We start from the raw sequence: 121,896 nt of genomic DNA, 5'->3' as shown, positions 1-121,896 counted from the left end.
GACAAAGCTATTTCACAAACAAATTTCATGTATATTTTGTACAAATTTCCACAAAAAAGAAGTGTTATGGTTGTTAGATTAGCCCATGGGTTAACCTGCTGAGCGTGAGTACATTTCGTCCGAAATATCCACTTCTTGCAGTCCCCTCCACCCCAGTGGCCACTTGTTCAATGTAGGTGTAACCAGAGATGTTATAAAGGCACTGGACACTGGTTGAAATAAAAATGGGAAATCTCATAATGCTGAACATGATGTGTTTGCAAAGAAATTCTCGCCTTTGAAGAAAATGAGCTAAGCTTGCTGGTTACACAGTGAGCAGGGAAAGCAGCCCCTCGTTGTGGAGATCTGTGCAAGCGAAATAGCCAGAACAACCAGAAAAACCAGGTTTTTGTGCATTACTTAGCCACATGCTGCAAAGTATTCATATATATATATATTTTTTTTTTTTTTGTCAGAATTACTCATTATTCCAAAAATGTTTTTGAAACATTTGACTTTCAGTTACAGGTAATTTGGTCTCTCCTCATTCAGAAAGACTGGACCTTGGTCTTGTATGGCTAGAAATAACTACCTGACGGGATGGTAAAGAAATACATAAAACAAAAACTGGAAGAAGAGAGTATTGTTACCATTTTAAAAGCAATATGGCTTAGGATTTGTGAATTCCAATGGCAGAAAGATGATCAGATAGTCTGGGTAAGCTGCCGCATCACAGAACACTATAAATGCGAACGGATCCATCAGATTATTTACAGCACAGTCATACAGACCAGCCTGGGGATTGTTCGGGTCCAGAGGGTCCGGCTCCTTCATTCCTGGTCGACCCAAACAGACGGCCCCGGTCACGACTCTGGCTCTGTAGACATACTTTAGTCCAAACTCATCTGGGGTTGAGTAATGGTCGTGGCAGGAGTACCAGGCTTCTTTGGCAAAGTAGGTGCCATGACCACAACTGGCACCTTAAAAAGTGGACAGAGTAAAGATCAGTACGACCAATAAATACTACATAAGACATTCATAAAGAAGACAAATCTGCAACGTACCATTTCTTCCAGAGAAGCTCCGATTGAAGCCATTCTTACTGATTTTCTGGCTGAATTCTTTAGTGGTGCCATGATAGAGAAAGCGTTCATTTATCTGGTTGGGGTATTTCTTGTCCGCTGTCTCCTTTAACACAGAGTACCTCTGCCATTGTTGCATATTCTGAATTCTCTGGATCTAAGAATCAAATTGTAGGCAAAGTAAAAAGACTGATATGCAGGATTATGATCAGATTATGCTCAACATTTTGAAACTTGCAAATATACCTTCACAACCTGCATTGCAGACACAGATTCGTGCCTACTGGAGCGTAGAAAGTCGTTCTCTATTTTTTTGTACTCTGTGGAATCTGGATGGAGAGTGATTATTTTCAGCTCCTTTCCATCCATTTTAGTCCATGTTGGTGGAGACTGAATGATGGCTGGAAAACAGCAATCAGTAGTTAGCAAATCACATGTAGATATATTTTGTCCATAATGTTTGTCTCTCCAAATCATCAGCTTATTATTGATTTACAACGTTTGGCTATCAGAGATGTTCGTAAGTTGATTCATGCGAGTCTGAGTCAAGTCTTGAGTCTTCAGTTGAGAATTTTAGTACAGTCTCATTACTAGCTGCAGTAAACAGGTTGGACATGGCTTCAGGTAACAAGCCTTTCATTCAGGTCCGGGCTGTTAGGCTATAGCCGCAAAGGATTTTCCAACAGCCTTGGATCCTTTCCTACGATTAAAATAAGAATCATATAATATATAATTCAACTGTCAGTCATTGGCTAAGAGTCAATGACTGACTCCCCATCAACATTCGCAGATGTTAGAGCTCAGGAGACTTCAGCGTAAACAGTAGTAAGAGCGCATTGCAGCAGTGAAAGTAAACCGAATGTTCTCCTTTGGTGTTTTACTTTTGTGGTGGCTTACAGTTCAACATTATAGACAAGGTGATGATATATACTAACATTAACTGAACTGTAATCAATTTCAAATTGTGCTGTAACATTACCACTAACATTAGCTTCTTATATAGGTAGCAGCACAAACGGTAGACAGGCTAATCTGTTCACCTGGTTGGGTTTAATGTTAGGCTAGCTAATGTTAACGTTTGCTTATGCTAGAAAAAACGAAACTGAAGTCGGCTTCTTACCTGAATTTTCCGTTCCACCTTAAATGGTGCAGCAGAATGCAGGTGCCTAAACACATAACTACTGCATCATTTAAAGTACAGGGAGATTCACTCGAAAGAGGCCCTGAATATTCTGCTGCAACTCCCATTATAATGAAGCAATCTTAACCAAAAAAATATGTTACATACCTTGACGTATGTGTAATTGATTGCATTACATGTAATGCTGAAAGTGATCTCTGTTTTCTGCCAGACACATTTCGACACAGTGCTCCATGTTCCTTAACGTTCCTTGCCTGAACAACGGCGCCTACCTCATCACTCCGATGCAGGGGCTCCATATACTGAAGAGCACATTGCCTTGTTTCGTTCAGATTGATTCGTCCTAACGAGAGTTATTACAGAATATTTGGGGCCTCTTTCGAGTGAATCTCCCTGTAGAACAACAATTTGAATAAGAAACTTTTCAGCTTAATTGTATTTTGGCATCAGTAGGCCAGACAAGCTAAATATCTTTCACTAGTATATGCGTTTTCCTTCTGGTTACAGGAGTCATATTTTTTTCAAGGCACAAAGTGTGTCAGAAAAAAAAAGCATCAAGAGAAACAGTAACATGAAAAGCTGATTACAGGAAAGGACTTCATGTTGAGTCACCATGGACTCATTAGTTATTTCCACTGTACTGTATATTTTAAGAGCTAAAACAGCACAGAATATTATATGACCATTAGAGTTCTGATGAGATTCTGGGTATCAGTTCACACAGATATATTTATTTATGGCCAAGTCGTTATTATACATGCAGTTTATTTCTGGTTAATGGTATTTCCCTTGTAAAGTAATTAATTAAAAGTTGTAGTAACACAGGGTAGAAGATGTTGGAGAGAAACTGAACACAAAAGCAGCTGAGAGAGGACAATATGAAAATACATCATTGAGAAGATGAATATTTAAATCCTTCATTTCGTCAAGCGTGTAGTTGGTTTCAGCATTGCTCCAAAAGTGTTTTGCTGCCATTATGCGGCAAAGCTGCTCACTCATTTCTGGTATTGCAGTTTGTTTTTGCACATTCGCAGACTGAGAAATCCGAAAGAAATCAGAGTAAGAGTCTACATACACTGAGAAATCTGATTACTGAGCTGAAATTCAACTCTCTTTAGTGGATTTCTTAATCAGATGTCTATCAGATGTTAATTAGATGTCTTTTCTCTGATCTAAGAAATCGGAGTATGCCGTTTACATGACCATTTGAATAAGTAGATAACTGCAGAAATACAATTATGATAATGCACGTAAATGGCTCTCAATGAAACATGCATATTAAAGTTCTGGTTATATGGGTGCACCAGCAGATACAGATATATTTGTTTTTGATCACCTGGTGACTATACATGAGGTAAATATATATATATATATACCTCATATATATATATATATATATATATATATATATATATATATATATATATATATATATATATATATATATATATTTTAATTTAAAAATAGATTTGATCTGGCAAATTGTTTTTCACAGTCTATAGTGGAGACGTTTGGAATCTAGAGGACAGGCTATGTGACCATGTGACATCAAATGGGCCATAGCCTCAGCCCCTGATGTTGGTATAGTCTAGTTACACACCTGCTTTCATTATAAACAATGAGTTTGAGGGACACAACTGAAGTGTGACATGCAGTAAATGTATTTTTTAAAGTAAAGAGCCAAAAAAACTTGAAACAACTGGCTAATCTGTAGTTCACATAGCACATATAGCAGCTAGCTAGCATAATAGCTAATCCAGTTGAAATTTTAGCATGATGTAAAGGAATGGGATTTGTCATTTGCTAAAATTAAGTTTAAATGACAAGTTAAATTAGATATTGTACTAGCCAGCATACTTACTATCCAAACTGCATTGTTTTGCATTGTGCTTTGCATTAACCATGAATGAATGCAGTAAGACACTCACACAAAATGTATTTCAAATAAACAAGATATCAACTTCATTTTCACAGAGTATCAATACCTACAATGGTTTTGCCATGTTAAAGCTCCATGGGCTATTATTTAAAATTAAGGTATTGCGATACAAATTCATGCCAAAAGGAATCAAACAGTAAAAAGCGCATTAGACAAATATTTTGGCTATTTTCATACATTTTCAAACATATCTGATAAATACATTTGCATTGTTTTGTATGGTACATTTCTATGTGTTATATTTCCCCAAATATTTAAAAATAAATGTAGTTTAAAAATATTTGGTTAACATAGCAGTATATTCTGAAATACATTTTAGTGTTTGGAACATATTTTGGCATGGATTACTTTGTCCATATATATTTTTTCCATATGGGAACTAAAAAACTGAAAAAAAATCTTTCATTCATTTACTGCATTTAGGTTGGTGACCTAACTGAATCAGTTTTTGTTCAGCTTTTTTTCTCAGACTGAAATTTCACACGTTTCGTCAACATACGACTTGAGTCTGAGTTGCTGGGTCCCCATCTCTGCTGTCTAACTTCTTATTAGTGTTTTTCTATGAAGACTGACTTAAATATATTTAAATTAGGGCTGGCATAAACAGCATTTTACAGGCTTCAAATACCATTGGCAGTACCCAAATACCCATTTTCAAAACCACCTTTAAAAACAATGTGTCATAATTAACCATAAATTTAAGGACGTTCATTACTACAGTTCAAAATATATTCAGTAGGCAGCAACAATGTATTCTTTGTCAGACCGAAGCCCAGCCGCTATATGTTCTGATGACAAAATCCGTGATTGTAGCCCTCTCATTCAAGTACAGCTTCGGGAGTCACTTGTATAGCATTTATGAGTATCTGCTGGAGCCTATCCCAGCAGTCTCAGAGTACAATGAATTAGATTTATTCACTGCTATTATGGTTCATTTTAGTTAGATTTTTTATTTATTTGATGAAGTTTTATTTGGCTAGCCTGTTTTTTTATGGAAAGCAGCTGTGAGGGAAACAACTTGGGCCAAAATGAGGCCAGTCAAATAACAAATGATTACTCCAGTATTCAAATGATTTGTGGTAGCCCTAATTTAAATAAAAGTAAACCATGACTGGCCATTAATCAGCATCTAAGTATTTGTAGTACCATCTACTTGTATTACCTGTGTCTGAGTCACCAATCAGGGTTCTCCTTATCCTGCAGGACTTTCCTCTGCTGTTTCTCCGTGTCAGCTTCTTGAAGTCCACAGTGTAAACCTCTCCCTCATCCTCATATGTAAAGCTCTGCTCTTTCTTGTGAAACTCCAGCTGGTAGCTAATGCTGGAGTCCAGTGGTACCCATTCCTCTCCTTCAGCCACCTCCCAGCACAGAGTCTCTCTCAATCTCTTCATCTCACTTTCCTGGGCTTCCCTCTCCTTGGCTGCCTGGATGAAACTTGAGATGTTCAAAACTGTATCCAGAACATCGTCCTTCTTCCCTGACACAGTTAGTCTGTCTGAGGAAGCCACAAGAATGTGCACTTGGTTGTTCTTGCTAAGGGTGATGATGGCCTCCTTATCAGCTTCTTGAAGGTTGGCCAGGTAACCAGACTGGACATCTCTGCTGGTGCATTCTTCAGAGATAAGGTCATCCAGGAGCTTCTTGACTTTGGCAAGGTCAGCAGGAGAGGTTCCATACACCTCCACAGTCGTTACAGGGAAAGTTACTGCAGCCAGTGCAGTAGTAAGGCTGCTCAGTGGCTGTTTGGCTAGCACTGTGTTAAACAAATCAAAGGTTGTGGACTGTTCAAAAGCAATATTTAAAATTTTTAGCTTCGATATCCTTAACTTTCTATTACGGGGGTCGGCAACATGCGGCTCCGGGGTCGCATGCAGCTCTTTAACTGTCCTATTGCGGCTCCACAGCAGCATTAGATTTTTAGATAAACATAAAATAATCCTCCCTTCAGTAAAATAAAGCTCTGCTGATCGTTATAACAGTTTTAACAATAAATGGTCTTAAACACTGGAGTTAACTACTAATTCACCCTTTAACCCTGAAGGTTGGCGCACAGACTGCTGGTCACCACAGCAACCCACAACACACTTAGCTAGTAGCTAACAAAAAGGTAAAGAGAAAGATTTAAGACAAATGGGCTAATCTGGAACAAGCAACTGTCAAACACTAAAAAGTTGCGAGGCTGAAGTCAGCTTCTCGTTCGCCAGCTTCTTGTTCGAATGTTTCCGTTCCACCTTAAATGGTGCAGCAGTTATATTCTGGAGCCTCAGGCACCATTTAAGGTGGAAAGGGAACATCTGAACAAGACATCTGAAGACATTTTACAAGAAACTGTTCTACTTTTGTGGAAAAGTTTCCTGCTGGAGATGAGAGAAAAGCAGCTATAGCTGAGCTAAAGCTTAAAGCAGAGCAAAGTAAGTCAGCGTTTGTGTTTGTATTATATTTTTTAGCCTATACTAGTACATTAGCACATACTGAGACATATTTACAGCCAAGATGGCAAAATGGACATAAAATGTTGTGGCTCCTAAGGTGGTTTGATTTTCGTTGAAAGGACAAAATGGCTTCTCTTAACATTTGGGTTGCCGACCCCTGTTCTATTAGGATTACTGTGATCTCTCACCTTGTGTCCTAAATTCATTTTTGACAGCTTCCAGACCACCTCTCTTCTGAATGAAGTCATAAATGAGTTTAGACATTTCTTTGTCTTTCAGATCTGCCTCTCTGATGCCACTCATGTCAAAAAACATCTTCAGTTCTGGATCCAGGTTATTCAGCTGAAATTGTAGGGAAACTGTAGATCAGAACAATTTCATATCGAAAGATCAAAGCTGGGTACATATTTAATTGTACTACTGTGGTACTCACATCAAAGCCTGTGTTCAGGTGCCAGAATGCAAAGCTTGAATGCCTGAAAAATACACAATACAATTCAGTGAATTGCTGTTAAGGTGCTCTGAGAATGACATAGAATGGAATTTAGGCTTCGTCCACATGTATCTGGATATTTTTAAAAATGTAGTTGTGTTTCTCCATTTTCCAAAAAAAAAATTCATCCACACCACTAATGCTTTCAACAATATATCCATCCACAGAAGAATGCAATAATGATTGCTATAATGCAATAATGACACAAAGAACTTGTAGGCCTTTGCTTGCAGGCCATCAGACCATAATTCAATATTCCACACAATTTCAAAATGTGATTTCTGCCAGCTTGAAAAGCAAAAGAAAACTAGCATTTGCTGTGGGTTTATTTTTCTAGCTTTTTGCTCCACTGGAATTATGGAGTTAGACTTTTTTTTTTTTTAAACTGACTTTGGTTAATAATCATCAAGTCACATATCTTTTGGATCATTTGGGTAGTTTTAATATTTGCAGTTGAGGCGACACTGCCGCACTAGGGTTTAATAAAAAAGGAAAAGCCAAATTCAATTATAAACGTCATCAACTCCCAAATAACCAAACACACAGAAATTTCCATTTTGACAGTAATATTTATATGGTTCTGCATATTTCAAACAGCTGTAGGAATGCACAAGTTAACGGCATGATGTCACCCTGTGTTTGCCGGAATTCATGTGCTTTATTTCCACTGTGCGTGCGCCATCGTTCAGCGTTACCATGGCAGCTTTAACAGAATTTAAAGGCTGTAAACAGTGGAAAAGCAACACATCTCACCTTTTTCGCCTTTGTCTCGCTCTAATAATGAAGAACTGAGAGCTGAACAGAGTTAATTATCTTTACAGCTAAGCTTGTTCTGCTTGTTAGTCTGTTTGTTGATGCACATGACGCATGCAATTCATTCACATGACGTTACCGAGTAGGATGTGCTCATGCAGGTCATTTCAGGACGCCGGTTCGTTCACATTAATGACAGATTTGAATCACCTAAACAAGCGTGAACCATCCTGTCAGAGAGATCGGATTTGAGCAAAAAATTCGGATTCGAGCAAAAAATTCGGATTCGAGCAATGAGGCTTGTAATGTGAACGTAGCTTGAAACACTGAAAACAGAGTTTTTAGTGACCGAAAACACTTTCCTCTTGTGGACAGATGAGGCCGAAATGCCGAAAAAACACTATGTTTTCAAAAAGCATCTGGATGTGTGTGGACGGGGCCTTTGTCTAACAATCACACTTGTACTGTAACTAGAGATAATGAACATATCTACCAATGTAACATTGTTTACTATTGTTATTGTGACACTCTCCACGTAAACAACTTATTCTTTAAAAAATAAAGAACACACTACTATTTAAAACTCCTCATTCTTGCTCTGTTATTAATCTTTATTCTATGATATTCAACATATATTTGACATTGGCAGCCATTATCCACTTTTTTTCCTTCAAAAGTTGTTAAAAGCAAATGAAAACACTTACTTCCCCACAAGCTGTGGGCACTGAACAAACAAATATGCTGCATATATGATAAACACAATTTCAAATAAAAACCTCCCTGGAACGGTCAAGGTAATCATGTTTATTGGTGATTTACTGTGTGACAGATTTAAACTGCAGAAAAATCATAAAAGGTTTATTTTCTTACAACAGAGTGCAAATACATTTTATACATCACACATAAAATTGCCATTTCATACAGATAAAGTAAGCGTACTCTACTCAAACAAACATTTAAATACATAAAATTACCTGTGTGTGCTGGGTGTGCCAACAACTTTTCCTAGGTTCTTCTTGTATTTCACGTCTTCACATACATTTTTTTGATATGCCACACTGGTCATCTTCCTGGAACACACTTTACAGACCACATCACAGAGTGAATGAGCCACGCTACACTAAATATAGGGTACACATTATTCACAGTATTCAAGAGGTTCTTTCAAAAAGTCATAAGAATGGGAACCAGAATCACACTAAGGTGTGTCTCTTTAAATGTAAGATGATGCTTTCCGTCTATTGCAATTGTCAATCAAGTTGGGCGATTTAAATGTCCAAATGCAGCTTTAAGATACACAAAAAGTACATATTTGTATCACAATCTTTTTTTTTTCTTATCTATGAAATAATTATTTTTTTTAATTTATAGTGTTACTCCTGTGCTACTCCTAATGCCCCCAGTTAGCCCTGATATGTGGTCTGGCTTCAAAAAAAGTACTTACAGTTGACCAGGGCAGTTCTAGCAGGTCAGAAGTTTCATAAACTGACTTGTGGCAAAGATGACATGACAGTGCCACATTTAAAGTCACTAAGGTCTTCAGTACAACCCACTCTGCAGATGTTTATGTATGGAGATTAAATAACTTCTTTGTATACATATATTAGCAAGATGTGGCTGATAATACTTGAATGCAATCATTAGGAGGGCTATCCACAAACTTTTGGCTACGCAGTGTACCTTAAATGACAATATCAGCAGAGACAGTGACTTATCTTGCAGAGACTAACATAATTATTATTCACTCTTTAGCATTAAACTCTTTGTCTACCATATGGTGGACGTTATCAGAAGATGCTGCCATTCACAGTGTTCTACATGATAACCCATAATTAATCCATACAGTTGGTTGCCAAGGTAAAGTGTTTGTACTTGCACAACAAAAGTTGCTGACACATCCAAGTTAGACCGATGGACGTGTAACCTTTCACACACACTCTAACCTTTTCACTAGTCATTGAAGACAAAACATTTATATATGTTTTCCTTGATAAAACAAGATCATTATTTTATCATCAGGCACACTGTGCATTACAGAACAAATGGCTGAACACTAAGAATCTCTGTTTTGACTTTGAAATCTTTGTTATGAACCTATTACTGAACTGGTGACCCTCCAATGACTAAAGAAATTGACAGGGTCCAGTGAAATTTGCCAGCACACAAACACTTCTTCAAATATGCAGCAGCGAGTGGCCCACTTCCTCTTTATGAATTTTTAAAAGCAGGAAATGAGACACCTGCCCCAGTAGTTTCTTCTGTTTTTGTCTGGTAATGTTTAAAACTTAAAAAAGTATATATACAATAGTAATTGTGGCATGTGCAAAAGTCTGGACACCCTTCCAGCTGTAAAGTCTCAGAACTGAATTAACTTGATAGGCCTTAATTGACTCATTAGGACCGGCAAGACAGTTCAAGAATTGTCCTAATAAGTTTGTCATAATAAGTTTTCTGGTTCAAACCTTGTGTCAACCCTCAACAAACCAAACAAATGCTAAAGATCTTAAAATGAAGCTACTGATGCGTACAACTTGTCTTTACTAGGTATAGATCTGCGGTTACACAGAAATGTACTGGGAAAGAAAATATATACATCAATCAAGTCCAAATAAAATATACAGGAGAACGCTAAAAACGCTGGATACATATATAGGCACTGTTATAGGATGCCGCCTCTGCCACAAGTCAGTTTGTGAAATTTCTGTGCTGCACGCAGTGGAAACATATTCAGTAGAGTGACAAATCACGCTTCTCTGTCTGGCAGTCTGATAGACGAGTCTGGGTGCCTTGAGAACATTACCTGCCTGACTGCACTGTGCCAACTGTAAAGTCTGGTGGAGGAGGGATAATGATATGGGGTTGTTTTTTCAGGGGTTGGTCTAGACCACTTAGTTCTAGTGAAGGGAAATCTTAATGCTTCAGCAAACCAAGACATTTGGGACAATTGTATGCTTCCAACTTTGTGGGAACAGTTTGGGGAAGGTACTTTTCTGTTCCAGCATTACTGAGCCCCTGTGCCCAAAGCAAGGTCCATAAAGACATGGCTGGGTGAGTTTGGTGTGGAAGAACTTGACTGGCCCACACAGAGCCCTGACCTCAACCCCTCTGAACACCTTTAGGGTGAAATAGAACGGAGATTGCGAGCCAGGCCTTCTTGTCCAACATCAGTGTCTGACCTCACAAATGCTCTTCTGGATGAATGAGAAAATTCCCCCAGACACTCTCCACTCTCCCTATATATATATATATATGTATAAATTGAAGCCCTACCAGCATTCAAAAGAAAGCATGAGTGAGATGAATGCCCATGATAACTTGACAAACCTTGATTTTCAGGCATCCTTCCACATGCTGACTGTGTCCTTTCAGCTGATTGCTTGAAAAAGGTAAACAAGAGAGAAAATACATTAATATATTTAACGAGCTAAACATACACTGTACCTGTACCTGGCTCACCAGGGAATCTCAAGGAATGGTGCTCTAACGTGAAGCGGGATGGTCGACCTAAACATGCTACTGAAGCACCTACAGAGTTTTATGCCAAAAGCTGGAAATACTCCTGACTGACCAAATCACCTGAACTTACTAAAGATAGGACTAAAGGAATCTATCAGGGAAGACTTGCAGAAGGTGGAGATGTCTATGGGTCACAGACTTCAGGGAGTCTCCGTGAGTTTCATTTAAGACTGTTAATTTGTCCAACTACGTATCTCCGGAAATACTGTCATTATCACTCTCATTTCACTTCCAGTGTGCTCAAGTACAGTGCTAAAACATATCACACCAGTGCAAAATACAGGGTGATTCAAAAAGATTCATCCTATTTCAAAATGATTTATTTCACTGGTAAATCATTATAGAACAATGCAGTAAATTGTAAATGGTTTAAATGAGCATAAAGTTTATTATGTAATTTCACAAGTGCTCAATATGAACCTCTTCCAGCTGTGCAGACAACATCAACGCCAAAGTCAAATTCATCCCATACTCGATTGAGCATGTGGGGTGTCGCTGCACTCACAGCTCTTTCCATGCGATTTCGGAGATCATGCAGTGTTGTGGAACCAATGACGAACGCTCTGATCTGTTGGAGGTTCACTGCCGACGAAAATTACGTTAAACATTTATGACAGATTCACTCTTATTGAAGTTGCGAACACAAAACGCTTTCTGCTCAGCGGTCTCCATCTCCTCGCAGACTGAAGCGAGCCATCTTCCGGTGATGGTCAGAAACTCTATGACCCCCTCTTTCAGTTAGTATGTGATTGGTTCCTAGGCGCCTCATTGTTGTAAAAAATATGGCACTTTGAAATTGGATTAATATTTTGAATCACCCTATTTTTCAATTAGGAGATTTGACCTTGTCTGTAGGTGGACACAACCTGCAAACCTGAAGAAAACATACCAGCTGTACAATGAGGGTGTTGATCTCCTCTACTGTCTTGAAGTCAGGATTTACCACAAATATGGTCTTCACATTCTTTGGGGAGTTTTGATAGTCATTGCTGAACTGTAGTATTGCTTCTCTGATTGCAATGCAGCTTTCCTTGATGGAAAAACCGAATGTTCCAACACCTAGTACAGGCATTGCAATAGAGGTGCCATTCCCATCTTCTGCTTTATGAAGACTGTGATATATGGCAGATTCCAGGTGGCGAGAGGCCTGATATTGGTTTCTTTTGGGCAATACAGCATATATCAGGGACTTGGTATGTAGCTTTCCTGGCTTACTAAGGAAAACATCCCCAGCAAGCAGAGCTTTCTTCTCCTTTTGAAGATTGTTGCACACCTCCTGAATTTGAGAACCTCCAACGTTAAGCAACTGCTGAGCAGCAGCGTTGTCAAAAGACAGGGATTTAGACATTGGGCAAATCAAGGCATCAGCAGTGTACTGATGCAGGTCACCCTCAGCTATTGTTAAAGTGATATACCTGCTTATTCTGTGAACAAATCTCCTTGTACGGCCAGACTTGCTAATTTGCCCTGGTGATAAGTACACCTTGCAATGCCATTCTTTACATCTGGCATTTACATTGACTTCATGTTTCTTAAGTACTTTGGCCTCACCAGCATTGGAATAAGTCAGCTTCTTTGTGACAATGGAGGACAACCGCTGCTTTACCATAATAATAGCATCTTGAATATATTCCTTTTTTCCTGTAACTTTGAGACAAGGACAGTTCTGTGCTCTGGAAGCTAGTACAGTTATGCCCATGTTCCTGACTTCGGGAACCTCTGACAAGTTCATACAAGACTCTACAAACTCCATTTCTCGCACAGATCTGAGAGGAATCATTTCAACACAGTCTGACACCATCGATTCATTATTAATGTTTCTGTCCACAGCTAAGTCCTTGGTTGCATTCTCCAAAAGTCTTCTGGACTTATCTAAGAGCATCCTGACCACGTCCTTTAAGCCAACTATTACAATTTTAGAGCTGGTTTCCTTGAAAGAGAGATCAGCCTCAACTGAGACAAGTGAGAGACAATCATTCATCACCCTTTTCCACACATCGACGTTTACTGGCAACTCGGCTACAGTGTACTTCGTCAGGAAGGCTTGGGCTTCTCTCTTTGCCTTGTGCTCCCAAGTCGGTCCAATTCGCAATGCAGCTAAAGATTCTTTGTTGACGGTCATCTCAAGCACTATCTTTCTAGGTGATGTGCTCTTGCCAAAAAAGACGTTTGCATGAACCATTTTGAGTCGGTTCTGAAAGTCCTTTTTGAATGGTTCATTTTTCCCAATGAAATTGAAAACTTCCTCATGAACAGGAACGGTGATGTTTGTAGGTATGCCAGACAAAGTTGTCATTTTTCCAATCAGAGCCTTCTGGAACCTTGAGTAGAACAGAGCAGTGGTAAAACCCGCACCCAAAAGATGATGTTTCTGTTGCACCACTTCATAGGCAGCTATAACAGAAAGTAAAGGCAAAACAATCACTGGTCATTGTCATAGACAACTGCTCCTGAAGTCTCTGTCAAAAAGAAAGTTCATTTTTTATAATGTCAATCATGGATATCAGATATGTATATGGTTTTATGCTTGTTCTCTGTTCTGGTGTGCTAATTTACAAACTTCAGAAACTAAAGCTATTTATGAACACAAGAACGATTGGTCACTTTTGCCCTGAATTTCTTTCAGCAGCAACACCAAAAAATTCATTAATTTGCTAAGGCTACGTTCACATTACCAGGTCAAAGTGGCACAAATTTTTTGCCCTAATGTGACTCAGATCTGATGTTTTCAGGGCTGTGTGGACATGCAAATCTAACATTTTCAAATCCGACCTGAGCCACTTTCATATGTGGTCCTAGATCGGATACGTATCTGATTCATGGCCATGCGACCTTAATGTGAACGCTCAGATCGGAATTCATGTGCTTTTTTCCACTGCGTGTGCGCCATCATTCAGCGTTACCATGGCAGCAGCGCCGAACAGAAGTTAAAGCCTGTAAACGGTGGAAAAGAAACACATCTCACCTTTTTTGCCTTTATCTCACTCTAATAATGAGCAGCTGAGAGCTGATCAGAGTTTATTATCTTCACAGCGAAGCTCGTTCTGCTCGTTAACTTGTTTGCTGATGATGCACATGACGCACGTCATTCAAGTGGCGTTACTGAGTAGGATGTGCGCACGCGGGTCATTTCAGGACGCTGGTTCATTCACATTAATGACAGATGTGAGTCACTTACCTAAATGAGTATGAACCATTCTGTCGGAGAGATCGGATTTGAGCAAAAAATCGGATTTGAGCAATGAGGCTTGTAATGTGAACGTAGCTTTAATGTGACACAAATTTGATGTTTTCAGAGATATGTGGACACAAAAATCTGATCTTTTCAAATCTTTTCATAGGCAGTCCTAGGTTAAATACATAGCCAGTTTGGGGCCATCCAACCTTAATGAGAACACTTAAATTGGAATTCATGTTTTTTCCACTGTGCAGGCTGTGTTAACAAGGCAGCAACCCCAAACCTGAAGTTAGGTGCCAGTAAACAGTGAAAAAGCATCTGATCCTTTTTCACGTACGTCTTGCTTGGACAACGCTTGTTAGTTTGTTTGCTGTTCATGGCACACTTGGTTCATTAGCACGTTATTGATTATTTATATTACTATTATCATTACTTATATTATTCATTAGGATGTGAGCATGCGAGTCATTTCAGGACACAGGTTTGTTCACATTAATGACAGATTCGAGCCACTTACGTTCATAAAAGTGAACCATCACAATTGAGTAATGAGGCCTGTAATGTGAACATACCCTAATAGGCATGTCACAATCATGAAATTTTAGCTGACGATTAATTGCCATATAAACAACTGTGACTAACAATGAGGGTGTTTTTATTATTTGTATGCAACTATTAAAGTACAAGCCTAAACTAGCCAAACTGGCTGATTAGCTAGCTTGCTTCCTAGCTGTCGATACTTAGCAGCTCCTAACTGACAACAAACACAGCTCGAACTCAAATGAACAAACATCACTCACTGCTGCTCTCTAAAGGGGTTACTGAGCCAAGTGAGAAGTTAGAACTTTTGACTTAGTGCAATAACACCCAAAGTATGTCTCAGAATATGTATTTCACTTTTATTTACAGGCATTTATATAATAATTGTGTCAAACTTAAGTGGTGTGAAAACATCAGAGAAATCGAGTGAAATAAACTCAATATAAAAGCCTCTAAATCCATTTGAACTAACAAGAACCAATTGTCATTTGATCTCCTTAGCTCTTCTTATCTTAACCGCCATAGCCTCTCTTTTCAGATTAACAGGTTGTTAACCACTTAGCATTATTCTACATAAAATATCTTGTTAAACCTCTGTTCATTGAAGACACAAAGAACAAAGACTTTAGGCCACTTCTAATAAATCTGTTCTAAATCTCAAATCTAGCTCGTTTTTTTTGTCAACAGGCTATTGAGGCCATATTCTTGTATCCAGAGAAATATAAAGTACTGGATCCAGAGAAATATAAAGGACTCTACTGCACCCACACAGAATATTAGGCCTATTATTTCATAATCTGAAGCAGTTACGTAATTTGCACGAACATAAGAAAAGCCTCACCATGATAATCCTTGAAGGTGATAACGGCACTCTTTTGTTTGTTGAGCCAGAGTAAAGATTTTATATCTCCTCCTCCACTTCTCATTTTGCTGCTGAAATGTCCAGTGAGGATGTCTTCTCTGATGGCGCTCATGTCCCCCTCGACCAGGACTGAATCGGTAAGCTCCAAATGGGAAACTCTAATGTCCATACCCTGCGGCTTTTTGGTGGTGCATTCACTCAAGAACTTTTTGATATCTAGAGACATTACAGTGACAGTCATAAAAAGAAATAAGAGTGAAGGAATAAAGACCACTGAAACCAACGCAGGTGTCCGCTTAAACGGCCTGCTAGTGGGCCCAGACTGTAATTCCTCACTGCTATAATTTGAGAATAATAAATTATAAAAGAGTAATTACTGGATCATAAGCCCTTGAAGAGGGGTTCTCAACCTTTTTCAGCCCAAGACCCACCTTTGTACAACTTTAATGCATAATGGCTCACAGTAAAACTAAAATCAACTTTTTAATACAGCTTCATTTTTCTTTTCTTACATGCTGACACTAAAAACCTGAAAATTAGGTCCTGAAAAAGATCAGATTGGCCATTCTGGTTGTCAGTACGTTTGCAAAATTTGAAAACAAAAAAACACATTGTTGTAGTGATGTTAAAAAGCATGAAAAAAGAAAAAACAGAATAGAAATGTACAAGGTAGATGTGTTTTGGAGCTGAAGTCCATTGCATTTTCACTGAAAATACTCCACTGGCTTTTCCAAAAGAGTACTTGTTGGGTCTTGAGATGTCTCTAGTTTGCGATTCATTTGAAATAAACACTCCACTCACTGGGCTTTTGGATTAGCATCATCACAACTAACATAATGATAAATTAATGATAAATCGTACTTGATATCTGCTTCTTTGTCATCGGTTTATCAGTTTGAGTTTAACCATTTAGGTCTCTGATGCTCGATCAAATATACACTCTATGATACATCAGCTGAAATCAAACGCATCTCTTCTCTACTACAGGTGGAGTGTTCACGTGTCAAAATGGAGTGAACTAAAGAAAAAGGTGTGATAAGTCCTCACCAAACAAAGTGCCCTGAGAAACCTCTCCATTTCTGGCTCGCTGTCTGTATCGAGTGCCCGCGGCTGCATTGTCTCAGACTGATGACGTTTAATTAGCCACTACTGCGATATTTTATTTGTACGTCTCTATCAATATTTATAATGGTTATACTGTAAAGATATTAAATTCTCCGAATTATTCCCTCCCTCTGAGTACAGGCCCGTGGACCACTAGAGGGTGCTTCACAGTCCACATGTTGAGAAACCCTGCCCTAGAATGGAATGTAACTGCCCTGGGAATGTAAGAAGTCAATGCAAAATGTGCCCTATGTTCAAACTCAGATTTCAGTTTAAACTCACCAATATCTTCCCTGAAGGTGACCACGATCCTGTCTTCATCCAGAAGCTCCCAGGTATGTTCTGCATTTTGGCTGCAGCTACTAATGAACAGTGTGACCAATTCGTATTTGCAGGTATCATTGAAACCGGTTAAGATGAAGCGACGGGGGTCCCACTTCTCTGCCATGCTTTCCTCTTTACACACATCCACTGATATCCCAAAGTCTTTGCCTTTCACTTCATTAACCTTCAATAAATCTGAGAAATAACACCAGATTGTTCATATTTTCACCATTCAGAAAGAAATGTTGCTTTTGTAAGTTTCATACGATCAAAGTTTGTATAAAACTTTCAGACCTTGCAAACATGTCAAAGAAACTATGACAATCACATACATTTACAATGTAACACTTTTGATGGTCACAGTAAGCTACAAGGTTTTAAAACTAACTGAATATCCATGTAGCCAACCTTAGTAAGGAACTAATGCGCAAACATACAAGATCACTTGTGCAGGACAAAAACAAAAAAATCTATTGAGTCTCACCTCTGTGACTTTTGGATGGTGACTTTTCATTCAGGATTAAATATGCAAAAGAAAAAGATACAAAACTGCATTGTGAAAATTACAATTTGGATGCAATTCACTTTTTGGTGACACTTTATTTTGAGTGGTCCTTTTAGATGAAACAAACACCCGATGGACTCTCAGTAACACGTCAAAAACATATGAGGGTTAGGATTAGGTTTTGGGTTGAGGTTAAGGATAGGGTCAGGATTAGGGCCAGGATTAGGGTTAGGTTTTGGGTAAGGTTTGGTAAGCTTAGGTTTTGCATAATGGAAGCAACATATTAACAACACATATACTAAATGTATGTATCAACAGAACATCTACAAGATATTTACTTCAATGTATTCAGATGCTTCACTACTGCTACTTCACTGATATGTTGCTGATGTGTTACTGATAATCTGTTAAGAGTTTATTAATCATCTACAAAGGACCACTCCAAATAAAGTGTTACCCACTTATATACAAACACATAAATAGATGCATAATTACTAAATGATTATAGACAAGTTTTACAATTTAATGCTTAGATAAAAAATTATTTCAAACTTGATCACAAATCACCTGTCCGACTTGCAGTGGTTTCCCACTGAGTGTCTTCAGCTTTGGTTTAGGCAATATAGGTGGTTTGTAGTTTGTAGCTTGAACACTGCCTTCCTTTAGCTGCTTTACTGTCAAATGAACTGTTCCTACACCTTTGAAATCAACTTGGCGGGTTATTTTTTTGCGAAACTGCTGTGAACCTGTGGATTGAATTAAAAACAGAGTGACAAAAATTCACCAACAGTTAAATCGGCATGACTTAAGCATGTCTTCATGGGTCAGTTTAGGATTTCAACTGCCCTAACTTCAATACACTATCAGACATGTACAACCCCTTTTCCAAAAAAGTTGGGACACAAAATGTAAATAAAAACAAAATGCAATGATGTGCAAATCATTTAAAGTCTATATTTAATTGAAAATAGTACAAAGACAACATATCAAATGTTGAAACTGAGAAATGTTATTGTTTTTTTGAAAAATATGTGCCCATTTAGAATTTGATGCCAGCAACACGTTCCAAAAAAGTTGGGATGGTGCAACAAAAGGCTGGTAAAATTGTGTAACACTAAAAAAGCACCTGGTAGTTGATTGACAATAGGTCAGTAACATGATTGGGTATAATAGAGCATCCCAGAGAGGCTGAGTCTTTCAGAAGTAAAGATGGGGAGGGTTCACCACTCTGTGAAAGACTGTACAATCAAATAGTGCAACAATTCAAGAATAATGTTTCTCAACATAAAATAGCAAAGAACTTTTGCTTTTCATCATCTACAGTACATAATATCATTAAAAGATTCAGAGAATCTAGAGAAATCTCAGTATGCAAGGGACAAGGCCAAAAACCAGTATTTGCTGGCCGTGATCTTTGGGCCCTCAGATGGTACTGCTTAAAAAACAGACATGATTCTTTAGTGGAAATCACTGCATGGGCTCAGGAAAAAAAACACTGTCTGTGAAAACAGTTCATCACTGCATCCACAAATGCAAGTTAAAACTCTAAAACGCGAAGAAGAAATCATATATAAACAGTATCGACAAACACTGCCACCTTCTCTGGGCCTGAGCTCATTTAAAATGGACTGAGGTGAAGTGGAAAAGTGTCCTGTGGTCTGACGAATCAACATTTCATCATGAAATTCTTTTTGGAAATCATGGACGCTGTGTCCTCCGGGCTAAAGACCACTCAGCTTGTTATCAGTACACAGTTCAAAAGCCAGTATTCATGATGGTATAGGGGTGCATTTGTGCACATGGTATGGGTGACATGCACATCTGTGAAGGCACCATTAATGCTGAACGATATATACATGTTTTGGCAACATATGCTGCCATCCAGATGACGTCTTTTTCAGGGAAGGCCCTGATATTTCAGCAAGACAATGTAAAACCACATTCTGCATGTATTACAACAGCCTGGCTCTGTATTAAAAGAGTCCAGGTGCTTAACTGGCCTGCCTGCAGTCCAGACCTGTCACCCACTGATAACATTTGGAGCATTATGAAATTAAAAATATGACAAAGGAGACCCTGAACTGATGAGCAGCTGAAATCCTATATCAAACAAGAATGGAAAAACATCTTACTTCAAAACTACAGCAATTGGTCTCCTCAGTTCCCAAACGCTTACGGAGTGCTGTTAAAAGAAGAGGTGATGAGACACAGTGGTAAACATGCACCTGTCCCAACTTTTTTGGCATGTGTTGCGGGCATCCAATTCAAAATGGGTTTAAATTTAAAATTTCGGTTTGAACGATTGATATGTTGTCTTTGTAGTATTTTAAAATAGTTTTTAAAAATAGTATTTTTAATCCTTTAAAATATGGTTTACATGATTTGCATATCAGTACATTCTATTTTTATTTACATTCTGCACAGCGTCCCAACTTTTTTGAAAATGGGGTTGTACACTGAACCTTTTAAGCTTAAAAACAGAAGAGCTACTGTTCCTCAGCTGACTGAGAATGTCAATGCAGGATGTAATAGGCAAGCAAGATCAGCCCATCTACAACAGGGGTGTCCAGTCTTATCAGCAAAGGATTGGTGTGGTTTCAGGTTTTCATTCCAACAAAGCAGGAGCACTTACCTTTGTGACTTTTGGAAGCAGGCTTTTCATCCAGGATTTTAGTGAAAAAGAAAAGAAAAACAAATGTTTGTAAGGTACGAAACTGGTCTTTGAAACACCTTGTGTAATCCTGAAGTAATAAGTTTATACAATTTAATGCCTATATAAACCTTAAAACCCTGGTTTCAAATATGAATAACTTTGACTGGCAGTGTAGTTGAATAGTTTAAAAAGGCACACTTGCTAAATACTGAGCTAATTAAAATCAAATAAATAAAAAATAAAGGCAAAAACAAATAAAAACAAATCACCTGTCTATCAGCAGCTTGCAGTGGTTTTCCAGTGAGTGTCTCCAGCTTTGGTTTAGGCAGTATAGGTGGTTTGGAGTTAGCTTGAACATTGCTGTCTCCCAGCAGCTTTACTGTTAACTGAACTGTCCCCACATCTTTAAAATCAACTTGGTGGGTTCTTTTGCTGAGCACCTGCTGTGAACCTGCAGAGGGAAATGAAAAGACAGTGACAAAACCACTGTTTGTTTTCTTCTCTCTCCTGTGCTGGTCAGCTGAAACAGTTGAAACAGTGGCAGCAGATCAACAGTGAATAACACAAACACTGAAGCTGCGTTCTATACTCTTATTAACTTCTGTACTTTATAGCACTAACTGATTTAATGAATATCTTTAGTGTAAAGCACATAAATAACTCAATATCTTTCCATAATAAACATTTTCACCTCTGGTTTTTAAAATTGTTAGTGTAAACACAAGTGTTTTTTGAGATCTGTGGCTTACAGCTGTTTCATCTCAAAGTGATGAATACTTAAGCAGCTTATGTGCTAGTATTGCCCCTACTGGAGAAACTCAGACTGCTAGACAAGAGTTCCAAAGCCAAATCAATGTGCTTTATGTATTAAAATTGAGTGTTTTCCATCATTATAGGAGGATAGATCAGGGGTTGGCATCGTGCATCTCCAAGAAGCCGGAGAACGAGACTTCAGCCTTGTAAAAAGTCGAACGTTGAGAGACGTTACAGTAAATTATTCAATTTTTGCTGAAAGGTTTCCTGCCCAAGATGCGAGAAAAGCGGCTATAGCTGAGCTACAGCTTAAAGCAGAGCAAATTAATTTTTTTAACCTATACTAGTACATTACCATATACTGAGATATATTTACAGCCACAATTGTTGTGGCTCCCAAAGTGGTTCGATTTTTGTTGAAAGGACAAAATGGCTCTTCTTAACATTTGGGTTGCCGACCCCTGGGATAGATGCACCGGAATTCAGCTTTAGATGCTTTTGGGAAACCATAAAGTTATATATTTTCAAATAGCGTTTTTGGAATGTGTTGCGGGCATCCAATTCAAAATGGGTTTAAATTTAAAATTTCGGTTTGAACGATTGATATGTTGTCTTTGTAGTATTTTAAAATAGTTTTTTAAATCCTTTAAAAATATGGTTTACATGATTTGCATATCAGTACATTCTATTTTTATTTACATTCTGCACAGCGCCCAACTTTTTTGAAAATGGGGTTGTATATTGAAACTTTTAAGCTTAAAAACAGAAGAGCTACTGTTCCTCAGCTGACTGAGAATGTCAATGCAGGATGTAATAGGCAAGCAAGATCAGCCCATCTACAACAGGGGTGTCCAGTCTTATCAGCAAAGGATTGGTGTGGTTTCAGGTTTTCATTCCAACAAAGCAGGAGCACTTACCTTTGTGACTTTTGGAAGCAGGCTTTTCATCCAGGATTTTAGTGAAAAAGAAAAGAAAAACAAATGTTTGTAAGGTACGAAACTGGTCTTTGAAACACCTCATGTAATCCTGAAGTAATAAGTTTATACAATTTAATGCTTATATAAACCTTAAAACCCTGGTTTCAAATATGAATAACTTTGACTGGCAGTGTAGTTGAATAGTTTAAAAAGGCACACTTGCTAAATACTGAGCTAATTAAAATCAAATAAATAAAAAATAAAGGCAAAAACAAATAAAAACAAATCACCTGTCTATCAGCAGCTTGCAGTGGTTTTCCAGTGAGTGTCTTCAGCTTTGGTTTAGGCAATATAGGCGGTTTGGAGTTAGCTTGAACATTGCTGTCTCCCAGCAGCTTTACTGTTAACTGAACTGCCCCCACATCTTTAAAATCAACTTGGTGGGTTCTTTTGCTGAGCACCTGCTGTGAACCTGCAGAGGGAAATGAAAAGACAGTGACAAAACCACTGTTTGTTTTCTTCTCTCTCCTGTGCTGGTCAGCTGAAACAGTTGAAACAGTGGCAGCAGATCAACAGTGAATAACACAAACACTGAAGCTGCGTTCTATACTCTTATTAACTTCTGTACTTTATAGCACTAACTGATTTAATGAATATCTTTAGTGTAAACCACATAAATAACTCAATATCTTTCCATAATAAATATTTTTCACCTCTGGTTTTTAAAATTGTTAGTGTAAACACAAGTGTTTTTTGAGATCTGTGGCTTACAGCTGTTTCATCTCAAAGTGATGAATACTTAAGCAGCTTATGTGCTAATATTGCCCCTACTGGAGAAACTCAGACTGCTAGACAAGAGTTCCAAAGCCAAATCAATGTGCTTTATGTATTAAAATTGAGTGTTTTCCATCATTATAGGAGGATAGATCAGGGGTTGGCATCGTGCATCTCCAAGAAGCTGGAGAACGAGACTTCAGCCTTGTAAAAAGTCGAACGTTGAGAGACGTTACAGTAAATTATTCAATTTTTGCTGAAAGGTTTCCTGCCCAAGATGCGAGAAAAGCGGCTATAGCTGAGCTACAGCTTAAAGCAGAGCAAATTAAGTCTGCGTTATCGTTATTTTTTTAACCTATATTAGTACATTACTATATACTGAGATATATTTACAGCCACAATTGTTGTGGCTCCCAAGGTGGTTTGATATTTGTTGAAAGGACAAAATGGCTCTTCTTAACATTTGGGTTGCCGACCCCTGGGATAGATGCTCCGGAATTCAGCTTTAGATGCCTTTGGGACACCATAAAGTTATATATTTTCAAATAGCTTTAAAAAGCAGCTTTACTGTTAACTGAACTGTTCCTGCACATTTGAAATCAATTTTGTGTGTTTTTCTTTTTTATTGAGCACCTGCTGTGAACCTGTAGAGGGAAATAAAAAGACAGTGACAAAAATATTACCAAATTTAGATAAATGAGGCCTGAGCTCACTTAAGTATGCAAGATGATCAGTCAGACATTCAATATGATCAGAGACCTGTCATTTTCAAATTGTACCCTATTAAACCCACCTTGTTTTTTAATACATATTGCCCTGATATACAGTAATAAGTCTACAGGTAAAAAGAAAGACTAATCTCTCATTTGTAGCTTTATTGTGTGCTTATCTTAAACTTCTCCTACATTATGGATGCCCAATCCAGATCCTGGAGATCTACCACCCTGCAAAGTTTAGCTCCACCCCTACTCAGGGCCTGAATTTCAGTGTGGAATTGCGGGTATTGCTCATAATTTCATTGATTCCCCCAAATCTAACACTTACAATGCGGGAAATTCCCACAGACATTTACAGAGATGTTCAGCCAACGTTTGCACCAGTGTGGAATGTGGGACGACTGGCCAAACGGACCAACTTCCGCTCTAGACATCACATTTGACACACACTCTCCCCCTCTTTCTACGAGCCTACGAGCACCCTCTGCTGCTGCAGCACCTCTTGCTAATATTTACAGACAGGTTTCAATGATGCGGATTTGACGGCATGCAAACATGGACCGCTGGCTTAAACGTAAATCTGAAGTGGAACCCGCTCAGAAAAAAACACCAGAACCTGAAAGAGCTAGCGCAAACAGCGGTGCTAGAGATGTCAAATTTAACAATATTAACAATATTAATCCTCAGTCATGTAACAGTAATGTTAACAAAGTGAAGCAGCAGCACAGAGACAAGTTTCAGTCTAACTGGCTCAGAATATATCCGTGACTCGAACTTAACAACGGTGAAATGAGCTGCTCGATTTGTAAAATATACGGTGCTGCACCTTTTATCAGCCGATGTTACAAAACGTCAACTTTAAGGCGCCACTCAGATGGCATTTCTCATACTGCAGCCTTGAAAAGAAAGCGTGAGGCAGATCCAGCAAAGAATGTGATGGCTAATGTTACTGAAGTTGCGCAGTTGCAGTGTGAGGAGGAAACTAAACGAAGGGGCTTATTTTATAGCAGGAAATGAATTAGCTAATTCAAAATTTGGTCTTCTGGTTAAATGCATTAGAGATGGAGTGTCATTCTTTTAAAAAGAACGGGACAAGGTAAGACCCATAGTTAAGCTCACAAGTAGTATCCCCCCAAAGTGTATAAATCCCCCCCATGTGAAACATTTAAGGGGGGAATCCCCCTTCACTTTGAAAAATGAACTTCAGGCCCTGCCACTCCAACACTGAAGGCCATCAGGGGCATCTGAGCATTAGAGCCAGGAGTGTTGGAGCTGAACTGTGAAGGGTGGTGGATCTCCAGGACCAGGATTGGGCACCCCTGTTCTACATGTCAGTTTTGTATCTCTAGTCTGATTAAGTTCAGAAGGAACTCAGTTCTCCAAGTTAAAAGGTCTCCCATGACGCCTCATAACTGCATTATTTCTCGAGAGTTTAACCAAGACGTTTTTTAAACACAAAAGGAGTGCAAAAATTCATCCTGGAGGGCACATCATGGTACCAGTTAAAGTGAAAAGCAGGAACTGAGTAGGTGTTTACTTGCCTGTACAAGCTAGGGCTTAAAAAAACACATGACTCACTGGAAAGCTGGCATCCAACAACAGCTCATTAATTCTTTGTCATATCCGTCATGGTGTTCATGGCAAAATCACGCTGGAAATGGGAGAGGAGGCTGTGGCATTATGAAGACTGGGTTGGTGGGTGTGGTCATTGGGCTTGGGCAGTATCTATTTTTTCATACCTTTATACCTTCCTGACATTTCAACAGGGTATACGGTACATGATAGTATTTGTGTTTAAAATAAATAAATAAATTTTAAAAAGCTGAGCTGCTGGTAATAGAAGTCACTTATAACATTTTTTGCCATCTGTTCTAAATCGAAAAAAGTAGTTTGCTTTACATGCTTACGAAATAAGAGAACACAGTGCACGATTAATTGAAATGACTAAATTAACTGAGCTTTGGTTCAATAAAGTTTGTTGTTGGTGCAATATTCAAATTGTAAACGCTGTACCATTTAAGGTGGAACAGGAAAATTCAAAGAAGCCGATTCCAGGTTTGTTCGTTTTCTGTTCTCTACTGCCACAATCTCTGAAGGTGCTCCAGAACAGCGCACTCATTTAGAGGAGAGCACAAAGTCGGATGACTGGTGTTGGAGTGAAAGTTGGGATGTGTTCTGTGGTGTGTGTACAGAGAATGTGCGGTTCTGATGCGTGTAGTTTTTTGCCATGGCTGAGCTGCTATCATGCTTAGTTCTTCTGAGGTTTTTCTTGGCTCTGATTTCCGTCCTTTTTCTGTTAGCACTGTCTAACCATTCAGATGTGGAACAGAAATTTGACACGTCATAACTTGGAAATGCTGTCATCATTTTTAAATATCATCAAAATTGTTACATTCCATGGTAAACCTCATTACCGTTTCTGGTGGACAGCAAGGCACTACTTCACTCTGATGTAGAAATGGGAAGAAAATCCCAACAGCCTGTTGAATCTCATGCCTTTTTCGAAAGGAAAATACGCCAAAAGAGCAAAGACACACTTCACAATTTCTCAAATGGAATATACAGTGACAAGCAGCGTATATTTGAACTGAAAAATGCAGGTCTACTTGGTTTCCTTTGAAGGATCTCAGTATTTCTGACAGATTTTAAATATATTTTGGTGCTGAGGTGAGGAACCCTGGGGCAAGAAGGAAGTCTAAAAGCATAAATAAATAAAATTCATAATGAAACTTTTTTAAAATAAAGATTTGTTATTACAGTGTACATAGTACAAGACTGTGTATGTTTCAGTTAATATGTTAATAACACTAGGACTTTTTATTTACAGGCTTAAAGGTCTGACTCGATATTTAGGTCTCAAAAGCAAAATCAACATTATACTGATGAAAATATGACAACAATAGTAGAAAATACACGCCGTTCACTAAGTTTTGCCTGAGTTATTTTCGAATACTCTTTCAACGCACTCGCAAAAGTCAGATTCATCCACTTGAGGGATCATCCAAAGCACAACTGACGTCACAACTTGCTCTTTGCATGGTACCTGCAATTACACATTTCCACCAGAGAGGTCTCCCAATCCCCAAACCCTACATTGCGTTGCTTTAATGTATGTTTTTATGGTTTATTTGAGCACAAATTATGTATTTTTTCCCTTTACAATACTATATAACTATTTATTTTCACATAAATATATTGTTATTGTTGGAACAAAACCTTTATTGACAGAATTTGAAATTTGTTTTTTACCCCTCTCCTGTAAAATGAACTTTTTGGAGATATGCGTAATCATTTTGTTCTGACAGTGACAATAAATATAAAACAGATCTGCCTGGGCCTCTTTTCATACAACCTACTGATGAGTCTGAAAGCTCATAAAGTTTCCTACCGCTCTAACATCCACTGATTAAAAACACTCTGGCCTGGCAAGTGGTCTTCTGTGAAGGAGAGCACAATAGCTAGTTAGTCACTGCCAGTTCATGTGTGTTTTGGATCAGTGGTGTCTGGACGAGCATCCATAGCAACAGGAAGCCAGTGAGGGACGGACAGTGAGACAAACCTTTTCTAAACACAAAGGAAAACCGACAAAGTCAAGGAAAATGAAAAGGTAAATAACAAGATTTGGTCAGCAAACTAGGCATGATCAATAACGACCATTTTTAAATAAAATGACTGTAAATATATTACATTATATTGTCAATAATTCAAAGTGCAGCTTTGTTTAACTAGTTCTAAATTTAAGTAAGTAAATTAAGTACTTACTCAGTAATTATACTGATGTAACAGATTCATGTGGAACCAATGTACACATGTAAATGAAGTACTTTTAAAAAAAACCTTTACAGAGTAAGTACACCTCACTACAGCTCCACCCATGGCTCAACTTAAAAAATGGGAGGGGCATGCTGGGAGGGGTCCTGCAGTGATCTACAGGTTTGGAGGTGCTGCTGTGTTTTACAGTAAACGTTAGCTACCAGAAAATATGGAGAGTGACACAATCAAATGGCACTTTTGCAACCGAGAGGTCTTACGAGGTTGGCGATTTTCCTCTACTACCATCCCCATCTTTGACGAGGGAAGGTGTTTCTGATCAGGCAGTGTGTCTTGAGCCTTAACAGTATGAGCCACTGACTCAAGCTGCCAAAGAGTTAACGTAGTGCCGGAAAATGATTAACAGCGAGCGGCAGAGGCGTCCAAACGGTAGAACATTCCCTAATCAGAGGGCGGTAACATTGTTTGACTGATTTGCATACTGTGACGTGTCATCATACTTTGGTACGCGCCTATAGCAGAGTTGAACCAGGGGGCGCTGCAGAGGCGGAACTGACCATGATAAAAATGACATTTTTACGGTTTGGAAAGATGTATTTACATTTTAAGCAAGGCTGGCATATTTTATTATTACAGAAAAATGCATATCAGCTATTAATGAAAAGGGTGTAGTTACTCTTTAAGCAACCCAGGGGGCTCCGCACGTCGACGGCCGAACGAACCAATAGTGGAATGCTATAATTTTTTTTTATATACTACACTTTGCTTAAAATGTATATTTGGATATATGTAGTTATAATGTGGAAACAGATATGCTCTACCTAATTAGTTAAAGCTGCGGTCCATAAAAAGTATTTTTAAAACCAATTAAGTATTCAGATCTTAGATATTTACAAGGTTTATGTTATGATCTATTTAAACCCAAGGAATTAATTGCAATAGCAATAAGCTAAATATATACAAAATCATCCGTTGTAGGGTATTTTCTATTGGTATGTGTCTGTCCCAACCCCAGCATTCGAAATGGTTTTAAAATCCACAATATACGCACACCTATGACCACAACAACTGAATTGTGTATTACTGCACCACAGCATGAAAAAACCCTTGTGCTGTTAATGGAATAATCTTTGACTCTAATGCTGATTGAATGAACCACCAAGTACATTGATGAGGTAAGAACCTGTTTTTTTTTTTGTTTAAACTGACAACTTATGTTCTTAACTAGAACCAGACTGGTCAGCTAGCTAACAGGCTAAAAGAGCTAACAGCCTAAACAACTCCATCATTAATATCACAGGCTTGAATTAAAGTACTGTAAAACGGCAGTGTAAAAGTCTAAAAATGCCACTCGAATGGATTACGCGCTTCAAATGACAGTGTTTCAGTCAGAAGTATCGTCAAACCCAGGTTACATCCCAAACGACTCCGTACTCCCTAAATAGTGTACTAGCTATGAAATTTTAGAGATTCTAGCCTTTACAGCCAAATAGTGCATCATATATCGGGTATGGATGTTGCAGAGTCCCAAATGACTATTCATTAGATATATTTTGCACCATTGGGCTGCAGGATCCAGTATTTAAATTCCTACGTAGTGCACTATGTAGGGAGCAGGGAGCTGTTTGAGATTCAGCCCAGTGTGAGAAGAGGGCGCCGCTGGATTGGTGCTAAATAAGACTCATGGTGGTAATCTGGTAACCAAAAAGTACATATAAAGCGAAAGCTTTGCATTAAACAGTGCTGTGTTATCATATGTTCATTGTTATATGACAAAAAGTTTAAAAATAATAATGAAATGACCACAATATACAGCGATGGGCGACTGAACGTTCTCCTCATTCAGCCGTCCATGGTTGCTTGGCAACGACACGTCATCTAAAGGAACTACATTTCTTGGCGGAATACTTGTTTACGTCGATTATTATTCATAATAACTTGAATTTAAACTTAAATTATTTTTTGAAAAATTGTATTTCATTATATTTTATGTTGGCCGCCGTTTTATAAAAGCAATAAGCCACTTAAGGCCGTGCGTTACTGCGATTTTATCACGGGGAAGGGAGTTTTAGGATAAATGTCCCATGTGATTTCTGAGGGGTAGCACGGTGCCTAACCTACGTTTTCTTCTCAGTTTCATTTTCTGTGAAGTCACTGGAACTTTACACACACACACACACACACACACACACAATCTGAAATAAACTTAATTTATCTTCCATTTATAGAAGCTGAGTGTCAGCCAACAACTTTAAGATGTCACAGCTCTCACTTGGTGACACTGTGCCCTGTGTAGATATCACAGCGCTCTGATAAGCAATGAGAGGTAAAATATGCCTCAATATGTGCCTCATTCTCAGGAAGGAAACGGGCGTCTCCTCCACGGATGAATTCACCAAACATACTGACTTACTTCACTGCTCCTAATCCCTCCATACTGGCTTTTAAAGACATAAGCAGACTGGGAGACTGAGTAGTTTGGTAGTGTGTGCTCGTGTCTCACCTCCTCCACTCAGGTAAACGAGCAGAGCTTTCCGTTCGTCCTCTGGATGCTGCTGTATCCGCGCTGCCTCTCCTCCAGACCTCCTCTTATTCTGGAAATATAAGGCCAACGTTGTTCTGACGCTGTCCAGGTCGTGTGGAAGACCCTCAAGCACTAAAGTTTTCTCACTCATGATGTTTGTTTTTACTTTTACCTAATCAAATCTGAGCCCAGCTCTTCACCGGTACTCATTTTCGCGGGGAAAACTGTGAGTGATTCTGCGTTAGATCTCGCGAGAGCACCGAGCACCTCAACTACAGATCGGGAGAAGCCAGAACAGCAGCCGTTCTCTTCACAGCTGCGTCTGAGGAGTTTAATCAAACTCCCTTCCTGCCCGCTTTCATTGATTTTGCCTGATCTGGCAGCCATGTGGATCCACATGCTGGTCATCCCTGCCAGTATAGTTAGTCAGACCATGAGCTACAGATCAGAGAATGAGGCACATGAGGGCACATTGCACCTCTCATTTCTTATCAGTGTGAGTATAATTAATAAGGATATGAATCAATGTTGTTTTATATATTTAATATGAGTTCATTTTTAAGAATTAATAAGAATAAACATTTAAGAATGATTTTTTAAAGAATTAATGCTATTAATGAGGCGTATTAACTCATTCATGACCAACTTTAATTTCTGTCTTTATGCTTATTTGAGCATGAATGATGTATTTTCCCCATGCTTTACTATTTAACTATTTATTTTCACATAAATATATTGTTACTGTTGGAACAAAACCTTGTATATCCATTTTTGTCATTTTTCAGGCATCAGGATAAATGTGTGATATAAATTATTAGTACGACAAAAGAAGAATGCCACAGAACTGGTTCTCATTTGCTAAAAATTATGAAAAAAAAAAGAGTATAGTCAAATTTGGATTTGGAATAACACACATTTTCTAAGTCACTTATCCTCCTGGGTTGCAGGGGGTGCTGGAGCCTTTCCCAGTGGTCAATGGGTGGCAGGCAGGAAACATCCTGGACAGGTCACCAGTCCATCATAGGGCAGACACACAGATATATACATTTACACACAGGGGCAATTTTAGCATCTCCAATTGGCCTGACTGCATGTCTTTGGACTGTGGAGAAAACCCATGCCATGCAAACCCCACAAACCCCCTTCTTGCAGTGAGGCAAAAATTAAAACCTTGTAGTCCCGTGACCGAAAAAGAAATGTAATAGGAAAGTGTGATAAAAAAACAATATCTAAAGAGCTCAGGCTAAAAAACAAACAAACATGATGAATGGACCAATAAAAACACTCTAAAATGACTTAGAATAAAATATTTTTATGCTGCCTCACAAGTCCAGCAAAGTGGCCATTTTGGAGAAAATGTTTTTTGTTTGTGTTTTTTGTCTTCATGAGTTGTACAGGACAGATCTGAGGTCATCATCTGCAGCTAACATTTACATTAATACTCACATACATACTTACATACTTACATTAAGAAACCTTAAGAGTGTTTAGATGATTTAATACTTAGCATTAAAAAGACACCAATGTTGGCATTGTTTTTAAACGTATTTATTTCTTTTTGGAAGTTATTTAAAAAGTAGCCCTTTTGCTGAGTATCACAAAGAGTAAGAAAACAACAGAACATGTTTGTGTCACTGTTTGATAAGGCACTGAGAGTATAGATCAGAGCGGACCATGATTTCAACCTGTTTTTTTCACCCGATGTTTTGCTTTCAACACGTACTGCATTGTAAATTGTAAGTAAAATGAATTATCGCTTAAGTAGTCAACATATTGACCTTAACTACTATGAGTTCCTGAGATATACGCATTTCATGATTTCCAGTGATGAGTTAGGACTGAAGCTGATTGTTACAAGAGCGAGTACTGTAAAGCTGCCTAGTTAAATACTCTTGAAGGTAATCAGATAGTCAGGGTAAGCCCCCGCATCACAGAACACCACAAAGATGAATGGATTCTTCAGATTATCCACTGCACAGTCGTACAGACCAGCCCGGGGGTCATTGGGGTCCAGAGGGTCCGGCTCCTTCATTCCTTGTCGGCTTTTACATGGCCTCCCAGTCACGACTCTGGCTCTGTAGATGTACTTCAATCCGTTCTCATCTGGGTTTGAGTACTGATCCTGGCAGGAGTACCAGGCTTCTTTGGCAAAGTAGGTGCCATCACCATGAACAACAGCTGAAAAAGAAGGCAGAGCAAGATTCAGTAGAAGGTAAGAATAAAACATTCTGTGGTCGAGGTTTATTGGTCTATTTTTTATATTACAAATATCTTCGTTCTACAGAGCACTAATTATATACTATGCAGATGGGTTTAGCATAGAACAAAAACATGTTTATTTTTAAACAAAAGTTTGCAAAGTAGTACTCATCTTAGAAAACAGGTAAACTATAAACAGTACAAAAATAGAATGCACTCACATTTCTCGTTTTAATCAGTGACAACGAGTGTGTTTACATGCACTCAATAATCTGAACATTATCGGATTTCTGCAGATATATTATCACTTAAATGGTCATGTAAACAGCACACTCCAATCTGTTAGATCGGAGTAAGATCTAGAAATTCGATTAAGAAATAAAACAGCTGGATTTTAGCTCAGTAATCAGATTTCTCAGTGCATGTAAACTCTTACTCTGATTTCTTTCAAAATTTCTCAGACAGACGGCAATACCGGAAATAAGCAAGCAGTGTTGCCGCAAGATCACAGCAAAACACTTTTGGAGTGACGCTGAAATCAACTACATGCTTGACTAAGTGAAGGACTTAAATATTCTTCATCTTCTAGATGATGTATGTTCATATTTTCAGGTAAATTGGCGCAATGTTTTTTAAAAAAAAAGTTTTACATTAAGTTTACGTCACGTCTTATTTGAGTTTATTGGCCGGTTGCAAAGCAGAAATCTGATTACTTCAGACTCATGTAGATCAAGAGTTTTCCATTATCTGATTACCCAAGTGAACGTAAACATGTTGATCGGTTTACTGACAAAATCTGATTTTCAGCAGTTATCAGATTATTAGGTGCATGTAAATGCACTCAATGATTTCCGTGAAAGATGGCAAGTGAGAGGCCCTAAGATAAGAAAGTGAGACCGGCAGTACTATTTTGAACCTCCATACTGTTTCCGATGTTTATTTCTGCGATTCTTTGATACCGTAATTTGTCAGTTCTCAGACTTTTTTAGTCTAAGACCCCTTGTAGTGGACAGTCAGAGCCACAGTGCTGTTCCCTCTCACCCCAATCATTATTTTACTTGATAGCTGAACACATGTTTAAAGAAATTGTCATTTTTGATTGCTTTCTCCACAGCTATCGCTGACCCGCATACACAAGAGATGTGGCACTGCTTTATAACATTACCGATGTTAAACAGTACCAGGTTTTAATAACATTTAATAACGTATACCATTATTTTTTTAGCAGATTTAATAAGCAGACAAAATTAAAAATGACAAAGTAGAGATTTTCTGTGACCCCCTAAAGAACTTCGCCTTCAAGTTTGGGAACTGCTGCTGTACTAAAATCGCTGTACCTGTAGTAGTAGAAAAGGGTAATATGGCAAAATACCTAGATACCTAAATACAACACCTAGAAATTCTGTCAGAAGTGGAATTCTAAACTTTCAGTCAATGCCAAGCCTTTGTTTTTGGGACAGAGAAACATCATTGTGTAGTAGAGTGAGAGCAACAGTGTCTGTACGTTCTAAGCAATGAGTGTATATATAACATACACTATATTGCCAAAAGTATGTGGGCACCAGAGAGAGTAGCCTGGACCAAGTGAAAGTACTCCTTTTGTTAATTCGCTGCTATCAATTAATCCACAGTTGAGCACTGTCCAGTAGTGCTAGTCTGCCAAAGGTACCACTTTCAAAGCCATTTAAAAGCTGTATTTGAACGAGAGGGCCACAGTCACAGATTCCATCACAGCATGCCGTTAATTTGCTTCAGCCTGCACTACTACGGTTAGTTTCAAGGGTCAAACTATGCAACTACAAATACACAGTGTAGAGTAATAAAAGTGTTAGCCTAACTCTTGATTACATTATCTCAATTTTACTAAAAAGCAGTAATATAAAATCTGTGTTTCTAAATATAAAAACAAAATCAGGAATTCTTATTATGATGTTGTTAATACCATACATTCCAAATACCAATTGAAATTGTATTAATTTCCAGTATTTGTAGATACTGGGTAGTACATTTCACTAAGCATAAGCTGGATTTGTTTGGTCTTGTTTTCAATAAAAGAATGTTTTTAGAGAAAAATGACATTTTAAGGTGCTCTTTTTTATTTTTTGGTGCTATAGTATGATTGCCCATTGTTACCATATGGCAACAATTTACCAAATACCCCACTTGAAAAAAAAATATTTTTTATCAAATATTTGCATTATGTTAGCAAATTTAAATAACAAAAACACATTTAAACATTTTTATCATGTGCAAGTAATAATTCATGCAATAGAGGGTTAAATAGGACCAGTTACACTCTTTTGGAATTAGGGCACCCTCAGCATTTGAACTGCCTACAGAGCCAACTTTAGACAGCTACACCACTGGACTACACAATCTTGTCTAAATCAGTTTTTAATGAAACATGCAGTTGGACGGATGTTCTTTAGCTGCTTTAGTGCTGACGATATCCATAATATTAGCAAAAAACCTTATCAAGACATGATTTAACATGACAACGACATTACCATCATGTGAACTACCCCTATTCAGTAACATGCAGAAAATATTGGTCATTCCATTTAGAAAAAAAAGGCAATTTGTGACATACCATTTCTCCCACAGAAGCTCCGATTGAAGCCATTTTTATTGATTTTCTGGCAGATGTCTTTAGTGGTGCCATGATAGAGAAAGCGCTCATTTGCCTGGTTGGGGTATTTCTTGTCCACTGCCTGCTTCAACACAGAGTATCTCTGCCACTGTCGCTGACTCTGAATTCTGTGGATCTGAAGATCAGTTCAGTTATGAGCAACATAAAGACTAAACTGTGACCCTTATTCATAAAGTTGCATAAAAAAAGCAGATTTTAACACCTTTTAATGACATATGAACTACTCTGCAACTGATTCGTGAAATTTTCGTCCAATGTGACAACAAGCAGACATTTGAGCGCAAAGATGATTAAAAATTAGCTTAAGTGCGTGAAATCAAGCGTCAGCCCACTCATTTACATTTACAAATCATTTATATGATGCATGACCTAATCCATGCAGATGTTTAGGTAGGGGGCCAATGAAACATCACTATTCAGTGGCTCATGAGTCAATGGCCACGTTCGTAAGCAGACTGTGAGGTGGAATAGTGACTGCATTGTGTTAAATAATGTATTGCTGTATTACTGCAGTGTATAAGATGCTTATTTGTTTATTGTGTATTTTGTAGGCAGAGTCAGTAGCAAAAGTGCAATATATCTTTAAATGTAACATGAAATAGTAGCAGCATTTGTTTATACCAATGTGCCTATCAAATAAGTACATCCACTGGTGTACTGGACTGCCATGCCCACAAATGAATTGATTAGAACTACTATTATTTTCTATGTTTACTCTTATTATTGTTACTACAGATAATAGTTTAGTTTAGTTAACCACAAATCAAGCATTTTTTCAGGCTGTTAAACCATCACACTCAAATTTACACACTCCTAGCAAACTCTGAGAGTTTGATATGCTGAGTTGCAGACACAACAACAAAACAACAAAACTGTCAGAGAAATTTGTGTGCGGTCATTTTACAATCAGACCTGATCATAAGCAACTTTGATGAATAAGATCCAACATGCGCAAGAGGCATAACATGGTGAGAAATTTGACAGACTTGTCCGTATACCTCCACAACCTGCACAGGAGCCACATCTTTGTGTTTACTGGAGCGTACAAAGTCGTCTTCTATTTTCTTGTACTCCACTGAATTTGGAAGCAGAGCAATTATTTCAAGGTCCTTTCCATCCATTTTGGTCCATGTTGGTGGAGGATTAATGACAGCTGAAAAACAAGAATTCATAGAACTTTTATATTGTATAGTTCAACCAGCAGTTGTTCACCCGGAGGTCTGACTGCATCTAGGCCTAGGACTGTCACGATCAAGAAACTCTATCTGACAATTAATTGATTAATTGATTAAGATTAATTTGATTAAGGTTTAAAGAAGATTAAGATTGCGTAATTAAGATGATTAATGATATGTGTCTTTTTTTCACCATCTGCAAATATAACAATACACAATACAATACTGGCTGTCTTGCTTCCGAGGCCTGTGCCATCTGACAACAGAAGCCAGTTCCAGTCAAAGTTCCAGTAATGTCTGGCAACTTCCAGGCACCTACATTTGTGGTTAAATAAAAGAAAAAGGCTTTCTTCTGGTTTACCTTCTAAATAGTTTGTTGGCATGCAGGTGGTGTCTAAGGCCCAATCCCATTCCACCCCTTGCCCCTACTTTGCGCTTAGCCCTCCGTTTTGCGTGATCATGCCTAGTGGTTGGGTGTCCCATTTTTGTTGAGATAGTGGGGTGGGGCGAAGTGTTAGGGCTACATGCCTTTTCAGAGGCACACTCCAAACAGAGTGTTATGAGAAAAAAAGAAAAACCGGCAAGATGGCTGCAGGAGCGACCAAAGAAACCCACAAATGTGAGAATTTTCTTAAAAATTACAATAACCATTCTATTGTCTTAGTTTGATGTTGTTTCAATGTATTATGGTCCTTTTCTTCATAACAAGCACAGAAAATCGCTAATGTCTCGGTAGCTAGCTAGCTAAATTTCCCGTTCCATCTTAAATAGTCCAGCAGTACTGATGCCTATAGCGCCAGAATGTAACTGCTGCTACATTTAAGGTGGAACAGGAAAATTCGAACAAGAAGCTGGAGAATAGCTGACCTCAGCTTCATATCACCAAAGAATTAGGGGTGAGTGATAATACATATTAATAATAATAATAATAATAATTATTATTATTATTATTATTATTATTATTAATCACACATCCCCCGCTCTTTGAAAGCATATGATTCCCTAATATGCTGAACTTTACCCTCCTCTGCTATCAATACAGACTGGCAGGGTCGCCTACAGAGCACCGCTAGTAGCCTGTTAATGAAGTAATGTTCTTTTTTATTTGAGGGTCCATTTCATAGGGGAAGATTTTAACCACTACAACTTGTAACTCAGTTTCAAGGGGCAAGGTGACACTCGAAAACAAGGGGTAGGGGTAAAAATAAGAAGTGAGATTGGGCCTAAGTGTAGTTTTGGAGACCTAATGACTCAAAATTTCTACCATACTTTGCAGGCCTTTATCACCTTCTTTTTATACCCCCGTGAAACAGTAAGTCATGAAAAACGTTATAAGTTAAAGAGTTCCTGAACACTCAGGTGGACTTAAAAAGTGAAATACAAATAGGAATGTGATTTGTTGATAAATATTGAGTATTCCTTTAAGATTATTACCTGTTTCTGAGTCTCCAAGCAGAGTTCTCTTGACCCTACAGGACTGTCCCTTGCTGTTCACTCGTTTCAAGTCCTTGAAGTTCACAGTGTAGGTCTCCCCTTTCTTCTGGTAAGTAAATGTCTGCTCTTTCTTGTGAAAGGCTAACTCCATTTGGTAGCTAATGCTTTTGTCCAGTGGCACCCATGCTTCTCCTTCGGCCACCTCCCAGCGTAATGTCTCACTCAGTCTCTTTTCTTCTTCTTCTTGGAGCTCCCTGTCCTTGACTCCCTGGAGGAAGCTGTTGATCTTTAGAACAGCATCTAAAACATCTTCTGTCTTCCCTGACACAGTCAATTTATCTGCAGCAGCCACATGGACATGTACTTGGTTACTGTGACTGAGAGCCACGATGGCCTCTTTGTCAGCTTCAGGAAGGATGGGCAGATGACTTGACAAAATATCTTTGCTGGTACACTCTTCAGAAATGAGATCAGAAATGCATTTCTTGAGTTTAGCAAGGTCAGCAGGAGAGGTCCCATATACCTCCACATTCATGACAGGGAAAGTTACTGCAGCAGTCTCAGTAGCAAGGCACAGTGGTGGTTTGACTGGCTTTGATGCTGCCTGTGTTTGCTTTATTGGTCTGGCCTTGGTTACTGTAAAGAATGCACCACATGATTAAAATCAGTTGAAGCGGTTAAAATTTAACATACAGTATGTTATGAATAAATAGGGAATGAAATGGTAAACATGTTTACCTGATGAGGGTTTTGGTGAGATCTTCTTGAACTTCTTCAGAGTATCTTCAAATTCTGCCAACATTTTTGGTTGAAAAATAACAATGTGGACACTTTTTAAAAAAGCTGGAGAGTCAATGGAAAAATTAGCCAGAGCATCAATCATGGCTTTTGCAACCTGAGCTGCTGCCAGGTTTCCTGCTCCTGTAAGAAAGGAAAAACAACTTTTATATGCGCTTGTATTTAAAGCAATATTTTGTGTGCTTTTAGTCTTTCGGTAAGACTGCAGCTAATCTGTGGGTGCATGAGGGGGCAATGACCATCAGTTAGAATATTGTGCCCCCTTACGTTTGGCCTCCTGTTTTTCTATTTGGTCCTGCCCATGTAAACAACCCTTTAAGCAGTTTTTAAATTTGCATAACTTTTCAACCAGCATATAGACCAACATCACACCAAAGTGAAATTATATATATATATACGTTTATTGGCACTTCTGTGATGCTTCCTATGCACTATAACTGCAACTTGTAGTATTTGCTGGTGTGCAGCAGCCTTTAGACGCCTTTAGTAGTCTGTCTATGCTTCCTTCTTAAAGAGATACGAAACCAACCAAAACTAATTTAGTTGACTAAAAGCTATAAAAGAATACATAAACTAACAACATCACTAACAACATTACATAGATCAGATAATTAGTTAATAACGAATTCTCAACATCATTTTGAACACTGGAATAATCTAATTCCTTGTTTGTGCTTACCTGTTCCAAGAGCAGGAAAAGACACAGACTGGATCTTGTTTTCTTCACACTTCTTCAGAACATTATACATGCAGCGTGTAATCTCTTTCTCACTGGTCTGACCAACCATATGGACAATGTTCTTAACTGGAAGGTTTCCACCTTTCGTCAGGACCACACCATCACTGGGCTGGGTACCTTTAGTGGAATATCAACAATAATTACTCAATCATCTTTAAAGTGACAATTTTCAAACTAATGATTTTCATGCCTCTCAACCAATCACAACATCAATCAAATCATCTCTTAATGCTACTTCCTCCATCAAGCAAGGAAAAACTGCTCAGAAGAAACTTGCAGTGAGAATAATTTCAGAATCCAGCACACGCTATCCTGAAAAAGGTGGAGCTGGAAGATCTTACTCGCAGCTCAGTAACTGTGTTCACAAGCAAAGATTTTTGCCAATCTGATTGAATACATTCCAATTATAGATTAAGACTGAGGTGTTTATGTGCTCACACTACTTAATAATCTGATGGAACACGCACACTACAATTAATCCGATCCAAACTTACATGCATGCGTTAAGTACCACTCATTGTAGACGTTACCATGACAACGAGCATCACGTGAGTCCAGTCAGAGTGAGACGAGCAGCAGTGAGCAGTGCTTGTGTTTTTAATTACTTTAAAATGATGTCAGATTTAGGAAAACGTTCTTCACATGTACTTATTAAAGAAGGCCGAGAGGAAGACGTCGTTTAATTACTTTAAAATGATGTCAGACTCAGGAAAACGTTCTTCACATGTACTTATTAAAGAAGGCCGAGAGGAAGACGTCGTGTTCTGAGACACATAAGCTGGACGTCTGTCCCACCGCCGTCTTTTAAATCTCAGATCATAAACTTCGTCTCCTCTGCAGACCAGTTTCTGCTCCCAGCATGCTGAACGTTATAAACTTTCACTATGCACACATGCGCAGAACGTACGTAAACTTTCCGATTGGGAACATAATCAGTTATAGACGTTTACACGGCTATTATTCTTCTAATTAACAGAATAGTTACAGAATATAAGTAATACTGATATGATAAATATAACCAATATGATGTCTAACAATCAATAATGTGACACTATTGTAAACATGGTTTTCAGAATCTTTCTGTGCGTTTACATGCACTTAATAATCCGGTAACAGCAGAAAATCAGATTTTGTCAGTAATCCGATCAACACGGTTACGTGCTCTTGAGTAATCAGGTAATGGGAAATGGGTCTACATGAGTCAGACAGTAATCAGATTTCTGCTTTACAAGCAGCCAATAAACTCACAGAAAAAGATGTGACGTAAACCTCAAACTTCATGCCGTGTAAAAAACATTGAGCCACTTTGCCTGAAAATATGAGCATAAATCATTTAGAAGATGAAGAATATTCAAATCATTTATTTCGTATTTGGTTTCAGCGCCTCTCCAAAAGTGTTTTGCTGCATCTCGTGACATCCACTGTCTGTTCTCGCGCATGTGCAGACTGAGAAATCCAATAGAAATTGGAGTAGAGTACACATGCACTGAGAAATCTGATTACTGGGCTAAAATCCAGCTCTCTTTATCGGATTTCTTAATCAGATTTCTAGATCGGAGTATGGTGTTTACATGACCATTTGAATAGTCGGATAATGCGGAAATCCAATTATGATCAGATTATTGAGTGCATGGATCTGCACTCCTTTTTTGTTTGCTATGTACTGGTAGTAAGAGGAAGAAGTGTAACCTAAACAGCCACTACTTTAGAAGGAGCATCATACCTAGTTTCTTGCATTCTTCCACAACAGTCTGTCCTGCTGCTTTGAGAATAGCTCCGGAAACACCTGAAAGCAAAAAAATACACTTTAGATGATGTACTTACTGTTGATTTCCTGTGTCTTGCACTGCATGGCACCTTGCTCAAAATCACATCATGGGAATTACTGCAATTACAAACAATGTAGATAACAAACCCCTTACCTGAGCTGAGATTAAGGCTGGTATTAGTGCTACTGACGATCGCCTCCGTCGTCTCTTTCGTGATGTCACCACAAAGCACTTTAACTTTGACATGGCCAATGATTGCCTCTGTGGTGGCAGCTGTATATATACAAAATCAGAAAGTAGATTTAGTACTGCACAAAAAAAAAAAAAGAAATCTTATATTGTAATATATTGTAACAGTGTTACCACTTCTGGCATCTTCTTCTTCTTCTTCTTCTTCTTCTTCTTTTTCTTCTGCTGATGAGTATGAACTCTCATCACCTGAGCTGTAAGATGATTCGTCACTATCTTCATCTAATTCTTCATCGCTGTCCTGCTGAAGACATCACTACTTTTAGGGCTGTAGTTCATCTCTTTTTCAACAATGCTGTCTGCTTATTGAATACCATTCAAAAGGCAGGTAAGGAATTCAGCCACAGGCGATACAAATTCACTATTGCTATGTTCACATGATAAACCTCATTGCTCGATTTCCATTTCTTGCTCAGATCTGTTCTTTCCGCCTCTCACTGGCCATGACATTCAACAAAAACATAAACTACCAGCACACGCCTTCATTGAAAATATCATTTGTGCTGAACAGTTCTCAGCTTTAAAATGAATAAATAGGCTATGACAGTAAAATGTCTTATATGTAATGAAGATGTATCCACTTTTATGTACCCAATCTGGGACTTACAGCTGGTCGATACTGACAAAATTCAACATTGTCGGACTATATTACAGTATCAGATGATTCCAGTTTGCTACGCTATGCTAAAAGAATGCATTAAGGAACGTGACAGAGCTGCTTTTGATTGAACTTTGTTCTTTTTTGTTCTTTTATAATCACACCAAATTTAATGCATTACTGCATTAACCAGACACAAACCACATTTCCAGAAAGGAAACTTACCTATTTGTTTTTACATACTGTAAGCTGTTCAATAACGTTCAGTTTGCCAATATTTGTTACTTATTGTAAGATTTTGTCATGAGATTTATTCATTAATGATTTGCTGTGATTCATCATATGCTTTGATCTGTCATATGTAATTTGAGTAATTTCTGTAACACGTTACTCAAGTTTGTATCACATTACTTAGTGTCAAACAGGGGTGCGGGAAAAAATTGATTCTTAGATGCATCGCGATGCAGACGTGAACGATTCTGAATCTATTCACAAATGTGAAAAATCGATTTTCTAAATATTTAATTTATAACGTAATGTTGACGGAACACAAAAGGCGGAACTTGGAAGTGGGTAAGTGCAGCGCCCGGACTGTCTGTAGCAGCACATAACAAAAACACTACTGGATGAGCAAGAAATCTGACCGGCTCCCTCTGCATTAAAAGCCAGGTCAGGTCAGGAGTCACAACACAAAGGATAGGAAGAGCCATTTTGTCCTTTCAACAAAAATCAAACCACCTTGGGAGCCAAGTGTTCTCTCAGTGTTCGACTGTTTTACGAGGCTGAAGTCACTTCTTATTCTCCAGCTTCTTCTTCGAATTTTCCCGTTCCACCTTAAATTCTGACTGAGGCGCCGAATGTAAAAACGGCACCATTTAAGGTGGAACGGGAAAATTCAAAAGAGAAGCTGACTTCAGCTTTGCAACCATTTAGTGTTTGACGGTCTCTTGTTGCAGATTTAACTTGCCAGGAAACCAACTGCGCTGCTTATAAATGCGAATAACGCACCGTTGCTATGTGACCTGCAGTCTGCACACCAATTCTCAGTCGTTGCGAAACAGGGCTTTTGTGCTATGTTGCACACGTCCCGTCTCAGGGATATTTTACTGACAAGATGCATCGATAATCGTTTTATAATCGCATCGCAGCCCTCTGAATCGTAATCGAATCGAATCGTGAGGTGCCTAGAGATTCCCACCCCAAGTGTCAAACATGCATTTTTACAGTCTCTTCTGATCTATTCTGTCACAAGACCTTGGAGTAGCTGTGAGCTGATTTGGGCTACTGCTTATTGCCTGGCAATAGACAGACTTAGGACGTACGTCAACAAAGATTAGGTAATAATTTCTGGCCTAACTGGATATATTCAAAGATTACTGGCTTTAACTCTTTTTTGAGAGCCGGAAAACTGGTATAAAGAGGGTAACATTGGAGACTTACAGTGTTTTCACATATAGTTCGTTTGAAAAGAACCGAACCAAGTTCTGTTAAAGTGAACCTGGAAGGGAACCAACTGCAAATGACCGCAGTTTTTTTTTGTGCTCACAGTGTAAGTGAACTTTAAAGAGGACTCAGTTTTCTTTCTGGTCCTTTGGGATCTCAGAGCACTTCTTGTTCAGACCACAGCTCCATTAGAACTCGGACCCCTTTCACAGCACTAACGGTGAGCACAGCGCTCGCCAGGTGGGCCGCGTTCTCTGATAAATCCGACCTATCAGGTGACGAGAAGAACCGCCAGACCCGCCTGCTGCTCTCCTATTGGCCGCGCTGGAACTACTGGCCGAAGTGCATCGCGCAAAATTGGAAACACGGCCCTGCGGGTCTGCCGCGGGGTGCTCCGTGTTCGGCCGTGCTCCTCACTGAAGCTCCACCCGGCGAGTTTTCATTCATTCAGCGTTCAGAGTGAAAGCAGCTGAAAACTGCGCTGCGTGCCCAGCTCGAGCCTTTAACGCGGTATAATCACGCGGGCTCTCGCATCTGATCGCTTTAATAAGTCAGCACTGCTGTCTGTCGCTGATCACGGACGGACTTGATCCTGAGCAGAACCTCATAATGACCCTCGGTCTATTTACCTGCTGAAGACTGTGGCTGTGTGTACGGCGAGCATCGAGGTCTTCACCATAAAGCAAAGCTAAAGCGGACTGGGGCCGTTTTGTTTTCACAATGCACGAATTAATCGAACCACAAAACGAACCACAAACGAACCGAACTGAGACCACTTCGAGAGGTGGTCTCAGTTCGGTTCGTTTTTGGGGCCGTTTAGGGGGGTCTGAGTTCGTTTGGCGTGTTCACATATGCAAAAGAAACCTTGTCTTAGCGGTCTGAGTCCACTTCAGACGCTGAAACGGCCCAAGTGTGAAAACGCCCTTAGCTTAGCCTGCCACAATGGGGACGCTACATCAGGGGTCGGCAACCCAAATGTTAAGAAGAGCCATTTTGTCTATTCAGCAAAAATCAGACCACCTTGGAAGCCACAATATTTTATGTCCATTATACCATTTTGGCTGTAAATATGTCTCAGTATGTTTTAATCTGTTAGTATAGGCTAACAAATTTAATATAAACAAAAACGCAGACTAACTTTTCTCTGCTTCAAGTTTTAGCTCAGCTATAGCCGCTTTTCTCGCATCTCCGGCAGGAAACTTTTCTGCAAAAATAGGACAGTTTCTTGTAAAATGTCTCTCAATGTTCGATTTTTTACAAGGCTGAAGTCAGCTTCGCATTCACCAGCGTCTTTAATTTTCCCGTTCTACCTTACATGGTGCAGCAGGTTAAACATATCAGGAAACCAGCTGGAGTGATTATAAATGAAAATAAGTCTATTCGTCTCCAAATTATCAAAGTTCGTCGTAAATATTTCCTTTTGCTGTTTCGTTAGCTACTTGCTAGGAGAGATTGTTATCTGTGTTGCTATTGTGACCAGCAGTCTGTGCACCAACCTTCAGGGTTCAAGTTGGTGAATTAGCAGTTACACATTACCTCCAGTGTTTAAGACCATTTACTGTTACAACTGTGTTGAACGAGCGACAGAGCTTTATTTTACTGCAAAGGAGGATTATTTTATTTTTACCTACAAATCTAATTCTGCTGTGGAGCCTACACTACATTGATCTGCTCATCTGCCTTGAGCAAATGCCCTTCCAGCAGCCAGACTCAGTGTACCTCCTTTGTCTTTTTATTTTGTCTTAGGAGAAGGACACAAAGCCTCCTCTCCACAGCTGTTCACAGCCAGGCTCTGATGTGGACGTCTCATTTATATTCAGTTACTTTTCTTTCTTTTTCTTTGAATTGTTTTAAATAATCGTTTTGGAAGCAAATAATGAATGATTTCCTTCAGCACTACAAAAGCTGTGTTTTGTCTGACGAAATCTTTACATAAATCTTCATGGCGTTTTTGGACTGTTTCTTCTGAATGTAATTTGGCTCAACAAGATTCTATCGTCTTATCAATGTCGCTAAAAACCAATATCATGGTGTGACAGCACGGGTCTACTGGTAAACAAGATAACACTCAGCACTATTTGGACCACATATGTCTCAAAATTGGATCAGAAATGATCAGTATTCATATAGACCTGAAAAATCACATCTGTTACATGTTGGAAAGAAATCACAATTGTGCCACTGAGCAACCCTTAAATCTAAACACAGCATATATAGACAATGATTTAATTTAAGTCTTTCTACCTGGGGTTTTGTAGTCCATTGTTTCAGTCCTTGCAGAAACTCTTGTAGGACTTCATCTCGGTCGACAACAACGTAAAGGAGTTTGATAGCAGTGGAGGTACGTTTAGATAAATGGTCATCAAAGCCTTGCAGCATGGCAGTAATGGACTCTGCACCCTTAAGGCCACCTCCACCTTTAATAGAAGAAAAATATCCAGGTACTGTGACTATGCTGACAGAGTTGTATTTTGGGGTGACAGATATATTATTCACCAGTACATAAGAACACTGCATTATTATTATCTATTCAATTTTGGAATTATAGCTGCACTAAAAAACTTATACTGTATAGCTAAAAGAATGTGGCAACTATTATTATAACTTTTAGAGCCAGGTTTCTCACACAGATTATAGTGTGAACTGTTAAAATGCAATAAGGTGCAATGATTAGTTATTGATATCTGTAACAACAGGACAGAAATTCTGAAATTTTGCCTCCCTATTCATCAACTAGTTCGCAAAAAAATATATATAAAAAAAGAAAATTGCAATCGGTTCATACCAGTCCCAACAGCAGGGAAGGAAACAGTGCTAATCTGCTTTTCCTCGCAGCGCTCCAGGGCTTTCTTCACCCGTAAACTTGCATCAGCGGCGGAGTGGGGACCCATTATGTGGATGATGTAATCACACTGCATGTTTCCAGCACTGGTCACTGCAGCCGTGTCACTCTGAAGTGGACCTTCAGAGACATCAGAAACCAAAGTGATACACTTACTGTGGGTAACACCTCATATTGACTCATATACTGCACTATAAACCACATGAAACTATAGCTACACGCAAACAGCACTTACCATGGTTTTGGCACTCCTGTTGAACAGAGGGTCCTGCTGCTTTGAATACGGCCCCTGAAACACCTGAAAAATATATTTTTTCATTTTTATGAAAAGAAAAGGACATTTTAATGTACATAACATATTTTAAAACATGACTGTGGCACAATTTTATACCGCTTGAAATACCTTGACACGTATCAGCTGTTACAGTCAGCGAACTCAGCATATATACAACAAACAAGGACAACACTGTCACTGATGTAAAGCACCATTTTTGTGAAGCCTTGAAAATACTTGAGTGCTAATATCACCCCCTTCTGGAGAATCTTCAGTCTGCTAAATTTGAGGAAGTGAGTTGCAAGCCAGGTCTACAAGATGCTTTACTCTCTCTTTGTATTTATTGGTACTTTTTGAGCTTTAATATGTTTGTTGTAGGAGGCCTGTAAGTAAAATATGTCGCATGACACTAAATTTATGCATAAATGCCTTATTTTTCCCAAAAATTAATGTCTCCAATGTAGGGTTCCACAACATTTCAGGTACTGACAAACAACTGAAGGGAAAAAGTTTTGTTGTTATTCATAAAATATTACAGATAATTTCTATATCTGTAGCTTAAATCAACACATATTTTGAAACAATGAAACATTTTTCATAAAAACCCAATGGATGGAAATCTAGCTATTGTAAAGAATAACAACCTTGAGAGCATGAAGAAGTTCATTCACCTAAGTCTCCACCCACAAATACAATCTTTATTGCTACTGTTGATAGACTGGAGAGGTTTTAGAGAGCGCTGATAAAAATCTCATTCAACCTACTGAGAAACTGTATAAAATTAACTTTGGTCAAATTTGGACAATGTAGTGACCTTTGAGCACTAGGTTGAGTGGTAGTTTTGCTATTGGTTCTGTAACGTTCGGTTTCTCTGTAAAAGAGATTATAAAGTGTTATCACTGTTCATTTAAATCAGCTTGCCCAAATTGTCCAAATTCATATTTGTGAAATGCTGTGGTGCCCGCAAGGCCTATTAAGCTAGTAGCCCAGAGGTTCCATCTGTACTTCCTGACTGAAAACCTACAAAGGTGGACATAAGTGGTCTGGAATTTGTTCTGATGCAACAATAAGGAGCATATAAAAAAATTACCTGAGGTCAGGTTCATTTGGTTATTTGTGGTGTTCACAATGCCTTGGACAGTTTCGTTGATGATGTTACCTTTCTTCACCTCAATCCTCACACCTGCAATTTTGACTAAAGAGGGAGGATATAAATTAACGAATACCTACTTATCAGAGGAAGGAAAATTGATTGGTTAGAAAGGACTGTAAACAGATTGAAGAGTTTAGTTTTTTTTATTTTTTTTGTAGTATTTTTATTATTTAGAGTATCTCATATTTTAATCTAGAAACCTTGATTTGCAGGCATCTTGGTTTGTGCTTGGTTTGCAGGCATCTTGGTTTGTGTTGCAACTTTAGGAGGACTCTAGAAAAATAAAACAGCAAAAACCAATGATTAGTACATAAAGGAACCATAAAAATGACATCACTGTGCATTACTGTAAAGTTTATGATGGTGTTAGACAAACATTAACCTTCTTGTTCCTCTCCTTGAAGTAACTGCAGTAGGAGTCGAAAATCTTCTGTTCAAACGCAACCACAGTTATCTCCTTAAGGCAGGATGACATCAACTGACTCAAATGGTTTTCAAGTCCAGTAACAATGGCTTTGATAGACTCATTTGCTCCAATACCACCCCTCCCTGTGGATATATTTAAAAAATAACATAGTTTCTTGCAAAACATCTGTGCTTTCAAACTGTGGTTTGTAAGCTAGCAATAGATAGCACTGCACAGTACTGTTACCTGTCCCGATAGCAGGGATGGCCACTGTGGCAGCCATCTGACTTTCACACAGATTCAGGACCTTCTCAATGGAGGCTGTGATGTCAGCAGCATTGTTAGGCCCAACCATCTGAGCGATGTGCTTACATGAAAGGTTCCCACCACTTGTCAATACCACCCCGTCTGGTTTCTGAGGACCTGTTAAGTGTTATACAAGAACAACAGAGCTGTGAGGGCATATGAAATACACAATACCCTTCTTCAGAACGTTTAGAATTATCCTTTAAAAGTTTGAAATAAATGCTGATTCCAACATGATGCTAGTAAAACGGAACTTGTAAGTAATTCTAAAATGATTAAGAATCTGTGTAGCGTAAAATAATTATTATGCCTCATATTTGAGTGTTGGTGATCAAAAAAGATAACGTGTGTAAATGTATAATTATAGGTCATTACATCCAATTTCATTATTTTTGGTTGTACCACAATCACTTTTAATGACTTAATACTGAAGAAAATGTCTCAAAATACATTTCAGTTTACAGCTTATAAAACTTAAATCTACATGGTAAAAGTTATTTTTGAAAAACAAAATATTTATATACAGTAAAGTGCAAAAGTCTGGGACCACTGAGAATTCATTTATGTAATTTCCAGCCATTAGATACAAGTTCATCATTTTTTGTGAGATATTCCTGAATAGATAAAACAGAAGATAATCCACTTGCATACGGAAGAAGATCAAAGGAAAATGGAAAACAGAGTTAAAAAATGGAAAATGGAGTTAAAAAAATTATTAAATGCTACAGAGAAAATGGGACTCCAAACAACCACCTGCAAAACCTGGTAGATCAACAAAACTGTCCCCATCAGATAAACAGCACTTAAAGCTTTCATCTTTGAGAAAGAGGAGAAAATCAAGCTGCTTCAAATCTGAAAACATTCACAGGTGTTTCTGTCCATCCTTCCACTGTGAGAAGACGACTCAGCACTATGGGTCTGAAAGGATGTGTAGCTGTTCAAAAAGCTCTTACTGAGAAAAGGAAACAGACACATCAAACAAGGAAGCTTCTGGTGCTCTCAGAACAATGGACTGACCACCTCAGTCCAGACCCCAACATCACTGTTTGGGATTATTTGGATGGTGAGAAGCAGAAAATGCTAAACCAACTTCTAAGACTAAACTTACTAAATACTGAGAAAAATTATATTTAGCTGTTGAGGCTTCTGTGTTTTTTTTTATTAAATATATTTGTGTCCCTGAAGCTAAAAAATGAGGAACTTGTACATAATGGCTGTTTTGACCGCAAATTAAATAAATGAAAGATGGACTTTTACATACAGCCACTTTAAATTGGTTGTACATGTCTGTATTGATTACCATGCTTTTTGCACTCATCCACAACTGATTGCCCAGCCGCTGTCAGAATTGCACCAGAAACACCTAAACAAATGTAAAAAATAGGTGAAAGCCATTACAACACTGCAAAGGACACACCTTTACTAGTAAATAATGATCACAATAACTAAATAACTGCAGTTACAGTTATGTATAACACAAAAATGTTACCATGGTTGAAATAGTGCAATTGGCACAATAATTGCATACCAGTGTTAAGATCTAATGCACTGTTGTTGGAATTAACGATGACATCCACTGTCTCTTTGGTGATGTCTCCTTTTTTGAGATACACTTGCACTCCATGAACAGTCACTGTTTGCATTTCATACGTGTGAAAACAAACATAAGCAATACATTTAAGTTTAAGTACTGTAGGCTGTGGTTAGTGAGTTAATAAGTTACATTAAGTATCATAATAACAGGAGAGTACCTTCTGTGTCTGATCCTTGTGTACGTTTCACAGGTTTAAAAGGGTTTTTAGGGGTGGTGTTTGATGAATGGGCAAATGTCCTTACAATCGGAAAACCCTGGTAAGTGAAGAAAAAAAATTATATATATATATATATATATATATATATATATATATATATATATATATATATATATATATAAGTAAAATTTTTGTCTATACCAACTAAGAATGTAACGATTCTGAATTATTCAGTATTTCAATATTATTAATTTTCATATTATTCAATACTATACAAAACAATACATTTTGATAAAGAGCTGTGCTTTACAATCTAATCCTCTGGCCACAAGCTAATGTCAGCCTCAAGCTAACACACTAGCCACAAGATAGCATGCTAGTCACTTAAGCAATAGAACATAAGAGGGAGTGTGTTATTGCGAAATAACATCATGATGTTATTCGCGATAAAACATGACCTCGAGTGTTCTGTTTCTTTTATACAACAGTTAAATAAATAAAGTAAGAAATAAATAAATTGGGCTGCGAACATGGCATTTAATATGTTTTATGTTAGCAGTTCCTTCCACCAAATTAAAGTTCCTTAACAAACAGCTTGTTGCTACGTCAGAGTAACGGACTCCGCTCACTCACTGCACAGTCTGCTGCCTCACCTTTTGAACTACGGACTGAGCCATAAAACTGCCGCAATATCAAGTTTAGCTCAGTTTTGTCAATTCTTGATAGATCAGTATTAATGTTGTTTTGTTCCAGTCAGTCTGTAAAGCATCTTACAGCCCATTTTGTTTGGTGAATGGTATTCGGTTCATTTCTGGCTGATTCCAGGTTGTTTAGCTGTTCTTCTGTCACAGCTGCCAAACAAAAAACTTGCTCAGTGGTGATGACAGTTTGGGAATTTAGTGTAGTCTCATCTTCAGAGTCTGACCAAATTGGCTGTAGGTCAAATGTGATCTTAAAAGTATCCATTTTCTGTTTGTGCGCAAAGTAGTAAAAACATTCAAATGGCTTGAGCATCTCCTACAGCTGTCAAAGTCTTTGCTTAGCTCAATGTCCCAGCAGAGTGATACAGTGTTTGTGGAAAAAACAGTGCTGTTATGGCGAAATAACAGCACGGTTAGAACGCCTCTCAACCAATCAGCTTGTGTGGCCGGAACTAACTGTTGTATAAAATACGCTATGATACGATTAGCTGCAATATGGTGTATTGACACAGTACAACATATTGTATTGTTACATCTCTAATAGTAATAATACTTGAATAGTTGGATAGAAAAATAAACAGAACAAAAACATACCAGTTGAGCAATGATGGTGTTGAACTCTTCCACTATGGCTGGATTAGAATCCACCAAAAATATATTCTTTATACTGCTTGCAGACCTTTGATGATCATTGCTGAACTTAAGTATTGCTTCTCTGATTGCTGTGCAACTTTCTTTGACAGAAAACCCAAAAGTTCCACAGCCCATTGCTGGCATCGCGACAGAAGCACAGTTTCTACTTTCAGCCTCCTGGAGGCTACCAAGAATGGCCGATTCCAGGTAACCAAAGCTCAGAGTCTGGTTACTCTGGGGCAAGACAGCATAAATGAGAGCCTTGGCATGAAGATGACCAGTGTCACTGAGGATCACATCCCCAGCAAGTAAGGTTTGTTTTTCTTTCTGGAGTCTGCTGCACACTGATTGAATCTGAGACCCTCCGACTTGAAGGAACCGCTGGGCAATCAGATGATCAAAAGCCAGGTTGCTATTCATAGGACAAACAAAACCATCAGCTGTATAGGTCAGCAAGTCCCCCTCTGCAAGTGTTAAAGTGAGGAAATTGCTTATTTTGTGGGTGTAACACTTTGAAGGACCAGTACTGCCTGCTTTCTCTGACAGGTAAGCCATGCAGTTCAATTCCTTGGCTTTGGCCTTCACATTGGCTTCATGCTTATGCATGACCTTGGACTCTCCTGCTTTAGAATAAGCCAACGTCTCGGTGATAATGGACGACACATGCTTTTGCACCACACGTCTTGCATCTTTGATTTTCTCCTTTGCTGCTGTAACCTTCAGACTAGGAGAACTCTTTGTCCTGCAAGCAAGTATGGTTACGCCAAGGTTACGGATTTCTGGAACTTCTGACAAGTTCATGCAAGACTCAACAAACTCAACCTCTCGCAAAGACCTGAGATGGATGTCTTCAGTTGCTGGTGTCTTGTTCTCCAGATAGTCTCTCACCTTTTGTGAGAGGTCTGCCACCACTTGAGCAAATCCACAGATTACAATCTCTCCCTCTGAAGGTATAATGTTAACGTTATGAGCATTATGGCCTAATTCCACTTCGGCTTTAAGTGTCTTCAAAAAGTTCACCCAGTTTTCGCTGTTGATCACTGAAGTTAGATCACTTGTAATTTTGATGACCTCCTCTTTCAGGATCTTTGTTAATTTGTCCTCAGCTTTCTTAATGTTTGCTTTCTCTACAAGGATCCCAAGAGGATCTCCATTCTTCAGAAAGAAAGCTGGGATATGGCTTGGGACGAAATGGTCTTGCTCAAATTTCTTTAGATCTAAAGACTTCAGAAAGTGAAGCAGATGCAACGAGAGGCTCAACTTGTGAAGGACAACACTGTCCTTTACCTGTGTGATGACCCTCTCAGCTACACTTACATCATCCTTCAAACCTCTAAGACTGAAGGTCAGGGATCCTTCATCTTTGATAAAACTAGTTTCACTACTTAGTTTGGAATGTACTTGATTTGCTACCAGCTCAAACATCTCTTTCGATCCCAAGGGAATCACTTTCTCAACAGTGTTTCTCTCGACTTCTAATTCTGCAGATGCATCTTGAAGAAGGCTTCGTATCTTGTCTAAAAGGGTACTGACTGCCTCTTTTAGGCCAACTACTACAATTTTGCTTTTGTCTTCCTTGAAGGAGAGATCAACATCCAAACTGATAAGCTGGTGACAATGCTTCTCTACCCTCTTCCACACCTCAACCTCAACTGCCAATTCAGATGTGCTGTACTTGCTCAGAAAGGCATCCGCTTCTCTTCTGGCCTTAGACTCCCAGGTTCGCCCAACTCGCAGTGCGGCTAAAGACTCTTTGTCCACAGCCATCTCCAGTTTTATCTCTTGGGAGGATGTGGTGTTGTCAAAAAGGACAATAGCATGAACCTTCTTGAGTTGACTCTGAAAGTCATTTTTGCACTGTCCATTTCTTTCAATGAAACCAAGCACTTCCTCATCAACAGGAATGATGATGTTTGTGGGAATGTTGGACAAAGTAGGCATCTTCCCAGTTAGAGCCGTCTGCAGACTTGGGTAAAAAAGAAAAACGCTGAGATCCGTTTCACAAATACGATGCTTCTGCTCCACTACTTGTTGCGCAACTGTTGAAGAGCAAGAGAGATTCAGTAAAAGGTTTTATTCTATCAATATATTTAATGTCATGTCTTATTTAATGTCATTGGGAAATACTATAAATTGTCTATAGCCACCCAATGCAAAAGAGTTACTCATTCATTTGAGTCAGTGATTGCACAGTCAGTAGTGACATACTAAAATTGTGGTTATGAGATGTGGAAAAAAAAATATACCATGAAACTCTTCAAAGCAGATGACCACACTTTTGAGTTTGTTGACCCAAATTAAGGATTTGACGTCTCCTCCACCACTTCTCTTCTTGTTGCTGAAGTACAGAGTGAGAATTTCTTCTTTAATTTTGCTCATGTCCCCTTCCACCAGAACTGAATCTGTAAGCTCCAAATGAGAAGCTCCAATCTCCATGTCCTTCAGCTTTTTGGTGGTGCACTTCTTTATGAATACATTTCCATCTGAAAAAAAAAAATGTACCATTAATATATATTTTATTTAAAAAGTACAACCCTGACAAAAATGTAAACAGTTGCTCACAGTGGTTTGGTGTGAAATGCTTCATTCTAGAGAAACTTAAAGACTCAGAAGTGTTCACAGTGGGGGTGATAGGAACCAGACGTCCACCTCTAAAAGCTCCCTCATAGAACGTTATTACATGAAATGGTTTTTGAATGCCTAAAACATTGTTTTATAATAGTTTTGCGAAGAAGTTTTAGTCTAAAATGTGTTTTTGAAAATACATGCACGGTGGAGAGGTATGTGCAGGATGTTCCCCAAAAAACATAATTTCCAGATTTACCACTGTTTTACCATTATCAACATAACACATAAAAAGTCAGAGGACTACTGTAGGTTCACTGGTCATGGATAGTAAATAATCACCACCACTGTAAAGAATCCAAGCTGGCAAGTTTGTCTTATGTGGCACAGAAATTTTGAAAAATTATATGTATATATAATTAGATATCACAAAATTATATGTGTTGTATGTTATATTTATACTGTACTTTAGGAACACCATCAATTAATTGTGAACTCACCAATATCTTCTTTGAAGGTGACCACAATCCTGTCATCACCTAAAAGCTCCCAGGTATGTTCTGCTTTTTGACTGCAGCTGCCAATGAACACTGAAATTAATTTGCATGTGCAGTTGTCTTTAAACCCAGTTAAGATGAAGCGACGGGGGTCCCACATCTCTGACACATTTCCTTTTTTACACACCTCCACCGAAATGCCAAAGTCATGTTCCTTCTGGCCCAGAATCTTCTGTACATCTAAAAAAAAAAAATAAAATTAGTTGGTGTTTTTTTAGGTATATGAACAATTTGTAATTATTGATGCAATAGAGATAATATCTTTTAAACCCATAAGCTCTTCCACCCAATTAACAATGGCGAACTGAGACTATTAGAGCTAGGCCTTTAGCACAGACCAAAAACGTCAAAACTTGGTCAAAAAACAAAGAAAACCCACCTCTACAATAATGCTACTTTCTGCTAGAAAACCTAGGGGATTCTATTTGTATGCTAGCACTAAATTAACAGCAGTTTATTTTTTAAACATTTTTTGGCTGTTCTAGAATTAAAACAGGTGTTTCAAGCTTGTAACAGACATTAACGTATATTAGAGCTTGTATGTATCAGTTTTACTCTGAGTAAAGAGTCCTGGCAGAGCTGCTGTCGCTGTTTTTTATTACTAACAACTACCTGAAACCTAGCTTGTTTTTACAGTCTGTGACTTATCTAGAACTTTCTGAAGGCTTAGTGTGACATTTACTTCACTGCAAATCAAAGATGATCATCAAACGTGTAAGACCTTCTGTTCAGTTCCTGAAGTCCTAACTAATGGGAGAGCTCTCTCTCTCTCTATCTACTTAGTTACCACAGAGAACAAAAACCTGATTCGCTAATTTTCCATATTTTCTAGAATGTAATTTTTTTATTTTTATCAAACTAAAACCTAACAAAGATGGGGTTGAGGATTATATTGTACAAAACAATCTATAGACATGTCTTTTTTTATTTCACAGAAACCATGAGGGTTTCTCTGAAGGCCTAGAAGGTCCTGAGGGTTCCTCACTTCTAATTAGAACGGGATATCCACTGGGATGCAAAGGAAAAATTAAAAAACACATGCCTTGATTTCCTAAACACTGGCAAAATGTTATGGCAATATTTACCTGACTGGTTGGCTACTTTTAGGACCCAACTGTCTTTCCCATGTTTTGTGATTTCTACGTGCTCGGTGAACTGCTCAAAGTACATTGTGAGGGTATCTTTATCAACTGACTCGGTGGTGCTGACGAGCAAGTCCTGTGTTCTGGAGTCCCCATCATTTCCTGAAACACAGAAATTGATATGACTCATTTTCAACTTTAGTGTATTTTATGATGGGAGCACATTTCATGGCCTATGTGCTGCATATCAATCATTAATGAATTAAAGTATTCAAAAAATTTTATACCTTTGGGAATTTCGGAGACCGACTTTTTTCATCAAATCCATGTAAAAGACAATAAGATATAACAAATGTATTAGACATATATAGACTATATATATGCACCGATCAGGCATAACATTCTTTCCACACTCATTGTCCATTTTATCAGCTCCACTTACTATATAGGTGCACTTTGTAGTTCTACAGTTACAGACTGTAGTCCATCTGTTTCTCTAAATACTTTGTTAGCCCCCTTTTACCCTGTTCTTCAGTGGTCAGGACCCAAATGCACCCTCACAGAGCAGGTACTATTTGGGTGGTGGATCATTCTCAGCACTGCAGTAACACTGACGTGGTGGTGGTGTGTCCACTCACTGTCCACTCTATTAGACGCACATACGTTGTTGGTCCACCTTGTAGATGTAAAGTCAAAGATCATAGCTCATCTCTTGCTGTACAGTATGAGCTAATCATCCTCTAGTCCTTCATCAGTGGACATAGGACGCTGCCCACAGGACGCTGTTGACTGGATATTTTTGGTTGGTGGACCAAATTCTCAGTCCAGCAGCGACTCTGAGGTGTTTAAAAACTCCAGCAGCACTGCTGTGTCTGATCCACTCAGACCAGCGCAACACACACTACCACACCACCACCACGTCAGTGTTACTGCAGTGCTGAGAATGATCCACCACCCAAACAGTACCTGCTCTGTGAGGGTCCATGGGGGTTCTGACCACTGAAGAACAGAGTAAAAGGGCACCTATATAGTAAGTGGAGCTGATAAAATGGACAATGAGCGTAGAAACAAGGAGGTGGTCATAATGTTATGCCTTATCGGTGTATGTATGTAAGTTTCAAAGGCTTTAAAGTTTGGTGAACATCAAAAACACAAACATTAATTACAATCAAATTCTAATAAGCAAACAAATATATATATATATATATATATATACATACATATATAATACACATATACACACACACACACACACACATATATATATATATATATATATATATATACACACATATATACACATATATATATATACACACACTCCCCCACTCGCCATCATTGTATCATGTAACACATTCCTTATCAATGTTGTCAGATCAGCACTGCTTGAAACATTTCCTCATTCTCTTCTCCTCCTCCCATTTTCTTACTAAAGTAGAAAGACTGGTCACCTGAAATGTCTCTTTAAGTATTATGTAAGGTCTCTTTAGGGCCAGCGTCCGGTACCTGGCATGATTTTGAAACAGAGAGATAAAGATAAGTTACCTCGGCGGGAGGGGCCTGTGCTGACTGGTTGAGCTCGAGCTTTTCCAGCTTAGGTTTAGGCTGTACAGGAGGTTTGACTTTTTGCACCACAGGGCTCTGGTCCTCCAGATGTTTTAATGTCACTTTCACGACTCCTTGAGCTTTGAAATCAATCTGGTGGATTCTTTTCTCAAGTACTTTCTTTAATTCTGGGAATTGGAAAAAGATATATTTCACAGAAATAATGAACAGATGAACAGAATCAATATTTTATTATTAATTAACAAGAAACAAAAACATTTTGTAGTGACTGCCTGTAAAAAATGAGGTGATGTTTTGATGTTTTGACTTAAATGTAAGTAGCCTTGACATTTTTAGTTCACTGACCTTCAAATAAGTTGACAGAATGTAAAACACCAATTATTATTCTTTTTTACTTACAATTATAAATTCAGAGAACTCGAAAATTTGAAGGGGAACTCCACCGATTAAGTTATGATGGAAATAAAGACATGCAAAGTGGTTTGACATGAAATGCTCTGTTTTAGAGAAACTTACTTTTTTAAAATCAGTTTATGGCATGAGGTGTACATGCAAAGCAAAATAGTCTCCAAAGTTTTTTTTTAATCTTTTCAGATTTACCACTGTTTTATCCCGATAGCAAGAGGATAGTGGATCCCTGTCGGCCCACTGATGGCAAAGTTGGCGGCCCACTTGCATTTTGCTCAGCGTTTTCTGGGCGGCCCACCGGAGGGTAAGCAGAATAATAGACAAAATTCCACTTATCAACACTCATTTTCCATTTACAGTCCAGTTTACTTATTTTCCCTTCCTTACTTTCTTTAGGTATACTTTGTAAATTAGTTTAGTAAATAATTTTAATCTAGCGCAGTGTCAGCAACAACATGTTCCATAAAATCATTTCACATCAGGCCTAGTTTTGTCTCTCAGTTGTTTGTAATGTTTGTCTAAATTAATTTTACAAAATAAAAGTGCCTTTAAAATCTGTTTGAGTAGATAAAAACTAGCTTGAGCTTGTTTGCAGGACAGTAATCTGGGTTGTCCGAGGTTGTCCAGCAGTGGCATACAGTCAGTGTTGTGCCGACTATACTAAACTAGCGGACCTATTTATACTTGCTATCTGGGTCATCATCAACATTATATAAAAGTCGTTGTGACCCCTGGTGACCCCTGGGTCCTGTCATCACCACTGTAACGAAACCTGTCAGTTAAGTTGCTTTTCACATGAAAACACTCTAAAAGACTTTGTTTACACCTCAACCACTGACTAATGCAGGAAATTTGAAAAATCGGTGGGATTCCCCTTTGAAGCAAACAGCTTAACTTACGTAGCTACTTCTTGTTGTTGTTCCTGTTCATTAAAAATGCGTTATATTTTACAGTGTGACGAATTTGTGAGCTGGTTAACACTAGCAGATATCTCACCTTCTTCAGTGAGGTAAACGAGCAGAGCTTTCCGTTTGTCTTCTGGATGCTCCTGAATCTGTAAAACCTCCGCTCCAGATCTCCTCTTGTTTCTGAAATATAACTCTAACTTCGCCCTCACTGAGTGGAAATCATCTGGAAGACCCTCGACCACCAGCGTTTTCTCGGCCATCCCGATTTCTAGTTCTGAACTCAGTCCATAGACATCTGAATACGTCTTTATGAGTCGAGTAAAGCAAAACGAGCTCTTGGCGGCTTCATAGCAGTTCGGAAGTCACCTGTTTTTCACACCGAGGCTGACTAACTTTCACTTTTGCTTCAGGAGACTAAACCGAGAGCCGCGTGATTTACAGGAAGCACACAGAGTCGTCGACACAACCAGAGGACTGTGTCAACAGGAAGATAAGCGAAATACTTCGCGATTTAAGCATTTTAATCAGTCATTTTCTGTTTGTTTTGTGAGCGAGTGAAGTAAAGTTAGCGGTTAGCCTTCAGCTGCGTTTCGATTCAACAATGTCGGCTACAGAGGAGCACCAAGTCAACGGCGAGGTGATTAGGCTCCTTTTCTCCCTTTTTCCTGTGTCAGGACTTCGCCTGAAATGTTGTAATATACAGTTTGGAAGTGTTAGTTGATAGAAAAGTAGGAGGTTGGTGTGGTTTAACATGTTAGCGCTGCTTGAACATTCGGCCGTTAAATCAACGTTGAATTCAAGTACGTAAGGTTAAGTTAACCTAGTTTAGCTAACCTAACCGCAGTTTCGTTACGCTTTATGATGTCTGAAAACGAAAGACCTCCAAATAAAGACGTTGAAAAGACGGCAGTGTCACCCTAAAGTTATAGTATTTTTGGTGAGAAGCGTTGAAAAGACGTTAAAATGAAAAATGTCTGCGTTTTATTAATCTCGAAATTATTCTAAAGGTAGTCGCCCATCAATCTGTCCTACTGCGCATGCGCATATCCTTATTTTAGTGTAGTAACTTAGCTAGTTTATAGACGTTTTCTTGTGTGTTTTTTGTTAATTCTGCTTTACTTCAAATGTATTATACACACCTAGCTAGCTTACTAATGCTGCTTTCTCTCTGATAAAGTGATGTAGGCAATTAATATATCCTAATTATAGTATTAATGCTGGTACCAATTTCTGATGAGGTGATTTATGTAGGGATCTACTTAAAAATATGCGCTGCAGTAGGACATTTTGACAAGGTAGTACAATTTGTCTGCATGAATAGCTTATAATGGGGATTCCATCAGTTTTACAAAAATTCTCCATAGCTTTGAGATGGTTTGATATGGTGCATTCTAGAGAAACTTACAGACTCATATGTATTTACAGTGGTGGTGATAGGAACCAGGGGTCACAATGACTACAACACAAATATAGCCATTTTATTTACTATCCAAAACCACCAGTGAACATAAACATGTCTTCTGAGTTTTTATATATAATGTTGATGGTAATATAGCAGTAAATCTGAAAAAATAAGTCTGCTTTAGGGACTATTTTGCCTCCCAACACCCTATGCTAAAAAAATAGTGATGGCTTCACTTGATTCAAATGTGTACATTGGTTCCACATGAATAAAATGTATTACATCAGCTCAGTTCTTGCCCAAATTGAGGAAACTTAAAGAAAACAATTGTGTTTATGTCACATACGTTATTAATGTGGAACCGATACACACATTTGAAGCAAGTGAAGCCAGCGGACAGCAAATTAGTTTTCACCGTGCATGTACTTCTCTGCCATGAATTCATTAAAAAAGGATGAAAGCTTATCTCAAAACTATTAAAAAAAAGATGCTCCAGGCTTCAGGTAATGTATTCATAACTATCTTGTGTAAAAACTTTCTGTGAGGGAGCTTTTAGAGGTGGACGTCTGGTTCCTATCACCACCACTGTGAACAATTCTGACTGTAATTTCTTCTCCTGCTTCTGTTATATATAACTATTGTTATTAGTAGTAATACCTGTAGTATTGTTCTTGTCATTATTGTTATTAGTAGTACATGATGTGGCATCTTGAAAAAATAGTAGGCTGCTAGAATAGACAGACTGGAAACAGGTCTCTTACAAGCTGAATTTTAAATGCAATTTTTGGACGACTATGGACGTTATTAATAGTTGACTGACTGACTGACTTTTTAAAACGTATTAACATGTCTCCAACAGACAGTTTCTAGACAGATTTTGGACATTCTTTGTTCTCAAGAACAGTCATTCTCAAACAGGTCCTCAGGCACCCCATATTTTTGCTCAATCCCACTTGCCAATAGGGATACAACATAAATATTTTTATTTATTTATTTACTTACCTTTAATTAACGAGGAAAAATCCCACTGAGATCTAAAATCTCTTTTACTGGAGTGTCCTGACCAAGAGAGGCAGCAGCACATAAATTGTTCCCACAAAAGAAATAACATGTTACCAGCGTGAAACAGAAAATTCAATAATCAACAACCCCCACAAAACGTTTAAAACATAGACAAACAGTTTTACCCACTTCCACTGCTTTAACTCTACCTGTAACAAATTACAATCAGATGGTGCAGCATAACTAAAAGCTTGTTTTCCTAATTCAGTATGTATGGTGGGAATCTTAAGATACACATTATGGACTGTGTGTGAGTCCCTGAGGACCAGTTCTAGAACCACTGTTCTAGTTTATCCTTTAATATGCTTAAACAATACTTTGTAGCTCCATTCATCTAAAGAGAATAGGAAATGGTGGTGGCAATTTTGTCATTTTTGTCATTTTATTAAACATGCATATGGATTCCCTCCATTTACATTGAGATCTGTGCACTCTTGGATGCCCCAGTGATGTTTGTTACAGGCTTGTTGTTACAGTCTCTCTCGATTTGTGTACTTGTCAGTCTCTCAGCACGTCTGCGCAGCAGATGGCCGATGCTTTGGAAGAACTGGAGAAATGGAAGGTAAGCTTCATCGCTGTACATTTGGACGAATCATAGACCCCGTTTACACCTGGTCACTTCATGCATCTTGAGTATAAGGATTATATCTGGATAAGTCACATAAAATTGCAAGTGTAAACGCACCCAAGATGCATTTAACAGATACAATCAAGCTGATCGCTCAAACCACTTCAGGAGACTCCTGTTACGGCAGCGTAAATAGATCCGTCTCTCCAAGACGCGTTTGACAATAAAAACCCTGACTAGTACAACCACAACTCCTCCCAGTACAACCATATCCCCTCCCAGTACAACCAGAACTCCTCCCATTACAACTGAAACTCATCCTCATGCGTCTGCGAGGAAGATTAAACACTGGATGAAGCTAAATGTTTAATGGACAGATACCATGTAAAAACAAACTGCCGACAAAGATGCTGAATGGAGAAACAGTTGGTAACTGTTTGCCGCAAAATGAACGGATTTGCATAATCCGTCCCACACACCAATCGAATTTCATGTGGCTGAGATCTTATCAGGACACAATCCAGATACTAATCACATGAAACGACCAGATGTAAACGCCGTCATAACCTATAATCTGATCAGTTGGGTTAGGTCTATATGCTGTAACCCAATTGTATATATGCTGTACCAGGTCTGTGTGCTGTATGTGGCACCAGCCCTCCTCCTGGAGACCTGCTTTCCTGCAGAGTTTAGTTCCAACCTGCATCTGACATGCTTTCCTCCCATCGCCTAACACTAATGCATCTGATCCAGCCAATCAAGAACTTCCGAAAAGCTCACTTAGCTGGAGCAGGTGTGGCAGATCATGGTTGGAACTGGACTCTGCAGGAAGGCAGATCTTCACTGCTGTAACCTATACAGTGATTGGTCATGGATTTGATGGTCAGTTTCTTTTATACATTTTTGGTCCTAATAGAAAAAGGTGGAGGCTGCAGAGAATGAAAAGTCCAGGTTGCTGCTGGAGAAGTTCGACACAGAAGATAAAAAGAAAAAGGCCCAGCAAGAAACAACGGATTTGCTGCAAATCGAAGAACAACTTACAGCTGACTTTAACAAAACGTTGGAAGCCATACAGGTATGCTGTAATCTGACTCGCTAACACTACTGATCAAAAGTTTGGATTCACTGTTTTCAGTAATATAAAGCCAGTTTTGTTGCAGATGTATAAAAATATTGTAACGTAATAGATAATAATAGGTTCATTCTATAATTTTTTAAAATACTTACATGAATACTTATATGATAATAGTTATATCACCATTATTATAATAATAATAATAATAATTGAAAAGGCTATATAACATCAAGAATGAATGTGTAAAATTAAAATTAATATCCAGAGTGCATCATGTTCGAAAAGCAGTGACCAAATGTCACTAATCAAATAGCTATACATAATCATTTTTATTAGGAATACTTAATTTCTGTAGATATGACTATGAATAGACGATTTGAATTTACTATTTTTTTGTAATGTCCTAACTTCTTGATGTTCTCAAAATACTTAAAACTGTCAATAAATAAAATCAAAATGTAGTGTTTAGCTTATGGCATTGTAGTCTAAACTGTGTAAGTTATTATTGAATAACATTTAGTAATATGACAAGTGATTCCAAATGTTTGAAGCTTATTGTTCATGCATTAAAAATTGGTATTAACAATTTAATTAACAGGATAAAAACTTGTAAATCTTCTTCTAGTTTCTTCTTGTTTTTCTATGTATCCACTTGTTTCTGGCTTTGGATGGTTTTGATTTTATGATTTTATGCTTCTTATTTTCTCATTAGTAGAATTTTCTGTTCACTCCATTTTCATAAAGATTTTGGAAACAAAATAAAAGGTGTCATAAAATGTTTATTTATTATTTGTATTGTTGTTGTTAGTAGTACTAGCAGTAGCATTATTGTTATTTTTATTTTATTATATATCTATATTAATACTCTAGATGGCAATACAACATGCATACAACATTAACCAGGTTAACCAAGTCAAAAGTGGTTTATTGTTTACTTTTTTCTGCTGTAGGAGGAAATGTTCCATCTTCATAATGCTAAACAGGATCTGCTGAAGAAGCTGCAGAGTTATAAAGAACAGCTCAAGACCAAGAAGGCTGAGACAGACTCTTTGCAGCAGAGATTCAAGGTAACAGAAGAAACTCGGTCACAACAGAATCTTATATTGAGTATGTTTGATTTGGTTGACCTGATTGGAAACAAATTATATATATTACTACTTTTTTATAGCCCAGTGTGGCATCTTTATCTATGTATTATAACTGTTGAATCTGCAGCTTTTTTTGCAATATAATGCAATACATAACAACGGCACATGGGGGCGACAAAGCATGAATATTTTTAAATAACATCTGTTCTATTAGACTTGCAGGCAAAAAACACACACACACACACACACACACACACACACACACACACACACACACACACACATATATATATATATATATATATATATAGGGCTGTTTGTACTTCTACTAAAAAAAACAAACATATATACACCATAGCATCCAAATATAATTGACAAAGGACTCTTATCCTTCTCAGATCAAAGCTCAGATCCCTAACAAAAAAATGAAGTACACCCACGTGGATGAAGAGGCAGCAGGTGAGAGTGAGAACGGAGAGAATGCGGTTCTGAACACCAGGGCAGTGTTTACCATCACTCAGAGACCTTCTGTCCTGCTGAAAGGTGGACAAGCACTCATCACGTTTGAGGAAGAGAAAGGTACAGTCATATCCAGGCATGCTTGCATCTGTCAATTTCCTCTTTCCTCCTACCACATTCTCCATAAAAACCCATAAAACAATGGAATAATGCCTGAGATAGATTTATAGTTAGATAGACAGATAGATATAACTTGAGGTGGGAAGATAAAAAAAAACAGTATGATTAAAGGCAGAACAACAACATTGAACATTAAAATGTTCAATAAAACAATCATTGTGATACCATTTTTTTAAGAATAGCATTGCTGTCTTGCTGGTTTTGTGTTTTCCAATGTCACACGAAATACACAAAACATTGTGAAAATGTCTTCAAATAGCATGATATTATATTTTTGACATATTGACCACCATTACAAAGATTTACCTACATCTCAGTAAATTCAGCAGCAAAAAGAACTTGTTGCATACACATATAGTGATATGCAAAAGTTGGAGTACCTCAGGTCAAATTGTTTTTGCTGATTTTCACGCAAGTTAACATATCCTAGAGAATAAGCTTAAATATAACCTTCTTCTGAAATGTTCAATGCACATGTATTTATTTGGGAGTTTAGCAATATTGGGGAAAAAAAACCTAAAATACAAAACATTTTTATCTTTTTTTTGTTTGATTTTACCAGTGTTATATTTTGCAAGTAAACAGTAATTGTGCATTAAAATCATGTGCATAGAAATAAAACAAGTGTGTTCTCTGCAGAGGACTGTCTATGGCTGTTATGTTATTTTGTACTCTATTTATTATGAGATTTTGTTGTGTTTGAAATGCAGTTTCAAATCATCGCAACAAAACCTCATATCTCCAAAATGGTAACTTTACAGGAGAAGGAAAAAACTTACTTTACTTTTAATGTAAGTCAATGGAACCAGACATTTTTCCAAGTCATTTTGGGTCATTTTCTTTTCCATCATGAAATTTACACACAATGTAAAAGGCAAAAGGCGTTTTCCAATTATGTCATAAACTGAAAAACAAAAAAAAATGGAGATACAAGGTTTATTCTGACAACAGCGATATGCTGGTTCCACAGTCAGATTTCTTTTTTAGTGCTGTGCAAAAACCTCTAAAGCTCAGTCTTAGAAGTTGGTGGCATTTTCTGTTTTTTCTCAGTGATGGCTTTGCAAAAGCTTCACTTAGCATACATTATATTAAATATACATATTGTTCATAATACAGTAGAATAGCAATGTTCACAGAGCCCAGTAGCTCATTCATGGTAGTCTCTCCTTTTTTGAGAAATGACTAAAAATGAATTATTATCTGTTACATTGTCCATATCAGCTGACACAAACATTTGCAAATTCTCTCTTGAAGTGGCAGATCAGATCCTCAGGCTGGCGAAGTGCTCTGTAACCTGCGACAGATCCAAGATAGACGTGAAGCCACACTCCTTATCTCTAGATCCCTCTGTGAAATTTGAGGTACAGTGAAACTGCGGTGGTCTGGGACATGATCAACAGAACAATGACGAGAACAAATCTCTTTTTACCCTTTTTTTTCAGTTAGCCTTGCCACCTCGTAGCTGGCTGGGTCATTCTAGATTTTTCTTGTCTGCAGGTACATATTACTGTGTCCAAGAAGACCATCAAGTTCTCCAATGCTGCTTCTATTCTGCCCGAGGAGCGAATGAGGGACCGGCTGGAGTTGAGCTTCTCGAAGCCCAGCCGTGGTGGAGGAGAAGTGGAGAGAGTGGAGTACGATTCAAAGACTGGAACAGGCCGCATTACCTTCCTCAATACTGGAGGTCTGTCTGCTAAGAGCTCCAACCACAGTTCGTTTTCTCTTAAAGGGGAATTCCACCAACATTGTTGTGTAGTTAAAGGAATAGTTTGTGAACTTTACCCAATTTTCCACTCCAGATGTAGTCCATCAGCTAACAAACACTAGTGCTCAATAGTCACCCAAATAGCCCAAATCGTTTGGATCCTTAAAACTTCTCCCAGTCCACATCCAGGTCTGTGGAACTGTTTAAATATTATTTGTATTTGATGAAAAAGTCATCATTGTGCGTACAGTCTTATTTTGTAGGAAATAAAATATATTTTTTACCACTTTTTGGTTGTTTCTTGACATTAAAATCAAATGGAAAAAGGACACAGACCTAAACCTGTCAGTACTGAATGTAAATTTGACACAGTATAAATACATTGTGTAACTTACTGCGTAACTAAAAAATAATTATGTAAATACACAATTACATTTGAATAGTGCAGTAAAATGAAAACAATCTTAGGCTCTTATGTCTCATCTATAAACAGCAACCAGCCGGACGAGTTTTCATTCTTATCTCTGGTACAGTCATGTGTGAACACTGACATATATTTTTTTGTTCCACTTTCAGTTGCAGAGAATCTGGTTCCTAAACAAAAGTTCTACGTTGATATAGGATATGAGATGGAGGTCAACATTGCACCGCTATTTGAATTCCAACTGAAAAAATTTCAGGTAAGCTTAAGTGAACATACCAATTCTCAAATTTTTTGTAAAGGTTATGTTTGATTGTATTTTGGTTATATAAGGCTAAATAGTGTTTCTTAATCCTGGTCATTGGGTGGCCCTGTATTTCATGCTATGCCATTTTCTCTTTTAGCAACACATCCTAGGTTCTCCATGGCATATTTGGCTTCAGATGCTCTTCTTGCATTTTGCTTAATTACACTGTGTGCGAAAGGTGTCCAGAGACCCCTTCTAAATACTGAATTTAAGACTTCAGTGTGTTCAGTGGCTCGCAAACAGATCTCCACTGGAAAGCATTAGTCACACATAGTTCCATGACCCATAGTCACACATGAGCCTAAGGCCAGTGCCAAGTGTGGGTTAGAGGGATATAAAGGCTGCCCAGAATTGGGCTGTAGAGCAGTGGGACTGCGTTCTGTGGAGTGATGGAGCTCCATCCAGTAACTTTGCGATGAGTTAGATTGGTGTTTATGATCCAGCACTCCAATCAGTACCTGACTTCACTAATGCTCCTGTGGCTGAATGCACTCAAATTAAGTAGAGGCTGTTACTGCATCTCCTCAGCATAACCATGCAAGCTGCGAGGTTTTGAAGTTTAAGGTAGTTGTAGCCCATCAGGTAATACAAACACTAGAGAACATTTCCAGATTTTGGCACAAAATGCCCAAAAGTTGTTTAGTTTGAGGCTGTAATATAGTATCGAAAGCCAGCAAAGATTTAAGAGTTTGCAGTTTGCTGGCTTAAGAAAAAGGCGTCTCTGGATTTAAAAGTTGAGGCGCCCTCTGCTGTGCATACTACATTTACTACGGGGGCAGTCATGGGCTGGAGGTTAGGGAACCAGCCTTGTGACTGGAAAGTCGCCGGTTCGATCCCCTGAGCCGATGTGACTGAAGTGCCCTTGAGCAAGGCACCTAACCCCCAACTGCTCCCCGGGTGCCGTGGATAGGGCTGCCCACTGCCCTGTTCAGGTGTTCTCACTGCCCCCTAGTGTGTGTGTTCACTAGTGTGTATGTGGTGTTTCACTGCACGGATGGGTAAAATGCGAAGGTGAAATTCCCCCTTGTGGGACTAATAATCTCTTAATCTTAATCTACCCTCAGCCTGTTTTATGCTGCGTTAACATGTTTGTGTTGAAAAATAAACATGGCTCCATGCCTCATATCAGTACGTGATCAATGGTGCTATCACCATGCCAGGCAAACGTTGACATGGTGACAGCGGTACTGGCAAATATGGATGATTATCAGAGGAGAACTTTAGCAGTGTAGATTGTTTAAGATGGAAAAAGACAGGATGTGGCTCTGTACTGTTTTGTGTTGTTAACTAATAGGTTCGTCTAGAATTCAACAATGAGACATTTAGCATCCATGACTCCCAAAAAAACAAACATGCTGCAGTCAACAACCAAAGCCAACGTGTAAAAGCAACATCTGAATTAACTGATTACGTTTTAAAAAAGCTTACCTTTAGATAATAAACTATTTTGTTTCCCATTTTGAAAATGAAGGCTCCAACCATACGCTCATTACTGCTGGTTCAGGTTTCTTCATTCTTAGTGTGTACTCACACTAGACGATTCATATCGGGTCTGAGCATGTTTGACCCCCAAAGCCCAGTTTGACTAGTGTGATTGCTCCCACTGAATCATGGCCAGCCTTGCTTGAAGAGGTGGGCTCAGGTACACTTCAGTTGGACTCAGACATGGTATGCATCTAGTGGGCTCGCTAACCATGCCCAAGCATGGAACTTAAACATGTTGTCAGTGATGTGACTGTCACACTTTTCAATTCATTCAAGAATATTTGTCTCACCTTATTGAAGAACATGATTTGTATTTGCCAGGTAAACGTTGACGTTGAGCATAAATGAGCCTTTATATGTGCAACGCCATTAACCATAATCGCTGCATTGCATAATCAATAAATCTATAAGGCTTGTGAGAGGGCTGTGCATCAGTGCGTCCAATACGACTCCCAAACAAGCGACAAAGTGAATGAACTACATTGTGCTATGTGAGAGTACTTTTCTACAAAAACAAGTAGTCACATCATGATGATGTAAGCTTGGGTCAGGCACATTAAGTGCTGTGTGAGTGCAGAACAGCGGGGGAGTGGGGAGGGGGGCACAGTCGTGCTTGGGCATGGTACAAGGCCACTGTGCCCAGTGTGAGTATGTCCTCAAAGATGCAGAAAAACACTACTTGATGGCCAATAGTGCCCCCTTGTTTGGAACCTGAATAATGTGTAGAAAATGAATATGTGTATTTTGCAAAATAAAAATTGAAATATAAAGCTTCTACATGCTGCTTTTTTCCCCACACTTAAAATAGCAATTACATTTACTGAGATCAATACTTTTAATAAACAATTTATGTCGCTTTAATCTTAGTGCTAAAAATTAATTTTAAAAACTTTAAGCGCTCCAAAAGTTTTCATACAGCCAAGCTTTGCCATTGTCTGACATCTAAACAAACGAGCAAAAGTCAGATATGCGGACTCGAACCTGCTGAATATAAATGTAACTGTATTTAATTATTGTAGTAACATATAACTGATTATGTAATATGACTCGAATGTTGCAAAATAACAATAAGTCTAGAAAATTTTAATGTTAAATTGCACATTAGAGCAGAAAGAATATTAAAAATGTGCAGTGCATGTGGGCCTCCATGAGCAGGACTGAGAAACATTGATATAATCTGTGCACTTTCATGTAATTTACTTATCGATTGATATGCGATCCTAGACGTTCTCAGGGGTGCCAAAACGCACTGTGCTGCTGAAGGGCATTCAGGATGTGACGGATGAGGAGGATCTGCAGGACCATCTGGAGATTCACTTCCAGAAGCCCAGCAATTACGGTGGAGAAGTGGAGTCCATTAAATATGTGTCTGCTGGAAAGCAGCTGAAAGCGTTCTTCGTTGAGGACAGCGCTGAAGTGGAAGCTTAATAACCGAAGCATCTGTCCTGCTGAATACAACTCGCCTCCCCAGCCTCTGAATGCCAGACCTTGCTGTGATCACTTGCCAATTTGACATTTTATTTTATTACTTTGTTGAATGTATGTTTAAGTGTAACTTTTATGATTGCACTTTCTATATAGTACATATAGCAAATCTAGAAATGTTCATATAGCTGGCAAATCTGTCTGATTAGCAGATTAAGATAATAGTGTGCCATTAAAAAGTATGCCAGAAGTATCAAAAGTAAAATGATCAGGTCTTAAATTCTTTTTACATATCTTTATGTGTCCTTGCTGATCTTTTGAGAACCTTATTATAGCCTTTTCTTTAAATTGGGAGCCTTAACAACCTAAAAAAGTGCCTGAATGAACTTGACCTTTAATTTGAAAGCTCTCCAGATCATCTTCTATAGAGTGGCTGCACTAAAACAGATGATACATTATAGGATGCAGCTGAATTGGGAATTGTGCAGGTTAATAGGTAATCCAGTCAGTTCATGTACAAGAGTAAAAAAAAATATAGCAGTAAATACACCATAAGTATAAATATTTTCCTTTTTTTTCCTTTCTCAATATCGCTCCGGTGATAAATGTAACTTTGTTTATGGTCTTTAGGCTGAGTCTTTAATTTATCTATTAAAGCTGATCATGTATGACAAAGAACAGTGTGTTTGCCTTTTCTTGAAGGGCCCATATTTTACATTGTTCTTGTGTTTTATTTTTTTCCTTGAGGTCCACTTTTGTCGTTTATACCAAAGACAGACTAAATTCATTTTTCATGACCATTTAGCACTATCTTTAGAATTAAAAAGGATGTTTTTGTTACTTTGCCTTTATAAAACTACAATATAAATACACACACACACACACACACATACATCATCTAAACCGCTTATCCTTCTGGGTCGCAGTGGGGTGCCTATCCCAGCTGTCATTGGGTGGAAGGCAACAATATAAATAATACATTTTAATTCAGTAACACCTTTCATATATATGGTTCACAGAGACAAAAAGACAAAAAAGAGGCAATAAAAAGTATACAAAAAATAAAATACAAGAACATAAAAGCAGCAACAATATGGTGAAAATGGCGTAAAAATAAGAGACAGGAAAGAAAATAATTAACAATAATTAAAGCTAAAAATGTAATAAAATAGCTCATAAAAGAAAATCAGTAACAATAATGATCTAAATGATAAAAGATAAAAATAAGTATAATAATATTAACAAAAGTAAAAACAAGGAATTTCTGAAAAACGAGTGATGTATGTAAATGAGCTCTGTTGTGATTGGCTGTCCTGTGCTGTGCCTCATCCAAAAGGCTGAAACACTCTTTTTAACTTTGTCATAAATGCAGCAGGCTGAGTATACGGAGCCCTGCTTGTGACATCCCATATAAATAAAAATAATGCGTGGCCACACCTTATTAACACGTCGGAATGAGATAACGCGTGGGAATGAGATAACTAAGTCGTGGCCATGACTTAGTAAGGCATGGGAACGAGATCATGCCTTACTAAGTTGTGTAGATATATGCAAATATTGTTTTTGTGACCTCACAAAAGCAGTTAATTCACAATGAGCTGTTTTTGCAGCCTAATTTCCATATATGGGCTGCATGGACTGGGCAGTGAACAGTCAGACTGTTTTTATTTCTCAAAAAAAGTGAGAAAATTTTGGTTTTCATCATATGGGAACTTAAAAGGCCAAAGTGACCTTGGAAAGATGATATTTGCTACAGCCTTGTCTGGAATTTCTAATCTTGTCTGGGTTTCATTACCACTAGATGGCAGTGGTCAGCTATAACCAGCAATGTTGAAAAGCCAAGGCACAGACTGAGGGTGTAATATAATCACCACCAAAAAAAAGGATCAATTTAGACACCCAGTATGAAGAAAAGTAGGAGTCAGTGCAGTTTTCTTTAATAATGATTAATAAATGTATAGCATACAGTAACAGCTGTTTATAGGTGGACTGAGCTGCTTATAGAGTGAAATCACTAAAAATTGCAACAGAAGCACAATCATTCTCACAAAAGGCTAATCAAATAGTCACTCCCCTTTTAATCATCGCCATGAAAGCGAAAACAGAGTGAATAAAGCAGCCAAAATGAGGAGACAAATTCATAGCATGAATTATTTACCTCCCTCACAGCCATTCAAACAAGATTAACAGCCCATGGTCGTGAATAATTCATAGCTTTTGCGGTTAGGAGGCAAATTCAGTTAGACATGCCCCGGAAAACAATATCAGCCGTTTAGCCGTTTGATGCCTATATCTTAAGGGTCCTGGGACAAAAGAGGAAAAGATGAGGCAAGATTGGAGCTCCTCCACTGTCATGGCAACGTATGGCTCCAGGGTGGAAATGATGTCCCTCGGCACAGGCAATATGCTCTTTACCAGACAAAGCAGATGATTGATGCTAGACAACAATGAGGAAAAAGGAAGTTAGGGGAGACCGTTTAAGCCCATGCAATACATTAAAGCTGCTCTGGGGAACTGCTCTGAGGAACTGCTCTGATTTGACACTTACGAAGATATGAAAAGCTGAAGGTGCCGGGAGTTATTGAACCACTGCTCTTGGACAACCAAATTGATCGCAAGCTGAAAGATAACATTTATATATATATATATATATATATATATATATATATATATATATATATATATATATACACACCGATCTGTCATGGCATTAAAACCTTGTTTCTACACTCATTGTCCATTTTATCAGCTCCACTTAGTATATAGGTGCATTTTGTAGTTCTACAATTACAGACTGTAGTCCATCTGTTTCTCTACATACTTTGTTAGCCCCCTTTTACCCTGTTCTTCAGTGGTCAGGACCCCCATGGACCCTCACAGAGCAGGTACTATTTGGGTGGTGGATCATTCTCAGCACTGCAGTAACGCTGATGTTATGGTGGTGTGTTAGTGTGTGTTGTGCTGGTACGAGTGGATCAGACACAGCAGTGCTGCTGGAGTTTTTAAACACTGTGTCCACTCACTGTCCACTCTATTAGACACTCCTACCTTGTTGGTCCACCTTGCAGATGTAAAGTCAGAGACAGTAGCTCATCTGTTTGTGCACTGTTTGTGTTGGTCATCCTCTGGTCCTTCATCAGTGGTCACAGGACGCTGTTGGCTGGATGTTTTTGGTTGGTGGACTATTCACAGTCCAGCAGTGACACCGAGGTGTTTAAAACTCTGATCCACTCAGACCAGCACAACACACACTAACACACCACCACCAAAAAGAAAATGAACAGTGACATGTCATTTGACCAGGGGCGCCCATTCTTATTGAAGTTATAAGGAGTGTTTCAACCCAGACTGCTTTTAGAATAAGGCACAATACAGAGCAGCCATTCGGAGCAGAGCTCATTTACATATAGCAGTATTTAAAGGCACAGCAACAAAAACAGACAGTTTAATTCCAAGCGCTAATGGAAAGTAGTAATGTAAAAGATTAATAATGACTGTTTGTAGATAGAAATATATAGAATCATAAGCAGACCTCAGGGGGAGAAAAGAAAATGTAGTGTAAACACAGAGAAAAGTTTAAGCACCAGAATTATAACATTAATTTTTATTCATGTGTGAGTCACTAAATCTCTTCTCATTAAACTTTTTTAATCAGTGTTGCCATAGAGACAGGCTACACCAGGTCTGGTGCACAACGTCTTCTAGATGGAAACAATAATTAGACACTGAGCACAATGAGTAAACAGTCTCGGAACAAACTGGCTTACTGACTCTACAGTACAATAGAAGTTCACATATTCCACTCCGAACGGAGAAAGCAAATTTGAAAGCATACCAAAGCTTGTTGCCATGGAATCTAGAGTGGGTTTGATGTTCCCCATCAAAATGTTCAGGATTAGACAGATTGGAAGCATGAAAACATGCTTAACAGGTCAACCGAATTGGTTAAACATCAAATTATTTATTTTTACTCAACTGTATTTATTAAAAATTTAAATTAAACCAAATTATGAAACCCAAAACTTAATTTGAACAGGAAGGGAAAGTGACTGACAGCATCTGCTACTTGTGTTAAAAGCTTTGTGAATCGCCTTTTATTCATCACTTTGTTGATAATAGATTAAAAATCACACAATCCTTTTTCATAGTAGCCATAAAAAAGCCAATTTCTGCCTGTTTTTACGGAGATCCCTCAATTAAACTATGTATTTTTTAAATAACATCAATGAAATATGTTTTGATGAAAATGTGTGTGATTTACAAAACCAGGAGCAAGTTTAGCAACCACCTGAGAGGCCACAGCAACGGCCTAGCAACACCTCATCAATGACTTGGGAGACCTTAGCAACGGCCTGGGAACACCTTAGCAACCCCCTAGAAAACCATTGCAACGGCCTAGCAAATCCTTAGCTACCACCTGGGATAACAGAGCAACAGCTTAGCAACACTATAGCAACCGCCTGGGATAATATAGCAAAAGCCCATTTTTGGATATCAAGAAAATTTCCATCTGTTTTATCTTGCCATGTACCGGTGGGTTCTCACCTTTCCCCTTTCGCACTCATTGCTCGCTAGCAGCTCAATACAGTTACATCATTTCACACACAGAGACAACAGTGTCCTAATTAATCTGATAACAGTGTTACGTAGAAAGATACGTTACTCTATTATTTTATAATTTATTTTATTTGAATACTTTAATTAAAAATATCCAAGTCGATTTCCATTCTGATGGAATGACCACTATGGGGCCTGCAGAAAGAGGCTACGGCTGTTGTGAAACAAGCATTTTGCAACCAAATAAGCACAGGAGCTACAACTAATTTATAATAGTAGAACAGTAGAACAGAACCGTTTACATATAACAGTAAAAATTAAAATACAATTGAACTGCAAAACGGGCGGCACGGTGGCGTGGTGGGTTGCGCTGTTGCCTCACAGCAAGGGTTCGATTCCCCGGCTGGGCGACCAGGGCCCTTTCTGTGTGGAGTTTGCATGTTCTCCCTGTGTCTGCATGGGTTTCCTCCGGTCTCCTCCCACAGTCCAAAGACATGCAGTCAGGCTAATTGGACATGCTACATTGGCCCTAGGTGTGAGTGGATGTCTGTGTCTGTCTGTCCGCCCTGTGATGGACTGACGACCTGTCCAGGGTGTATCCTGCCCTCCTCCTGATGACAGCTGGGATATGCTCCAGCACCCCCTGCGACCCAGAAGGATAAGCGGCTTAGAAGATGTGTGTGTGTGAACTGAAAAACCCATGAATCAGTGCCAGCACTGCTTTGTGGAATGTTTGATAGTGGTGTCATCCACATAACTGACTTTGTAGCTCAATACTGCCAATTAAAGCAACATTATGTTACAGTTTTACCTCAAAGTAACAGCTTCAAAATCATTTTGATAGTGCACTGACTGATAATAGGGAGAGTGGTGTCTGTCATTGCTGCTCTAGACCTGAAACACTTGCTATAGCACTATGTAACTTTAGAGGAGCGAGACAAGATGTCTTGCAAGAACTGTGTAACATTTTATAGCACCACATCACACACCGAGTCTTCAGCTAGCTACAAGAAGCTAGCTTAGTATTCCCAGTATGGACATCATGGCAGATGCTGTGAAGAGATTGATGAAGATGTTGTCGGAGGAAGCAAGGAAGAGAAAAAGAGAGAGTGACCGAGCAACAAACCAGACAAGAGTGAATCTCAGACTGGCTTTTGCCCATTGGTAAGAGCTAAAAGAGATAAAAGTATGCAAGACAGATGCCGATCTGGCCTTCTTCATGTTAGCTGGCTTACTTGTCTCATGTTGCTGCGACATGGCTCTTTCACTTCTGATGTCTTTGCTGCTTCTGTATCCTTCAGCTTGTCAACAAATGCATGTGCACAGGCACAATTTTTATTTATGACGGTGGTGTAAAAGTGAATTACACTTCACAACGGTAGGGGAACCCCAGTAGCAAAAAATATCAATTCTCACATAATGCTGCTTTAATAATTTAGCACATTGACATAAGTGTCCAATTTATGTAAATATGGCACTTTATGTTGTACAACCACCGTGTCTGCGTGGGTTTCCTCCGGGTACTCCGGTTTCCTCCCACAGTCCAAAAACCTGCAGTTAAGCTAATTGGATATGCTAAATTGCCCCTAGGTGTGAGTGACTGTGTGATTGTGTATGTCTGTCTGTCTGCCCTGCGATGGACTGGCGACCTGTCCAGGGTGTATCCTGCCTTCCGCCCAATGACAGCTGGGATAGGCTCCAGCACCCCACCGCGACCCAGAAGGATAAGCGGTTTAGATGATGTATGTATGTATGTATGTATGTTGTACAATTAGTAAGTTGCTTTATCTCCAATTACATGTTAAACTACGTTTTGAAAGCAAACAGCAGGGGGCGCCACAACCTCTTTCCTTCTCTCTTCACCATGAAAAGCTAAAATGTTTATAGAATCCTTGAAAGCCTCAAGGCTGAAGCTTTGGCTTTAGCTAGAAAGCAGTCACTAAGTTTGCCTCGATAGTTATAGTAACCTTAACTGATAGACTATAATAAAAGCAGCATTCCTTCAGGCTTGCTAAATAACGTTTTCATTCACAGTATCAGACAAAAATCACCAAAAACATTAGCAATGCTGGCTCACAGAAACTTTATGTTCAGTGTTTATTTTTGAAAATGCCTGTGGCAGATGAAAAAACATACAAAATGCAGTGCTATTTAAAAACTATTGAATTTTAAGCTGTACCTAGTATTAATTAGTGATAACAACCTTTTGTCCTCCAAATGGGGTCAGTGTCATGTTAAATAAAAGAACCACTGGATTGGACTGACTATTTATCTTAGTCTGACTTTCTACAGGACAAGGGTCAGTCTGTGACACTGGAAAGACTTCTGTAAAAAGAGTTAAGTGCTCTCATTAAAATGTACCAGCTGTATTAGGCCTGTCAACCATCTTCATCACTCAGCCTGAGCCCGGAGACTGGCTCATTTGAATTATTCACAGGTGAGGCTGTCAGAGGAGAGGGGGACTGTGAAGATGGCTGCATTAAGAATTAGCAGATTAGCTTTAGGATCGCTCCAGGAGCCAGGACATTACATGCCCAGCTACATAACCTTAGTATCCGCTGAGGATTCCGTTCTTCCTTAACATATATTTGCGTAACTGTTTTTACACAACAACATATGTATAAGTAGTTAAACAACTCTTTAACATTATGCCATGCTATGTATGTATCTCACGTTAGTTTGGCTAACTGCAAGCTAGGGGTGGGTGATATGGAGTGGCGAACCGTGACTATTAGAGCTAGGCCTTCAGGTGTCAAAACACCTCTATTATAGTGCTATTTTCTGCTAGCTTCTGTAGGGCGGGGATCAGCAACCCAAATGTTAAGAAAAGCCATTTTGTCTTTTCAACAAAAATCAATCCGCCATTTTACTGATGCAACGTTTTACCATCTTGGCTGTAAATATGTCTACGTATGTGCTAATTTACTAGCAAGGGCAAAAAAATATAACAAACAAAACTTACTTTGTTGCTTTAGGCTTTAGCTCAGCTATACCTGCTTTTCTCACATCTCCAGCAGGAAACTTTTCTGCAGAAGTAGAATATTTTCTTGTAAAATGTCTTTCAACATTCAACTTTTTACGAGGCTGAAGTCAGCTTCTCATTCGCCAGCTGCTTGTTCGAATTTTCCCGTTCCACCTTAAATCTCAGCATGAGGTGCCAGAGTGTAACTGCTGCACCATTTAAGGTGGAACGGGAAAATTCAAACAAGAAGCTGGCGAACGAGAAGCTGATGTAAGCTCTTATAAAATATTTTTTTGCTGCAAATAAAACCAATCAGGAAACCAGTAGGGGTGCTTATAAATGCAAGTCCATTCATCTCTGAATTATTGAGGTTCTTCTTACATGCTGGAATTAATGTATAACTACTAATTCACCCTTTAACTCTGAAGATTGGCACTCAGAACCATCACCTAGCTAGCAGTTAACAAAAAGGCAAATAGATAGATTTAAGACTGTTTATTAATAAAACTGAGTGGAGCTGCAACAAGGCAGTAAAGTATAGTATGGCAGCGCTAAGCTAAAGATGGTGCACATAAACCTTTTTTGGCCATTGTAGACTAAACACAGACATTAGAAGTGATCCAGGGGCTTTAGTTGAAGCTTATAATAGATGTTAACATATATATATATATATATATATATATATATATATATATATTTCAAGATACAGTGCCTAACTTTTGTAATGACAAATCAGATTCAAAGCCAGCAACTTCACTTTGGAAGAGGAAAGGAACACACCTTCTATGATTAATGCTCCACATACCACTTCAAAGCCAGGGCTTGTCCAGGATTTGGACCCAGGACCTTGCGCACCCTAGCCAAGAATCACACCCCTAGGCCAGTGGTCACCAACAGTGCTCTTGGAAATACTACTGGTTTCACCTCCAACCCTCATTTAGCTAATCAAGGGTCTCTAAATAAACAGTTATTAGACAGATCAGGTATGGTTAATTGGGGTTAAAACTAAAGCCTGCAGGAAGGTAGATCACCAGGACCAGGGTTGGTGACCACTGCCCTAGACCAATGAGCCAGCAATATATACAGTATCGTGCCGAAGTCAGATACCACCTTTCATGTATGTCCTTTTTTAGTTAAAAAGGCCATTAAGTATAAAAAATGGCCATAAAGTACAAGTTTTTTGTTTGTTCAGGTGAAATATTTTGGAGATTAGATACAAAATAATCAACTTGCGTAAGGAATGGGAACATCAAAGGAAAATAAGTGGGAAAAAACTGGAAATTCCAAAACTGGAATTCAGAGAAAGTGGGACTCCTAACAACCACCTGAAACACCTGGTAGAAGCACTTCCCAACCCCCAACCGGGAATAACAGCACTAAAAGCTTTCATCTTTGAGAGAGAGGAGAAAATCAAGCTGCTTCAGATCTGAAAACATCCACAGGTGTTTCTGTCCATCCTTCCATGGTGAGAAGACAATTTTGAGATTACTTGAATTGTGAGAAGCAGAAAATGCAACCAACTTTTAGGACTGAACTGGCAATAGATTTACACACTAAATATGAAATAAATTAAATTATAGTTAGTTGTTGAGAGTTTTGTGTAATTTTCTATTACATTTTCTGCTTTTTTTCCTGATAACCTGTGATTTGTGGCTGTTTCAACTGGAAATGGTATAAATGAAGGATTCAGTGACTGTTCTTGTTCACAGACTCTTAATAATTGTTCTAAATATTTTTATGATGCTTGTGTTCTAGAAAAAATAGTGATATACTCAGAAAAATGGGACATAACTGATTATGATAATGGTGCAAGCTTCATAGTGAAAGCACAGATAAATGCATTGCAACACATTGCCATAACAGCACAAGAATACAAATCATAAAAAGGGTCCCTGTATATATGTGGCAACTGTTGTCATGACAACAGGCAATAAAGTCAAGCTAGGCTATGACACTGAGAATCAGTAGATATAAGTAACTTCTGCAAGAGAGACGCTGCAGTTTTTTGTTCTTTTCAGAGACAAGAGAAATGAATGAAACGAAAACACTTCACACAGACGTCTGCCTTCACTTAGATTTTAATCAGCGTCTGACTGCGTACTGAAGTCCCATAAATGAAGCATAAGACATTCTCAGGCTTTTAGCAGCCTAGCTTATTCGACCAGACCACAATTTTTAAAAAAGTGGCTTAAAAGATGGCATGTTTCTGCATTTTCAATGAAGACGGTAGGGAGAAAAGAAGCCAGTTTCTGTTTGGATTTAGATTGAAGATGAATACGTCAGCCCCTGGACCTGGACCTTGGTTGGCACTCCTGCAGATATTCGTCACTCTGTGGCTTCTCGAGGCGCCGGCGAGAAAAAATCCCTTTGATTGTTGTTCACGTGAAATTGGAGTCCTCGTTCAAGTCAACCTTCTGGAAAGCCTTGGCCCACACCCTCCAGCAGATGTTTATGGGTCCACTGAGACAGCTCCGTCGCTGGGAAGGGCCACCTTTACATACTGGCTTGTCAGGAGTGTTATTGCATGTGACTGCGCCATCCTATTAGGCCCAAGCTGGAGGCCTCTGAGTGCTCTCCGGTTCATTGTGGAATAACAGTGACTTCACCGCATGGGCCCGGCAAGTGTGGGCTTTGCCAAGGGGAACTTTTCAAACACTGTCTGGATTAATGGATGAAAAGTGAGCTTGGCGCCATAGGACTGGCGTTCTGTTAGCATTAGCTTGTAGGAAAGTTCTACCAATAGTGTTATAAGTGGCGTAGCCAGAATTTCATTTTTAGGACCTGGTTATAAGTTGGAGAGGCCAGCTGGGAAGTTGTATGGCCCAAAGAGATCACTATAGTGAGCCAGTTAACCTACTTCATTGTAGTGATGAATACCGGTAGATAAATATTGAAGTTTTAAACACAACAAATGATTGCTAACCTTGCATTTAACTGTCAAGCTGACAGCATACCATGGTGGGTACTGGCTATTTAATCAGAGACCTACCTTTTGCAGCACTACAGGGTGTAGGAGTCTGCAGCAAATGGTTGAACACTGCAGTTTTCTCATTTATTTTCACAGTTTTGAACTCGCTAGCTAGGTACGTAGTAGCGTATGCCAGGAACTAGAACAATTTAATGATCTGGAGAAAGCAGGGTAATGCTATATTTGGAAAAAAAAAGCCCTGCATTACAACACCAAAGAACTTTCTTCCAGTTGGATATCACAGCTAGTTGCACTGGTATAGCATAATGTACTAATCCTGAGAGTCATTTAACTAAGATATTAGAAAAACAGAAACAGTTTTAAAACTGATCTTTCCAGATCAATACCTTTACAAATTTCTGCGGTTAGTTTTTGTCATATAATCATATTCAGAGTTTTTTTTTGGTCATTTTATGCCACTGTAGCCAATTATCTACCTTGCTGGCTAGTTAGCTTAACTTACTGGCTGAAATAATGCACTGTTCCACAAACACACTCACACAAATATCTACATTTACATAGAATCGTGTACAATCAAACAAAATATACATTTACCTCTGTTGTGTGCAAATATGAGCAAAAACACTTGTTCTGTGGCTGCTAGCATAAAAGCTAATAGTGTTAGCTTCTTAACTAGCTTATGCCAACATATAGAAACCTGCTATAGGGGTTTATATATATGAATTTAAAATATATGACATATATTAGAATATTGGATTTCTCTTATACCCTGCTTTTATTTGTGACACATGAACATATATGTGACAGATATATATTTAAATTGGCCATTTTCAAACATATATTTCAGCCATTTATCAATATATGCAAACATATATGTTTAACACATATATTTAACAATATATGATAAAAAACATACATATATGGAGGGCATATATTAGTAATATATTTGTTCAATAATTATGTATCAGACAAATATGTATTATCTGCAGATTATGGATGTTTGTCCAATAGTTGAATCTTCATATATATATATATATATATATATATATATATATATATATATATATATATATATATTAAAGATTCAAATATTGGACAAACATGCATAATCTGCAGATAATACATATTTGTCTGATACATAATTATTGAACAAATATATTACTAATATATATATATATATATATATATATATATATATATATATATATTTTTTTTTAAATATACGCCTGGCCCTTTACGATATATGTGCATATATGGTCATATATCAGATTTATGACTGGGTCACCTTACGGCAAACTCTCAAAGTAATTAATTCTAAAAAACAGGAATCTACACATCAGCTTACTGTCCTAGTTTACATTCTGGTGCTCATATTGGTCATGAAATGTTCAGCTGCAAGTGTTGCCCAAGACAGAGGATCCCTCACTGAGACTTTTATTACTTATAGCAGCTCTACCTGCTTTTGAAAGCTGGAAAATAGGGAAGAAAATTAAATATAAAGTACCCTAATGTTACATTTTCTCACCATGTACTGAAACCTGCCCTATTACTTTTCTAAAACCATTCAAAAGAGTCATTATAAAGCCCTGAGCTGAGAAACTCTAGCTTCTCTTTAGCCTTCTGACTAGCTCTATTTTGTCATCTTAAAGGTTAGATCTTGAACTTTGACAACAGTATCTCTCCCAGCTTGTTTTGATTCTCAGTCATTATAGTTGCCTTAGCCCTGTCGCATGCCAACGCAGGACTGTTTTTTTAGCCTTGGCTTTGGGTTAACGAGGTTTCGGCAACTCTATGAGCCAATCAAAGTGCTCATTGACAGGGGATCAGTCCCCGTGGCAACTGCATGGTAACGGAATGGAAAGTATGGAGTAATCGTCGCAGCCGACTGGCTGACTGATAACGTCCCTGTTGCGTGTTCCGCTTCTTGACTGACAGACATATGGAAATGTGCTGTCTTGGAGATTGGAAATGCTAATGAGAATGGCTGCGAGGGAAAGCGTCACTTTTGGCATGATGTGAAATGCTTATCTTTACACACACATACACGTACACGGGCGCATAGGGTCCTTCGTTTGGGTCCATAATAGAACAGTCAGTCAGGAAAAGGCAGACGTGCCAAAATCCTAGCTACGGAAACAGTATTGCCCTATTACATTGGAAACAGGTCACATGGGCCTTTCTCTCAAACATCCATGCTATTATATATTCCTGATACCTTTAGAATCATGGATTGTTAAGACAGACTCACTAGCATGGCAGTTAATTCCATGTAGCCAAACATGGGCTGTATTTAGCATTACTACATTAAATATATTACTCAATGCTGGCAAAGCTATTAGCATAAGCTAAAGGCCCTATAGGTAAGAGAAGTTCACTGCACATTAGGGATGGGCAATATGGCCATATGTTCTTGTCACTGTGATAAATATATGTCACTAAAAGTGTAATCTGTTATCCAAAGGTTTACTAAATTAAAGAAACATACTCTGATTCCTTTACTTTGGGTTCCTTCTATGCTGAACAAACAGCAGATGAATGTCTAAGCTGGTCTTTGCTGATCTATGCTGGTTTATACTGGTCATGGTGTTGGTTTAGCATGGTCATGGTGGTTGACCAGCATACCAGCATCCAAAACACAACACATTGTCACTGTTCAAAAAAAAAATAAAAATCTCCATTTTTGTCGATTTTTGAACATGGCAGCTATCCTTCACATGGTGTGACAATGTCATGATGAATGGACCAATAGAAATGCTCCAAAGTCACTTTACATTAACTTACATTAAAAGTTAAGAACGTTTTTGGAGATACGTGTTTTTCTTTGGACAGCGATGATATGCTGGTTTTGCTTGCATAATGACTTCATTGCTGCTTACCAGCATAACAACATATCATCCCTGTCCAAAGAAAACCATTTATCTCCGTTTTTGTTGACTTTTTCTTTTTTCATATCATTTCAACACACCAGCTGTCCTTCACGTTGTGTGAAAATATCATGATGAATGGACCAATAGGAATGCTCAAAATCACTTGGAAAAGACTTCTTTACATTAACTTACATTGAAAGGTAAGAGTGGTTTTGCCCTCTCCTGCAAAGGTGCTATTTTGGAGCAATGATATGCTGGTTGTGCTGGTGGCTAAAAGGGCTAACAGGAAAACTGCACTCTTTTATAAAACAAACTGATACAGGTTACATATAATTGCCAAAACTAGGCCAGTGACTAAGCCAGAATTTCATTTTAGGTGGGTCCTAGTTGGGACACCAACTAGGAAGCAGAAGCAGAAACATTGCTATATGACAACAAACCAGATAGCACTTCTGGTGAATTAACTGTCTAATTAACATACTATAAGAGCTGATAGCACTAGCACACCATTAACCAGAGTCCCACAGCACTAGCTGATGATGTCTAGCACAAATGGTTGGTGATTGTGATTGTCTAGTCATTTTCTGCAGTATTAAACTGTCAACTTTACAGCTTACCTACCACAGATAGCAGGGTGACACTGATCCATTATTGATTTTTTAACCAGATTATCATTTGAAATTTTCCATGTCAGCATTGTGTTGGTTCAATTTTTGCTTTTCTTCTTAAATTTGCCTTTAAAGTCACTTGCATATAATATGATACTCGTATATGTCATATCAAAATGCTCCGTTATCTTCCTTGCTACTTTGCAAAACCACTCCAGCAGCTTCAGCAGCGGTAAATGAAGTAAAACAGTGTTCCCTAACCTTATTATTTACCAGTGAAGCCTGGCTGTTTTGATGGAATGTGGAAAGCAGTAAACAGCCTGAGTTTGCACAGCATTTCTTTGTTTACTTTTCAGGCTTGGAGAACATGTCAGAGCATTACCTCGCTAGCCTATCTCATACCACATAAATGAGAAATAATTAGTATAAATGCTATGGAACTTTACTTGTGTGTTGTTCAAGGTCTTGTGTAATACTTGTTATGCATATAAAACCATTCTTGAGATCACTGAACATGCTTGAAGCTATTTTCTCACATCTCTCCAGTTAATGGAACTTTTTTTTACTCATGTTAGGCCGTTCTCAGCTTTAGGCAGTGGAACTCTGCCTGAATGGAGATGGCAGAATTTGCTTCCTGTGCGCTCTGTGGCTGTTAAAAGTCACCTGGCTTCAAAGATATACATATATATATATGAGCCGAGATGTGTAAATAAATCCTGTCTGAAGGCTTTTTGGCTCTGATTCGGAGGTATTCTGATAAAGCCCAGGGTAATCGTTAGCATGTGGGGTATTACTCCTGGACCGCTTCCTGAGAGAAGTCTCCTGATACCCACCCAAAACACACATGTACACATGCACACGCTTTCCCCGAATTTCCTCCCGCGCCATAATGAGTTCCACATTGTGGCCTTGACACCGTTATTGCTCTGCAGTCGGCACGGGCCAAAACGTTCCATTAGGTTTGTTTATTTGAAAGCTCGCAAACTTTGACCCCCAGAGTCAGAGGGGCACTGCCTTTATTGTACGTCTTTAAACACAAAGCGCAAGGAACCAGATTTATTTACACAGTCATGTGCAAAAGCTGAACACCCACAGACAAATGCCATGTTTTGTTGGTTCGTTAAGTGAAAAGAAGTTAACACATCAATAGAGAACACGCTTAAAGGTGACAGTCTTCTGCAAATTTAGTGCATAAGTTTAACATATTAAAAAAATGTGCCATAACTTTTGCCCATATTTTATGTTGACTCCCCCCCCCAGTATATTAAATACAGCAAATAAACAGCAATTGTGTATTTATATGTGCAGAAGTGTGTTCTCTATAGAGGATGTACTCATTTATTTCATTACACAACATATTATTTGACCAGGGGTGCGCAAACATTTGCGTATGGCTGTATGTGTTCATTTATATATTCGCATTGGTCTGCCTTGACATAACATGTTTAAAAAAAAGTATCTTGGTCTTTATTCTGAACTAAGAATTTTCCTCTTAGTTTGCACGAGACAAACATTAAAAAAAAACCAAATACAACAAATACACTATAATGCATTGTTAAGCTTTTGCTGATACCAACTGCAGACCAGAAAATGTGTCCACTGATTGTCTTTACCCTTTAATGCTGAATTTCCACATAATATTTTCACTATTCAGAAAGGTTTGATGTGAAATAGTGCCTAGCGTTGCACCAATACTGGCACTTAAGCACTTAATGCAGTATCGGCATCGGTGAAGGGGATACCGATATATATGACTGATACCACGAAGCAATTTCTGACGTGTGTTAGCGCGCAGTAGACAGAACTTAAAAAACACATCAGCGTTGTGGGACGACAAGCAGCAGTAAAAATGTTCATTGCGGAATCTGTAATGGCAGCATTTGGTGAGAAAAACCTGCTAACAGAGCTGCATACCTGAACGGCTGAGCTGCTTTTTTCAGTAATCACTCTGCCGCTGTGTGGTCACTTTCGGTCTGAGTTAATGTTACTGAGAGAGCAGAAGGAACCGTCGGACTCTTGGCGTAATGATTTAGCCTCAAGCATTTTGCCTTGATTTAGCCTTTAGCATGGCAGCCCGATATCTGGGCCTGTGTGTTCACTAGCCCTGCCTGCAATGAACCTCCGTCAGCCAGCTGTATCACTCAGTTACTCAGCAGCAGGGTTTCACGGCCTGTCACTTTAACCTAGCCAGAAAAAAACACTGATAGACGCTGATACTGACAGTGTAAATGATGGTGATATTTACTTAAATATTTAAAAAAACTGTATAAATATCAGGACTTATGCATGAGTTAGGTTAGATAGAGTCAGTATTGGTATCGGTACTCAATATTGACTGATACTAAAGAATCAGGTATTAGTATTGGAAGGGAAAAAATGGTATCAGTGCATCTCTAATAGAAACCAGATATCTGAAACGTTTAAAGGAAAGCAATCAGTTTTGCCAAATTTACACAGTTTTCCATGTATCCCAGATGTAACCAAAACATGTTTCATGTCCAAATTTTGCTTCAAACACTAGAAGTCAATAGGCACCCAAATCTTCTCTGTAAATACATCCCCAAAACTTCTCTCAACCTGCTCAAACCACATCCAGGCCTTCATTAAGGTCATGTAGACTTGTGGACATGAACAAACCTTCACCGTGTAGCTGAATGCAGCAGTTAGCCAGTTTAGACAACAGCTGTTGTCTGAAATCTGATGCAAATACATGGACGCTACAAGTTATATTTGCAATTTCTTTTGTTTCCATTTAGAAACATTTATCTACAGTCCACATATTCAAAATGGGCAGTTATTTATAATTAGAAACAACAGAATGTGTGATTGTAATCTATCATCCATATGCCTGCATGACATATGTGCACGCAAATGGGCATCTGACTTTGGCGCAACAGCTTTTGTCTAAAATTAACTGCATCATTCAGCTTTACAGTTCTGTTCTTTTGTATAGTTCAAAGTAAGTCATACTGGGTTCTAAACAACATACAAAACAAGTCTGTACAGCTTTAATGAAGACGTGAATGTAGTTTGAGGAACCTTTAAGGGACGTATTTCCAGAAAAGACTTGAGAGACTACTGACTTCTAGTGTTTGTTAGCAACAGTAGCTCCAGCTCCAGTAACTCCAGCTTCAGTGCTGAAATCTGAAGCAAAAATCTGGACACCAAACATGTCTTGGCTGATTGACTACATCTAGGGTAAGTGGAAAATTTCATTAATTACAGCATGGAGCTTCTTTTATACAGTGATAGACACAGCAGCAAACAGAAATGCTGATCCATTTTACTATAACTAGCATGGATGTGGCCAAACTACTCAGATTTGAAGAGGACAGCCAGTCTGTCAAGACTCTGTTTCATTGACAATATGTTGGGTAAATTAGGATTAAAGCTGAAGAACAGATGGCGCATTACTTTGTGAGATCTGTGGTGACCTACAAACTAGAAATGTATTTCTGGACCAGCCAAACCTCCCCCCACCTTACCCTCACTGCATGCCTAGAGGTTGAGAAGGTTCCTGGGCTGGAAAACTGAGTATAATCCCCTTGAGCGCACACCAGGAGGGGGAGGAGTGATGGATGGATGTGGAATGAGGAAAGTGATGGAGCTGGTATGCTGGTACAGGCTAGTATAGCTGATCCTGGCCAGATGGTCCATCAGCGCCAAATCTCCTGCCTTAGGCTCCATTAGCCATAGCTGTTATAACCAGGTGAGTAGGCAACTGGCGGAGCTGGCATTCCATTTTCTGCTAAACGCCTCGGTGGGTGGGCAAGAGATGTGACTGTTCAGTGCTTCTGTAGGTCTGCACTGGAGTTAAGAAGCTAATGTCTCAAACAAGTGATGCAACTTTACTCTGTGCTCTTAAAACTAAACGCACAAAAATGGTTCTTGGCGATGCCATAGAAGGACCACTGTCGGTTCCCTAAAAAAGCTTTCAATGAGTAGTGCTTCAACCACTTTTGTAAGTGAGATGGAAGTGTGTAGAACCTTTTAAACGTTTAAAGAACCTCCACATACTCTAAAGCTTCTAGGATGAACCCTAAAATTGGTTTACATTATGTGTGTTCATGAAACCTTTGAAAGGTTCTTAACTCTTACAAATCTTATTCTAATCAGATTCTTTAGAGAACCAAAAACAGAAGAACCACCTGTTTTGTGAAAAGAAAAAATGAAAAAATAGTTAGTAATATATTTAAACACATTGTTCTCTAAGTAGATTTATTTGCACAGGTATCTGTTCTTTATCTACACATACAATGTTCTGTGTTTGAGCATGAGGAACCTTTCTTGGACATGGTGTAGCTCCTCAGTGGTGCATGTCCTCAGTCATCAGGAGGGTATGAGTTTGAACCCCAGCGATCCCACAGCCCTTCATTTTCAGCCCAGATAGCAATTATATGCTGCCCAAAGCTGGCTTGATGACCTTACTTGTGTCTGGCAAGAAGAAACAGGTGAATTAACAATGACTGATTCAGGGAGAAATGGAAACTGAGTAAATATTTAATGTAAGCAATTTTAGGAGCACATTCATTTTTTGACGAAGCTCAATTGTATTGAAATAAACTGTATTGTTGTCCTGAAATACGGTGCCAGAAAACACAAGTCTAAACTGAGATAACTCAAAAAAGCTGTGCAGCATATTGCCTTATAATTTTAAGTTGACCTGACTTTGAATGTTTTACAATGTACAATTGTAAGCAAAAGTTTGGGCACCCTGGTCCAATTATATGTGATTTTTTTGAAAATAAGATCTATAGAGAAGATATTTTGGCACATTTTACTGCACAATTACTGTTTAATTGCTGAAATTACCATATTAGAGAAAAATAAAACATAACATATGGCTTGTGCAAGAGTTGATAAGTAGATAGATAGATCACTTTATTAACCCAAGAGGGAAAGTTGTCTATTACAGCAGCACAAAGTACAGTAAAGAGCAAAACAAAAGCAAAAGTATTGTATAAAGATGCATGAATGGAAGAGGAAATAAAGATATGTAATAAAATATACTAAAACAACCATGAAATAGAATGTGCAGTACCAAAATACGTAAGTAAAATCGCTTATATATCGTGCAGATGACAATGCAGTGGTGCGTGTCACATCCAGTGAACGAACCGAGTGACTAACCACTGTAAACGATAACATATGTTAATAGTCGTATATGTATGGACGTATAAACAAAGTGGCAGTGCAATATGCAATATGTATGGACGTATAAACAAAGTGGCAGTGCAATATGTAATATGTATGGATGTATAAACCAAGTGGCAGTGCAATATGTAATATGTATGGATGTATAAACCAAGTGGCAGTGCAATATGCAATTTGTATGGACGTATAAACAAAGTGGCAGTGCAATATGTATAGAAATATAAACAAAGTGGTAGATCGATATGCAATATGTATGGACGTATAATCAAAGTGGCAGTGCAATATGCAATATGTATGGATCTGTAAATAAAGTGGCACTGCATATTAATTCAATATTTTCTGTTTTATTATTTCCCCAATATGTAAACTCAACAAAGAGAAATCTTTGTTTGTTGAATTACAAATCAATAAAACATGTAATTTGTTCAAACTTTTGCAAAAAACTGTAAGTTAAACTGTTAAATAATCCAAGACAGACATACTGCTATGTTCCCGACACTGTATATACCGTTGTGTATAAAAATGGGCAAATGTATGCAGCGCAGCTAAAATCAGTAGCAGCAGCCATCTTTAAGCTTGAGTAAATTTGATTTCTGTCAGTCACTTTAAGGTAGGAAGGACCTCTACAGGGATCAAATGCAGGTAGGTATGTTTTTTCAGGCTGAAGAACTTTCACAAATGCTGCATCAGAGCCACATGTCACATGAAAAGTTTCACCAAAGTTGGAGTGATGAAGGTTTGGAGTGTTGCCAGGTTGATTGTGTTCAGTCGCTCAATAGGGGTGAAAGTGATTGCGTAGGCTTAACTGCCTCTTGTTTAGATTAGTGAGATCAGCCTTCAGATTGGCTTCTCTCCTGTTGGCCCAGGTGACGCCAATCACCGGATCGGCAGGAAAACATACCTAAGATTAGAGACTCTGGACCGGCTGCCTGATGAGGAGAGGAACAGAAAAAAACACACACAGTTCATCGTAAGTGCCGGATTTCCACCATTGAGCAGTGACAGAGGTCACCGTCCTGATTGGCTTTGGTCTTGAGATAAATATGAGGGCTGTTATTGGAGAATCAATAAGGCTTAAAATGGCAGAGGCTCGGGGCTGAGGGGGATTAAGCTGGCCCATGCTTATGAATAACTTTAGCCCCCCAAATGCCAGCCAGCGTCCAATTTGTCTGCTTGGATATAACTTTTGCTCAGTGTAGTCAAAAATAACCAGACTCTTAGTTATGGCTGTTTGTAATGTCAATGTGAACTGTGGCTTTATTGGATAAAGATATTTTCATGGCCAATGCAATAAACCTATCATGTGTGTATGTATGTACAGTCAGGTCCATAAATATTTGGAAGTTACAGTTACCACAGCATATTGAAGTCATTAAATAATGAATATAAACTCAATGTGCAGACTTTCAGCTTTAATCCAAATTGGGTGAACAGTCTAGTAATTACAACCATTTTCAGACGTAGCTCTAAGCTTACAGGCTTAAAAGTAATTGGACAAATGAACATAAACATAAATTAAATTGTTATTTTTAATATTTGCTTGCAAATCCTTTGCAGTTAAAGACTGCCTGAGGTCTGGAACCCGTAGACATCAACAGATGCTGGGTTTCTTCCCTGGTAGCACTCTGCCAGCCTTCACTGCAGCTGTCTTTAGTTCCTGCTTGTTCTTGGGCATTTTGCCTCCAGTTCTGCCTTCAGCAGATCAAACCCTTCGAAGTTATCCTGCTGCAGTCAAATCATCAAAAAATACAAGGGAACTAGTTCCATTGGCAGCTATACATTCCCACGCTGTAACACTACCTCCACCATGCTTCACAGATGTGGTTGTGTGCTTTGGTTCATAAGCAGTTCCTTCACCTCTCCATACTTCTCCCTTTCCATTGTTCTGGTATAACTTAATCCTTGTTTCATCTGTCCATAAGATGTTGTTCCTTATGTTACACACTGAAAGTGTGTACTATAATTTGCAAAAACAAGTTTGTTCTCTGTAGAGGATGTGTTGCTTTAATTTATCTTCATTTGAGGCCTTTCTATGAACTTGATATTACAATATCATACAGTAATTATTGGCATTCTGATTGTAATAGCAATATTTAGCCAGTTATATTTACTAAAGTTGTGTAGATGATGACTAGTAGAGGCATAAGTGAGCAATCAAGCCTGAATGTTTCATAAATTAATCTCTATTAAATAACTCATGCTTTGTCGTGAGATTGAATGCAGTCTGACCATTCCCAGACACGGGCCAGATTTCATTCCCTGGCCAGGCCAGAGCCGCTTGCATGTCTCTCCTCATTTGACCAATGCTGCACCATGAGTGTGAATATTTTAGTATGTAATTTACATAGAAATGAGGCTGAGAGCATCTGTAAGCATCTATTACATCATCGTGGATCTGTCCCCAAATGGGTCTCCTAGAAATCAGTGCACCCATACTGAAAAGTGAGTAGTTCAAGCTGATGGATTGAATGTGAGTGTGTATTGACTTACTTTAGTACTTTAAATAACACTTAAGTTAGGTGGTGAAATGGTATTTAAAATCTTGGCTGTTGGAAAAACACTGTAGTGGGTACATTTAATCCAGTGGTCTCCAACCCTGGTCCTGGAGAGCTACCTTCCTGCAGAGGTTAGTTCCAACCTGTTTCCAATAAGTGGCTCTGACACTTACTTAACTCTAGTATATCTGATCCAGCCAATCAGAGACTTGGGAGGACGTTGATTAGCTGGAGCAGGTGTGGCAAACTGTGGTTGGAACTAGGTTCTGCAGGAAGGTAGCACTCCAGGCCCAGGGTTGGAGACCACTGATTTAATCTATAGTGTACAGTTGACTGTAAATCCTGTTTGTAGGTTGTCTTGAGGTATTTGCAAACAGTTTTGGACAATTTCCCCTCAAAGTCGTGCACTTTCATACCTTGTACATGTGCTAGATCTTTGACAGAATTGTTCTGGAAAGATTGTTGAGAGGTTAAAGAGGGTATATGCTGCACAAAGTCATGGTCTTTCCATATGTTTCCTATTTAGCAAACAGCTAAAGTAAGTGAGCATCATTAGAGTTCTGTTTGGATGTAGAAGCTCCTTTCAAAAGTCTTTAGATATTTAGACACCTTCCAAAGCAGAATTTACGACCAATTTATACATCTTTGAGTGACAAGACAAATGGCAATGCATTTAATGATGAATGCATTTCAGCATAATTGTGAAGAGTTGCACATTAATATTCATAAAAGCGCACTCAAGTGAAGCTTCTATTTTGACATTATCTTGACTCTCTTTTCTACGTCTGTCTAAAAAGTCTTCTGTTAGGAATCGCTGTACCGCTTTAGCATCTTTCTTCCAAAAGTCTCTGTTTGTCCTGGTACTAAAATCAGAAAACAAAGCCTGGCGCTAAAGTGGAACGAATCAGCCCACGAAAAATGCTACCCTTAGCATAAGGCCCAGGCCGTAAACAACCAATCAAGGGCTTCTGGAGCTGGGCCTAGGCATGCGCTGGGAGCTTTGTGGCCTAAGCCTTGGCCCGTGTCCCCTTTGTATCCCTCTGTGAAATTGCTCTGTTCTCCTTGGTGGTCTGTGGCCCCGATCCCAGCGGTCTCGGCTGTCTGGAGAAGCCACGGTGGGCAGCTGGCATTTGGCCTCCAGGAGAGGAAAGGGGGAAAAACAGAAAAAACAGACTCAAAGATTCAGGACGAAATTCCCCATTCAGACCGAACGGAGCAGGTCACTCTGACCAACTACCAGAATTGCTGTATGAATTTCTGTAGGTTTTCAACTGTGAAGTAGCAGATTGTCTTTAATTTAGCCTTTTATAAGCTAGCTTGTGACCTGTGTTGTCATGAAAGTAATTCATTACAAATGACTTATGATTACTTTTCTACATCTGTAATAGGGTTACTTTACGCATTACTTGCTAAACAATGTAATATCTCTGCTCATTACTTTACTCTATTCAACCTAACAGTACCAACAGGAAAGTACAAGAGAAAACTCAGTAGCTCTTTTAGTGCTCTATTGAGGAACAAATCACAATAAATAACATTTATGGCTAATGCTATTCGAAAACCTAAAAGCTAGCCAATTAATATTGTTCTCGTATAGCAGTGGTTCTTAAACTGGGAACTGTCAATAAATACGTATAAGACCAGGATTTTTCATTACTTTGGTAAATTGTAATGATTCAGAGAAGGGACAGATAGCCATGGTGTCCCTTGCCCTGTGTGCTTTCTGAGAAAGTTTTATGTTTGCTGTTTGCTTGTCCTGGGCAATGCTTACACATGCATGTTTCAACAATGGAATCAGTCAGTCACTCGGTCAGTCAGTGACTCAGTAAGAGACATCGACTCTCTAGGCGGTCCAACAGAAATGATAGGTCAGTTCAACCTAAAAAAAGAAGTTTACTTGGTTTATTCAACTCAAATAAATCCTTTTTAAATTAATGATAACAAAAGCATGTTGTAATTTACTACTAGATTTATCTCAAACATAACTCACTAAAACAAGCAGTGAACCTCAGTCAAACGTGTTAATACAGAACTTTAAACCAAGTAGACAAGAAGATATCTTGAAAATGATGCAAAGCTTTTGTTGTACATACAACATTGTTTTGCAGAAATAAAATGATCCTTTAGCCTACAGTTTCCCATGCTTGGTTTTATCATTTATTGCCATTGAAACAACCAGAAAAAAGCCAAAGTGCAGACTCAAACCTGTTGATGTACAATGTAAATTGAATGTAACTGTAATTCATTACATAAATATATAATTCATACCATAATTACATTCACAGTGCAGCAATAATAGTGCTAAACATCAAATTAGGTTGTACAAAGTTTAGTTTTTGAGCACCTGGCGTGAGTCTATTTTCATTAATGATCTCCTCAGTGTATTGTCGCACATATGTAGAACGCCCACTCTTCCTTGTTATGGTGTCGCATAGAAACATCATTCTGACGCCCACGCATCACGTTCAGCGCTATAAGACAGAGGCATGCAAATATAGGCTGAGAAATTGGCACCTGTCTTCATGTACTGACAGATTTGAAGCAGCATGAGAAAATGCACAATGGGAGTTGTCATTCCCGTCAATCTGCTGCCTATAATGAGCACACAGCAGTGCTAAATTGCTAAGATCTAAAATTCATGCTCAAAAACAAGGAAGGAATGTGTGAAAAGTGGTCTGCTGCGCTGGCTTTTTTTCACTCCCACCCCTGACATTTTCATGTTCTTCCAGCAAACAGGATTGAGGGTCAAACAGGAAAAGACTAATCTTATGCTTGGCAATGCACAGGGTGGATTACTACAAGCTAATGCTTGGTCTGTGTGCACTACCAGACTTTTTTTTCCACATGTGGAATTTGAAGACATGGCAGAACAGGAAGGCCAGGCCAAACCCACTGTCTGGGATGTAAATGTCAGGGTCTGGAGTTACTCAAAATCCAGGAAAAAGCACCAAAGTTGTAGATTCGAGTCACATGACTGGGTCTTGAGTCAGACTTGAATCACGAATTTGATAATTTGAGACTCGACTTGACAAAACTTCACTTTGTCTTGAACACCAGTGACTGCACGATTACTCTTTATTTGCTGAATTTAATGTATCTAGAAAAACAGCTCCAAGTCAATGAGACATGGACTCTACAAGGCCTCTGAAGGTTCTCTTTGGTATCCGGCACCAAGACATTAGCACCATATCCTTCTTGTCCTGCAGGTTGCGAAGTGGAGCCGCTGTGGATGGGACTTGTTGTTCCTCCTGTATCCATCCCATCAACAAATATTTCTGTGCTACAATAGCCCTTCGTTTGGTTCCTGACCAGGCGGGATGGCCTTTGTCACCCATATGCATCAATGAGCCTTGGTCACCCAACACCCGATCACCAGTTTGCTGTTTGTCCCTTCTCAGATCACTGTCAGTAGGTACCCACCACTGCTGACCGGGAGCATGACACAAGTCTTGCCATTTCGGAGATGATCTGACCAGTCATCTGGACATAGTGATTTCACGGTGTCATAGTAACTCAGGTCTTCACACCTGCCCCTTTCCACCACATCTAACATGCTGACTATGATAACTACTAATTCATTTTTAGTTGCGCTAGCCATTCATGTTATGGCTAATCATGTGCCATGGATTTAGTTACTTGAAGGGGTGCTGGCCGGTTACTAGGTCCACCTCACTGGTCATTTTATCAGAAACACCTACCATGTAGGTGCATTTTTTAGGTTTACAGTTACTGACTGTAGTCCATCTATACAATTTATCAGCCCCCTCTACCCCATCCATTGGTGGAAAATGACCAGATATTATTTAGGTCATCTTAAATGGATGGTAAAAGTGAGTTATGAACACTAGAGCTATAATCAGGCCAGGAATTTTGGTCCAAATCAATATAGCTTTACAAGTAGACCAAAGAGACAAAGAGACCAAATAGAACTCCACATTCCTAACAACAGAGCTTGCTAAGTTAACCTATAGCCTATAGCCTCTTACAGCAGCGGTTTAGGGCCACTGTTAAAAAAAATAAAAAAATAATAGACTTTTATAATAAAGTTGTATTTTCTACAATAAAAATCATAGTATTTCGACAAAAAAGTTGTAATATTTAGAGAATAAAGTCATAGAATTACAACATTAAAGTGGGATATTACCAGGAAAAGTTGCAATATTATGGCCAAAGGGTTTGCAAAGTGTTTGATGATGAGTTCAAAAATGATCGATCCCGAAGGAGTGGAACTCCGGGGCGCTCGGTGTCTTTGCCGTCGCCACTACAGCAACCGAGGCCCCAACGCTTTAAGGCAGCCCCCCTACAATTAGCCCGCTTTAATATCGCTAATTTATTCTTGCAACTTCTTGACTTTATTATTGAAATATTATGACTTTATTCTCTAAATATTACAGCTTTATTCTAAAAAATATGTTTATTCTCAAATTATTATGAATTTTTTCTCAAAATACTAAGATTTTATTCTGAAAAATTATGACTTTATTCTCGAAATATTATGACTTTATTCTTGAAGTCTATTACTTTTATTTTTTTAACAGTGGCCCTAAAACGCCGTCATATACTCTTGTTTTGAGCTGCCTGCAAAGTGAAAATCAGTAGAGTCTGCTAAGTGTCTTGGTTTACAGCAGAAGCTTTATCTTGGGATATCATGCAGTTGCGACTCTCTTTAGCCTACATACACATTCTTGTTCTCACATTCTTCATGAGTAAGTTTGACTCGCATCTGCTCTGGGTAATAAATCCTGAGGCGGTGAGTTTATTATCTCTTTCTGGGGTGACAGCAAAAGGACCGTTGTGAACATGTGGTTGGAGAGCATGAAGGCATGACCTTTACATGTTTTCACTTTACATGTTTCATTCAATTTGCCAGCCAAAATGCACCAAATTCCTCCAAAACACTACTAGTATTACTAATAAGAGTAATAGGTAAATATATAACATAGGTAAAAAAGTTTTTTTGCATCATGTTTGATGGTGATACATTTCATTTGAAAAAAGGTCTGGTGGAACTTGAAGAAAATTCAGATCATAATTTGTGACCTAATAAGCTTTCAAATTAGCTTTAGGCTATTTATGTAACTGTATCGTTATTCCCAAGAAATTAGGAGCTTTTTTAGTGAATGAGTCGACATGTTACTTAGCAACAAGCCAAAAGTGAACACAGTTCTAACTTTATAAGAGAAATCATTCCTCAGTCAGGTTTAACATTTAATCCTTTAGTCTTTATGTATACAGAGTATAAAAACACTGTTTTTCTTTGATGCTGTGGGATGTTAGACTTCTGCACACTTGCTTTCCATTATATAAAGCCTACTGCAACTCACCTGAAACTTTTATGAAACGGGTTTCCTGAAAAAGCCAATCACAGGCAATAACGTCACATGATCACAAACAGATGGTCTCGTCTTTAATGATAAATAACTAGTTGGCTTAACTTGCTAGTTAAGCTAGCTAGTAATGCCCACAGTGAAGTATGAAGGTGGGAGCATCATGATACTGGGCTGCTTCTCTGCAAACAGTACTTGGGTATTGCATGCCATCGAAGGAAACTTAACACATTGTGAATCAACACATTGCAGAGGATGTTCGACAGCCAGAAAGATACAATGCATAAAAATACAAATAACTAATCTTGCAAAACTGTCAAGTTGCACGGAAATTGTTTCATGTGACTTGCCTGCAATTAGTTGCGTGAAACTTTTAGGAAAAGCCAGCTTACCCTTAGCAGTGCATCACTGTGTAGTTTTTTTTTAAATCTGCAGTTCAGTTGTGTCTGTGGATGAGATATTTTTCAGGCAGACATACCTGGATAGTTTTCTTGTGGGTGAATGTGTGTGTATTGAAAAGCAACACGTCCTAAACTGGGACACTGTACATCTGAGAAGGTGTTCAAACAGGACCTCTCTTCATAATAAATCTGTGCAGCGGAGTTTTTTACGAGCCACAGAAACTCGAGTTCGGCTCCAGATGTTCCCACGGGCGACCGCCTTCCCCATAACAGCATGAAGAATACATCATGTAAGGAGTGGGAGTACTAAATGCACATCATCAAACATTAAGCGTGATCAAAATTCGCCATCCGAGCTGGAATAAAATGTGTTCTTAGGTTTTCTACAAGAACCAGAACTCTTTTTGTCTGCAGTGCTATTGGACTGTTTGCGTTTGGTAACATAATTTCACCAGCATTCTGAAAAAGAGCTGCTAGGGCAGTAGAAGGTCATATACTCCTTTTGGTTCCCTCAAGGCTGGAGCACAGATTATTGACTCTTAGGGGCATCAGGGGAATGAAGAAGGGAGGATTTCGTGCTCAGACTAAAACATCAGATGCAATCCGATGCCATGACTTCTCTTCATCAATCTTTAGGATAAAGCCATAATTTATGATCTGTATAGCTGCCGTAACATATAAATTCCTTTTAACTTAGCCAAAAGATTGTTTTTGGCATTAACTGATAAAATTTAAGTAGCCGAAATGACTGCTAAGAACATTGTAGGATAAATTTTGGCTGGTAGAAATCAAACGTAAATACCTTGTATATGTATTTAAGTGTATTACCAGTCTTTAGCCATATCAGTTGGGTTGCATTAATCATCTAGCATACTTAATATCTGGAAAACTGAATATGTTCTCTAATTAACCTGTTAATCCCAAGTCAAAAGACCTCTGTTTCTGCCTATTAAACTAGAAATCTCGCTTGTAAACCTTCCACAGACATTGTCTTTATTCCTCTTAACTAGTTTAAATCTGCCACCAGAGAAGTTTCAGAGCATGCACATCCATGTTGGCCTACACTCTTAAAAAAGATGGTGCTTCAAGGGTTCTATATGGAACGATGATGCATGATTAAAGGGTCTTTGTATCATGAAAGGGTTCTTCGGATTGATGGAAAAAGGGATCTACACTGATCAGGCATTAACCTGACCACCTCCTTGTTTCTACACTCATTGTCTATTTTATCAGCTCCACTTACTATATAGGTGCACTTTGTAGTTCTACAGTTACAGACTGTAGTCCATCTATTTCTCTGCATACTTTGTTAGCCCCCTTTTACTCTGTTCTTCAGTGGTCAGGACCCCCATGGACCCTCACAGATCAGGTACTATTTGGGTTTTGGATCATTCTCAGCACTGCAGTAACACTGATGTGGTGGTGGTGTGTTAGTGTGTGTTGCGCTGGCCTGAGTGGATCAGACACAGCAGTGCTGCTGTAGTTTTTAAACACCTCAGTGTCACTGCTGGACTGAGAATAGTCCACCAACCAAAAATATCCAGCCAACAGCGTCCTGTGGGCAGCGTCCTGTGACCACTGATGAAGGACTAGAGGATGACCAACACAAACTGTGCAGCAGCAGATCAGCTATCGTCTCTGACTTTACATCTACAAGGTGGACGGACAAGGTAGGAGTGTCTAATAGAGTGGACAGTGAGTGGACACAGTGTTTAAAAACTCCAGCAGCACTGCTGTGTCTGATCCACTCAGACCAGCACAACACACACTAACACACCACCACCACGTCACTGTTACTGCAGTGCTGAGAATGATCCACCACCCAAATAGTACCTGCTCAATGAGGGTCTATGGGGGTCCTGACCACTGAAGAACAGGGTAAAAGGGGGCTAACAAAGTATGCAGAGAAACAGATGGACCACAATCTGTGCACCTATATAGTAAGTGGAGCTGATAAAATGGACAATGAGCGTAGAAAGAAGGAGGTGGTCATCATGTTATGCCTGATCAGTGTATATAACACCCTAAAGTGTTCTCCTATTGTTACAAGCCTGACACTGTAACAATAGAAGGACACTTTTGGGTGCTAAATACAACCATTTTCAAAAAGGTTTCATGTAATACCATCTACAGCACATTCTCTATCCATCTGAAGAACCATGTCATGGTGCAAAGAACCCTTTAATCATGCAAAGGGATCTTTGAGTGTTCATGGTTCTTTATATAACCATTTTCTTTACTAAAGAACGCTTGATGCACCATCTTTTTTAAGTGTAGGTAAAATGTATCAGCACAGTGTAAAATCAGAGCTCTCTGTGTGCTACTGTGTTTCCTATCACTATATAAAAGAAGCACGAGTCTTCCTTTTATTGCTGCAACTTCAAAGTGGTGTTTGTGCCATATACTTGAATACTTAACACTTCAAGTGTCATTTATTGTTATTCTGATGAAAGAAATCAATAAGTGTTTCCATAGCAATCTGAATTCTGCTCTGGTTGTGACCCAGTGGAAGCCCTGCACCACAAGTTAAAGTACAATGCTGATGTTTCAACATAGGAAATCATTATTTCAAATTATTAACTTGCAATTTCAAATTAATATCTTGTTATATCAAATAAGCAGAACATAATTTTGAGATATAATTTTTGCACCCTGAGCAATTAGTGAGGTCCACATTGCTCAGCATGTAGAATTAGATCTGTTTGCTATTGTGTTTCCTATCACTGCATAAAAGAAGCCCTATGCTGCCTTTATTGGTGGATGCACTGTGGTAGTTTCTGTCCAAGTGAACACAATTCATATTGCTATGCACACGCTTAATAATGAATTATTATTTACAAAGTTTTTTACACACCAAAATAAATGCAACAGCTTTAAAAATCATGTCATTAAAGGAGAGGAATAGATTATAAGAGTGAAATAGCTGCTTTTTTGTCATTGAAGGGACAACTACTGGCTGCTTGTAGAGCCTTTTAGATGGCCGAGACGTTTGGATGAAAGTGTGGTAGGATATGATGAAATCAGTTTAATAATTGACCATTCAGTGGCCAATCTGACTTAAATCATCATCATCATCATCATCATACTGCAAGCAACAAAGTTTCTTTTTACTGTTTTTGGATTGCCTTTTGGACTGTGCCCTAACCATCCTTTGCCCTGAGATCATTTTTTCTCATAGAATGGTTTGGGGTTGTTAAAATGTTTCCTGATGCTAGTGCAACGCATGCAGTTGAGCTTTTATGCTGCTTTTGCTCAGACTAGCAGCTCTTCATCCGCCCACCCAAAGTGAGGAAAGCCTGTGGAAGCAGTTAATGCTAAGCTGTTCAGAAGCAACCACATTCTCCTGGGTCCATTACCCATAACTGTTTTCTCCAACACAATACTCACAGCAGATGATGAGCACAGATTCAAAGATGGTAAGTTTTAGTTTTTTGGTTTGGACAAGTTTAAGCATTCCTTGCCTTTGGATATGTAAAAGGACAGATAATTTTACTGAAACCACTTTTTAGCATAAACCAAAATTTGTCCCATGCAGACAGGCTAAATTAACTAACTACTGACTGGCCTGCATAAAGTCCTGACCTCAACCCTATCCCACACCTTTGGGATAAACTGGAATGCCAATGCCAGTTCAACACCTGCTTCTTGCTTATTACCTGTGCTCTGCGGGTGCTTGGATCCCTAGATATTGCGCTGTAGCTTGAAAGTCCGACAGACCCCTCTGGAAACCCCTCTGCCCCTACAACCCTACAGTGCCTGGGCAGGCCTCATTGAGGCTGAATGTGGTGCACAAGGGCTGGCTGGGAGGATCCCTCCAGACGAATGTGGGGAGTTTGCCTTCAAGCAACTGAGAGAGGCTCCATCAGCAAGCCCTGGGCTGGCCTCAGGCCTCTGTGGACCCCAGGGTGCCATGGCTTATCCAAAGGGTCATCCCAGATCTGCCATATACAATGTCCGTGTCCAGACCCACAGAGGCTCCCCAAGGCTGCAACGTACCACCAAATTTTTGGATGCCTAGCTCTTCACCAGTTGCCCAGATAGTCTCAGGAATGACAGTGTTGCACAGCCCCAGGCCTCCTCTTTCAGACGTGAGGTACAGGTGTCCGAAATGTGACCACAGAGAAGAGCCAGGCAGACCCTCTTTCAGTGTTTCTTTCAAGCAGCGAAACCCACCAGTTCTGTGTTGTTCCTGCCTAAGGTGAAACCCAAGATACAGAGCTTTACCTTTTCCTTTACCTCCATTATTTTGGCTACCAATCCCAAATTATTTTGAGCAGAAGCTGTTGGTATGGAACAGTACTAGCATTATGTAGATACTTATTCAATTAATACTTCTTCTTGAGTACATTTTTCATCACCATCTATAGGGTCAGAAGTAGGGAAAACTCTGTTTTGAATGAGGAAAATACAGCATGCAGTGTTTTTTAATAAATCCTGATCTACAAACTGTCATAGAACTGCTGACAGATGAGCTGGTGAGTCATATCTTTGTGAAGGCCAAGAAAGGATGTGGTTGCTTTTGTTTATTATGAGATGAAGTGGCCAGTTTTACTTAATAACTACATGATTTTACAAGGTTGCACTGTGCGCAAGAGAATTATAGGTTTTTGGCAACATAAACACACATACGCAATGGTTTGATTGTCAGAGAGGCAGACAACATTGTACTACTCCCACAGAATGCATTCCATGTAGAGTCATATCTGGCATACAACTCAGGCTGAATCATAAATTAATCTTGAAGTCTATTCTTCATCAGAATTTTTGGGACATGATCTCTTACAAAGCCTGCAAGGCCTTGCAGGTCAATGGAAATTATTGTTCTGGCCTTGCTGCAGCTATTAATCATTTTTATTATGATTTCTTCTCCTTTCCCAGAATTACCTTATTGCACAAATCTGTAAATTCTGTCATAAGACAAGCCTTTATCTCTGAAACATTAACTTTATGAAAGAAGGAAAAAACTTAAAATACTAAACAGTTGTTAACCCTGTCAAACCTGACATGTTGACAGTGATGCATTCAGAGTCTTTGTCTCAAATAACTAATTAAATTTGGGCTCCAGAGTAGTTGGTGAATGTCTAGGTTGGTCTGTAAAATGGATGTGGAACTGGAGCGTTCTGTGTGCTACCATTTACTATCACTGTGTAAAAGAAGCTCCATGTTGCCTTTATTGTTGGATGCACTGTGCTGTTTTCTGAGTGTGTGAACACATTCAGGATGCAGTTCACATTGTCATGGAAACACTTATTAGAGACCACTTTCCAAGGTCATGTGATGTGTCTGCATGCATGTACATCTGGAGGCTAACAGAGTTTTGGAGCTGAATGCTTGAGACCATGTCTCTCTGATACTTTAGCAATTTTCCCTAAACAGACATCATCTATGTATCATCTACCATTTATTTATACCAGCTCTTCTCAACCTATGGACCAGTGGGCTGTGAAGCACACTCTAGTGGTCCGCGGGCCTGTACTCAGAGGGACGCAGTAATTTGTAGTGGGCCGGAAAGAGCACTGTAAGTCATAAAAACGTAAGTGGAAAAACGATTAACTTAATAATTAAAAATCCAAGAATGAAAAGTTTTCACAGTATTACCAATATAAATATCAATATAGAGACAAACAAATAAAAACATCGCAGTAACGGGCTAATTAAAAGTCACCTGTTTGAGACAACGCAACCATGGACATGATACAGAGAGCTGGCTAAAGATGGTGAGGTTTCTCAGGGCGCTTTGTTCGGTGAGGACTTATTACACCTTCTTCTTTATTTCACTCTGCTTTGACATGTGTGAACAATCCACCTGTATTTGGGTCTGCAACAAACAGCTGAACCAATCCGGCAGAAACCTGCGGGTCTCGGTCCGCTTCAAACCGAACCCTGTTCAGTTCACTACTGATGGAAACGCGTTCTGTGATCAAACGAGGGAATTCATCAGTAGAGCTGGCTTTACTTCTCTTAGAGGCACGACGGCGCTGTACAGTCAGCATAACGACTGTTTTAATGACCAAATCTTAAGACACTGAGCACAAGCTGCTGTTAAAAGCAATAGACATAAAATAATTGCGAAGAGATGCGTTCGATTTCAGCTCATGGATCACGCAGTGTATATTTGGCTGAGCAACAGTGACCTGAGTGGTTAAACTCAAACTGATAAACCAGTGACAGAGAGGCAGATATCAAGTAAGATGTATCATTATTGCTGGTTGTGACAATGCTAATCCAAAAGCCTGGTGAATGGAGCGAGACATCTCAAGACCAAACACTTACCCTTTTGGGAAAGCCAGTGGAGTATTTTCAGTGACAACGCGATGAACTCCAGCTCCAAATCACATCTACCTTGTACATCTTTGTGACATCACTACAATCTACAAACATGTTTCATGTTTTTTTTACATATCTGCAAATTCTGCAAACCTACTGACAACCAGAATGGCTGATCTGAGGCCCTAATTTTCAGGTTTTTAGTGTCAACATTTAAGAAAAGAATAATAAAACTATATTCAAAGAAGCTGATTTTAGTTTTGATTTTAGTTTTTCTGTGTAAAGAGTCCACCAACCAAAAATATCCAGCCAACTATGTCCTGTGACCACTCAGGAAAACCTAGAGGATGACCAACACAAACTATAAAGCAACAGATGAGCTACTGTCTCTGATTTTACATCGACAAGGTGGACCAACAAGATGTCTAATAAAGTGGACAGTGAGTGTTTAAAAACTCCAGCAGCACTGCTGTGTCTGATCCACTCACACCAGCACAACACACACTAACACACCATCACCATGTCAATGTCACTGCAGTGCTGAGAACGATCCACCACCCAAATAATACCCGCTCTGTGGTGGTCCTATGGGGGTCCTGATCTCTTTCTCAAAATGGTAAATTGTGACAAAAGAAATATGTTTTAGTTACACGACATCAAATAATTGCAGCAGCAGCATTGAGAAATCAGGTTTCTGCCTTTCAATCTACTCTTCTCCTTTAATAACATCAGATCATTTGCAGCAGGTTGCGTATAGCTCTCAATAACCACTTAAGCCTGGGTCTGGGCGCAGCGTCAAACCCTGGGAGACCCTTCAGCCTGGCGTGCTTGCGCATTGGCAAAGTGGAGCAAGTGGAGAATGAACGTGTTCATCAACTTCAAGATTTTTTCACAGCTCCACCCCCCCTCGCCTCCTTTCCCTTCTGCCCCTTTGCATTCCCTGCAAACTGTGTTCATGTGTTGCTGACTTCAGAGGTAATAAGGATATTTTCCAGAGAGGTAGCCAGCAATTAATATCCACCTCCACCCCCCCATAAAAGCTCACAGCAGTTCCTTGCCGCTTGTGAGGGGAAATGATGCTGTCTGCTTGATTAAAGGCCGATTTCGTGTGCGGAGTGAAAGGACCCATGCAAGTCTGGGTCCCTGCCATTGCAGAGAAAAGCCTTAACATGTACACAAAGCAGGAGCCCATGTGACTGGGTTGCTTTGCTTTAGAACAACTGTGGTGTGATGTATTAAAGATAACAGAGAGAGGAAATGGGAGCCTGCATTGCAGGGAAAAGGGAACATTCCTAATCTTGTCTGCTTAAAGGTTCCATATCATGAAGAGCCTGTTTTTCTGTCTTTTTAGACATGTAGGACTGTGAACACTATTAAAGTTTTAAAAGATACCACTGACTTGGACTCTGACTCGAGTCACGAATTTGATGACTGTGGACTCGACTTGAGGAAGTCAAGAAAGACTTGCGACTCAACTTTGACTTTGACACCAGTGACTCTGACTCGGACTTCAGCCTCATGACTCGAAAGACTCGAGACTCAAAGGGGAAGAGACATGGAGAGAGTCTGACTGCAGATGGGTCGATTATTTTTCATGTGAACGGATTTGTTTCCTGCCATAAACTGAATAAACAGCAACGTTGTTTGTTAGATGTCTGTTACTGTGCTTATGCTCGATTTATTTCGGAAGACAAGAGAAGCGTTAGAGCTCGAGTTCACCTCCTTAAGCTGGAAACAAGCGAAGCGTCAACAGCATCAATGCGCCCTCAGTCAGCACTTAAACCCCAGCCTTAGTGGAGAAACTCACCAGGTGAACTGACCACTCTCCTTCTGCAGGTTAAATAAGTGCAACATTCATCACGAGGCTGAAGTTGACTTATTTGCCAGCTTAAGATTGGAATTTGCTGTTCCACCTTTAATGGTGCAGCACTTACATTCCGGCACCTGACTGCTGCACCGTTTAAGGTGGAACGGAAAATTCAAATAAGAAGCTGGCGAAAAAAAGTCAACTTCGGCTTCGTACATTCACCATTGTTTTGCTGTCTTTTCTGTAAACTTTGTTCAGTTCGGTCATTTTGGTCCCTGCCGTAGTCTAAATTCCATTTAAATTAGTGGTTGTTTTTAGTTGGCTGAGCTAGGTTTTACACAGGCACAATCCTGTGTGCCCAATGTTCCCCAAAAACATCAAAAATTTTTTTTTTAATAAGTTCAGTAGTACTTCTAAAACTCTTTTCATGTGTAGTGCACCACTCTTTGTGTATACCATTATGCCAGTCATGGTTATCGGTGTACCATGGATTTTGTATTTTAGTTGGAAGGGTAAAAACAATAATAATGCTGTTAGCATTATTCAGTGCCTTCAGCTAATGTATGGCCTTAAATTAGCTGAAGAATGCAGACTGACTTGTTTAGAACTTTGAGACTCGCCTTTACTGACTCGGGACTTGGATCGAGACTCAACTATCTTGACTTGGGACTTGACTCGGGACTTGAGTGTGAAGACTTGAGACTTATTTGTTACTTGCAACTTCCCACCTCTGCCATTCACTACCCAATCCAAAAAGTCCAAATATGGAAACTGCTAAAAAAGGACCTGGTTTGAATCAATTGTTGTTGTGATGTCACAAAAAACCAATCCATTTGCATTTATCTTCCTATTCAGCCTACAGCAATTTGACTCCGCCCATTCATTCTGTTGTGTTTCAGCAGAGAATTTGTAGTAAGGAGAACTGATGTCTTCTGCTTCTTCTGGTCAGACACTAGAGGGCACTCCTGAGTGAGTCCACAATTAATGAGTTCCTAAGGACCTTTTATGCAAAGTCATAGTTTGTGAATCATCATTTTATATAAAGCATCTCATTTTCTCAACAGAGAACAGGACAAAACCATTTTATATAGCTGCTTTTAAAGATGTACAGTGAGACTAATAAGTGCCTTATGTACATTTATGACATCATTGAGTGTGAATGGCTCAGCCAATGAGCTGATCAGCTCACCAGCCAATCAGCTCTCAGTAGCAGTAATGCTAGCATTCTACTGCCCAAAACATGTTTGCTGTTTCTATTTTTATTAGATTACATCCCTCTACTTTCCAAAATTAAAGGAAAAGTAATCAGACCGCCCCCTGCTGTTTGTGTTCAAAACGTAGGTTAACCCTTTGATGCACAAGCTATGCAAAGACACTAAACTACAGCTCAATATCAGTGTTATCGGTTATCAGTGATACGTGTATGATACGTGTGACAAAGTGACAAACATATTTCAAATATTAAATGTATTACTGTTTGGCTAAATCACTGCTAAAACAATTATATTAACAAAATTATTATTATATCTTTATTTTTTATCATACTTGCATACATGGGTCATTTTTGACCCAAGTGTGTAAACTTGATGTAATAATACAAAACTATTTTTGTTTATAATGTAAGAAAAGACGAATGAAAACAATGATTTGTGATCATCAGAAACAAAATCTTTAACGAATACTAAAAGATAAACTTTTTTTTAAAGATATAGCAAAGAAACACTCGACCATGCATGAAATAGCATAGGAAATGAATACGGGTCCTTTTTGAGCCATGTTGTCCATTAGAAGGGTAGTGATACAAAAATGATTTTTATTCAAAAAGTAGTGAAAAAATATCAAAATAAGGATTTGTGATGATCAAAAACAAGTCAGTTGAGGTATCCCTAAAATCCTGAATGATGAAATGAATTCATTGCAAAGATATAAAACTTAAAAACTCAGTCGGGTCACTTTGGACCCATATTGTGCATCAAAAGGTTAACAATGTGTGCATTAACATGCACTTAATAATCCGAGAACTGCAGAAAATCAGATTTTGTAAGTAATCCAATCAATGCGTTTACATGCACTTGAGTAATCAGATAATGTGGAAACTCTAAATCTGCATGAGTCAGACAGTAAATTGGAATTCTGCTTTGCAACCAGCCAATAAACTCCCAGAAGAAGACATGATGTAAATGTAACGTAAAACTCAAACTTCATGCCACAGCTTTTTAAATTAAATTAAAAATATTTAAATCCCTCATATCGATGAGAATGTAGTTGGTTTCAAGTGTTTTGCTGCCATCTTGCGGCAACACTGCTTGCTTATTTCCGGTACCGTAGTCTGTTTTTGCACATGCGCAGACTGAAAAATCTGAAAGAAATCAGAGTAAGAGTTTACATGCAGTGAGAAATCTGATTACTGAGCTAAAATCCAGCTCTCTTTATCAAATTTCTTAATCAGATTTCTAGACTTCCCTCCAATCTAAGAAATTGGAGTATGTTGTTTACATGACCATCTGAATAATCAGAGAACTGCAGAAATCTGATTATAATCATATTATTGAGGGCGTGTAAACACACTCAGTGAATTGCAGATGCCACATTACACGTCACATACAAGCAGCACATTGACTATGAAAATGTGCCGGTATGGCAGACCGTAGTTGAAAGGCTGGGGAATGATGTTAAACACCTGAGTACAACATGGTGACCGTCTATGGCCATTTTCTCTTTGTTTATACAGGTGAATCCTAGTCTGTTCATGCACATGAACTTAGATGAGGTGCCTCATCTAATAAAGCGCTTGAGTCTTTGCTCTCGTTTTTAAAATAATGGTGAATTCCGAGCTCTGAGTGTTTAAAAACCACACCAAAGTCAACTGGACTGAACTAAGATGTTTTCAAGAACTGTATAAAAGACTAGTCCATTTATATTCCAGCACACTCTGACTTTATAATGTGAAATCATGATGCAATTTTATCATGCATGAGTTAGCCGCTGTTCAAAAATGACTGTGTTCCCTTTTTGCCCTCGTATTTAAATATCTATATCTATAATGTCTATTTTGATACATGAGGGACGTCGCATCCTCGCCTTTTGTGACTCATCTTTGTTTTCGCATTGAAAAGCTGTCATTAAACTGTCAGTCAGAGTGAGAGTCAGTGTCTAAATATATCTTGAATAGTTCACTCAACCAATTTCGGCCTGGGCCACATTTTTCAACTGAACTAGGCTAAGAATGACTGACACCTTATTTAAACCATGAGAGTCAAACTGTGCTGTTTACACAATCTAAAGCCTTAATTACTATTTGGATAGGATTAGCTTTACATGGTGAGGTGGAGTAATGTAATTTTACCACAGGGAGTCTGTAATATGACTGATTCTCATGTGATTGAAAATCTCATTATAAGTTACAGAGATGTTATTTTAACATTTATTTCTTTCGCACTAGCCGTCTACCAAGTTGTATTAACTCAATGCAGTGTGTCATTACATTGGGAATACAGTCAACGATGCTGCATAAAGTCAAACTTTCTCCTGTCATTTTACGTATTGGCTCGATTGGGCCTTTTGCATTTTACACAGGATATATATATAACCTGGGGTTTTTCCACAGTCTGTGTTACAGAAAGTGAAAGGGCCTGGACTTTTTACAGACATGAAAGTGCGGAATCAGTAAAAAATTCGGTCATGGTGGATTTAGGCGGGACTAAAATCACTGGGGAGCACTGGTAGTAGTTACATTACCCCATCTCCACATGTAGAACTACTCCCCTCCGAATACTGCTTTAATGTATTTATGTTATAACTGAAGTTTAGGGGAGGAACATGCCTAAAACCCCTCCTTCTTCCAATCTAACGCCCTATAAATTCATATCCTCACCTTCCGTTCCCGTGACAAAATGTTCGCAATCCCCACCGCCCCCCCATCTCCTCCCTGTTCCTCAGGTCTGCATCAGTCCTACTACAGCTATGAGGGGGATCTGACCTTCTAGCTACAGGCAGAAGCTGCCCAGAACTCCAGCCCAAGTTCTCAGAGTTCTCCCCTCTCCCTCAATCAGTCTTCCCTAATACTACCACCACTATGTTGAAGGCATGATCCGAACTCACAAAGTCCAAGGCCAAGACCAGGAGTGGCCAAGACCGAGACCAGATTAAGACTGCTTTCAGAACATAATAGTCAAACTTTGCATTGTTATTCTCAGTCCTTTATTCTCTAAGTCTTATTCAGAATCACCACCTAAAGTCAAGTGCAAGCATAACCGAAACAAAGGAAATACAGCAGTGAATACATAGTGCAGGGCTTCACATGTGTGGGAACTAAAAGTGAGTAACTACCACTCTGGGCTATTTGCTCAGGGGTCTTTTCAAACGGAACTTTGAAACCCAACAATTTCTACAGTCGAAGACTAAACACAATGAATATGGATCTAAATCTGTCTAACTGAACCAGAACTCCTTTTGCAGCTTTTCTCTCTTCGGCCTGACATCCAGCACTCGGTCTGATCATTTAAATCTGTGGAAGCGTTTGTGGTCGTTTGTGTGTGCTGCAAAGTTTGCAAACCCCTGATCCTGAGAAATGACTTTTATTCTGTTTATTCTGGTTTTGTTGATATTTAATAATAATGCAGTTTCTAGTTACCCCAGATCGAGGCATTACACTCGGCTGGTCTCGACAACAATTTCGAGCCCATCTTAGCTCAAAACTGAGGCAGGGCCAAGTCCAAAAGATGTCAAGACCGAGACAAGACAAGGACCACTTGAATACTACAACACTAGTTACAGCATAAACAGCCACATTAGCAAGTCTATTTGAGATTACTTAACACCTTCACACAGTTTGGGGAAAGTGCAGTTTCATTTCCATTACTTGTTAGCTACATTAGCATTGTAGCCCCATTGTCAACACATCCACAATGGCCTTCTGGAACAGCCCCACTTCAAATGCCACAGTCATATCAATTGCCCTGAGACCAAACACTTCCAGCTTTCTGATGACTCAGAGTGAAGGAGTAGATGTGGTGGATCGTACAGGGAACCAGAGGATAAGACAGGGTCATCATCATGGAGCTTATTTCTCCACTAACGATTTCAGTGAGTCATGATGACTCATGCACTGTGTTTGGTGGTAATGTGACACAATGTGGAGAGAATGTCCGGACTGCAGGGGAATGAACTGCCACAGCTGTGGACAACAGGGCTCTCAGCTGAAGCTGGATTCCTCAGCAATGAGTTTTACCTCAGTGTGCCAATGCAAAATGCCACATGAGCACTCAGTAACGTTTGTCTAGTGACGGTGCACTTGAGAGGCAGCTGAAAGGAAATCCATCCCCAGTAAAGTAAAGCTGTAAAAAAAATCAGTTATATTTTTTCCTCTTTCTCTGTTTCAAAATTTGTCAAATCTTTGAAATAGTGGTACCTTGAAATATGACTTCTTTTCTTTAAATAATGACATTTTTCCCAAAATATTGACTTGCTATGCAAAATCATGACTTATTTTCTCAAACTTCTGACTTGTGTCAAAAATAAAGACTTACATTCCCAAAATATTGACTTACTACGTCAAAATATTGACTTGTTATCTCAAAAATATTAACTTACTATGTCCAAATAATGACTTGTTTTCTCTAAATATTGACTGTCAAAATATGGACTTCCTGTCAGAAATAACGACTTGTTTTTTCTAAATTTTGACTTAAAAAAGAACTCAAAAACTTATTTTCTCAAAATGTTAACTTACTATGTCTAAATAATGACTTATCCTGAAATAATGACATAGTATGTCTGATTTTTCTCATAATAACTCAAAACTTTAAAGTAATAAGTCAACATTGTGAGAAAATAAATCATTAATTCACATACTAAGTCAACTTTTGAGCAAACCTAGTTTTATAAAGCACCCAAGAATAGAGAAGAAAAAACACATAGCTCTGAAAGTAGAGGCATGGGGTAAAAACAAGGTTCAGAAAAAATAGTTGGTGATCAGATAAATAAAAAGCAGATGGTGAGGCCGGTGTTGTGGCACCATAATATTCAGAAACTGAACAATCATATTATGATAAACTGAAATGAAATGTACAAACAGCCAGGGCCTTATATTGGGTTCCTTTGAGCGCCAGTGGAGAGTTCTGTTTTTCAGTTTGAAGAAATTAAGATTTCTAAATCAGTTCTTTGTTTGGTTTTCCATGTCTTGTGGAAACCGCCAGCCCAAGAGCTTTGACTCAACCACACGATCAATCAAATATTTACATAAGCTTACATTCTGCACTAAATCCCATTTCAGTCCGCTAGCCTGATGGAGGTTTGAAGCCTCTGGGAAACACTGAGAACTGATGGCGCTAACAGATATTTCTGCGTAAGGCACGATCCGGAACAGAATTCGTAAAGAGGGTGCCGATGATGACGGTTGGGCTGAAGATTGATTGAATGCGTACTTATAAATGGCTCCTCATCTCACGTCTCACGTTTCTTCTCCCATAGAAACATAAGGTCAAACGTAATTTTTCTTTGGCAGGAAATATCCTCAGAAAGTTGAGGGTGAGTTTTCTTTGACGCGTTTAATCTGTGCTTCATTTGCTTTGAGGAAAAGCACCAATTATGTCGTTGTATTATTGACATCATTCAAGCCTTTCCATTACAGTGCCTTTGCAAAATATCTGGGAAAACCCCCCAAAGTTTGCCGGCCTGCTAATAAGTGCTGGATCAAAGCATTCCCGTGTTATTGTAAAAACTAGCCCGACAGGCTAAGTGTCTGCATCTGCACAACAGCTTGCTGTAAACGGACTTTTGTGCAGAGCACTGCATTCCTGCCTCGCTAGCAAGAATCCCCCAAGGAGCTGCAGCCTGTCAGTGTCATTCTCAGAGGGCGATTGGAGACGTCCTGAATCCCCTGTGCAGCAGGATGAATTTTACAGTGACTTGTGGTGTAATTGTGACTCATACTTCAGCTAGCGCAGCACAGGGCACTGCAGGAATGCATCTTCTGTTTACTAGCATGGCTCCTCATATGGTCTGATTTCTAGACTGAATGGTACTTTATGTAGAACATTTGAGGTTAACAGCAGTGCAATTAAACTCATCATTGTAAGACAATGTGAACTGTGACTATTAGAGCTACAGATGGTTCTTTAAGAGTACTTAAATAAAGACAGTGCTTCTATATAGAACTATGAGCACTTACATAACAATCTGCATGCTTAAATGGTTCCTTGCATGATAAACACATTCTTCAGACTGATGGAGAATGTGTTGTAAATGGATATATATAGCACCGAAAAGGGTTCTGCTATTGTTATGATGTCAAGTCTGTAGCAATAGAAGAACACTTTTCGGTGCCCATTTTCAAAAAGGTTCCATATAGAACCGTATGCAACACATTCTCGATCAGTCTAAAGAATGATTTCACTATGCAAAGAACTAGATAGTTTGTTGAGTGTCAATGGTTCTAAATGGTATCTCACTCTTTACTAAAGAACTTTCGAAGAACCATCTTTTTAATAGTGTAGGCCTTCAGTTCGGTCTATAAATGTCAAACCACCTCTACGATAATGCTAATTTCTGTTATTGTCTCTTTGGAATTCCTTATGGTATCTTACCTTATGGTAAGCTAACATTGGTGCGCTGGAACATTTTTGGCTCTAGATTAACCCTAAAAGGTTAATGATGTTCATTTCCAGTGAGGCCCCTGGTATGATCTTATCCCTTTGTAATTCAGCCTTGAACTGCACTGTAAAATAAATCCATCATGACAAATCCAACATGGAATGTCTTCCATGATTTATTATCCATTTCTCCATGTTGAAAAAAGTTATTGTTGTTGTTAGCAAGGCTGTTAGCCATCCACTGATGCTTTGGGTCGAGTCTATCAACCATACAGAGGCTGGGTTTCTGATTTGTAGACCCGTCAGAGGCTATTTTTTCTGGCTTGTTGACCAATCAGAGGCTGTGTTCCTAACTTGTCAACCAATCAAAGGCTGTGTTCCTGAGTTATTAACCAATTAATGTGTTTCCAATGTGTTTCCAACTTGTTGACCAATTGGAGGCTTGTTCTTGAATTGTCGACCAATCAGAGACTGTGTTCCTCAACTCACGATGGTATGATGCTGCCCTTTTCAGCAAAATAAAAGTAAGTCTCTAGCATGCAGCGTTCCTGAGATTGATTCTTTTGTGTGCGACGTCCTTTGATGTCATCTGTGACGTTGTTGACCTGGGATGGTTAAACACGAATATGCAAAGCTTGTAAAGGACATTCCATTTGTTTCATCTGAAGCTTATAACAGACATTAAACACAATGCAAAAGTGATTATGTTAAATTTTATGACAAACAAACCAACAGATATGGTCAAAAATGACTTGTTCATTTTGTTAATTTGACTTTCATAAGTTAAGATTTTTTCAGCCTCTCCTGTAACGTTACCATTTTGGAGACACAAAGTTTTGTTCCGAAACTGACATTATTCATCACCTTGTACGTTGTGGTTTAACATCTCACTGAAACCTAATTAGACTACAACTCATATTCTCACACAATGACATATCTAGAACGTCCAGAAGGTATAGAATGATGTTTTTGGTCATGAAATTGGTACCACCCATTTTAAATTAAAGCGTGATTGGTTGATTCCTCTGTCACTTCCTAATTACATTGGTGGGTAATCTGGTGCATTAGGTAGCTTGGCTGTATGTACCTAGAGGCCACAGTCTGATTGGACAATTTTTCTTCGGGCATTTCTATTTTAACCCGTTTTCCAACCAAGACTTAACACTGAAATCAGAGCATTACTACAATACTTGCAAAGTTTAAATACTACAAACATTATAATGTTAAATAAATATTAATTAAAATGACAGACATACATTATTTTAATTTCCCAGAAAGGATTAGACCTTCTCTGAAGGCATAGAAGGCCCTGGTTATTTGCTTTTTGTTAATATAGCAGTTTCTTGATGGAAAAACAGGTTTAGCCTTTTTAGAACTGATGTTTGACACCTTTGGCTTGTCTTCCTCACAGCCTGCTGATCTTGCAGTCCTAAATAAGCTTTTATTCCTACATATAGTTTCAACCGACCTAATAAACCAGGGCTTATTGTTAATGAGCGCTCTTGTTGTCTTAGATGGAATGCATGAGTTCTTTAAGAAGCTGTTGTTTGAGATGTTGGTGTATGATCTGTACAACTTAAACCGTATCATACATTACAGTAGCTGAGACCTGGGGATATTATTACTATATAGATGCCTATTGTAGAATCTGGTTCTCTAAAACACATTGTACACTGTATGTCCAAAAGTATCTAGATGCCTTCTAATTAGTGAATTTATCTGAAGATGCAGCCATTTCGTACATTATTGCACACTAAGGTCACAGCGCCTAACGCCAAGCATGGGCTAGAGGGTATAAAGCCCACCAGCATTGGGCTGTGGAACTGTGGAACTGCGTTGTCTGGAGTGATGGAGCTTCATCCAATACCTTTGGGATGAGTCGGAGTGACCCAGAACTAATCATCCAGCATCAGTACCTGAGCAGTACCTGTTCTAACATCTAGTGTAAAGCCTTCCCAGATAAGTAGAGGCTGTTAGTGCAGCAAAGGGGGGACAAATACTCTCTTAATACCCTTCATTTCATAAGAAACCTTCCATGAACAGGTGGATGGTGTATATAACAGATAGAACAAGGATGAAAACCTGCATCTTAAAAGTCCATAAACTAAGGCAATAAACCACAAGGCCGCGCATTACAGTGATTTAACATGATTATGGGTGCTGTTAAGCACAAGGCCTCAAATGTGGCTCAGCCAATAATGGTTTTAAACGTGAGCTATCCACAATAAATCCCACTACATTCACTACTTGTCCATTTTTCACTTTACTGCAGCTTACCATCTTGAGTTGTTACTCCCCAGTCATCCAGAACCCCATCTGGGACTTAGGTTCCAGCCTTGCATCCTGATTGTGTCTTTATCTCTCCACAGTGCAAACATGAGCTTTGTGAACACGAGCCAAACTTGGCTCCGTGCCTTGGCAGATTCCCCTCCGGCTCTGGAAGGAGTCCAGACAGAACCAGAAACGGAGCCAGACTCCTCACAGTTGGAGTGGTTCTGGCCTGAGGGACGGCCGACCGGCAGCGCTTTCCTAAATTACGAACAACAGCAAACAACAGCCGTGCCTCATAAACCACAAATCAATAGACTTCCTTGTTGCAAGTGGTGAACACAAGGAAAAGACTACTATTTGGTTCTTGGGTAAAAGTCTGTCATAGACTTGGGGGTTAAAAAAATACACAAACAAAGCCAGATGTACTGGCCTGGGCAAATAGGGCTGCTCAGGTGATGCAACTGCGCACTGGTGCACATCACCTTCTATCAGTCATTGTTTGTCTGACTCATAAGGCTTCATTGCAGGTTTACTAGGAGGCCAAATAAACCCACACTGCTACCCACAGCCATGGATGTAATTGTTAATTTGTTATTTTGGGGGTTATAAATGTGGTCATATTCAGGTTTCTATCCAGATGCTGTATTTAATATAAGGTCATAAAAACACCTCTGAGAAATATGCAGCGAGTTTACAGAGAAGCCTTTCATTTTGAGCAGCTTCTTGTTGCTGGTCTGTTAAATTTGATGGCTGTATTATACATCTTAAGAACATGGCACTGGCCAACATAATGACCAATAATCAACACGAGCATCTTCTTTTCTGTCTTAAATCACCTTCCTTTTTTTCTTTGAAAAAATAGAATAAAATTAAAACAAACTGAAAGTGCAAAATGCAAAAGTATACATAGGCGGAAGGATCTCAGTGTAGGTCTCAAAGGGTTATTAGGCCTTCATTTTTCTTACCAACTTTTGGTGGTACTATTGTTCTTCCATCCAAGTTTAAAATATTCAGCTTCTAGTTGTTTGTTAATGGCAAGTAAAACAATGTGAACGCCAAATTATTTTGATGCCACCATGTCTTTCTTTGAAAGAGAAGGAGGACTTAGCCTTACTAGCCCCTTTTATTTTGCTGATTTAAAGCGATATCTTAGGCAGCCGCTCTCTTTCTCGTGTTTAAAGTGGAACTAGCTTGCTGATAATCACGTCATTGCTTTTAAAAATGTATTTCTTTGAGCATCCGATGACCACTGTCTCTGTTGCTAGGTGACTTACAGGGGAATTTTTCAAAATGTCTACATAATTCAGTGATTGTGATGTAAACAAAGTCATTCAGAGTGGTTTGGTGTGAAATGGTTCATTATAGAGACTCTTTTTCTTTACAGAACCAGGGGTCGCCATTTCTACAGCACAAATATAGCCATTTTATTTACTATCCAAACCCACCAGTGAACCTACGTCTTCAGAGTTTTTGTATGGAATGTTGATGATGGTTAAAATAGTGACAAATCTGAAAATCTTTGGGGATTTTTTGGGGTAGTTGGGGACTATTTTGCCTCACAACAGCCGCACAATAGCTTTCTGTGAGGAAGCTTTTAGAGGTGGACGTCTGGTTCCTATCACCGCCACTGTGATCGGTTCTGACTCGCAAGTTTCTCTAGAGCGCATCATTTCACGTCAAACCACTTTGCATTACTTTGTTTACATCTCAACCATCAAATTATGCATACATTTTGAAAACTAAGTGGAATTCCCCTTTAACATTGTGGATAAGGTAACACAGCAGGCACTATCATTACAGATGTGCAGTTTTATTCAGCCTCTGGTTTGTAGTGGTCTGGTTTAGTCGGGTTTAGCCCGAATTTTACCATAGACAATTTTCAGGTATGAACCCTACCTTTAAAGCCCTGTCTGACATGTAATGAGAAAAACTGCTGTCTCTAACTCTGTCAGTCTCGGACCAGACATCTCCCCCAGCCATTGACACAGGACAGTTTTCCACCCCAATGTCAAACACAGAGATACCTGGTACGTCTATCAGCGCTGAAGGCCGCACTTCGCACGCTTCTGCGCCAAAGCCTTCCAGTAAATTGTACTAGCTGATGGAGCAACATCCTGTTTTCCATGTCAGTGGCTGGATTTCATAACACAAGTTCATTAACTTTGCTGATGCTCAGCCCTGCCAACACAGACAAATCCTCTTCCAAGGAGGAGGAATGAAACACCAAGCAGTTTCTCATTCTATCACGTGGTTTTCCTCTCCCAAACACTGCTACGCATTCCTTTTTGCTGAGCTATCACTTGTTTGTTTCTGCTTTGAAACGGAGAACAAATTAAAACAGCATGTTTCAAACTCGGACTTAACAACCTTGGAAAGCCAAGCCATCAAGCTTTGATTGGAAGGTTCTGTGTGTTCCTAAGAAGCAAAGTACCTCAGTTCCAAAGCTGTGTAGGAAAGCAGCAATGCTAAATACACATCATTTCTGCATAGCTCAATTAGGAAACTTACCGAGTCAGAATTGTTCACAGTGGTGGTGATAGGAACCAGACGTCCACCTCTAAAGGCCCCTCACAGAAAGTTATGACACGAAATGGTTATGAATTCACTGCCTGATTTCTGACACATTAATTGTTTTGTGCTAAAGTTTTGGCTTAAAATGTATTTTAATCCATTTATTTTAATTCATTCGTGGTGGAGGGATACATGAAGGGTGTTCTAAGGCAAAATCCATCCATCTGTCCGTATCATCATCAATGTTCCATATAGAAACTCAGAAGACACGTGTAGGTTCACTGGTGGTTTTGGATAGTAAATAAAATGGCTATATTTGTGTTGTAAATATGGCGACCCCTGGTTCCTATCACTACCACTGTAAAGGAATCTACAAAGAACTACAAATAATTTCTAAATTATAAAGGCCATTTAAATGATTACATTATTATTTGCATTATCTTTGCTTTTGTGGCACAAAGTCAATAATGTTTTCAAAAATATTAAGATGTTCAAATTTAAGGCCCTGTATTCTACATTTTTCTTACATATTTTTCCCCCCTCTAGTCCACTTAAGACATTTGTACGTTCGCTGAGCACTTTATTAGCCTGTACACCTACTCATTCATTCAATTATCTAATCAGCCAATCATGTGGCAGCAGTGCAGTGCATAAAATAAAGTAGATATAGCCAGCAGCCTCAGACGATGTTCACATCAACCATCATCATCATTGGGGAAAGTTGTAATCAAATAAGAGAGGTCAACAGAGAATGGCCAGACTAGTTCGAGCTGACAGAAAGGCTAAGGTAACTCAGATAACCACTTGTTTTCTGCTGAGACACACAAGGGTAGGGTCAGAACCCAACCTGCCTTTTGTCAGTAGTCCAGGCTGGTGGAGGTGGTGTAATGGTGTGGGTAATGTTTTCTCTTAATACAGTAGTAGTAGTAGTTTGAATGCCACAGTCTGTTTGGGTGTTGTTGCTGACTATGTTCATGTTTTCATGGCCATAATTTACCATCTTCTAATGGCTACTTCCAGCAAGATAATGCATCACGTCACAAAGCAAAAGTGGTCTCAAAATGGTTTCATGAGCATGACAGTGAGTTCAGTGATCTTCAGTGGCTTTCCCAGTCACCAGATCTGAATCCAACCTTTAGGATGTGGTAGGATGGGAGATTCACAGCATGAAGGTGCACCTGAAAAATCTGCAGGAATTGCATGATGCAATCAGGTCAACATGCACCAGAATCTCCAACATGTTGTGGAATTCATGGCATGAAGAATTGAGGCTGTTTTGAGGGCAAAGGAAGGCCCTACCCAGTATAAGTATAGTGTTCCTAATAAAGTGCTCAATGAGAGTAAACTTTTATGGACCAAAAATCACTTTATTTTGTTTTAATCATTTCCAGTCTCTCTTTATCCCTTACAATTAAACAAGCTGTTGATTACTGGACCTTTAATACTGGTATGTAAATGATCTCTGTTCTTATTGGCTGATCTGTAAAGTGTCTTATTCAAAAAGCAGTACAGACTGAAACATTATGACCTTGTAACACAAACCTTATAATGTCAGTGTGAGTCAGCAGGGCTAAATTGCTATAGGCTGAATACATATGTAAATGTGCTCATTTGTGACATCACAAAAACAGTGAATTTAAAATGGGTTGTTTTTGCAGCTTAGATTCCATTTACGGACTATATGGGAGTAAATGGTACCTTTTGAAACTTTAACAGTGTTTACAACTTATTTCAAAAAAGATTCTGTTTTCCATGATATGTGGCCTTTAAGCAATGCAATTATAGATTAAATGTATATATTTTAGAACATCAGTTAAATTATGACAAACCATGCCAGCTGCCAAAGCGCTTTTTCCCACCCAGTCCAACCAAAACCCACCCAATTTGGAGGGAAACAGTCCAAACTGGCAACACTCAGCCTGTTTATAAAGTTAACACTACTCTGTGGTCTCCATCACATGACAGAAGTAGTTTGCGCCCAGCATCTCAAGACATGCATGCATGTGTGCAAGTTTTTCAGAGCTTCTGTCGTCGGAGATTAACTGCGTGTAAAACTGCCCTGGTTTCTGTCAGATATGATTTATAGTTCAGACAGGCACTACACATGTGGCATATTGTGTTCATCACTCAACTTCAGAATCAGCATCCAAAGCATCTGACACGTTTAAGTCAAGCTCCATCTATCAAATGCTCTGCAGTGTTTAAAAGGTTATTTTTATATTGATTCATTTTAGCTCACAGCCATTCAAACCATTCACCTAAGAAAGTGGTGTCCAGTGTTATTTAGAGTCACTATTTAAGGTGTAGTTTGAATAGAGAATCAAATTTGCTAGTGATGCACCAATATTAAATTTCTTGACTGAAACTGAAAGCGAAACTCAGGACGCACAGTGTTGAAAACAGCATGAAGGGGTCCTTTTATATGTACTCTGCTGATTGATTTACCCTTTTAAATTAACACCATAATACTGACGATGCTTCAAAGGTGATAATCACCATGTTGAGATAAAACCTATATGGAAGCCCATTTCTGTTACTTAAAATAAAAATTATTATATTTTCATTAATGAAGTGATTTACTATGACATTTTGACATTTTTCATTATTATGCTGTAGTAAGTTATCATTTTGTTATTTTGGGAGGCTTTCATGTTCCACTATATATGTGTGTGTGTATATATATATATATATATATATATATATATATATATATATGCCAATCAGGCATAACATTATGACCACCTCCTTGTTTCTACACTCACTGTCCATTTTATCAGCTCCACTTACTACATAGGTGCACTTTGTAGTTCTACAATTACAGACTGTAGTCCATCTGTTTCTCTGCATACTTTGTTAGCCCCCTTTTACCCTGTTCTTCAGTGGTCAGGACCCCCATGGACCCTCACAGAGCAGGTACTATTTGGGTGGTGGATCATTCTCAGCACTGCAGTAACACTGACGTGGTGGTGGTGTGTTAGTGTGTGTTGCGCTGGTCTGAGTGGATCAGACACAGCAGTGCTGCTGGAGTTTTAAACACCTCAGTGTCACTGCTGGACTGAGAATAGTCCACCAACCAAAAATATCCTGTGGGCAGCGTCCTGTGGGCAGCGTCCTGTGACCACTGATGAAGGACTAGAGGATGATCAACGCAAACTGTGCAGCAGATCAGCTATCATCTCTGACTTTACATCTACAAGGTGGACTGACAAGGTAGGAGTGTCTAATAGAGTGGACAGTGAGTGGACACAGTGTTTAAAAACTCCAGCAGCACTGCTGTGTCTGATCCACTCAGACCTCAAATCACTTGTTCATCAATGTTCTTCATTTAGAGAAGAAACAGCCGTAAACCTCAGCAGGATCTAAAACTAGAGGTAAAAAAAAATACTTACCATAAGACATTGAGTTATTTACTTGATTTTCATTAATTTCATCAGCTAATGTTAAACAGCATGTGAGCTACAGACCGTACAGAACGCAGCTGCAGTGGACCATGTTCAAGTGTTTCACTGTCGATCTGCTGCTGCTTAGACTGTTTGCTGATTATTTGTTAAGTGATAGTTTTTGACACTTCATTTAACGTTTGCTTTGTTCATTAAAATTTCAATGCATCCCTAAACATTTTTATCCCAAATGTAATTGACACAGACACTGTATAACATGCGGTTATCTATTAAAATGAACAAAAATGTGTGCAAAGCTAAAAATTGCAGTAGTCTATTTGTATGATTTTTCTTTTTTTGTTATACAGTGTCAAAAACCACAGAATTGTGTGTGGGATGTTTTAGGCATGCAGTTTGCACTAATGATAATTGGTGGGGTATAATCTTCCATTCATTCTTAGGTACATTAGCCTTGTAGCTCCACTACAAAACTAATGAAGCAAACTTAAACCAAACATGCCTGATTAAGGATCTCTGGAGGGGAAATTGTGTAAAATTAGACTTTCACCAATCTATTCCTTTAAAGAATTGGCTCCGAACCACAGACCCTCCAAGCTTATAACTCTCTAATCAGGATCCTCCAGGATTATTATTAGGACAATTTATCCCACTAACACTGTGTTTAAACTCAAAGTGCCTTGAGAGAGAATTTAAGCTGTTGCTCTGTGAGTAGATGCTAATAAAGACCTCAGGAGACTAAATTTTTCACTGAATTTGATACAGCAGTGGTCACGAGCCCTCCTCCTGGGGATCTACTAAGGGGCAGTTTCAAAAGGCGGACTGAAATTTGATAAGCCACCGCAGAATTGATTGGTCACTGATACTCTTTTTCATGTTATTCCCTTACAGCGTTCTTCTGTTCTTTATTTTCAGCATCACGGATATAAAAACTGTCAAGAAAATATATCAAGGTATGATAACAAGGGTCAATTATTATTGTAATCACAAGTGAAGAAATGTGTGATGTGTGTAAGAAAAGTGGGCCTCACTTTATTTGGATAGTCTACTACAGATTGTCTACAGATTCTGTTGAAACCCAGTTGATTCTAAACAGTGGTGGGGTTAGGGTTAGGATTTGGACCCGGGTTAGGGCTAGTGCCAGGGTTAGGGCTGGGTTTAGGTTTTGGGTTGAGGTTAAGGTCAGGGTTAGGATTAGAGTCAGGTTTAGAGTTTAAAAAAAATTCTGGTCAGTTTAGTAGATATTTAGTTGAATGTAACTCGAAAATAAATTAAGTATCTACAAAGCATCTAAAGTGGACTATCCAAATAAAGTTTTACATGTGAAAAAGTGTTATCATATTTATTATTTATTACATTAAATAATACTTTAATAAATAAAAATAGTATTGTGGCATGTGCAAAAGGACTC

General features: G+C 38.8%; 3 protein-coding genes across 4 annotated transcripts; 1 reads left to right on the top strand and 2 right to left on the bottom strand.

Moving 5' to 3' along the window:
- Positions 1 to 630: 630 nt before the first annotated feature.
- Positions 631 to 30,166, bottom strand: LOC118810864. Its single transcript, XM_036574971.1, has 18 exons — positions 29,936 to 30,166; positions 22,462 to 22,643; positions 22,172 to 22,193; positions 20,771 to 20,952; positions 20,481 to 20,502; positions 18,416 to 18,594; positions 17,828 to 17,849; positions 17,302 to 17,538; positions 15,895 to 16,131; positions 12,225 to 13,729; positions 11,144 to 11,195; positions 8,794 to 8,899; positions 7,007 to 7,049; positions 6,762 to 6,915; positions 5,304 to 5,894; positions 1,308 to 1,462; positions 1,044 to 1,218; positions 631 to 959 (listed from the first exon to the last, which is right to left on the bottom strand). Exons 1-18 carry the CDS (start codon positions 30,105 to 30,107, stop codon positions 634 to 636), a joined length of 4,362 nt encoding a protein of 1,453 aa, XP_036430864.1. The 5' UTR covers positions 30,108 to 30,166; the 3' UTR covers positions 631 to 633.
- A 1,342-nt stretch (positions 30,167 to 31,508) lies between these two features.
- On the bottom strand, positions 31,509 to 58,447 carry parp14rs3 (poly(ADP-ribose) polymerase family member 14-related sequence 3). 2 transcript variants are annotated; one of them, XM_036571049.1, is made up of 26 exons: positions 58,251 to 58,447; positions 56,826 to 57,013; positions 55,568 to 55,589; positions 55,284 to 55,442; positions 54,142 to 54,378; positions 53,323 to 53,559; positions 51,038 to 53,115; positions 49,743 to 49,839; positions 49,520 to 49,624; positions 49,292 to 49,354; positions 47,932 to 48,108; positions 47,662 to 47,828; positions 47,480 to 47,552; positions 47,217 to 47,321; positions 46,088 to 46,150; positions 45,796 to 45,972; positions 45,255 to 45,427; positions 41,084 to 41,213; positions 40,874 to 40,993; positions 40,675 to 40,737; positions 38,892 to 39,068; positions 38,153 to 38,335; positions 37,415 to 38,050; positions 35,804 to 35,958; positions 34,746 to 34,920; positions 31,509 to 32,134 (listed from the first exon to the last, which is right to left on the bottom strand). In XM_036571049.1, exons 1-26 carry the CDS (start codon positions 58,420 to 58,422, stop codon positions 31,839 to 31,841), a joined length of 6,228 nt encoding a protein of 2,075 aa, XP_036426942.1. In that variant the 5' UTR covers positions 58,423 to 58,447; the 3' UTR covers positions 31,509 to 31,838. The 2 variants fall into 2 exon arrangements, with proteins under 2 accessions (XP_036426942.1, XP_036426953.1); XM_036571060.1 differs by having other exon boundaries at positions 41,084 to 41,210.
- A 116-nt stretch (positions 58,448 to 58,563) lies between these two features.
- nmi (N-myc (and STAT) interactor) lies at positions 58,564 to 69,634 on the top strand. Its single transcript, XM_036571072.1, has 9 exons — positions 58,564 to 58,799; positions 61,129 to 61,188; positions 62,111 to 62,269; positions 63,220 to 63,336; positions 63,756 to 63,936; positions 65,251 to 65,357; positions 65,494 to 65,680; positions 66,278 to 66,381; positions 69,139 to 69,634. The coding sequence occupies exons 1-9, from the start codon at positions 58,764 to 58,766 to the stop codon at positions 69,340 to 69,342; spliced, it is 1,155 nt and encodes a 384-aa protein (XP_036426965.1). The 5' UTR covers positions 58,564 to 58,763; the 3' UTR covers positions 69,343 to 69,634.
- The last annotated feature ends 52,262 nt before the right edge of the window (positions 69,635 to 121,896 follow it).

Source organism: Colossoma macropomum, unplaced genomic scaffold, assembly GCF_904425465.1.
Source record: "Colossoma macropomum unplaced genomic scaffold, Colossoma_macropomum, whole genome shotgun sequence".
Taxonomy (NCBI): Eukaryota; Metazoa; Chordata; class Actinopteri; order Characiformes; family Serrasalmidae; genus Colossoma; species Colossoma macropomum.
This window is presented reverse-complemented; position numbering and strand designations above follow the sequence as displayed.

Coding starts and splice junctions, on each gene's coding strand:
- parp14rs3 (XM_036571049.1), bottom strand. CDS start 58,422: ATGGCCGAGAAAACGCTGGTGGTCGAGGGTCTTCCAGATGATTTCCAC. Junction 45,428..45,795: donor CTTCCCTGCTGTTGGGACTG/GTATGAACCGAT, acceptor CTTCTATTAAAG/GTGGAGGTGGCCTTAAGGGT. Junction 38,051..38,152: donor CTCACCAAAACCCTCATCAG/GTAAACATGTTT, acceptor CATTCTTTACAG/TAACCAAGGCCAGACCAATA.
- LOC118810864 (XM_036574971.1), bottom strand. CDS start 30,107: ATGAGTGAGAAAACTTTAGTGCTTGAGGGTCTTCCACACGACCTGGAC. Junction 20,953..22,171: donor TGCTTCCAAAAGTCACAAAG/GTAAGTGCTCCT, acceptor TTCCCTCTGCAG/GTTCACAGCAGGTGCTCAGC. Junction 8,900..11,143: donor AAGGATGCCTGAAAATCAAG/GTTTGTCAAGTT, acceptor TGGTCTGTAAAG/TGTGTTCCAGGAAGATGACC.
- nmi (XM_036571072.1), top strand. CDS start 58,764: ATGTCGGCTACAGAGGAGCACCAAGTCAACGGCGAG. Junction 58,800..61,128: donor AGCACCAAGTCAACGGCGAG/GTGATTAGGCTC, acceptor TGTACTTGTCAG/TCTCTCAGCACGTCTGCGCA. Junction 63,937..65,250: donor CACGTTTGAGGAAGAGAAAG/GTACAGTCATAT, acceptor TCTCTCTTGAAG/TGGCAGATCAGATCCTCAGG.